The 144,179-nt window shown below is 42.3% G+C and overlaps 1 protein-coding gene across 2 annotated transcripts; it reads left to right on the top strand.

Moving 5' to 3' along the window:
* Positions 1–37,647: 37,647 nt before the first annotated feature.
* Positions 37,648–114,970, top strand: LOC147889346 (Pre-mRNA cleavage complex II protein family). Of its 2 annotated transcripts, XM_087391807.1 has the most exons (9): positions 37,648–38,292; positions 38,395–38,492; positions 38,629–38,662; positions 41,036–41,217; positions 41,690–41,873; positions 70,160–70,355; positions 101,565–101,685; positions 113,843–113,970; positions 114,235–114,966. In XM_087391807.1, the coding sequence occupies exons 1-9, from the start codon at positions 37,766–37,768 to the stop codon at positions 114,352–114,354; spliced, it is 1,590 nt and encodes a 529-aa protein (XP_087247933.1). In that variant the 5' UTR covers positions 37,648–37,765; the 3' UTR covers positions 114,355–114,966. The 2 variants fall into 2 exon arrangements, with proteins under 2 accessions (XP_087247933.1, XP_087247934.1); XM_087391808.1 differs by lacking the exon at positions 113,843–113,970 and having other exon boundaries at positions 114,235–114,970.
* The last annotated feature ends 29,209 nt before the right edge of the window (positions 114,971–144,179 follow it).

The following is a 144,179-nucleotide window of genomic DNA, read 5'->3' as shown; positions in this document are numbered from 1 at the left end:
ATGAGCTTTCCATTAAAGGAAACATGAGAACAGAGATATCAAAAGACAAGATCACTCAAACGAAAATGAGAGCACAATTACCAAAAGATCCTTGTCCTTCCAAAGGAAGATGCTTCTCTCTATGATATCTTCTGGAACTGTTTTTTTTCCCTCCCTTTTTCTGATATTGTCAAATTTAAGGTCTCCTTGAATCTTATGAATGTCTTGTCATCGATGTCATAGTCTCTCATACATTTTTGAGCTTCTTCAAAGCACATGCATAGGCATTCCTATGAGTTGAAGTTGTCTTCCATGCCATGGAAAGGGTCATCCTCTACAATGATTTTAGAATCCATATGGCAAGCTTGGGCAATCAATGCCAGTGTGTAATCCTCAAGTCAAATATTGCTTGAATGTCACGAAGAATAATGTGCTCCATATCTCCAATTTGGAAAGTGGGAAGCAATGGCACAACACGGCTACATCTTTCAATGTCAAGGCCTTCAATACTTATTGGCCCGTTAAGTGTATCTGACCTTAGTGCCACAAGGTTGAGTGCAACAGCTTCATCTCTCTCCTTAACTACATCTATCACCTCCTCTTTGGCATCCTTCTCTAATACTTCCCCCTCCTCTTGGAGTTCCTCTTTATCTTGATCTTGGAGTTCCTTTTGGATACTTCCACGTCCTCTTGGAGTTCTCTTTATCCTACTACTCCGGTTTTTGATCCTAGGGCCTCTCATATTCTCCTCATCCTCTTGCATCTCCAAGCCTTCCTTAGTGTCAACTTGATGATAGTTCATATACCGTACAAACCCAAACATTCCTCTAGAAATTTACACTTTTTATTGTGATGTTGAACTCTGCCTTAACATGCTTTAGCAAAGGTCATATTTCTTATGAATGGAAATCCTGAACTTATTATCTGTCAATAAATCCTTGATACTTATATCCAATACAAACCCTACCCTACCCTGTGAGCTCTTGAAACTCTTTTGAAAGATGTTGCGTTGTTTATTTAAAAATTCAATGTGTTGATCAACCAAATATGAATAATCCAGCTCCTTGTTGAACATTTCATAGAAAATGTGGAAATCATGCTTGGTATTGCACTTATGAAGGAAGTCAAAAAGCAATTCATCACATGATTTTGTTTCTTCTCTTGACTTGCAACCTTTTGGGGCATGTGATGATGTCCTTTCCTTGGGGGTACTTGATACTCTTTCTGAACCCCTTTTCCTTTTCCCTACATCATTTAAAACTCTTTATCAATATCTACTTGTAGACATCAACACAAGAAAATCAAGATACATAAAATACCAGGTTTAGGATGCTCCATGATGGTAACATCAGGAGTGAAGTCCACAGTCCTTTTATAGGAAACCCTACCCTTATCATGTGGATTTGATAAAGCAAACATATTTTAAAAGAGAAAAAACTTACACATTGTGCTTAAGACAAATAGAAATTCAATTTGATATGAGGCATCATGATCCCTTTAAGGATTGTGCTTAAGGGAGTGATTTTGGCTATTGGAGGCTTGACCAATAGGCCGAATTGCTTTCTTAACCACATTTAAATAAATGCTTAAAATGTGTTCAAGAAAGCGATTTGGCTTGTTGGAGGCTTGCTCAACAAGCCAAACCGCTTTGTTAATCACATTTCTTAGAAATTCTCTCAATTGATATTTTAACATGTTGAACACATTATGAAGCATCACTTCAATAAATGGGCTAAAAACAAGGACCTCCTATTGCAGAGAGTCATGATTCTACCTAGTATAGGATGGGTCCCTGACCCCAACATCAGAAGTTTTTACCTTGGTCTCCTCTTAGGAGCTCTTACCCTTATCTGCTAGATCAAATAAGGCAAAAGTAACTCAATGGCATGACAAACCAAAAAAGGAGGAGAACCAGAGAACTTAGATGTCCTTAAAAGAGTAATTTGGCACACTAAACAGTAGCTATAGAGCTTTTGAGGTCTTTTACATCTAGGATACCCTATTGGACTCTATACAAGAGCTACAAACCTTATGAAGCCTTTTGTAGTGTGGGGCCACTATTCAATGTATATGACTAACAAAATGTAAACATCTACTTAAGAAAGCACACATTCTAGATTTGTGCCCAATAAAGCGATTTGGCCTATTGGACAAAACTACAACAAGAAAATCACTTTCGTAAGCACATTTTAACATTGCTTTGCATCCACATTTAATAGAGGCCCCAAACTTCTTAGGGACACATGACTTTGAAAAGCACAGGTAGAGTGTGAGCATACCTAGTCTAGGATGGTCCTTGACCCCAACCCTAGTAGTAAGCTCCATTGTTTTTTCTTGGGGGTCTTTACCCTTTTTTTTTAATTTGGCAAGCAAACAGATTTCCATTCAGCATTAACAACCAAAAAGGGAGCAAAACCACAACAAACATTTTGTTAAAAGGAGTAATTTAAAACACTTCAAGAATTTTGCTCAAGAAAGTAATTTGGCTTATTGGATAGATTTCCAATGGGCAAAATCAATTTCTTAAGCAGACTTTTGCATTACGTAATATCTACATTTAGTCACAATAAGACCAGTAAAGGAATAGGGCTCCTGACACAAAGAGTGATGATTCTATCTAGTATAGGATTTTGCATGGACACAATCTGGGCAATGATGTCCAACATCCTCTTTTGGGATACTCTGCATGGATCCCTTTGATATGAAAGGACATAGAATAGTTTAGATTGTTGAACCTAATAAATAATAAAATCAAAGGGATACTCAAGAATGTGCTTAACAAAGCAATTTTGCTTGTTGGCGAGGTCTCCAGAGCCCAAAATCGTTTTCTCAAGCACATTTTTAGGATTGTGCTTAAGAAAGCATTTTGGCCTATTGGCCAATCCTCGATAGCCTAAAATTGCTTTCTTAAGCAGAATCCTAGGATTGTGCTAAAGAAAAAGATTTGGCCTATTGGCCAGACATCCCAAAAAAAAATTGCATTCTCCAAAACATTTGGTAAGTGTATACCTCTTGGGTGCTGCTCCATTCCCAATGTAGCCAAAGCTGTCGCTACTGTAGTCATGGAGAAGAGCATATGTCGTGGAGAAGAGCAGAGTATGGCAGTGCTGTCCAGCATCCTTTTTTGGGATACTCTGCATGGATCCCTTTGATCTGAAAGGAAATAGAATAGTTTAGATTGTTGAACCTAATAAATAATAGAATTAAAGAGATACTCAAGAATGTGCTTAATAAAGCGATTTTGCTTGTTGGCCAAGTCTCCAAAGCCCAAAATCGCTTTCTTAAGCACATTTTTAGGATTGTGCTTAAGAAAGCATTTTGGCTTGTTGGCCAGGCCTCCACAACCTAAAATTGCTTTCTTAAGCACAATCCTAGGATTGTGCTAAAGAAAAATATTTGTCCTATTGGCCAGGAATCCAAAAAAAATTTTGCATTCTCCAAAACATTTGGTAAGTGTATACCTCTTGGGTGTTGCTCCATTCCCAGTGCAGCCAAAGCTGTCACTACTGCAGTCATGGAGAAGAGTGTATGTCATGGAGAAGAACATAGTATGGTAGTGTTGGAGATCATAAGGGAGAACAAAAGTAGGGAAGTGAGAATCGGAGAGTAGGAGGCATGAAGTAAGCCGTTGCAGCCTTGTATACTTGTGGGCATGACTACTAAGGTACATACTATAGATTTACATGGGGCACCAGTCTCGAGGATGATGCCTTTATTATGAGATGATTTTAGTTATGGAATGTATGGTACTCATACCTCGGGCCTAAATGTGACTTTCTTCTATTTATGGCACAAATGTGTACATGTATTCCAAGGTAACTTGACCATTTTTGGAGGTAGCTGCATATACCTCTCTCGGTACCTTATTCGTCCATTTACTTGAGCTCTCTTCTTTCTCATTTTATTGCCCACATTCCACATCCATCTACCGTGCTCTAGGATCCATCGCCACGCTATAGAAACCAACCTGCAGGCAAAGGGTCTACCACACCTAGAAGTTGGTATGATTGATTCCATCCCCTTTCTCAATCTACTTTGTTTTTACATCCCTCATAGGGTCAAGTGTGCTTAAAAAAGCGATTTGAGCTGCTATGCTAGACTCCAACACTCCAAATCGCTTTCTTAATCAATTCTTAACTTTCTCTGGAAAGAGCACAAAATGCACTCATGTTTGAAATTTGGGTAGTTAGTAACTCTGGAAAGAGCACAAAATGCACACATGTTTGAAATCTAGTAAGGCAAATTGGAAATGTGCTTAAGAAAGCGATTTGGTCTATTGGTCCTATTACCAGCTCTACAAATCACTTTCTAAGGCACACTTTTATAGATGCTTTCCTTTTGGATTTTTGGTGGTGCTATTCTCTTCAAGCTTCTAAAGGTAGTTGGAAATCACAATAATATGTGAAATTCTAAAGTGATAGCTGTGGTGTGCTCAAGAAAGCAATTTGGCATCTTGGGCATCCCTCAACCCTCAAAATCGCTTTCTTAGGCACATGTATAAAGTTTTTTCTAAGGGTAGTTTGTTTTAAAGTAGGGGCAGCAGTCAATTTTTCTTTTGGAATTTTTGGTGGTGCTATTCTCTTCAGGCTTCTGAAGGTAGTTGGCAATTGAAATAGTAGGTGAAAATCTACATTAATATTTGTAATGTGCTCAAGAAAGCAATTTTGGATGTTGGGCATCCCCCTAAACCTCAAATTTTTTTTCTTAGGCACATGTATAAAGTGTGTTCTAAAGGTAGTTTGTTCTGAAGTAGGGGCATCAATTTCTTCTAGTTTATTATTTGGATAAATATTTATGCTGGAAGCATATATGATTGTGCTAAATTAGTGTTTTGGAGTGTGCTTGGATTCTATTCATTTTTGCATTGCTAGATGTGTCATTTTTCAGGTGTTTTGGACTTCTGATCAATTTTGTGGAATGTGGAAGATAAATAGATTCAATGGGATAGTTTTGCATAATGTGCTTATGAAAGTGATTTGGCCTATTGGACAACAACTCCTAACCCTCCAAATCACTTTTTTAAGCACACTTTTACATATGTTTCTTGTTGCATGTTTTGTCTTACTCTTCTTCCTCTATAGGGTCAATAGGGACTACTTCTCTAATTAAGCTCTTGCTTGCAGGCTGAAAGACTATGATGGTAAGGACAAAGGAGACAGCTAAGGTGGTTGATAAGGGGCCTCCCATTTCTCAAGCTACCACCACTGCCCCTACTGCTACTGCCAGTGTGAGAGGCTCTCGTAAGAGGAAAGGGAAGTCAGTGCATATCCTCAAACAAGCAAAGAACAAGAGGTTTTCCCAAAAAGTATCAGTGCTTAGGGAGATAAGGAAGGCATAAAAGGCCATGGGATATGCAATACCAAAGGCTCCCTTTCAAAGGCTTGTGAGAGAGATTTATGATGATAATCAGCTAGGTTATAGATGGCATAGGTCTGCAATGTTTGCCCTTCAAGAGTCAACTAAAGGTTGGATGATAGAATTCTTCCAAGATAGCATGATTGTTGCTGCTCATACTCATAAAGTCACCTTGATGGTGAAGAATTTGAGACACTAAAGAGAGTTCATTATAGATATGACAAACTCCTTTGTCCTTTTGATTAGAACCTAAAAATAAGGGATATTCTATTTGTGCCACCAGCAAGGAAACCAAAGGATGAAGGAATACATTTAGAGGGGTAACACATAGCAAGGACACAAGGGGCAAGGTTGCTTATGAGCAGGCAATGATAGAGCAGAGGGATGCTTCCAACGGGCAATTCATCCAAGAGACTGCCCTAAGGGACCTTAGAAATAATCAAAGCCTAACTGAGTTGGGATCAAGTTTTATCCTTAAGTTGCAAGGTGCCACTTCTATGGGAGATATAAAACTGACCCAAGATTGTTTGTGAGCTTTGAGGTCATGAGGAGAGTGGGTGACTGATAAAATTCTTTTGTTTGTTCTCAAGTAATTGATCTTCATGTTGCTTAGATGATGTATATGCAGTTGAGTCTCTTAATTAATTAATGATATGGATTGAGTTTCTTATACAATGTACTGATAACAATATTTTAACCAACATGTATCGAGTAGGGTTAAAAGAGTCGCATCAAATTAAAGTTCACATACTTGATGCCTGCATGTTTTCCTTACTAAGAAATCCAAAGGCTCCTATAAGTAATCTTGTCAAGTGGTTTAAACACTATGACTTCACCCTGATCATTGTCATCCTCTTACCTTATCACTCTAAGTAAGTGAATACTAGACATTATACTTCATATCTTCTACCATTTGTTATTGTAATGTTGATTGATGTATCTGTCTTTTTTTTGTAGCAACAATTGGAGCCTAGTGTGGATTGATCTTCAAAAAAAACAAGCCTTTTGTATGAACTCTCTCTATGGAGCACATAGGGAGATTGATATATATGTTTCCTTTCTTTATTATTTCTCAACAATAGCCCTATATAAACAAAGCTCTGAGTTATTACTTCACCATTGTTAACAATAGGATTCACCATTGTTAACAATAGGATTTTATCTTGCAGAGGTGTGAAAAGGTTATTGTGTAAGAAAAAAATACGTTTGTGCTCAATAGATAACAGGATCTCGTATGCAAGAGAGAGAAGTAGATAGTATGGAGAATCAAAAATTTGATTACTATAAAACTGATACAATAGATGGCACTACCTCCCAGCTATGCGCTCCTATGAGAGAAGCTTCGATGGCATGCTGGAAACAGTAGAGGACGGAGGCTGGATGCTAAGGAATCAGGGTTGTTGTAGCCATTGATGAAATGGGCTTCACGGGCTTGCTCTTATATAGCCACCAGTCGTAGTTGGTTAGGCTCAATTAGGTGACCGACCCAATCCGCCCAAAATGGCCGACTAAGGGTTGGTCTCAAAATGGCCGACTAAGGGTTGGTCTCAAAATAGGCCATCGACCACACGATAGAACCGGTGCGCAAAATAGAACCGGTCCTGAAATAGGCCATAGACCAACCGACAGAATCCGAGATCATCTGGGGCTCTAAATGGGCCTCGCAACTCGAGAGTGTGTTGCCTCGGGAGATGCTCCGTCTACCCTCAGTGCAGTCAATCATGGAATGTCTTCCTACACTTGCATGTAGCCTAGTTGGCGGTGTGCCAACTCTATCTAAAGCCATCCAGCCATCAGGCCACACATGGCCCCCATCTAGTGTCCAAACCAAGACCTACCGGATAACCGAGCTACTCAAATGCCTTCTCCTCATATGGGGGGCTTACAAGTAGAGTTAGCTAGTTCCCGCATAGTTACACGAGAGTGGATCATTGATATCTAACACCCCCCCTCAATGTCCACCCACGCACTTGCATGTAGCCTAGTTGGCGGTGTGCCAACTCTATCTAAAGCCATCCAGCCATCAGGCCACAGATGGCCCCCATCTAGTGTCCAAACCAAGACCTACCGGATAACTGAGCTACTCAAATTCCTTCTCCTCATATGGGGGGCTTACAAGTAGAGTTAGCTAGTTCCCACGTAGTTACACAAGAGTGGAGCATTGATATCTAACACCCCCCCTCAATGTCCACCCGCAAGTGAACTTACTTTTTCGGCCCAATGCCAAGTCAATGGAGATGCCTCTCGAGCAAGTCTCTTCCAAGAGCCTTTGTGAAGATGTCCACAGCATTCTCTGTAGTCAGACAGTACACCAAGTCGACCTCTCCATCCATGATGAGCTCGTGTACAAAGTAATATTGAATCTCAATGTGTTTTGAGCGAGCGTGGAACACAGGGTTCTTTGCAATTGCCATGCAACTCTGATTGTCACATGATAACTGCGTAGGCTTGTTCGGTAATGCACCCATGTCCCCTAAAATCCTCCTCAACCACACTCCCTCATAAGAAGCAAAACATGCTGATTTGTACTCAGCCTCGGTAGAAGAAAGAGCAACTATGGGTTGCTTCTTGCTGACCCATGACACACCTCCAGCAGATCCAAGTGAGAAATAGCAACATGTCACTCATCTCCTGCTGTCCACGTCTCCTGCCCAATCCGAGTCACAGAATGCGATCAAGATGTTGCCCTTGGTATAGGTGATGCCATAATCAAGTGTGCCTTTGATGTATTTCAGCACCTGCATCCGTGCTCTCTAATGGTTCTCCCGGGGCTTATTGGAAAACCTGCTTAGTATACCAATCGCAAAGCTGATGTCTGGCCACGTGTTGCACAAGTAAATCAAGCTACCCACAAGACTTCCGTACTTCGCTTCATCCACCAGTGGTGATGAATCCTCATTTGAGAGATTCATGTCAACCTCCGTAGGGGTGCCAACTGTCTTGCACTCAGCCATGCCAAATGCCTTCAGTATCTCTCCAACATACTTTAGCTGTGAGATGAAGATCTATTTTGGCTCTTGCCAAACTTCAATCCCCAAACAGAAATGCATGAGTCCGAGGTCTGTCATTTCAAACTCTCTTCCTAGCAAATGCTTTGTCTACGAGATCTTCTCTTCATGGTTCCCTATTATGACAAGGTCGTCCACATAAAGGACCACGATCATACACCTGCCTCCTTCTTTGAAGATATACAAATTTGCATCAAATGGGCTCCTCCTGAACCCGTTTTGCAAAAAGTAGGCATCAATTCACTGGTACCACACTCGTGGGGCCTATTTCAACCCATAAAGTGCCTTCTTCAGTTTACAGACTTTACCTTCTGAACCGGGGATCACAAAACTTGGTGGTTGTTCCACGTATACCTCCTCCTTGAGATCTCCATTCAGAAAGGCAGATTTTACATCCATCTAAAACACGGGCCAACTTCCCTTGGTTGCTAAAGCCAAAACACTACAAATTATGGTTAGTCGAGCTATGGGAGCAAAATTATCCTAATAATCAAAACCATGTACCTGTGCGAATCTTTTGCCACAAGTAGAGCCTTGTACTTATCCAACATGCTGTCGGACTTGTACTTGGTCTTGTATACCCACTTGGTGCCAATTACCTTGCATTTTGGTGGTCAATCCACAAGGTCCCAAGTGTTGTTCTTTATTATGGAGCCATACTCCAACTGCATAGCCTCCATCCACCTATCATCACCCTGTGCCTCTTCAAGGCCCTTCGATTCTTCAGCACAGATCACCTATGTCATCAAAGCATAGTTGACCAAGTGTTCCTACGCCCTTCTTTGCTCCTCTAATATCTTGGACTGGCGGTGTTCGGATGGTTCCTCCTCAATGGCTGGAGGTTCTCTATGGCCGTTGTCATTGTGGTTCTGCAGGCTCTTCTTCCTCTTCTTTATCTTGAATCCTCCCAAGCACCATTGGGGGAGTTCGGTCTGCTGTTGGTGGTTATACTGGATGGATATCTTAGTCCTGGTTGTCTGAGAAGGAAGCATCCTCCTCCAATTGATGCGGCTGTTCTGAGAATACCACATCGCGACTTACTATTACCTTCTTGGTAACACGGTTATAGAGACGGTAACCCTTCGCCTCTTCACTGTAGCCCAAGAAAATACCCTTCCGGCTCTTCGGTTCCCATTTGGTCCTATTAGCATCAGGGACATGCACAAAACAGTCACATCTAAAAACTCTGAAATGTGCAGCTGAAGGTTTCTTACCAGAAAAGGCTGCAGTGGAGTCATCCCGTTCACAGCCTTCATGTAGCTACAATTCAGAATGTAAACTGCTGTGTTACAGGCTTCAGCCTAGAAAGTCTTTAGCAAATCTTTCCCTTTCATCATACTTTTGCCCATTTCACAGATGACGTGCATCTTGCGCTCTGGTACTCCATTTTGCTGTGGTGTATGCCTCTTGATCCCGTGACTTTTGCAGTAACTTTCGAATTCACTTGATGTGAACTCACCACCTCTGTCTGATCTCAACTTCTTCACCTTCCTCCTGGTTTCTTTCTTGACCATTATATGCCATTCTTTGAACTTATTAAAAGCCTCATCTTTAGTCTTTAGGATGTATATCCATATCCTTTTATTGTAGTCATCGATCAGTGTCATGAAGTAGTAGGAGCCACCCAAAGCTTCTGTCTCCATCTTTCCACAGAGGTTTGTGTGAATGAGCTCTAGAGGAGCCTTTGCCCTACTGGCCTCTTTAGGAAAGGGCTGTCGATGCTACTTGCCCATCATGCAAGCTTCACATACATCGGGCAGATCTACAATTTCTGGTAGGTCTGCAATCATTCCACTTTTATGCATCGCCTTTAAAGAACTAAGGTTTAGATGACCAAACCTCTCATGCCACAGCTTAGTGTTCTTCACATCGGCTCAAGCACTGAAAGTTGAGAGTTTGTAGATGTTGTGCCGTGTACATTTACCAATGACTTTCCCTTGAAGATCCAAAATCTGTGCGCCATTCTTATCAAAGTGAACTTTGAGGTCCCAATCCGTGATCGCAGAAATGGACAACAAGTTTCTCTTGATATCTGGCACATAAAGAACATCGAACAACTGTTTTACAACTCCATCTAACATGAGAGCAATCGTACCTTTTCCTTTTGCTAGACATTTTGCATCATTGCCGACTACTACCAGGATGTCATTCCCTACCGGATGTAGAGAGGTATACCAATCCTTCCGACTGGTCATGTGGCGTGATGCACCACTATCAATAATCCAAGGTTCTTCCGCAGGTACATGAACTGCCTCCGTGCAAATCTCCTCAATTGCTACGAACAGCTCTACTAGTACTGCCTGCATGCTATTGCTGAACTCTTTCTTTACTCTGTTCTTCTCATCTGCAATCTTCTTCCGGCACTCATTCTACTTGTGCCCTGCCTTGTTACAATAGAAGCACTTAATCTTCTTCTTTCTCTTTTTATCATCAGAAGAAGATGGGTTACTAGAGTCCTTACCCTTACCTTTCTTTGATCCAGCATAGAAAGTCGAATCTTCTCCAATCCTCGTCTTTTGATGCATCTCCTCCTCCAGAAGCATTGCACTGAAATCCTCAAAGTTGAGGGGTGGATTTCTATTCTACGTATTCAGTGCCATAACAAGACCATCGTACTTTGGTGGGAGAATCCGTATGCACCTTCGTGCTAGATTTTCGCTAGTGATGGTGATGCCAATCGTAGTCATTTGATCGCACAGATTCTTCACCTTGGTGATGAACTTCTCTGCTGCTTGAGACTCAGACAATTTCTCATTTGCAAATTTAGTCTCCAAATTCTGAATCCGCGTCTGATTCGTGGTCTCGTATTGATTTTTCAAGACCGTCCATGCCTCCTCCACTGTGGTGACATGTTGAATTAACGCCATGACAGAATCACTTACATTGCAGACAATAGAACACAACACATCTGCATTTCTTCTTGTCCACATGAGAATCTCATCCGTAGTTGGTACTATCTGTTGTCCTACATTGGCTAGATCCAGTCTCGCAACCGGCTTCACGTCCACCCCAGTAGCAGTATCCCAAAACTTGTATGCACTTAGGATGGTCTTCATCTTGAACTTCCAAAGTGGATAGTTAGTGCCGTCCAACTTTTTGCTTTCGCCGAACAGTGCGATTCGCAGTCTTGTGGGCTGGGCCATCTCTCACAATCTACTCGCAAACAAAAACACACTACCAAATCTTCTTGCTAGAGCCCAAGCTCTGATACCATGTAAGAAAACAATACAACGTCTATTCTCAACAGATAACAAGATCTCATATGCAAGAGAGAGAAGCAGATAGTATGGAGAATCAAAATTTTGATTACTGTAAAACTGATACAATAGATGGCACTGCCTCCCAGCTGTGTGCTCCTATGAGAGAAGCTTTGATGGCATGCTAGAAACAGTAGAGGATGGAGGCTGGATGCTAAGGAATCAAGGTTGCTGTAGCCAGTGATGAAATGGGCTTCACGGGCTTGCTCTTATATAGCCACCAATCATAGTTGGTTAGGCTCAATTGGGTGACCAACCTAGTCCACCCAAAATGGCCAACTGGGGGTCGCGGTCCCGAAATAGGCCACCGACCACACGATACAACCAGTGTGCAAAATAGAGCAACTGACCTACGGGCTCTGTTCACAGCCCAGAGCCATCCGGGATCATTTGGGGCTCCAAACGCGGGCCCTACAACCCGAGAGGGCTACCTTGGGAAATGCTCCATCTACCCTCAGTGCAGTCAGTCATGGGATGTCATCCCGCACTTGCATGTAGCCTAGTTGGTGGTGTGCCAACTCTATTTGAAGCCGTCCAACCATCAGGCCACACATGGCCCCCATCTGGTGTCTAAACCAGGACCTACCGGATAACCAAGCTACTCAAATGCCTTCTCCTCATATGGGGGGCTTATAAGTAGAGTTAGCTGGTTCCCACGTAGTTACACGAGAGTGGAGCATTGATATCTAACATATTGGATGTCTTTGACCATTGTCCTCTAAATGTGGACGAGACCTTATCACTTGCAAAAACTGTAAGTTTCATTACGAATAATTCATGTACAAAAATCCCATATAGGATTTTAAAAATTCAATTTGCATTACTATTTGTTACAACTAAAGGAGGATTGTTACAATTCAAAGTATGTCTATAACTAGACTAGTAGCATAACTTCTTTAGTATGTTTCCCCAATAGTTGAGAGTATAGAGATAGACTAGTAGCAGAGGTTCTCTAGTATGCTTCTCCAATAGTTCAGAGTATAGAAGCAAAAAGCTCAAGAAGAGATGACAATGAGGTGTTTGAGCAGATGTTAAAGGAGCAAATGGTACATGAGGAGTTGGTGCATGAGGAGAAGATAGAGGATCGTGCAGATGCATCGCATGCTCCAAGTGCATTAGAGTCCTCCTGAGGAGCATCCAGGTATAGAGGAATCTGAAAGTCTCCAATGCAGCCAGCAATAGAAATCGCTTTTATAATAGGATCCAAAAAAGCAGTAGCTTGCAAATGAGGATCAGCCTCCTCTATGAGTTGGACCATAGTAGATATCTACACATGTACACAATTACTAAGATCAATGTGGCTGTTGGTCACTAAATCATTGAAAATTACTATACATATACAAAAATAATGAGAAATCATATACATTGCTATTGAGAAGTAATATATATAGTCTCTCCAGCGATGCTTTTGGATTGAATTGTGCTCTCCCTCCTACGCAATAGCTGTTGCAATGTTTTGTTAGTAATAAATGAAGACAATGAATGAATCATGTAAATATAACAAATAAAGATAATAAAGAATCGATTTAAACATTCTATGTGCCTTTTTGTTGTTGATAATGAATGAGAATTCTTTCGAAATACTATCCTCTGTCTCCATAAGAATGTCATGACGTGATTGGGCAAGCATACACCACTATCTTATTGAGATTACACTTACCACTTTTCCATCTTCTTAGACCTTGATCTCCAGTACTTCATTTTTAGGGCCAAATGAGTTAAGGTCTTGGTCCATTAGAACTAATTTATCCACAAAATGAACCTACTGCATTTGTAGTAAAAAGAAAATATAAAATTATGGTTTGCAATCATATACTTAATGGTAACTATACTTGGCACCACCTCATAGTAGACCTTGTTAGATATTGATTTATCCCAACCATCATCCAAGAAGTCAAAGTTCTCTTCATTTCTAGATGCTCTGTAGGTGACCATTGTTTTGCACACCTTGACTAGATACTCGTTAAACAGGTCAACAAAAATAGTGATTGGCATACATACATTGAATTTTACAATTCTTGTAGCAATGCCTAGACATGAAGATCATTGAACTTCTACAAATAGCTTAGCCCTATATGTCTCTCTATCATATTACTAGGAGGCACTGGCCAGTCTATCATATTCCATTGTAGAAGATCTTGTTTCCTCAACACATCTTGAGTGTTTACTTTGTCCAACAATTTATAAAAATGGTCATAGAAGAATATACTTGTTTGTGTCCACCAGTTGCCATTCGTCATATGATGATGGATACAAATATGAAAACCAAAACATGTTTTAGTTTACGTAGAAAATAGCAATGTTTGAAACTACCATTCCGAAACTCAAAGGGTTAAAAACTCACAATTGCACCTATGCCTTGGAAGATAATCTAGATAATCACATAGCACAAGTTCATTGTGCATATATACATGCTCCACTAGTATTTCCATAATACCTTCCTTACCATCTACTATTCTAAAATCTTTGACCCTGCCTTTCCAAGAGCCTAGAAATATATTATTCGAGTATGGTTTTTTCCTTCTCAAAATGACTCCTTGTCGGGTTTATACAATTGTACATCCATAAAGTTTTGTTTCTTTCTCTTATTATGTGAAATTATTTTTTATTTTCTCTATTTTCCCAATGTTACATTGGCCCTCTTGTGATTGGTGGAGAGGGATTTTTCATTTTGGCCGAAAGGCACCAAAGTGAGTTCCCTTTTTTCCTAATGAGAATGCTTTCTAGCATTTAAAATGTCATAACTAGCAAAGTGTGATGTTCAACTTGCATACACATGCCCACTGTGCTCTTGCATAGCCCCTATATGGAACTATAATTTGTTGATATATGCCCATACAAGCCTCAATTTTTGAGTGTCACATAAACCTTGAGCATTAAAAGTCAAGCATTTTATTTATTCAAGCATGTTATTATAAATATATATAGAATTTGTCACAAAAAAGAGCATTCAAGATTGCATGTCAACGTTGAGATCCATGCTAGGACCCTGATGTGATAATCCATTATGCAAACTGGGCTATAAAAGAGCAACATAATCCTCTTGGAATAATATGCGACACTCCGTGACTATTGCCCATGTAATACCCATACCAAAATTTTTTGTAGGAGTATTCTCATTAGATGAAACCTTAGTTGAAGTACAAGGTGGAAGAGTCCTTCTAACCATTGATAAATTTTTGGGGGCTTCCAACCATCATTTGAATCTCTTTTCTTTGCTTTCAATGGAGTAGAATCATTCCATTAACATAACTAATTTTGGACTTTCCTGTATCCAAAGTAGCAAGGGCTCGCTTGTTCGCTATACTTTTGGATCTAAAAGTTCTAGGGGCATCCTTATCATACACATTTGTAGGTTTTGCCTCAGGGGGCATTTTGTGCAAAATTAGAGGGAATTGGGAAGCCATATGACCAAGTTTATGGCATTCAAGCGAATAATTCCCATTTAATCTTGTAAAGTACACTCCCATAGCCACATCAATAGAGTAATAGATTATTGACAGTAATAGAGTACTTAGAATTTCAGGGTTCCTTCATTGAGCAAGGTGTTGATCGCTTTATAGTTTGTTTTGTGTTTGTTGATGTTTGTTGTGTTGTCCAACGCATGCAGTACCCTTGTTGACCACATGGGAGGTGTCATGAAATTAAAACGACAAGCTTGCCCCCTTCTCTGGCATGTTTTCTTATGCTTGTGCCTTTGAATGTCTTTGTTCTCGAGTGCAATATCACTGGCATCCATCTCAACCATAAATTGCTGATTCGGATCTACTACTTTCAAGATGGGGCAATAATCTACTACTTTCAAGATGGGGCAGTAGTAGCGATTGCTACTTTTAATTTCTCAAAACTCCTTTCCTTGGGTACTCCCCACGAGAAGGTCTTGCCCTTCCTCTTTAATTCATCCATCATAGGAACATCATGAGAAGGTCTTGCCCTTCCTCTTTAATTTGCAAAACTCCTTTGCTTGGGTACTCCCCATGAGAAGGTCTTGCCCTTCCTCTTTAATTCATCCATGCATAGTCCTTAATATACTGGCAATAAAATCCCAATAAGCCAACAAAATTTTGCAATTCAACTAGGTTTTATCAGTGTAGGCCATTTCAATATAGCCTCAACTTTAGTTGGATCCCATCAGCAGATTTAATATGACCAAATAGGAAATTTCTTTTACAAAGAATTCGCATTTGCTTTCTTTAGAAAACAACCTATTTAGCCTCAACAAGATTCGTTGGTGCATACCATTTTAATATAGCCTCTTGGATCCATATGTATCGCATCAACAAAGATAATATGACCCAAATAAGAAATTTCTTTTATAAATAATTTGCATTTGCTTTCTTTAGCAAACAACAAATTCTCCCCAAGCAATGTAAACACCTGTCTCACAAGTGCTGGAGATGCTCTCCTTTAGTCTTGCTATAAATGAGAATACCATCTAATAAAACGATGACAAACTTACCTAGATAGGATTGTAAGACACAATTAATAAGTGTCATAAACCTAGCAGGAGCATTAGTCAAACCAAATGGCGTGACTAAGAACTCATAGTGTCTCATCCTTGTACAAAAAGTGGTCTTGGGAAATCCGCTTCTCATATATATACGCACTGATATCCAAACCACAAGTCAATCTTTGAAAATTATTTTTTTCCCTTGATTTGATCAAATAACTCATCAATGAGAGGTAAAGGATACTTGTTCTTAACTGTGATATTGCTAAGACCATGGTAGTCTACACATAACTGCATAGACCCATCTTTTTTCTTCACCAACAAAATTGGTGAAGCCCAAGGGGAGACACTTGGCCATATAAATCAACTCTTTAGATAGCACTTTAACAAACATTCTACCTTCTTAGCCTCTTTTTGGCTCAACCTATAGGGTGCTCTACTGACTAGTTTGGACCCTAGTGTAACATTTATTGCATGTCTTACTTTTTGAGAAGATGGTAAACATGAGGGAAGTTCAGCCAAGAATACATCCCTAAACTCATGCAACCAATCTTGCAAAGAAGCAAATGTCATTTTTGAATGCACATGTTTTGGTTCCATAGAAGTCATATACGATGCAATTTCATATTTTCCCTCAAAAGGAGACAAATCATGAAGACATACCACATCACCACACAATAAATAGCATAAAAACATCTCTTTTATTTTAGAATCCTCTATGAGAGTCTATAGTTTCGTAGAACTAATCATAGGGGATGCTGGCATGTCCTTTTCACCATGGAGCAAAACAGTGTTACCATCTACTCAAATGGGAATGAGTTATGAAGATGACTCTATGACAAGGATGGACCCAGACCAAACAAACACTCTCAACCTAAAATAACACTAGCATGAGTTATATGCATAACCTGAAAGCCTATCTTCATTTCATGACCATGTATGATGATGATGGTTACACTTTGGACTCTAGTTTCCCAAACATCCTTATCATAACCATTAACTAGTGACACCACATATTGATGATCACTAGGGCTTTCCTTCATTTTTAACTTCTTAACTAGCTTGCAATTCAAGAAGTTGTATGTGGCACTGTCATCTATCATAACTCTCACCTTTTTCCCATACATGGTACCATTCATCTAATCCAAATCATGAGGCCCAAAGGTAGGAAGCCACATAGACATAGTGACACAACTCTTTTGGGGAGCATCGGCATGACAAACAGCAACGTCTCAAAACTTCCCGAACATCTCAAAAGGGGTAACGCCTATAAGTGTGTATAGCCTTCTCATGCCCCTTTTCTTTTCCTTTGTCATTTGATCCCATCTTTCCTTTTTCCAACTTAGGACACTTATACCTAGTGCACCCTTCTTCTAAGCAAAAGAGATTATGTTCTCTTGCTTAACCTTCTCGAAATTCAAAAACTTCAAGAAGCAAGGTGGTCCCTTTGGTTTTTTGACCTTACCAAACTTTTTATAAGGCCCTTTGCACTTTTGGGACCCTTGAAACATAGAACCATCAGTCACACTAGGTGACTTAATTGTATTAGATGCGTGGTTACCTTTGCCAATAGTGTCATCAAAGATTTGGTAAACTTAATTGTCTCATCGAGCATTTTAGGCTCATTTTGCTTGGCCTAATTTTTATAGTCCAGATTAATTGCATGGATAAATCCAAATTTTGAAAGTCATCAACCGCTAAAAGTTTCAGAGCAACTTCTCTATATTCAGTGATATTCCAAGTCAGTGGTTGATTTCTCATTTTGGACTATTCCTTGGCATCCCAATTTCTCTCCAATTCGCTCTCAAGGTGAAACTATTTTTTAAAGAGTGTTTTGAACCACACCTTTGAGGTAGGTATCAAATCACTCTCCATTATATTTAACCCCACCATTCATATGCCTTGCCTCTAAGGGACAAGCTAGTATCCAGGGAACACAAGCATCCCAGTGTCTAATGCAAACTATGTAGATCATGCCACACATCTTTATTTCTTTCATTTTCCTCATAGCTGAAATTGGGCTATTTAAAAGCTTTTAGAATATGGGTACAATCACAGGACCCACCAACTCCTAAGGAAACTTGGGAGAAAGTAGGTGAACAAAACTGGTCGCACTAAAGTTTCCCCCCACACCAGGCAATGTGACAAGTACACTTTCTGATGGCTTAGACTATAGGACTGATGATTGCAAAGCTAAATTATTCTAAAGATTAGACAAAACCTATAGAATGTTATCAACTTTATCTTCTACACCTACATGGTGCTTGTCCATTTCTTGAATTAAGACTCGAAGACTAAATTATCCTCATCCTCTTGCATGAATGCTTGACATCATCATGTAACCTTGAGGATGTTCCTACAACCAGACTCATTGACATAAACACTTTCAGAGGGACAACCAGAGAATCCATATAAGAAAAACTACACAAACAAAAGTCCTCCATGGTTTTCAAAACAATCACAACAAAAATAGTGAGCAAAATAAGAAGAACTCAAAGTAAGAAACTTCAACACCTGGATGTATTTCTCGTAATTGCAATCTGTATTTATGGACTACGAATAAATTTGCAAATGCAAAGCCTTAAGCATGACTTGAAGCTACAAGAAGTTGAACCAAACCATGAACCTTGAGCCAACAAGTGGAAACAAGTAGCCAAAGCTAGCCAAACGCCAAACTCCAAGAACAAAGTAAGTCATTTTTTGCATTTTCTAGTCAAAAGAATAACTTTTGATTCAAGTAATGAGCGGCTGGGGAAGTTGGAATAACCTAATTTCTGGCACTGAAAATGTAAAAGTGAACTACAAACAATCGGTTCCAGGGCGGATTGGACACCCTCAACGTATGAGTTGTGTGTCACAGATATATCACACTATAAGCTGAATTTTGATTTACTTTTTGAACAAAATCTATAGAGAACTTCAAGCTCTACACTTCTTGTTCTTAGTGCATCTCAATTAGAGCTCTATATCAAAAATTATTGCCATTGCAAGAAGGGACTAAAATTGACTTGTAAAAAGTGGGTAACTGTAGGAAGATGGTCAATTAGGCCTCTTTCTAACTTCCTTTCTCTCTCCTGAAGGTTGGAATTGATGTAACAAAGCTCTCTCATGATAGTAGCAAGTAGCAACAAGATGGAAGTGTAGCAATAAGATCTTTTGCTCTAATCCCACTGTAAGGACGCCCAATAAAAAAGAACAAATATCCCACGATTCACCACCCAGCCATGCTAGCATATAGCCATTTGTGGACCTCTTGCCATAATTGGTCGAACTTGCTTAACGTAGCTTACTTTGCCACACTAGCTCCCACTAAACCTTGACTGGACACATACCTTTACTTTACAACCGTGCTCATTTAGCTCGATCCTTTATGACCATAGTCCATTTTTGTGTCTAATTCCAGTCATGCTCTCAATTTAATTTCCAAAATGGCCATGGTTGTAACATTCATTCACGTCTACTGAGATACCCATTGATGGGACAAAATCTTTCCAATTCTTCTTGGTATCCTCAAACCCTTCATGTATAACATCAAATACTAGGCGAGCTTTCTTTGAGACATGAAACTGATTATCGGACGGTACCACCCACTTTTTCTTCTTGTTCTAGGACAATTTGTCCTTGCTATAGGCTATAGCTTTGTTAGCCATTTATAAAAGTACTAGAAGCATTGAAAAAGAAAAAGGTAGAGAGAGCTCTTAAAAATTGAAGTAGGTGTTGAAGTATATGGATCATTGGGTGGGTTTGACCCATGTGTATATGGTTGGATATATGTTCATATGATGTACAAATGGGTAGATGATTAGTACCATAGAGTTCTCTAGAGGGATCCTAACTGTGTGTGAGCAGTCCTTATAATCGAGGGCAAGCCACCTAGGGTTTTGTATATATTGTATCATCTTCCTCTTTTGGGTTACGTAAGAGTGTACATTTTCTAGAGCCAATTGTGTGTCTGACCTCTCTCATCCTCTCTTTGATGTGTGCTTAGAGTGTTGGATTGTGTGCTCTAGTTTAGACTTGTGTTCTCTTTCACATGGTTTCAAAGCAATTAGGTCCTACCTGGTAGGTGTGAGTTTTTTACTGTGTGTCAGAGTTTCTAATCGTGTGTCAAGGTGCATCAGATTTTTAAAATTTGTGAGCCACACCATGTAGAAGAAAGGATGTGTGTTAAGGAAGGTGAATCCCCTCCCCCATTGTCGCATTTTTTGAAATATGTCATAAGTCTTGCCTAGGAGTACATGGAAGTTTTGTTAAATTGGGTGACAAAGCGAACATGATCAACATAAAAAGGAAAATACTTGCGAGGGGTACCTTAACTAGTAAAGATCCTCAATGCAGATGGCATTGTACAAGCCAGTGGTGGGGGAGGGATATTATGTAGTTCAATTGGAAGAAATATTGGAGCCAAAAGAACTACTTTTGAGTAATGATGAGTGTAGTCGAATAGAGCATTATAAATTCATGCCACTTCCATGGCTTGCGAAACTCCTTGTGGGTGCCACCAGAAGTTTCACAAGGAGCTACACAAATAGTTGCCTTAATAGCAGCAACCCCACAATCAATTGAAGAAAAAACACTAATATAGTCTGAAACCAATCCTCAAACTCATCAATATCATAGCCAGAGTAAAACTTCCAACAAGACACTCTTCAATAGCTGACAATAGCTGACATTCATGTCGGGTGTTGTGGCTTTTGTGTGTACCTCGCCTTCTTCTCCTCCACCAATTTTGTTGCGATCGAAGCTAGAAACCTTTTAGCTACTCGGTAAGGTTGGATCGAGTGATCATTGTTGTTGAATAGTGTTTACTTGCTAGGAAGTCTGCTCCTTGACATAAGACTTGATAAGGATTTCAAAATACTTTTGTTAGTTGATGTAGATGTGGATCTTCAAAAACAGTGTTTGGCACTTCATAAGTGTTTGACTAGTATGCTAGAAATGTTTTTTCTAGAACATCTTTCCATACATTATCAGATTCTGATTCTTGATTGAAATCTAAAAATTATTATTGTTCTATACTTGGTGGTTGTATTGTTGTTTGTAGTGGAGTTTCATATGTACCTAGCTTTTGTAGTGGGCTATCATCTCTCCCTGATTTCAACTGGTCACCGCAATACCCTTTGCAAGAGGGTTACTTTGATTATTGGAGGTGCTAACTTCTTGAGTCTTGCGCTAACTAAAGGGTGTGCTCTAAGTAGCTTATCAAAAGTCTTCCTGTTGGAATGCTTATCCATGTTTATATAGGTGCCCATTGACCCTTTGCAAGAAAAAACATTTTTCACATTATAGAAGGCTCACTTCCACATATTGATTGATTAAGAAACCTCAAGAAGTTTCATATTTTTTGGATAAACGATCGTAGGAATTAGTAATATTCCTCTACACATTATAAATTCCATACACAAAGCATAGGAGATTCTTTTTTTATATCCACTCTAACATAAAACCTCTTCTCAATTGGTTAGATGATTGAAAGAGACAGGAGTTAAGACTTTAACAAGTTTGGATACATAGTCCTCCCAAAGTTGTATAACCAAACAAAGTCATAGCAAAAGGTGCCAAGATGGAAATAATATTTAACCTCTGCCATTCGAGAGTTTGCTTATCTTTTTTAGTTCTCTAAGGAAAGGATTATAAATTGAGAGTAGTGATCTAGGCAGTGATGAGTGTGGCGATTCATCCTGTGCTGCTAGCAGATTGTTGGGTGATTGAGATCAATGAATGTTCTTGTGGAAACATGATCAACCTACAGGCTAGAATTTTCTTAACGAGTAGCCAGAGTTGATCAAGCAGAAAGGGGAGGCCGAGAGCACAAATCCTCATGTGGGATTGTGGGTGATCGCTTAGCAGTTGACTATCTGTAGACATGTGATCATGTTTGCATACTCTTTGCATATTGTTTCAGTGTTTTGATCACATATATACCACTTCTATGTTCATAGTTGTCATATTAGAACCTTTGGTTTTATTCATGATTTTGAATGACCAATGATTGTATAACGAAATACTCTAAGAGGAAGTGGTTTATTTTATTCTTCATGGTCGTTGGTTAATTCTCAGTATGATGTTGAGTTAATTAATGGAGGTATTTAATGGAACTATAATTCTTTGTTGTATTTTATCCATTAATAGGTTCGTGGTGGGTGGTGAACAAAGGTGATCTCAGAATCTTTCATCACAAAGAGTGGTATAAGCTTATGGATATTTTGGAACGTACTTGCATGATCTAGATATTTGAATAATGAATGAGTCTCTACAACTGTTTATTTTTTGGTTGCTTGCTTTAAAGATGGATTATTTGTGGTTTCGTCATCTATAACTTGGATGGATTTGCCAATCTAATTGATGTTGGGTGTAAATTTGTTCTGACACAAGTCCTATTGACTGCGAATGATAACTCCTTCCTGTAAGTATGTGGAAATAACAAGTCTAACCATTGGGAGCATTTGTGTCTATTATATGTGGAATGTATATAGATAATTGTTGCCAGATTGATACACGATTAATGGTTTTCAACTCATCCAAATTACGACATGTTCATAAAAGGAATACTTGAACAACCGTAAGCTACGCCCCAAACCTCCATGGAGGTGGTCGTGAATTCTATTCCCCATAAGTGCAACAAGAAAGAGCATTTTTGCAAAGGGTATTTTTTAGCTCCAAAGGCAAATTTCTCCACATGAAGCCCTCCTTTCTAATCATCATTAATGATGATTATCTAAGGGTTTGAGGGTCTGGTAGTCCTCTACATATTAAAATCTCCCAAAAGGCCTCTCAAGTGAAAAATTATAGGCTCCAAAGAAAATTTCAAAGTCACAACCTCCATCTTTCTAATCATCATCAATGATGATTAGATCCATGCTTTTAGACATCCAAATATTACGTACTCCAAGGTTCTTCAAGGTCCTCCAAGGTCCATTTTGAAAAAAATTGTTCCAAGGCTAAAAAATTTCATCTTTTTTAGAAAAGGACAGCAATTTTTGGGGCTGCATAACTTTTTTCTCATAACTCCAAATTCAAAACTTTTTGAACCAAAAGAGAGAACTCATCTAACTCTTTACTGTGCATTACTCATCTGCCACTTTTAGAAAACTTGGTGGCAAGTAGCCTTAGAACTCCAAGTATCAGTGCTTAAGCCATCACGAAGATGACATCCATGGGTGACTTTCATGTGCTAGACACTCTAGTGTTTGATGGGAATAACTTCCACATCTAGAGATGCCACATAAAGAATATCTTTGTTAGTAAGAAGTTAAGGACATTTGTTGATTGGACAAAGTGACATCTCTAGGAGAGAATGCCATGCACACACACAAGGATGCCTATGAATGCCAAACAATGGATATTTTTACAATATACCTCAAGAATATGGTGTTTGCCCAAGTGATGAATTTGACAAAATAATTTGAGGTGTGGACTATGCTGACGTGCATTTATGAGGGCAAAACACTAGTTGCACACCTCAATCTAAAGTCACAATTAGCAAATCCTCATATGGAATAAGGTGATGCTTTTGTTGAAACATTTGAACAAGATGAAGATCCTTAAGAATCGGTAGAGTGGGAATGTCTTTGATATGCATGAATGCAAAGTTTGTGGAAAGAATACTCCAAATTTTACTCCCATCCTATGAGAGCCTTAGGTTGGCAGTGTAGGCATGGCTAGCAAGTCAAATGAACTGATAAGCACAAATAGAGGAAGGCGTATTTCTCAGCCAAACAAGGTAGGTTGACTCTACATTGGAGCAGTGTGGGATGTTGGCCCAAACACAAGTCTATTTTAGGATACATATTCATGCTAAATACTCTTTGTGTGTCTTGGTTTGGTAAGAAGCAAGCCACCATGGAATTTTCTACAATAGAAGCTACGTATATATCTCTTGCATGGTGTGCATGTGAAGCAACATGGCTTTGGATGCTCTTGCAAGATCTTGGTGCAATCGAAGATGGTGCTACCATGATCTTTTGTGATAACCAGAGTGCACAAAGAATCCAAAACCTCATGAGAGGTCAAATGACATTGACATCCGCTACCATTTCATCCCCATTTCATATGACATCAGATGGAAGAAGGAACTATTCATCTAATTCCTTGTTTCTCTGAGAACTAGGCAACAGATTTATTCACAAAAGCCTTACTTCATGAGAAGTTTGAGAAGTTCAAATCTTAGTCCAGGGGGGTGATGAACTATATGAGTCATTGGAGGGTCATTGGGCTAGTCTCACCCATGTGTGGTTGGATATATGTTCATATGATGTATAGATGGGTAGTTGGTTAGGACCATAAAGTTCTCTAGAGGGAACCTAAGCCCCTATGTGAATAGTCCTTATGGACTTAGGGCAACCCACGTAGGGTTTTGTATATATTTGTATCATCTTTTTGTTGTTTTTGCTTATGTGAGAGTGTACATTTTGTATAGCCAACTATGTGTCTGATCTCTCTCATGTGCTTAGAGCATTTGATTGTGTGTCCTAGTCTAGAGCTATGTGCGCTTTCACGATAGGAGCAGAAGGCAGGGAAGGATTATGCATAGCAACATAGAGTAAATAAAAACATAGGCCAAAGTATAATAAAAGCAGGATTTATAGCACATTTATGGTGAGTCCAAGTAGACTTGAAATACACAGATGCAAAAGGTATTAACAACCATACTGATAGAAGGGTCTATAGAATGATAAGGAGATAGAAGCAAAACATATGCAAACGAGATAGGATGCTACAAAAGTAGGAAGGGAATCTAGTAGGATAAAGCCCCTTAGAAGCAAGGTATTATGAATAGTAGGAAAACTAGGATTATGATCAACAAAGGTAGGAGTAAACTAAGGGAAACTAAAGCCTACAAACAAGCGACTAGGTAGTATGCACATGTGTAGACACACACACACATGCACGTGTGCACATGGGCATGTTCACACACACACACACACAAAGTTACTTAATTACATCTATCAAAATGTCTATAAAGTATATTAATATATATATATAGAGAGAGAGAGAGAGAGAGAAAAAAATTTGGGAAAACATATTGTGTATAAAACTTTGGTGAATTTTTATGGCTTTAATTATAATTTTATAATGTTGAAGGATAGACTTAACTTTTTACAAAATCTAGTTTCAAATCTTAGCAGATGTACCAATCTTTTATTTTTATAGTAGTATGCAAACTTTCACGAGCCTTATGAAAGTTTCACTTGTTAACAACATTAATGCAAAAAAAAACCCTTGATCATAATCATCATCAAGGACATTCCCCTCATAAGGGGCATGGAATCGTATAAAGGTATACGAAACTCTGGAAGAGAAGGTGATCAAAACAATACTCCAACAAAGATAAGCAATTGTCAATACTATGGTATATTAGGCCATTAGTGTAGGAAGAAACAATGGGATTAGCTAGTGCTCACTGAATGAGTTGACAATCAACATCAAAATCATGGAAATCTAAATAATATCCTACGCATTATGCTTATGAAGAATGTAAAGATAATTTTTCTAGAGCAAGCTCACACAAAGTTCTCATTTCTTAGTATGCCATTACAGAAAAACGAGTTCAATGGAATCATCAAAATGAAAATGCTTAGTGGTTTGACTAAAATGCAAGCAATAACATGACTTCTATAAAAGATTGGTTCTCATAACTAGGTCTAAACAAAAACACCAAAGGTTGCATATAGATATAGATATTGCAAATGTATTCATGAGCTTTCTATTTTAGCACTATGGTGCAAAATCATTTTTCCATTGATCAAATTGATAAGAATGATATGAAAATTGTCTCCAACAAGTATGGAGGCATATTGTTTGACTATACCAATTCTGGCATTGCTAAAGATGCCAATATTGGTACAATATTTAAGATTCCATCAATAGTTCCAATTCACAGAGCTATTGTTACTCATCATTAGAACCAAGATGCATATCTTACCACACTATGGGATAACAAGTTTGGATGGCTCAATTTTAAAATCCTAGTTTCATTGAAAAGATGAACCACGGTACAGGGTTTTTCTAGAGGTTTTGAATCAAAGCTACATGGAAGACATGCATAAGAAAGTAGCAAAGGCAACCACAAAATAGAGCTCATATGTTCTCTAGATTAATCAATCTGACATATGGGGTTATGCTTTGTTTAAAATCATACTACAGTACCCTTATCGATGATTATTCTATAAATATATGGATATATTTCTTGAAACAAAAATTAGATGCCCTCAAGGCATACAAAATTTTCAAAGCAATTGTGGAGTATGGATTGCAAATTCCTCAAAATTCTCCATTGTGATAATGGAGGTGAAATCAATTGAATTCAACATTTTGTGAGGACATTTTGGAATGAAAATTTAGTTACCATGTAGATATACTTAAGAGTTGAATGGAGTAGCAGAAAGGAAAAACAAAATCATTGTAGACTCAACACAATGTATGCATGATGAAAAGAAAATTCCAAGGTCATATTGGGAAGGCTTATGAAATAGCTATATAAATGATGAATAGAAGTCCTACTACTCTCTTACATAACATGATACCAAAAGAGAAATTAATAAGAATTAAGCCCTTAGTTGATCATTTGAGAGTATTTAGCTCTCCAGCCTAGGCACATGTTCCTAATGAACTCCCTAGAAAAATTTGACGTCAAATCGATCAAATGTGTTGTCACAAGGTATTCAAAAGAATCTAGAGCTTACATATTGTATGATCCAATCAAAAGAGGGTTGTTAATCTTGATAGATGTCATTCTAAAGTAGTTGTAATACCTCGTCTATCATGAACTCTAGTAATTCAAAGAATCACCTTGCAAGCACAATACAATGCTTAGCCCATGGTGGCCACAAAGAAAAGGCAAGCAAAAAATGCATGAAATTATTATCTTTGACATGCCAAAAGTTTTCGTTATAAACATTAGAGGATATTTTTGAGACAATAATGGGGAAAAAAAAGGTGGACTTACAAAATGAATTTTTCTTTCATCACAAAAATTATGAAAATAAACGGACATACGTCTTTCAAAGAAGTAACCCAAGTAGTTGGAGGGTAGCATGCTATCAATGAAGGTATAAATTTCTCATAAAGAATCAAACTTGGTCTTATGAGATCTCCCAATAGGCAAAAAGCCCATTAGATTCAATTGGACTTATAAAGTAAATTTGAATCAAGATGGCTCCATTGACAAGTACAAAGCCAAACTTGTTCCAAAGGTTATGGACAAGAATAGGGCACAGACTATGAAGAAAATTTTACTTACTACAAAAACGACAAATTGTCAAAACAATTATTACTTATCTTTATACTTTGATTGGCCAATACAATAAATAGATATGAAAATGGCAACTATTAGAACAATTTTAGTACAATAGATGGATGTGAAAATATTTTCTTAAATGGTTTTTTAGATGTATGCAACAACCAAAAGGTTATGTTGTTAGAGGTAAAGGACAAAAAGTTTGGAGATTGCTCAAATCCTTATATGGGATTGAAGCAAGCACCAAGAGCATGGAATGCCATGATCCATGATGACTTTATCACTATGGGCATTCAACCATTAGATTCATCTCCTTCCTTGTACATTAGGAAGCCATCATAGAACATTGACCTTCCTTGTACATTAGCAAGACATTGTAGAACATTGACCTTGCTATTATTTATGTGGATGGTCAGTCATCACAAGTTCCAATGGAAAGCTCATCTCAAAAGACAAATGTTGGCTCACATCAGAGTTTGATACAAAAGACATATGTGACCTCCATTGTTTTCTTGACATAGAAAGAGCAAAGGTAAAAGTAGCCACAATAATAGCTTTATCTATCAGAGCAAAGGAATAAGTAGCTAGTAATAGCTTTGTCATATACTAAATAGAATATAGAGGATCTACCAATGTTGTCTATGAAAAAATATGGTTTAGAAGGTTAGTGTCTGAAATTGAGATTTTAATAAGTGATCCTACAACACTCTACTCTGGCAACACCTAGGTGGTACTTGATTCGAAAATCTAGTCTAGTATTTCATGCTAAAACAAACTTGAACAAGTTGTTGATATGTTTGCCAAGTCACCACACTCAAACCCTCAACGCAATCCAATAACTTAAAATGCTTGATGGAATGGAGAGCAGTACCCAAGAGTAACAAACTATAGTCTTGCAAAATACCTTAATTTCTTAATAGCTTTAAGCTGGAGAGTCTTTAGTACTTGGATACCTTTAAAATGGAGAGCCTTACAAAATAATTCAATATTTTAACCAAGCGCAACAAAATGGGGAGTCAGGAAAAATACTTTAATACCTTAAAAAGCATGGTAAGTGAACTTACGTGTGCCCACATTTCTTATTACAATTTAAGATTTTAATTGCAAAAACTCAAGAAATGTTGTTTCTCTAATGTAATGCAAGATTGCACAAACTGGAAAAATCCTTCGCTGATAATACTGTGAAACTTGCTCATACTATCTCTATGCCTACAATCTTTAAACACCTTATTGATTGAGTAGTAAAAGAAAAGAGTGTATGACATGCAAGCAAACAATAGTTCTAATTGAAAAGATGCATGAGTGTAAGATTAAAGGAAAGAGCAAAAGAAAAAGAGTGTTGGACATGCAAGCAAACAATAGTTCTAATTGAAAAGATGCATGAGTATATGATTAAAGGAAAGCTAGCACTTGTATTCTATAGATCGAGTGATTTGTGGTGATTACAATGAATTGTCCTTGTTAGTACCATAAATTAATATATGCTTCTTATTATCAATAATTTTCTTATGGCTTTAAGGTGCTCGGCTACATTTGGTGAAGTTCCTTATAAAGAAAAGCTTGCTTGAATAATTTATGATAATGTGTAAGGTTGGATTGGAAAATTTGGTGGTAGCTATAACAGATGCCCAAGAGCTAGAAAGAATGTCTTCCATACTGTCATGGTTTGTCTAAACACAAGAAAGACATGGAAGAAGAGAGAATAGAAATTCTATGTAATTATTATGTCTACTTGCTTGACGATGTGTCAGAAACGTTGAGAAAAGATAGTAGAGCACAATTGCAATTTATGGTGGAGAAAAGATAGCAAAAAGGGTATCTCTTGTTAAAGTAAAGGTCCTTGCATAATATGTAGCAATGATGGCTTGAAATGGGTGAATTCGGAAAGTCTTTCCTTGTTGAATAGGTTAAAATTTGTTGCTAGAATCTCAAAACGCTGCTAGCAGGCATCAGGTCTGCAAGATAGAAAATGACAAGCTGTAGATGCCTATCAACCAAGATCTCATGCCAGATCTCACTGGGAGAGTGAACTCTCACCACCACGTGCTCCTGTGCTAAGTCCATAGCACCTGAACAGTCACTGTGCAAAGAAAATGTCTCTGTACCACCTGTGACCATAAGCACATGACCTACAATAGACCTCTGTTGGTCTACCCAACCTACATCACATGCAAGAACCGGAAGTGTAGCCCCAATGGCAAACATGTGAGAACCAAGTCTCAACACAGTCATGGATGCATGAAGTTCTATGGCTGCCATATCAACCATAACTTGCTGCTCAACTGATCTGTGATCGTCGAACCTGAAGTGTTTCAAGTATGAAGCCAATATAGGCAGTGGAGTACTCAGTAACTTCGCCCTCTCCATACTGAAACAACCAAGTATCCGACAAACATCATCAAGACCATGCAGCTCCCACTACAAGGCATCCCTATCCATAAGGAACCATATGGCAAGTAACCTCAAAAGGATAGCAACCTCCTGAATACTGAGACCATAACCTGTCTCATTGCGCATCACATCTTGAGCTCTCATAACGGTATCAAACCTATGAAGCCAAGCTCGAGGGGATTGCTTCTGGCCATGGAGGCACTTACGAAGCAAACATATCAATGATTCCTGCCCATGCGCAATATGACCCGAGTCAATAACTGCAAAAACCACATCTATCCTAGCATAACTAGCCAATGGATCATACCGGGCATCATTAGCCAAGGTATCCTCCTCACCATGCATAGCCTCATCCTCATCTGCAAGAGGCACTCCGCATCCTGGGAGTAAACTGTAACTGTCCATAGAAGATGCATCAACAATCTCCATAGGAGTATAAACCTGTGGAATACTAGAGACATCTGACCGCCGTCTCTGACCACAAAATCAGGAAGTAATCGTGGCTGTCCCAACTTTATAACCTGCTCACTGTGGGAAAAACCTCCCACTCCAAGGGATATGGGCTGCCCCTGCAAAGAATTCAGAGGTATCAGTGCACTTACACCCTCCTGGAATACCACTCTCCTGCTATCCACAGTCCTTGGCTGTCTAAACATAGCATTCTCTCTGAAATAGACATTATGGTTGCGTATCAACTCTCTAGTTGAAGAATCCCATAACCTGTAGTCCCTACTGGACTCACTATATCCAAGGAAGATACACCTCCTCGATCAGGAACCATGAGCATAAGCCTTGCAGCCAAACACACATAAATGCTCATAAAATGGTGCCCTGCCTATCAAGAAGTCAAATGGCACTCTACCATTCAGAGATCTCCTGGGTGACCTGTTAAGCAAGTATGTAGCTGTCTTACATGCCTTAGCCCAATAGCATTCAGTAAGACCTGCATATCATAGCATGCTACCAATCCTGTGCAATAGAATCCGATTTATGCCTTCTGCCAAGGCATCGTGAACAAAAATATGAGGAGTGGTCAACACCCTCCTGATACCAAGTGTATCACATAGATGCTGAAATCTAGAAGAGGTAAACTATGCATCACCATCAGTCATCAAGCTCAATAGCTTCTTTCTTGACTGATTTTCAGCATTACCCAAGAAGCGCTGAAATGTATCATATGCATCATGCTTCTGCCGAATCGGATATACCCATATGTACTTTGTAGCAGCATCAATAAATGTCACAAAGTAAGAGGTGCCACCTAGTGAAACGGTAGGCATAAGCCCACAAACTACACTATGAACCAACTACAATGGCTCAACATACCTCTCACTGACTGTCTTTCTCACAAAAGAGGATCCTGACTACTGACCATCATCACAATCATGACATAAAATTTGAGAGACATCCATAACAGGAATGTATCTCAATGTTGTAATATAGATGCCATATCTATGGCACAATAGCTCACAACCAAAGAGCAGTATAGTGCAATAGGCAACCCAAATGACCAAAAATATAGTGTTGTCTAGACCACCAGGTCTCCAAATAAACTGGTTGATCCAATGCTCAAAAGCACTCAGCCATAAAGAGGCATAAGCAAGAATATATGCAGCCCAGTAACTTGCCAATGCCTGGCAATCCAAGTAAGAAATGCACTGAACCAAATGAGCAATGCCTGCTCAACCAATGGCAATAGGAGCCCAGCTCAACTATCCATAAACATCAGTGCAGCATCCACCAATGCAAATCCATAATGCATCGAAATGGCATTTACTGCATCACCAATTCATCACCTCAAGTGTGCAATCATTTGGCAACAAAAATCAAGCATTCACCACTTGCCAAATGTGCCAAAGTGACTTGCCAAAATGCCAATAATGCCCTTGGACTGAAGTGAGATCCTAATCACTCTCTGTAATTTACTGTGAGTTCCCAATTCACTGTTGTGCAAGAGAAATTCCTACAACAATACCTCACAGCCACTTTGGGCAATATAACACGCTGTCCCTGTCTTTGAATAGCAATATCTTTTCACTGAAAGACCGGATGCCAAAGCTGTAAACAGCAAAGTTGTAGCTTGTAAAAATATCTACAACTTATCAGTTGACCTCAAGAGCTAAATCCTTGTGGATTTTCAGATATTCTCACGTGAAAAATAGCTTCATGCACATTGGTCACAAATAGACAGTAGACTGCAACTTTTTGTGGTTTTGCAGAGGCTGTAACTCCTGCAGCTTATACCGGATCAACTTGCTTCCAAAAGCAAAGTTGTAGTATGTTTTGTGAACTACAACTTTCCAGCTCGACACAAAGTGCAATTCTGCACTAGGAAAGAGATATTCAGTCCTGAAAATGACTGTTTTGTCATAAAAACAGCAACAACAGCTTCCTTGAATGTTTACTGCCCTTTACAACACTCATCTGCTCTGGCAAAAAACAGCCCCAAAAATGGTCAAAATACATCCAGCAGATCACCCCGTATGTCAACTGCAACACCAGCAAAATGGCAAGTACAATGCCCAACCAAATCAGCCCCGAGAATGCTCACAGATCAGCAATAAAATAGCCCAAAAGCACTGGCAAAATAGCCCCGAAATGTGCTCCGACGACGGAAAATCACTGACAATACATCCTCCTCAGCTGTTCAATGAACTTACATAAACACCACCATACATGTAGGTGTAAAACCGTCAAAATGTCCATTGAATCACCGTCAAAATGTCCATTGAATCACTGTCAAAATGACCTCAAAGCATGTGTCCTCAGTCGACAAAAGTATCTGTAATGGCCTCTGACAAGAGAACTCCTCACCTGAGTCTCTGTTAGCCTACTGTCACTCGGGGAGACCTGCACCTATCCCTGAGCCAAGCCAAGACCAATTGAAAGAAACTGACGCTGTCTAATGCCCAGCACGGACAAGATGCAGCCAAATTATGTCTAATAGGACCCAAATGCACGGGAAAACATGAGCTAACAAAGCTCAACTGCAATCGAAAGAAGCTGCATAATGCACAAGCACATATCCCACACAATGTCCACAAGGCGTACTTCTGCAAAATGTCCCGCAAAGAGACCAAAATCAACCAATGCTCAACTCCAAGACCTCAAATGCAACACCGGCTATCTCCCAAGCATACAATTGCATCAAACATGCAATCCACAAGCTCCACTGAACTCTCTCCTTAAGCTCTTCTCCTCGAGCTCTTGAGCTCAAATCAGCATAGCTATGGCTGCCCCGTCTTCTCCACGTCTGTTGTTGGAGGATGGAGATGATGCTGTTTGCGAGGGGAAGGCTAAGCTCTGTTGTTTTGATCTACCATCGCAGAGGTGGCTCAAGGTTCTTGCAAGAGCTCTCTATCAGATCGTCCGCTTCTTCGCCTTCACTGCAGTTCCAATTCGATCGATGAAGCTCCCACCGGGTTGCTCCTCTCTAACCTTGCTGGCCACACTCACCAAGCTCTCACCAAGCTCTCCTTGGCTCTGATACCAGTTGTGGGAGAGGAGAGCACACACAAAGGGTTAAGGAGACACCAAAAGTGGTGGAGCAAAAGCTACTCCAGCTTATTCCTCTATCATATATATATGAGTATACATGGGCATTGTACAAGTGGGTGGGCACACTACCCTTTACCCCAACAAGATGCTACCACATGGTCACATTCTCCCTCTCGAGAGGGGACAATAGAGATAAGGGGATGACCACGAGAGTAGGGGGATTTCCAAGGCGGAGGGTGAAGTGATTGATGCCATGTGGCAAGGCACGGAGATGTGATGCAGAGCCATTTGAAGAGTAGGTTGTGCGAGTGGCAAACCAAAGCAGACTATGCCACATGTCATAACGGTACAGGAGGACTAGAGCTCGCATGTGTAGATAGTGTGAGCAGGGAGACAATGTGGCGCATTGTAGGGAGAGGAAGATATAGTGGTGGTCGCGTGACATGGTGTGGCAGTGGGGCCACTCTAACATGTGTTAGTGGCTGAGAGGAGGAGCCAGTAGAGAGAGAGGGAGAGAGTCTCAGACTTTGCTAGTTTGTGAGCTCATAATTCACAGTTGACCGATGTCGTGCCATGTGTCATTCTAGCTCATAGTTTTGACCACCACCGTCGCTGATGCCCGATTTAGACCACGCGCATCACCGCAAGTCTACCCCCCATGGTCCCATCGAGGATTACCAGAATTCGAACGAATGCGTTCAAGCGAGGTGACAGTTGAGCGAGGAATTTCATAAAATTGACATTCTAGTGTGATGATTTATGTTCAAAAAGTAGCATACATTGCTTACTTTTATAGTTGTTGTCCTACCCATGATATTGTGAGGAATCAATTGTCTTACATACAAACAACAATTTCTGAAATTTTTTGGTAATGTTTTTGCAAGGGACAAGGAAGAAGGAGGGGTGGAAGAAAGGGGTCAAAGTAGTGTTTTTCTTGTGAAATTTCCATTTTCAAGGCAAAAAATAATGGGAGGAGGAGCCTCCTAGGAGGCCGTGATATCGTGGCCTCCTGGGAGGCTCCTCCTGCCAATTTTATTTGGGCCATAACTTGGTCAATCAAACTCCAAATATGGTCATGTTTGTAGTCAAAATAATCGAAATGATATGAACAAATCCATTTATCATGTTAGAGTGTCCAAATTCTAGAGCTTTAGAAAGTTTGTACTTATTTTTGTTTCTTCAGAGCTAAACCATATCAAACTCTATATTTTCTTAAATTTTTCTCATATAGAGTTCAGGTCCTTGGTCCCCTTCCTCCATCCCACAGGTATATACATGGTCATGGAGATATGAAGGTGATCCATATCTTGTTAGTATCATGGTCATAAGGTGATCAATAATTTATTAGCTCCATAGTTTAAACATTTTATTCATGTGATCATTTTGTGTACAAAATGGATCAAGTCATATGGGTAGCATAAAAATCGACGAGCTACAAATAGTTTTTTGTGAAGGATTTTTTAAGGAGGAACTTCTATATTATGGGCGGGACCATTGTTGTTTATATGTAAGTCCACAAAATAAAGAAACTCGTTCAACTCATGTGCTATCTTACATAATTTTGAGTGACTACCTCGAGGTGTAGACATTGCAGCATTTCCCCTTTTCTATCTATTGAATGATGTCTAACTTGTATGGATTTATTGTTTATCGAATAATAGGTTTTCTCTTTGTATGTTTCCAATAATTTTTCATTTGGTATACGTTGAATCATTGTTGACTTGCATGGACTTATGAGTTATCCCCAATAGTAAGTTTTATCTTTATATGCTACCAAGAATCATATGAAAAATAAGTAAGAACAATCTCTAATGGTGTCATGTAGATTCAACCATTTCTAGTAAAAAACTATTGCTACTATAGGTTTAGAAAAAGTTCATCACAAGCATCACTTAAATTCTGGGCTTGCTCGAACGCAGTCGCTTGATGTTTTGACTTACTCCATCTCACCAATTGCCAACACATGTAGTAAAGTCTACAAGACAGCTTGTAAAGTCTGCCAGCATAAGCAGAGGCATCAGTAAATGGGGAGTCGATGGCACCACGCAGTTCTCACACTATATATATATATATATATGATATACTACTATATTATAATATATAATATATAATATATTGCATATTATATATAATATTATAATTTATTATATATGATAATACACACACACGCACGCACACCCGCACACACACACACATATATATATAGATAGATAGATAGAGAGAGAGAAAGAGAGAGAGAGAGAGAGAGAGAGGTGGGCAACAAGGTGATAAGTTGGGAGGAAAGTTTTCATATATATATGAAATCTCATCGAGCTTTTCTTCCCTTAACCTCCAGCTGCTGCAAGGTACATGTATGTATATATATTCTCACCTTAGCAAAGCCACACACAATGCCTCCATTTTTCATGCACACAGGTTTGGTTGTGCCACAAAGATTTAGCTACTTATCCATGAGCTTACCTACACTACTTGTTGTGTAAATAACTTTTTGTCTCTTTTTAAGAGGTTTTTGAAGTTTGATTCCATTGGAGATAGCATTTTTTGTGCAAATCATTTTGTGTCTCCTTTGAAGACGTTCTAGCCAATTTTTGAAGCTTGGTTCTACTGGAAATTTACCTATGGCAGTGGACTATCAACCAAGCTGCCCATTAGGCTAGATTCGGTTAGTGACCACCTTACCTTTGAGTTGAGTTGCCCACAAATCTCTTGCTTTGTTTTGCTAAATACTACAATTATCAATGTACTTGCAAAGCTCCAAACTGTAATGTATTCTCTATCTTCTTGTTTTTGAGATGCCACATGTTGAACAGAGGATGAGAGAGAAACACAAGGCATGATAGTTTGAATAGTTATATATAGTGTAGAGCTCGGTTGAGTTAGGCGAGCTAAATATAGCTCTGAACCCCCACTCAAACTAGGATCTTTTCTACGGCTTAAAAAAACCTTGGGGAGTAGTTAGGTTGCTTTTGTGAAATGATTGATAGCTTTTCGGAATCGCTTGATGCTTCGAGACTTGAATAGATTGTGTCATGGATCATTTCAAATTGTTTTTGAAGGCTTGAGAGCTAGGTTGAGTAAGGGCTAGCTATATATATCTCCAACACCACACCCCTCCTTGCCTCGCGAAACACTCTAGTCGACTATCCATGTCTCCTACTATCAATTGCAATTACCCACTGCAACACAGAAAGTGATCTAAGTTTTGATGTCACCAATAGAGGTGAGTTTATTCTATTCCAACCTTTCCTTTATGAATGTATATAGATCCACTTTGAAATGTCAATACCCATGCTAATTTCAAGAACTAAGCAAGCTAAGCAATGGAGAGAAGAGGAGGATTGGGGTGGGAATAGGCCTACCGATGATGATGAGGTGGTGTGCGGAGAGGAATTAGGGAAGGGTTCAGGCATAGATGTGCAAGTGTGCACATGTACACACAAATAGACACACACGCATACACTGATATCACATGCACATGTTCAAGTGTATGTATACACGTGCATGTGCACATGTGTTTATGTGTGCGTGTGTGGAGGTGTTTTTACCTACGCATGCATACACATGTGAGGGTGTGTCTACATATGTAGATTCTCGAGGCATGTGTGAGTATGTGTTGCTATGTATGTGCATGTGGTGTTATTTTACATGTGTGTCTCTGTGCGTGGAATTTGTGTTTATGTGGGTGAGTAAACACATAAGATAAATGCACATGTACATATACATGCATACATATACAAAAGCATAGACCACACGCACTCAAACAAGCCCAGAGAATCAACACACATGTACATGTGTGTAGATGTACTATGACCTGTGTGAACACATATGCATGTGTAGATTTGCAATACACATGTACATGAGCATACACACACTTGAGCATGTGCACATGTGTGATATGCAAATGTATGTGTGTCTGTATACACATATATACATACACATATAATAGGTGGTTTCCACACACACACACACATGTATAGAGATAGATAGATAGTGTTTCTGTGAGGTTGATGGAAGCATTCCATTGGTTGCCGGATGCTTGTTGACCCTTACCTACCTGTGTAGTCTGATTGTTGTAAGGGTGAGGCAAGGTTTGGAGCCTTACGTTTGCCACCTCAGTTGGAAGCTGCCTGAATGGCTTGTAAAACCTCTCATGTGCCCGGGGCGAGAGAGAGAGATCCAATTTAAAACTTTTGGGGAAAGCATTCAAATACTGAGATTTGTAAATTAACCCTCTGATGCTACTCGTAAATATGAGAGATATTACAAACTTTTTTTTTTTGGTAATATCCAGTGCATATATTTATATGATCATAAATTTACACGATGGGAGGTCTCCGAAATGGAGAGTATCCCAAAGATCGAAACATAAAAAGAAAAGCTCTATGCAAGAAGCATCCATATCACCCTCATGGCAGGCATCATTTAAGGATTGTCGCAATGAGGCTCGGAAAGATTCATATGACTAAGTATGCCAAATTGTGAGAGATATTACGAACACATTCTTCTACATTATTCAACAGCTGTAGAACAAAGTGATTATGTTTGTGTTGTTTGCGTGTGTCGTTGAAGGCCGCACTATGGAGTTCTCATGAGGACCCATGGTTACTTCCTTCGAGTAGTAATGAAGGGCATACTTTCTGGCCGTTTGCTCAAGGGAGCAGTTCATACTACTGGTTTAAAACGATTCTCCAAGTCTCTCTATCATCATAGGAGATTGCATAAACGACTCAAGCCTGGACTTTTACATAGCAAAGCTTTACCTGGTTATCTGAACTTGGAAACACAGTCATTGGGAGAATTGAAGGGAGCCCTATCAGTTTCTAAAGACGACATATATGAGGATGCCGATATCAACGAAGAGTGCAAACAAGGAGAGACGAAGAGGTTGAATTCACAAGTTACGAAAGGGGCTGTAACGATTGAAAATTCCCAGCCGATAAAAGATGAAGACATATCCAAGGGGCCAGTCATTACTAGTGAATGGCGAACCGCAGCGCAATCTATTATTGCAACCTCTGAAGACAGCCGCTCAGCTCCCATTGTTTTCATCTGTGGAGGGAAAAACGCGGGAAAATCGACTTTCGCAAGATATTTAGTGAATACCCTTCTGCAAAGGTCTAGTCCATGCGGATGTTCCTTTTGCATCATGAAGATTTTACTGCCTACGATTGACATGGCTGAATATCAATCTTGCTGAGGCACTGTTGTCTTATGCAGATTTAACAGAGTTGGGTTTCTAGATACTGATGTTGGCCAACCAGAGCTCACTCCTCCAGGCTGTTTGTCCCTTCATATGCTTGACAAACCGATTTTGGGTATGGAATTGTTGTCGATTTTGTACTTGGAAAGCCCAAAGTAAATTCAGTGCTCTTATCAAGTATGCAGGGAATAATAGTTTTGCCACTAGATCTCAGCCTGGCAACCTCCTAATGAAGTTGCATTGCTTCTCAGGCGTGTCTGCGTTGGAAATGAAGAATCCCGAAAGGTAAATTTGATTTTACTCTTGAAAAATTTGCGTTTTGACCTCATAGAAATTAGATTGTAACTGTCAAATTTGATGAAGAGCTTACTCAATTAGACTGGATTCGTTGATGCTCACTCTTCTCTGGCTGCCTTGTATTGAAAGTGAAAACATCAATATCCTCAGGTTTCCTTTGGATTGCATTATGCCACCATGTAGGGGGGCTCGTGTGAGATTGAATGACAGTTGTAATCTGGAGAATGTGAGGAGAGATTAGGGATCAATATTAACTATCTTCATCAGAATAGTGCTTTGTTACCTACTTTGTGAAAAGCTTGTTAGGAACATGTGCCTGAGACCTCACCTCAAGGTTTTAGCCTACTTGGCTCTTTAGTCTCCGACCTTCAACCAAAGGGCAACAAGGAGTCCGGAGGGTAGCTCTGTTGGTCATGTGATGTTTCAAATTTTGTGAATGAAAGGCTGGCCATCTTTTGTAGGCTATGCCTTTAGCCTGTCTTGCTGAATTACTCTCAAATAAGGGAACCCATGTGAGAGATCTGGTGGTTGTTTTGGTGGAAACTTTTGATCCTCATCTTTCCTAGGCCTACTGGCTACTGTGCATGCTTTTATTATAACTACTACTACAGGCAGCATAAGCATGCATGCTTGCTTGCTTAATCATAAACATGAAAGAGACGACATGAGATTGTGTTGGAGATATTACCCCATAAGTACTGGTGCTCCCTTACAAGCTTCTCCCTCGTTATATATGCCTGTACCATCAACCTGCGACAGATCACGCCTCAAACCATCTTGATCACCTCAGACTCTCTTTGTTAATTCTCGATGGTGAGATTCCAATCTTGCCAATCAGTCTTGGCTTGGGGTCAATGTCATAGGACTGTAAGGCTTGACCTAGGTTTGTTCCTTGTTAGAGTTTTGTTGAAAGTGATGCATGTGCTACATGTGCACAATACATGCACGCCACATGGAAGACACCACCAGGGACCACATCCAAGGAGTGCCTGAGAGAAGTATTGAAGGAGGTCAGCCAGGTTGCAACAGCCAAAGGTAAGTGTGAATAAAGCACTTATGTTGCATGTTTAGGAGGGCATGAGCCCCATGTGTTGACATATAAAAGATGACAAACATGCGCAAGGGAATTTTGCAATGAAGCAAGAAATGGATGCTAGAAACTAAAAAAAACACACTTGGGATCTAGTTGAGCTTCCACCTGGCAAAAATGTCAAGGCAAGGTTGCCTATTCTCAGTAAAAGGGGTAGATTTCAATCAGACTTTTGCACTAGTTGCAAAGTTTGCCATAGTCAAAATAATGCTTTCCATAGCTCCATTTGCCACAAAGGTCATGAGAAGTGTTGGATTTCTGTAATGGGACAAGAGAACGAAGTATGCAAACGCAAAAAGCCATCCTTTGCTCTCAAGCAGGCACCCAGATCATATCATTTAAGTTTGTGTTTTTGTCCAGACATTTAACATGCAACGTCACGCACCAATCTTTATGTCGTGCAGGAGAATGATAGCATCTTCCTTGTCATTCTATATGTGAATGATCTTATCATGATGACACTCTGTGAGGAGCTGAAGGCTGCACTTTGTAGGCATTTTGAGAGGACTGGTTTGGGACAATTGCATTATTTTCTTGGGCATAAAATGCATTATAAGATTGCTTTTTTTGTGACAGAGGCAAAGTATGTTATGCTAATATCACCAAGCAATCTTTGAAGCTAGATGACTTTCACACATTGCTGTGGTAGCGATCATATGCTCAGCTTTTTTGGAAGAAAGAGTAATGTTGTTCTATTATTCTATGAAGGAAAATCCGGTGGACATCTTCACCAAGCCACTACCAAAGTAGAAGATTGTAGATTTTTGGTCTTTAGAACAACAAAAAATCTAAATTTGTATGATTGGACATATTCTAGTCTTACAAAGGTATATATATTGATCATTAAGTAGTCTTAGTTTTTTAGTCTGTATGCCATGATAATGCATAATGAGGGGGAAATGCTGGGATAATGCTCTCATTGAATGCAATCATTTCTCAAATACTCAGTTACTTTGGTCTGTAAGACAGACGTGTTACCAGTGTTTAGGACCCACCATAGCTCTACATCAAGGGTGAATTCAGCCCTAGAATCTGATGTAAGCTGAGGTATTTATGGCAGTGCTTATGGGTCAATAAAATTGTAGGAGTTTTTCCTATTTTGTTTCAATAATCTCTTTTAGTTTGTAGGCATTATTTTCATAATTGCAATCTTTTCTTCCAATACTTGAGAATGCCTTCTTTTCTTCCAATACTTGAGAATGCCTTCTTTTTAACAGTCTAGGCAACCTAAGGTTTTTTCATATATTGTCTTACTTCCAAAAAATATACAGGTGCTACTTTTATGGTGATGTTTCAGCCAAGGGTAATCCGGACTTTTACTTGCAGAGCATCTTTGCTCTATATGATTATTTCCGGGCTAAGTATCATATTGATGACTTGGGAGATACAACGAGGGCGCACGATGGAATGCATATGCCTCCTCTTGTCATCAATACCCATGGTTGGATTCAAGGTGTGTGATTTTGTGCCATAAGTCAAAGACATATGTTGGCATACTCCACCATGCCTTTGCCCATCCATTTGGTGTTCATAGTTAATGCTTCCAGTTTATCAATCCAATTGTTGTACTTCATGTTATACGTTGTGTGCAGGATGTATTTGGAATCTCTATTATATAACTATGAACACCTAGCCCCATTATTTTCTTACTAGAAATACTTGTAAACTCCACATTGGGCTACCAGTTTGCATTGAATTCATTTTCAAACACTAAGCTAGCTGCTCCTCCACCTTGTGTTGTTTTAGTTTACCCATATAGTTGGAGGTTTGAAGATAAGAGCAGAACCTGGGAACATGTCTATCCTGTGGTCTCGCAAGCAAGTCATGAAACAAATTATTCAGAAACATCTTTAATTGATTAAGGATCTTATAAGATTTTTTAATTGTTTGGATGCTTTTTTGATGCAATGAGTTTTGTTATGCAGGTGTTGGGTTTGATGTTCTTGTAGAGATCTTACGTTACGTTGTGCCAACACATGTTGTGCAAATTTTGTTGATGACATCAAGTAAGAATCTTCCACGTGACAGATTTTGGGGTTCCCAATATAATGATCTTTGCAACACTAAGCTTCTTTACATCAATAGTGCTGTTGGGGGGAGTAATCATTTGTAAGTCACCTTTAAACTTACTCTTTGTTGTAGAACCATAATGTAGAGCCATTGTGCCTCTATATGGGTTACCCTGTTAAAGAAGTGGGTTACTCTGTGAAACAGTGAAGTCCTCTTAAATTAATACAGATATATCTTTCTTTATTGGTGCTCTCATTTTGTTGGATAATCCATATTGGGCATTTAAAGACATCGGTTTTCAGGAATGCTCTTGAATTCACATTAGATACATGTATTGTAGATTCAGTTTTGGCTTGTGGCAATCTCTTTTTCATTTTAAGGAGAAAATAAGAACAGGCATTAACTGTTTTGACATGAGAGAGACATGAAAATGGGATAAATTTACTACTAAATTGAGTATGTATCAATGCTAGAATACAATAGATAGTTAGTACCTCCAATGCATCACATGCACCCTTGCACTAGGGAGCAATGTAACACACAGTCTGACCCATTTGTCGTATGCCAGGACCCTGTTGTGAGCCCTAGTCCAGGGACGAGTCAGGCATGAGCTATGGGGATCCATTCCCAATTCAAGCCATGGGGGAGCTACCCGGTCAGCAAATCACAGCATATTTGGCGAGTTTTGGGGCTCCCAAAGGGCAGCACCAGGTGTAGTAAAGTGGTCTGGGGGAGTGCCTTTTATAGGCAGCCTCTACCCCCTCCAGGTCGGCCCCTAGGGCTGATCAAATAGGCCGACCAGCCCAGCCAACCAGCCAAAAGAGGCCCTTTCAGCCCCTATATGAAGAGGGCTTTCCTCCTCATTTCAGCATCCAGTCCCAGCCTCCAGCAGCCCCTTTCAGTCATCCTATGGGCAAGGTTTGGGTGTCCTATTTCCACAGCATAGCTCCATCTCCCGCATGTCGCAGTTAGGGGAGTGGTCTCAGTGTAGTTTTGTATGCTGATTTGGCAGTCATGTATAAATAAAGCAGTGTAATATAGCTAGGTAGATCGCTGATGACTTTCATGCTTGAGTTCTTTTTTGTATGTTCATGTAATTTTTGCATGGCTAGTACCCGCATGCTACAGCAAGACTAATACATGCGACGTCTTCGTTTGCTTTATGCCAAATAGAGATCATAACCTCAGAGAAGAGATCCTATGGTATAGGATAGAGTGAGATACTGTTCTACCAATTGCTAGATTGGTATAGGATAGAGTGAGATACTGTTCTACCAATTGCTAGATGTAACTTGCCAGGTCAGAATTGACAAAGCTCTGTATGGCTAGTATTTGTGATGGTTTGTCCTCTGATTGTGCTTTAGTCTGGAATATTGTGGTGTATCTACAATGACTATCTCGAAAATTGTGAGAAGAGCAGACACCATTTTGTCCAGTCTAGATTGTACTCCTTGAAGGCATAGTTCATTAGCTACCAGTTTGTGGAACTGGCTTTTTGTGTGAGAGAACTCATTTTGTTGAAAGGACTCATTTTACCGAAGTGTATGAATGTGAATCTATGAAATTGAATAATCTTAAGAAACAATTGAGGGCTAAAGAACATGTTAGTTTGTGCTCACAGATGCTGCTATGATTGGATCCATGGATAACCTGAAGCACATCTAATGAACTCAGGTTTACCTACCAACTCTCAAACTGTGCCAGTATTCCTTCCAACTCATGTGCACCTTCAGATAGCTAAGGCAGGCATGGAATTTCATTTCTATACAAACTATGAACTCCTCCAGTCCTTTAAGTGAGTGGTTGGTTGTAAAATGCAACGGTAATCTTATCGTGTAATCACAGCAAGACCTTCTTTAAACCTTTAGTGAGGAATTAGCATTATGCGCCATAGAGAGAGAAAGGGGATAAGGTAGAGAGAGAATGGAGTCGTCAATCGATTGGGTCCCTGTACCCACTGCCCTCCCCCAAGCAGGGGAGGATTTGCTTTATACTTGGAGAACTGCTAAGTACAAATAACACTCTTCGAGAGAGCATGGAAATGCGCTTCTGAGGAGTACACTATGCACACGTATTGCAGACCCAAAGACCTGAGAGGCAACGTCGACCAATACCGAGACCTTGATGCTGTCCACACTGACAATGAAGGTACTTCTGCAAGGCAAGGAAGAGGCTTGTGCTGTCCGTTTGCTGATCCGAATCCCCGACTGATGTGCTGGGTAGACACCTTCTAGGAGGGCTGAAGAAGGCTGAGGCTGGACAGAGGCCAACTTTTGGAAGTGTCAGGCTGCTGGAGGGGACCTGTGGGAGTGCCAAAGGCAGGCAGAGCTGAGTGAGGAATGACGGCTAGGGGACCCCCTTTATATAGGACTGGAAATGAGCCAACCAGCCCCAAAACTGGCCGACTTTTGGGCTAATTGCCCCATAAAAGGCAGCCCTAGCCCCCATAAAAGGTGGCCTAGGGAGGGGTGCAAGGTAGCCTCCCTTCCCCTGCCATTTTCCTTCACTTGTTCCAGCCCTGAGGGGGTCCTAAAGGGCTCCGATCCTAGGCTGGACCTAAGCCTATCTCTAAACCCAAGCTGGAAACACTACCCTATTGTTCTCCAGTGGGTACCAATGAACAAGGTCTAATCTGTCTAACTTGACCTAAGGCTGAGAGACTGACTTATGTAGCTTGTGCCTGACTGTCCGTGGACAAGGACTCACAAAGGGGTCACAACATACGACAAAATCTCCTATTAGGGAACCATTACGCACTTGTCGATGTAGGTAGTGTGTCACATTGCACCCAAGTGCACGGATGCGTGTGACATTCCCTCCTTAACTTGGCGGTAGGTTGATTGCTTCCAAGTAGTCTGCCAAAATTTGTGGGAACTCTTGGAAAAAATATTTGTCCAACCACACTGCTTCGTGGGTGATGGAACAGCAAGGAAGGATCAGCAATGAAGTGAATAGTGAGGTTTATTCAAGAGTAGAGAGGCCCTTATAAGGGCAACTGATACAATGCATGTGCCCCAAAGGAGAGCACCTCCAGATCCACAAATCACTCCACTGATCTCTCAATCAAGCCCATGAATCTCTCAATCACACCTAATAGAACCTTCTACCACCTAACCTGGTCACACTAACCAATACACAACCCTTGTACCCCTTGGTACACCCCATTACATCAATTTGTCCTTCATACCCTGCTACAAATTGATGACCTCACCCCAGTAGGTACATGGGAAGGTTCATCGTTTGTGTGAGCAGAATGGAGAGCAAGAGAAGAGTGAGCTGAACTTAGTGTACTGAATAGTCGACTGAAATGAAGTAAGTATAAAAGAGAAGTGAGGGGTTTTGTCTAAGTGACAAAACCCTATCTTTACATTGATACGGACGGGTATTAATGTAAATGTCATTGATACACCCCATCAAGTGAAATTCTTTGATACACTAACCGTAGTTAGGGATTAGACTGTAGTTAGTGGGAAAAATCTCATAGAGGGAAAAGTGCCCCTAACCTACTTATTGGCCACTGCCTAGAATATGATAATAATTTTAACACCCTCCTGCAGTGCCAATGTGGTGTACAAGGTAGTGATCAATCACCAAAAGGAGATAAGTTTAGGGCACTGCGAAATGCCTCAAACTTCTCACGTGGAAGTGCTTTGGTGAAGATGTCTGCAACATTGTCATGTGTTGACACATAGACCATACTGAGCTCCCTTGCATGCAACTTCTCTCTGACATAATGATAACGAACCTCAATGTGCTTCGTACGAGCATGAAATAGAGGATTCTTTGCCACTGCTATAGCACTTTGACTATCAATGAGAATTGGAGAAGGACCCTCCAAGAAGGTTTTCACCTTCCATTCAATATGTGTGAAAGACATGGCAAACATCATGCCAAAAACAAATTGCTTTTATGCATAGAGAGGATATATACCATATCGTTCCCTCATCTTGTTGCTTGCTATGAAAAGAGCTAGGTTGTAACCATGGTTCTTTCCTCTGGCCACATTTTTATTTTCCATTATTGAGATCTCATGTTACTAATCACACGTGTGTGTATGTCTCTATGTGAGTTCTGGTTGCAGGATTCACATCCCGGCCGGGCATCTTGTGCTACCATGTGCACATGCTCTTCTGCAGCTTAGAGTACTCTCTTTTCATGACTGATCACCATGCATGCTATCTCCAGTATAGCACTTGTCACCTTCAGTGTGACCTTGTCAGTGTTAGAATTATTGCCATATTCTTAGTCAGTGACCAATGTAATGTAATAAGTGGGTTAGGGGCTCTTTTCCCTCTTTAGAGGTTTTTTTTCCTAACCACAGTTAGGACCCCTTACTATAGTTAGTGGTTTGGATAAGGTTTTGTCACTTAGACAAAAGCTTCTCTCCTTTGTAAGTTGTCCTCACTCACTCTATTCAACTTATGTGTTGCTCCAGCTCTCTTGCTTCCTACATTTCCTTCAATTGGTATCAGAGCAGGTTTGGCTTCAGCCCATTCAACCCGTACACCTTCATCGTTTTGCTATACAGCTCCATATCGCTTGTACGAAACATAGCCATACAGTTGTATGGCTGTTTCTGCGCAGCTTTCTTTTCCCGTGCATAAGCCCGTCCATACACTCAGTTGCTCGTCCGTGCGTACACACTGTACTGTACCTGCACTGCACCGTCAGTCGTATTGTAATTGCGTTGTCAGTCGTATTGTAATTGCGTCGTCAATCGTACCTACACTACACCGTATTGTACAACAACGGCCATACTGTACTTGCATTGTACCATAGTCGTACTGGTGTGCACCGCTGTACTACTTCTGCACAGCCCCTTGGTACCAACGTTGTCCGCACGACTGTACAGTGGTACAGCTTGCCTCTTCGTGCTCTGTACAATCTGTATATTTGTACGGATTCCATACAGTGCAGCCCGTGCCATTTGCAGGTGACAGTTGTAGATTGCATTTGGGGCTTTTGGTTTTGCTTGCAATTTTTGGAGAGAAATTTGGGGCTTTTGCAGACAATTGCAAAATTTGGGGCTTTCAGTCAATTTGTCCTCTTTCTGTTGCAATTTCTCGCAAGAATTTGGGGTTTTTGGCATTCGGATGCAATTTTTCTGTGTATAAGCTATTTGGCATCTTTGCAGGCAGTTTTGGACTTAGATTGAGTGACATTGCAAACAATTGCAATTTTTGCAGTGTTATTTTGGCACATTTTGGGCTTTTGTAGGACATTTTGGTTGCATTTTGAGCCTTTGATTGGCTGTGACAGCAAGCTGTCATTGTGGACATATTTTTTGCAGATTTGGGTTGTGCATTTTAAATTCCAGGAAGGGATATTTCTTGTCGGGATATTTTGGAGAGTATGTTTGCAGCCCGCAATGATGCCAGGGTCTCTTTCCTGAAGAGAGAGTTATCGCATACTCACATGGATGAGGGTGACTCACTGTCTGATCACCTCACCAAGCTTCAGGACTTGAGAGAGCAATTGTTGAATATATATGAGATGAATCCTGATTTAGAGATGATAACCACTACTCTGAATTCTCTTCTTGAGTCATATCTCGGATTTCACCTCGCTGAAATTGTCATTGAGGGGGGGTAGTAATCCTTTCACTTTTCACGAGCTGATAGGACTTATGTTTTAGGAAGAGCAAACCAGGAAGAACATGGCTTCATGGGCTGGTGAGCATGCCATGCCTTCGAAATTCAAGCCCAAAGGGAAGGTCCCGGAAGGGGCAGCATAAGCAGCATGCAAATCAGCCTACACATCAGCATAAAGCTGATTCTAGACAGCCTTCTCACAAGGCTAAGAGTGATGCAGAGAAGCCCAGGAAAAAGGGCATTTGCCATTATTGCAAGAAGCTGGGTCTTTACATAGGAGAATGCAAGAAAAGAATTGCCAAGGAAAAGAAAAAGCATTCAAGCATGGCTGTCTCAGATTCAGCTCCTCCTGCGCATGATGGTGGTGATGCTTCAGCCAACTTAGTGGAAGAAGATTATGCCTTTTTGACTTGCATTTCTGATTTTCAGGTGGCTGCTCCGGATACTACAGCCACATCTGAGGATGACTCTTAATGCTTTTTTGACTTGCAGTTATGACCTTCTAAGGATGCATGCACTTTCAATGTCAATAAGACATTGAATAATTGGTATTTTGATAGTGGTGCCACCAAACATATCACTCCCAGTAAGTGTTTATTTGATTCTCTGCATCCACCACCCGCTGGAAAAAGGGTGTCTTGTGTGCAAATGATTCTTCTTATTCAGTTCGTGGTATTGGTGAGATTGTGCCTACAGCTACAGATGGCATAAATTTCAGAATTCATGATGTGCTTTATGTGCCTGGAATCAAGAAAAGTTTGCTTTCAGTATCCTCTCTCAATAAAAGAGGATTTCAGGTTGTCTTTCAGGATGACAAGTGTGCAGTTTGAAACAAAGAAGATGATTATGCCTTGAGGCCTGGCACACTGTTTCGTGGTCTTTTTCAGCTTGATGTTTTTGAGAAAAGACTAGATCATGCACTTGCAGTTTCTACTCCCATTGTTGCTATGCAGAATGCAAAGTTATGGCATGTCAGATACGGGCATATGAGTTATGGCAGCTTGATGACACTTCAGAAACATGCTATGGTTGATGCTTTGCCTCCCTTGGAGTCACCTCCCGCTCATGCCTGTGAAGGGTGCATACTTGGGAAGATGCACAGGTTCCCCTTAAAAAAGGATGGTGCATTAAGATCTGTTTAGAAATTACAGCTCATTCATAGTGATGTTTGTGGTCCCATGAGGACTCCTGCATTCGGTGGTTATCTGTATTATGTCACATTTATTGATGACTACTCAAACTACACTTGGGTCTATGGTTTAAAGAAAAAATCAGATGTGTTAAGGCATTATGGACATTTGGGGCAAAGGTTGAGAATGAAACAGGACTCAAGGTGCAGACACTACGCATCGGTAGAGGGGGGGTATATATGTCTCATGAATTGAAGGCGAGAAAGACATCACACATCAGCTTACAGTGAGGCTGATCCTCAGCAAAATGGCAAAGCTGAGCGGAAGAATAGAACTATTATCACTAGCAAAAAGTTCTCCCAGGTTTGGTTTGAGGGTTTCATGTGTGCTAACTATGTTTTGAATCGGGCTCCCACTAAGGCTTTGAAGACAAAGACTCTCTATGAAGTTTGGGATGGGAGAAAGCCTTCAGTGGACATTTCTGTGTCTTTGGATGTGTTGCATATGCCCATGTGCCCGTTGAGTTTCGACATAAGCTGTCAGACAAGGCACTTAAATGCATATTTGTTAGGTATGGTGCAGAGAGCAAAGGTTGCCGTCTCTACAATCTTGCAACATGCAAGGTTTTTGTAAGCAGAGATGTAATCTTTTCAGAAAATTCAGCACATACACATGCTGAATTTAATATGCCAGCTTCTTTCACATCAGATGATGTTTTTGAGGGATTACTACCCATTACTTTGGGTTTCGCATTTGAAATTCGTGCTGAAAATGAGCATTTACAGCAAGCTCCTTGTGTTCCACATGCCCCGATTCACCCACCGGATGATTTAGTTTCTCCACAGGCAGTGGAAGATGTTGTCAGGCAAGAGATTACAGAAATAAACGCAGCCAAAATTGTTCCGAATTGGTTGCTTGAAACTCTTAGGCAGAGTTGGCTTGATGCTCCTTTGCCTGGCGGAACTCGTAGTGCAGCAAGGCACGAAGGGGGGGCTCTTTCTGTTGAATCAGCTTATGTAGGTACTCTTCTTGATGAGGAAGAGCCTGATACTTTTGAAGAAGCCAAAGACAATGTGTATTGGATGCATGCGATGCAAGATGAGGTGCAGTTTATTGAGAAAAATCAGACCTGGAATTTTGTCGATTTGCCACCAGGAAAGAATGCCATAGGTACGTGATGGGTTTTCAAAGTCAAAAGAAGGCTAGATGGGTCCATTGACAAGTACAAGGCATGGCTGGTTGCAAAACCTATGCTTAGAAAAAGGACATAGATTATGAGGAGACATTTGCTCCTACTTCTAGGATGACCACGATCAGATCTGCTATTGCTATGGGTGCACATTTTGTTTGGAATGCTCATCTGTTGGACATAAAAATAGCCTTTCTCAATGGAGATTTGTTGGAAGAGGTTTATGTCAAGCAGCCTCCTGGCTTTGAAATTTCAGGTAATGCATATCAAGTTTGCAAGCTGAATAAAGCTTTGTACAGGATGAAACAAGCCCCATGTGCATGGTATTTCAAAATTGATACCTTATTGACCAGCAAAGGGCTTCATAACAATCCAATTAAATGCTCCCTCTACGTCAAGAAGGATGGGGGGGGGATATTTTGGTCATCACTCTTTATGTAGATGACTTCTTGCTCACAGGGTTAAATGAAGAGAAAATTGCAGATTTCAAAACTGAATTGAAAGCCACATTTGACATGTCAGATTTGGGCATGTTCCATTTTTATTTGGGGATCCAGTTCTTACAAGAGAGTCGTGGCATCATTATATCTCAATCCAAGTATGTGCAAAAGCTCTTGGATAGGTTAAACATGCAAGATTGCAAGCCTATAACCACTCCCATGGAGCCAGGGATGAAGCTTACTATGTATGATGCAGGTGAATCAGTAGATGCTACACTCTACAGCCAGGCTGTTGGATGCCTTATTTATTTGTGCAATACATGGCTGATATTCAGTTTGTAGTATCTCAGGTCAGTAGATATATGCACAGCCCAAAACAACACATTGGCAGGCTGTAAAACTCATCTTCCGTTACTTGCAAGGCACAAAGTCTTATGGCTTGATGCTTCCCGAATCCCATGGGGGGTGACTTGCAAATGCATGCTTACAGTGACTCAGATTGGGCTGGAGATTATGACACTGGGCAGTCCACAAGTGGTAATTGTTTCTTTTTGGGACATGGTTGCATTTCTTGGCTAAGCAAGAAACCATCTATTGTGGCTACTTCCTCATGTGAAGCTGAGTACAAGGCAGCTTTCATAGCAACAGTTCAATGTGTGGCTACATTACTTATTTGTTGGTCTTCATCTTTCATTGGAGGGTCCTTCTCCAATTCTCACTGATAGTCAGAGTGCTATAGCAGCTGCAAAGAATCTTGTGTTTCATGCTCGTACGAAACACATTGAGGTTCATTATCACTATGTCGGAGAGAAGTTGCATGCTGGTCTTCATCTTTCATTGGAGGGTCCTTCTCCAATTCTCACTGATAGTCAGAGTGCTATAGCAACTGCAAAGAATCTTGTGTTTCATGCTCGTACGAAACACATTGAGGTTCATTATCACTATGTCGGAGAGAAGTTGCATGCAAGGGAGATCAGTATGATATATGTGTCAACACATGACAATGTTGCAGACATCTTCACCAAAGCACTTCCACGTAAGAAGTTTGAGGCATTTCGCAAGAAAACTAGCTCTAGCCCTCCTTTAAATAAGTGGCCGAGCCTGCCCTCTCTTCATCATTTAGAGACCCCTCTCCTACTAGTCCATCAGCCCTCTATCTTGCTGCGCATCAACCTCATCTTGCCGCCATAATTCTCTAGGCTGCTGCACATCTGCTTGCCTCTCCAGCTTGCTGCCAAACTTCCTATCCCTTGCTGTGCATCCAATCCTAGCTTGCTGCCAAGGCCTTTCCAAGCTGCCATGCACCTTCTCTGCTGCCTATTTCACTGTCATATTTTCTCTCTACTTTCTTTGATTGCCAGCTTTTCCCTTATCACCCTTCTACCCTCTTCTATTCTCCGTCTATCTATCCTATTTGCTGTTCCAGCTTCTCGTGTTGCTGCTCAACTCCTATCCTCCGCGTTTTGCTGCTCTCTTTCATCGGCTAGGCTGAGGTGATAAATCGTCCTGTTTTTCTTTCGCATCGCCTTGCTGTTTTTCCATTCGACCCGCTGTTCTATTTTCTGGCCGCCCAGCTATTTTAGATGGCAGCCAGTTGATTTAGCTTACCATCTTTAGGGTTTTGGTTGGTTTAATATAACCCTAATGGGTGAAACCTGTTTTGCTTGTGTTTCAGGAACAAAGGAGAAGGCTGAAGCTGTTCTCATGGCTATTTTCCTCTAGAACTCTTTAGGGACTGCAAGTGGTTGCTTTCTTGGATTAGTCTCAGTCATTTGTATATTGGAGCTCTATCTTTGACAAGAGTATTCTTTAGAGGTCCTATACTAGAGTCTTGGTCTAGGACTTTGGGATTACCAGAGTGGGTTTTGCCCAAAGATCTATACTACCAATGTAGTGAGGCTAAGCATCATTTAATATAAAAATACAACTAGGTTTACCTCGTTGGGGGGAGCGGCCTCATTCTCTCCCAACTGGGTGTCGGTGCACTTGTCTCTATCAATTTATTTTCTGTTGCGATGTGGATGTATGTGGTGTGAATGCATTTAAAGTTGCGGTATTTTTAATATGAAAGGTCTAAAATTCTAAGTTAATCGATATTCGATAGGAAATCACGCTTTCGTGTAAGCACGACTCTGACATAGGTACCTCTCGGAGTCACCACTGCATCCACAGGTAACCCTACATAAGATTCTTGAGTGTCCCTGCACTCCTCTGACTATGATTCTAGAAGTCCCTCCTCTGACTATACCATTGAGTGTCCCTGCACTCCTCTGACTATGATTCTAGAAGTCCCTCCTCTGACTATACCAAACGAAGATGTAATACATGTTCTAAAATGGATAGAACCAAATACAAAATATGCCCTCATGGTGCTTCACTTATGCCTTGGAGTAGGCAATCTGTTTTTGCTGCACTATCTCCTCCTGCTGCTTGATAAGCTTCCATGGCTTTTGGAGTCTTGATGCTGAATAAACCTCCTTGCTACTCTTCTTCTAGGTGAAGATCTGCAGGATATGTGAGGCAGTCCTTGAGCCAAGACCCCGAATGGGGGCTTATTTATATGCCTAGATCCCGTTGAGTTGCCTGACCCAGATTAGGGTTCAGCCGATCACACCGACTGATCTTCCCATCTAGCCCGACCTGGTATATACATTTGATTGTACTACTGACCTGTAGTATTGTACCTGATTGACCCTTTGTGATCCCTACCAATGCCTGTGCCTATCAATTGGACTTGTACCTGCCAATTGCTCAAAGTGCTGACAGAAACTCTGTATGAAGATCTTTGTATAAATGGATGCTCAAGTACGTGTGGGTGTGTGGATGTGTATGTGTGAGAGCATATGTATATACTATCACCATGGGCTCTGATGACATAGGTGGGGATGTTCAAGCATGAGGTTCTTTATATAAATGGATGCGCAAGTACGTGTGGGGGTGTGGATATGTATCTCACATGTTTATACTATGGTCTACACCCACCGTGGGCAGTGGTGACGTAGGTGGGGATGTTATAGTATCTAGTCTATGCTATGCGGGATGGAGTTTAGGGGTTTTAACCTTGTGATAGTCATGAGATTCAAAAGGATGCATATGTCTTTTTTACTGTTCTATTAGGTACTAGTTGGCTAGACCCCTAGTGAAGGTGTTACAGAGTGGGGATCATCTTGAAAAGGATGCGCAGATGGAGAGAGTCAACTAGACTTTAGAGGATATGTTGATAGCATATGTATCATTGAGGCAACATACATGGAGCAAGTGGTCTCCACTGTTGGAGTTTGCCTACAATGACAAAACATTCCTCTGCATGAATGAGTTCGTTTGAGTTGAACTATGGTTATAGACCAGCAAACCAACTACGGTTGGAATACCTCTGAAAGTACCTGTGAGAGAATGGAGAGTGAGAGAGAGCAAGAGAGTGAGAGCTGAAAGCTTGGAAGCTGAGAGCTTAGTTGCAATAGAAGAGTGTGAAGAGTACTACTCAAAAGAAAAGAGATAAGGTTTTGTCCTAGTGACAAAACCTTAGTAGTCACTAACCATAGTTAGTGAACTAACTGCAGTTAGGGGGAAAAACCTCTTAAAGAGGGAAAAGTGCCCCTAACTAGCTTATTACATTACATTGGTCACTGCTGAATTATATCTATAATTCTAACACCCCCCTGCAGTGCCAATGTCATGTACAAGGCTGATCAATCACCAAACGGATATAAGTTCAGAGCACTGCGAAATGCCTCAAACTTTTCACGTGGTAGTGCTTTGGTGAAAATATCTGCAACGTTGTCATGTGTGGACACAAAGATCATATTGATCTCTCCTGCATGCAACTTCTCTCTGACGTAGTGATAGTGAACCTCAATGTGCTTCGTGCGAGCATGAAACACTGGATTCTTTGCCACTGCAATGGCACTCTGACTATCAGTGAGAATTGGAGAAGGACCCTCCAAAGACAGATGACGATCAGCAAATAGACGTCGCAGCCAGGCACATTCAACTGTTGCTGTGAAAGCTGCCCTGTACTCAGCTTCACATGATGAGGTAGCCACTATAGATTGTTTCTTGCTCAGCCAGAAAATGCAAGATTTGCCAAAAAAGAAACAATTGCCACTAGTGGACTGCCTAGTATCATAATCACCAGTGTCACGATCTGTGACGTATTCCTTTCTCTATTTCTAGACTTATGGATGGTTTGATGAATGGACACTTGTGGAAGGGTATGCCCTTTCGACGGGACACTTCCTAAGAGGCCCAACCCTTGCCCTTTCGACGGGACACTTCCTATGAGGCACAACCTTTCACAAGAGACTCTAATGAAGAGACATTTCTATTGTAATGTACCCTCTCATCAAGGGTCACACCCTTCACAAGGGGTACACACCTCTTCATGCACATACCCTTTGGAGTACACACCTTTTCATGTGTGACTCTTCACTCTCTATATAAGAGAGGCCCAATTGTATGGATGACAATTACATCCACTCTACAGACATTCAAGCAATACACTTATTCCTTGTTCTCTGCTATCTCAGTCTCCTTTCTGTTCCTTAGCACATTTCTAAAAATAGTAAATCTAGGATTTCTTACAGTGGTATCAGAGCAAAATTCGTTCCTGCCTGTAGGAAATGCCCCCCACCTTCTAGCGCCGATCTAATACATCTTTTCCGCTAGAAGGATATCCGTGCACATTGTGCATGGAAGAGATGGAGAGGATGAGCGGGAAAATTTTTAGCGCCAACTCTGCCTAAAGTCATTTATGGCCTCTCCATCTCCCACACATCACGAGTTGATGTGAATGGACACGACAAAAATCGTGTCTTTTCAGGTGCTTGGGCTGTCCCAAAACCAAGGGACACACCTTTTCCACCATTGGACACACCTTTTGATGAAGAGTCTCGACTTCTCACCCAAGGGACATACCCCATCGTGGACAAAAGGACACACCTATTCATGTAGGGACACCCCTTTTAAAAACAGGGACACACCCCTTCATGAAAAGATGCACCTATTCCAAGGGTCACACCCCTTCGAATAGGCACACCTTTTTAGGCACCAAGCACCTATAAAAGGGTACCTAGAAGGGTAAAAAGGGGGGGAAAAAAAAACCCAGCCCCTACCCTTAGGTTTACCCTAGCTACCCTAGGGTTAACTAAACCCCCAAATTAATTTTTGGGGCAACTAACCACCTAAGGCAGCCCCAACGAAAAGTCGCAGCCCCTTCTTTGATATTCCGTACGGCCTGCACCGTACGGAACTACCCGCAGCCCTGCGCAGCCCTAGCCCTAGCCGATCTGCACGCCAGTCCTGCGCAGATCTGCACGCCAGCCCCTGCGCAGCTTTCGCAGATCTGCACGCCTTCCTGCGCAGCCCTAGAACTCGCCTGCACGCCAGCCCCCTGCGCAGTCAGCATCTCCTCGCCAGCACTCAGCCCCACCCCTGCGCAGTCTTTTGCTTTGCCAGCCAAGCCAGCCTAACTGCGCAGCCCAGCCCTGCCTTCCTGTGCAGTCCAGCCCTGGGAACTGCAATGTGTTTCGCCATTGACAGTAATCAAGGTCAGCGACAGTCTCAAGATCCCCATAAGCCTCAGAAATCATTTGCTGGATTCCAACAGAAGCACTTCTCCAAGGATCGTGCCTCTTCTTCTTCACAAAGTCATTACCGACATCCCCAACATAAAGGTGCGGCCACTGACAAGAAGAACAACTCCAGCACAAAAGGACTTTGTACCATCTGTACAGGCGACCATAGATGGTTCGATTGTCCCAAGCGACCAAAGCAAAATTCCAATATGGAACCTAGCACTTCCCAAACAAAAGATGCTACCCGAGCACAAGACAAGAAAGGCAAAGCTGTTCGAATGGTGAATACCATCCACCTGAGCCTTGCCAGCAACCCCGAACCTTCCCTGGCCACTCAAGTACTTTGTGTTCAAGGATCGATTCGTGGAACAACGGTCACTATCCTCATCGATAGTGGCTGCTCTCATAATCTCCTAGCTAGTTCTATGGTCGACAAACTTCGGTTGACCACCAGTCCTAGTCTCATGGACTATCAGATTGAACTCGCAAATGGAACTACTTTCTTGTGCAACACCAGGATCAAAAACTTGTCTTTTCGCAACCAACATTATACGGACAAGTTGACCTTCGACATCATGCCTCTTTCTCGGTACGATGTCATACTCGGACAACAGTGGCTCTACGACTATGATCCATCAATTAGTTTTTGTAGCCATACTATCCAGTTTATCCACCAGGGAAAACTCATTGAGCTAACTGGTTCTAGGGACTCTCCTTCAATCCAGTTGCCTCTGCCCTTACGGCAGTAGAGAAGACACCAACAAAGGATCCTTCTGAATACCTTAACCAACCTTTTTTCCAGCCTTACCTGGATATTTTTCCACAGGAATTGCCAAAGCAGTTACCACCTCGACGACCAGTGGATCACCCAATCGAACTTATTCCCGGTAGTAATCCACTGTCGAAACCTCCTTATCAGGTTTCTTACACTCAAAATGAAGAAATCCAAAGACAGGTCACCGAACTACTCGACAAAGGTCACATTCGGCCCAGTCGCAGCCCTTTCGGATCTCCTGTACTACTTGTGGAAAAAAAGAATAAGTCAATGCGCCTTTGCATCGACTACCGAGCCCTCAACAAGCTCACTATCAAAAACAAGTATCCATTGCCTCGCATCGATGACCTCTTCGATCAACTTCTACATGCAACACAATTCTCAAAGATTGATCTTCGTTCAGGTTATCATCAAATTCGCATGCGAGAAGGCGATGAGTACAAGACAGCTTTTCGAACAAAGTATGGACACTATGAATGTTTGGTCATGCCTTTTGGGTTAAACAATGCCCCGGCCACATTCATGACATTAATGAACGACATCTTTAGGCCTTTCCTCGATATGTTCGTCATCGTTTACCTCGATGACATCCTCGTTTTCAGCAGATCCCTACATGAGCACAAACAACATCTTCACCAAGTTTTTGAAGTTCTCCGCACAAATTCTCTCTACATCAACATTGAGAAGAGTGAGTTCTTCAAAACCCAACTCGAATATTTGGGACATGTTATTTCAGCTCAAGGCATCTCTGTGGATCCCAAGAAGGTCGCGGTAATCAGAAACTGGCCTACTCCTAAGAATGTTCATGATGTCCGCTCTTTTCTCGGATTGGCAAACTTCTACCATACAAAGGTCTATCAGTTTTCCGAAATCGCAGCTCCTATGTCCGAATTATTGAAAAGCACAGCAATTTTTCAGTGGCTTCCCGAAACAGAGTATAGTTTCCAACAACTCAAGCAAGCACTCACTACCACACTAATTATGGCTATTGCTGACCCAAACCTTCCGTTTGAGGTCATGACCGACGCTTCCAACATCGCTACAGGAGCAGTCTTGATGCAAGAAGGCAGAGTTATTGCTTTTGACAGTCATAAACATTCTGATATCCAAACCCGATACCCGGTTTATGATAAGGAGTTTCTTGCCGTTGTACATGCTTATCGCTCTTGGAAACATTATCTCATGGGAGCCGACTCTGTGGTCAAGACAGACCATCACTCTTTAAAGTATATCTTTACTCAGCTAGTCATGAACGCTCGAGATCTGGATGACTCCGACGCTACTTGGCAATCTGATGAAGACTTACAGCAGTACCCTGACATTTTACAGCAGTATTTTCAGAATTTACCGTGATATTTTCTGCATCAGTTCATTATCTCCACCAGGGTCTTATTTTGAGTGGGGGGGGATGTCACGATCTGTGACGTATTCCTTTCTCTATTTCTAGACTTATGGATGGTTTGATGAATGGACACTTGTGGAAGGGTATGCCCTTTCGACAGGACACTTCCTAAGAGGCACAACCCTTGCCCTTTCGACTGGACACTTCCTATGAGGCACAACCTTTCACAAGAGACTCTAATGAAGAGACGTTTCTATTGTAATGTACCCTCTCATCAAGGGTCACACCCTTCACAAGGGGTACACACCTCTTCATGCACATACCCTTTGGAGTACACACCTTTTCATGTGTGACTCTTCACTCTCTATATAAGACAGGCCCAATTGTATGGATGACAATTACATCCACCCTACAGACATTCAAGCAATACACTTATTCCTTGTTCTCTGCTATCTCAGTCTCCTTTCTGTTCCTTAGCACATTTCTAAAAATAGTAAATCTAGGATTTCTTACAACCAGCCCAATCTGAATCACTGTAGGCATGCATCTGCAAGTCACCCCCCCCTGGGAAATAGCAAGCCAAAAGACTTTGTGCCCTGCAAATAACGGAAGATGCGCTTAACTGCCTGCCAATGCATAGTTTTTGGGCTGTGCATGTACCTGCTCACCTGAGATACTGCAAACTGAATATCAGGTCTAGTGTTGCAGATATATGAGGCATCCAACAGCCTGACTGTAAAGTGTGGCATCAACTAATTCTCCTGCATCATGCATTGTGAGTTTCAGCCCCGGCTCCATGGGAGTGGCTATGGGCTTACAATCATGCATGTTAAATCTGTCCAAGAGTTTCTGAACATACTTGGACTGAGACATAATAGTGCCACGTCTCTCATGAGAGAACTGGATCCCCAAATAAAAGTGAAGCAGCCCTAAATCTGACATGTCAAAGTTGGTTTGCAAATCAGCTTTGAAATCTGCAATTTTGTCTTCATTGGACCCTGTGAGCAGTAAGTCATCGACATAAAGAAGGATGACTAAAATTTCCCCCCCATCCATCTTGATGTAGAGGGTGCTCTCAGTAGGACTATTGTGCAGCCCCTTGCTGGTCAAAAAGGCATGGATCTTGGCATACCATGCACGAGGGGCCTGTTTCAGCCCATATAAAGCTTTGTTGAGCTTGCATACTTGAAGTGCATTTGTTGTAATTTCAAAGCCCGGAGGTTGTTTGACATACACCTCTTCTAGCAAGTCCCCATTTAAGAAGGCTGTTTTTATGTCCAACTGATGAACATTCCACTCAAAATGTGCAGCCATTGCAATAACTGATCGGATGGTGGTCATCCGGGATGTAGGAGCGAATGTCTCCTCATAATCTATGCCCTTTTTCTGAGCATAGCCTTTAGCAACCAGCCTTGCCTTATATCTGTCAATGGAGCCATCTGGCTTCCGTTTGACCTTGAAAACCCATCGTGTGCCAATGGCATGTTTACCCGGTGGCAAGTCTACAACATCCCAAGTCTGATTTTTTGCAATGGACTGCAACTCATCGTGCATGGCATTCATCCAATGCACATTATCCTTTGCCTCTTCGAATGTGGCAGGCTCCTCCTCATCAAGAAGAGTACCTGCATATGCTGATTCCACTGAATTAGCACCTTCCATGTGCCTTGCTGCACTGCAAGTCCTACCAGGTAACGGAGCATCAATTTTACTCTCCCTGAGAGTCTGTAACAGCCAGTTTGGGACTGTTTTTGCTGCATGTATGTCTGCAATTTCTTGCTGCACCACCTGTTCCACTGCCTGTGGAGGGGGCAAGACATCCTGTGGCGGAACTAAAGCATCTGGAGGTTGCTGTAAATTCTGATTTGCATCAGAAAAATCAGCAGGGGAACCCAAGGCAATGGGTAGCAACCCCTCAAAGACATCCTCTGAAGAAGAAGGCATTTGAAATTCAGCCTGAGTGTGAGCTGAATTTTCAGAAAATATCACATCTCTACTGACTATGATCTTGCGTGTAGCAGGATTGTAGAGACGGTACCCCTTGCTTTCTGCACTGTACCCAACAAATATGCACTTAATGGCTTTATCTGACAATTTGTGCCTAAATTCAACTGGCACATGAGCATAAGCAAGGCATCCAAAGACTCGGAAGTGATCCACTGAAGGCTTTCTATCATTCCAAACCTCATAAGGAGTTTTTGTTTTTAAAGCCTTAGTGGGAGCCCGATTCAGAATGTAATTGGCACACATTAAACCCTCAAGCCAGAATTTGTGAGGCATGTGTTTGCTTTTCAGCATACATCTGTCCATCTCCATGAGAGTTCTATTTTTCCTCTCAGCTTTGCCATTTTGCTGAGGGGTCAGCCTGACTGTGAGCTGATGCACAATACCCTTGCCTTTCAGAAAAGCATCAAATTCTGCAGACAAGTATCCCCCACCTCTATCTGTGCGCAATGTCTGTATCTTGAGTCCGGTTTCATTTTCAACCAAGGCTGAAAAGTGTTTAAACACCGTGAACACTTCTGATTTGTGTTTCAGCCCAAAAACCCAAGTGAAATTGGAGTAATCATCAATAAATGTAACGAAGTAGAGATGACCACCCAACGATGGAGTCCTCATGGGACCACAGACATCACTGTGGATAAGCTGTAATTTGCGGACAGCTTTAACTGAACCATCCTTCTTGAAGGGAAATCGATGCATCTTGCCCAAAATGCACCCTTCACAGGCATGTGGAGGAGGTATCTCAAGAGGTGGCAATGCATCAACCATGGAATACTTTTGAAGTGTCATCAAGCTGTTGTAATTCATGTGGCCATATCGGGCATGCCATAATTCTGCATTCTGCATGGCAGCTGTAGGGGTAGAAACTGCAAGAGCAGGGGCTGCTCTTTTCTCAAAAAGATCAAGCTGAAAAAGCCCATGCAGCAGAGTACCAGATAACCTTAAGGCATAGTCATCTTCCTTGTCTCGGACAGCACTTTTGTCATCCTCAAAGATGACCTGAAATCCAGCTCTGTTAAGAGTGGACATTGAAAGAAGATTTTTGGTTATACCAGGTACATATAAGACATCTGAAAGTCTGAAAATTGAGCCATCAATGGCAGTGAGCTCAACATCTCCTGTGCCACGTACTGAATATGATGAGTTGTTGGCACAGGTGACTTTCTTACCAACGGGAGGTGGATGCAAGGAAGTAAAAAGACACTTCCTAGAAGTGATGTGTTTGGATGCACCGCTGTCAAAATACCAAGTGTTCAGTGTTTCATTGACACTGAAAGCAGATGCATCCGTTGAAGAGTCATAACTGCAAGTCAAAAATGCTTAAGTATCATCATTACAAGTGGCTGTACTATCCCGAGCATTTGGAACAGCCAGCCTAGAATCTGAAATGCAAGATAAAAAGGCATAATCCTGTCCAACAAAGTTGGCTGCAGCATCTCCATTGTCAGATGCATGAGGAGCTGAATCTGAAACAGCCATACCGGAGCTGTTTCTCTTCTCTTTTGCAAGCCTTTTCTTGCATTCTGCAATGTGATGACCTGGCTTTTTGCAGTAGTGACAAAAACCCTTCTTCTTGGGCTTACTTGCATCATTTTTAGCCTTTTGTGAAGGCTGTCCTGACCCACTGGAAGGCTGATTTACTGATGTCTTTACCTGTCCCTTTGTTTTTTATTTAAACTTTGAGAGCATGGCTTGTTCACCTGCACGTGAAGCCAAGTTTTTCCTAGTCTGCTCTTCCTGAAGCAGAAGTCCTATCAACTCATGAAAAGTGAGAGGATTTGCACCCCCCCTCAATGATAAGTTCAGCGAGGTATGAAAGCTGAGATAAGACACAGGAAGAGAATTCAGAGTGGTTGTAATCATCTCTGAATCAAGAATAATTTCATCTATATTTAACAATTGCTCTCTGAGATCCTGTAGCTTTGTGAGGTGGACTGACATGGAGTCACCCTCTTCCAACTTAACTCTCTTTTCAAGAAAGATACCCTTGCATCATTCCGAGCTGCATACATGCTTTCTAAAATATCCCACGTTGCCTTCGAGGTCTTACACGACCGGATATGCGGAATGATAAGTCTTTTCACTGAAAGAGAGATGCATGACAAAGCTAAGGCATCCCGTGAATCCCATCTCTTCTAATCTAGAGTAGTGGCTATGGCTGCACCAACAACTTGTTCTGCAGCTGCCCCTTGTGCATGACCTCTTCCACCTCCTTGCTGAGGAGGGGTATTAAGTGCCATACCTGCTGGTCGGATCTCACCCCCATTCACATAATCCCATAAATTGTGAGAAATCAGAATATTGCGTACCATAAAACTCCAGAGGGAGTAGTTGGTACCATCCTTGTCTTCCTGTGAAAGACCACCGAACTGGAAGTCATTCTGACTTTGCTGGGCCATATCTGAGAAAGAGATTTAAGCAGATAAAAAACTGAATTCCCTTGCTGGGAATGAAATGCACAACTCCCAAAAAAAACACAGCCAAGCACCGGCTGTAAATGCAACTCAGATTTCTGTACTTGCACTGTCAGAAATCTGTCCAAGCATCAAAAACTCTCTAGAATTTGCCAAAAGTGTTGCAAAACACTCCAAGAAAGGCAGTATGAACTGAAAACTCCAGAAATTGCTCTCCCAACACAAAAGCCCCAAAATAGGCCTGAAATTGCAACCGGAAAGGGGCAAATTGATCAAAAGCCCCAAATGTTGCAAGAATTGCGCTCTGTCTGCAAAAGCCCCAAATTTTACTGCAAAATTGCAGTGTAATCACAAAATCCCCAAATTTCTTCAAGAAATTGTACTGCAAAATTGAAAGCCCCAAATTTCGAGCTTGAAATTGCAATCAGAAAGGAGCAAATTCACTATAAGCCCCAAATTTGCAATTTCTGAATAAAAGCCCCAAATTTTAGACCAAATTTGCAGATCTATCTGCAATGTTTGCTTTGCAAGTAACTGTGAACCTAAAAATACCCCAAATTTGTGAAGTAGATCCTGCAATTTGATTGCAATGTCTGCAACAAATAAAATGCCCCAAATGTACTCCCAAAGACTGAGCCAAACAATGGCTGTCTGCAAAATGTGCCTGCCAAAGATCACCTGCAGATGAAGGAAACCCTGTACGGATCTGCAGGTACAGATCTACCATACGTGCGGCGGATGTACGACAGAGTACTGATGACGCAGAACCGTACGGCGATGACAAGGGGTTGCAGGATGTACGGTGATAGCAAGCTGTACTGAAATAGAACCTGTACGAAAACAGGTACGACTACCTGTTGTACAGTGTGTACGCCTAGGTACAGCAATAGTAGGTACTGCAGGTACAACGTTCGTACGGAAGGTGACGTAAGTACGGTTGCAATAGGTAGATCAAGATTGTACGCGCAGGTACAACGACGATTACCTGCAACGGCGCGGGTAAGGCTGTAGGTGCGTGCGTGTAGTACTTGCTGTACGGTCAGGTGCAAGTACATTGTACGGCGTCAGCGCAGGTACGCAAAATGTGCAAGGTACGACAGGTACGGACTCAGCGCAGCTACGCAGGTACTAGAGTAGCGGATCCGTACGGAACGTACGGTGCTGTACGGACAGCTCGAGTTGTACGGACGGGTTGTTGATGCAGGACCAGGAGCGATAGGAGAAGCAGGGCTGGGTGCTAGAGCTCAACGGGGAAGTCGTAGGGAGTTGGATCTAATGCTCTGATACAAAATGTGAGATTGGAGAGTGAGAGAGAGCAAGAGAGTGAGAGCTGAAAGCTTGGAAGCTGAAAGCTTAGTTGCAATAGAAGAGTGTGAAGAGTACTACTCAAAAGAAAAGAGATAAGGTTTTGTCCTAGTGACAAAACCTTAGTAGTCACTAACCATAGTTAGTGAACTAACTGCGGTTAGGGGGAAAAACCTCTTAAAGAGGGAAAAGTGCCCCTAACTAGCTTATTAAATTACATTGGTCACTGCTGAATTATATCTATAATTCTAACAGTGCCAAGCTGCGCAAACTATATTGTCTAGATGCGGAAGTTGCTAGAGCACACATCCACCAAGCTACGGATAGAGCTAAGATGTATGCGGATGAAAAATCTTTCAAACAGTTAAAGGAAGGAGAACACTTTTTTCTCAAAGGTCCTTCACACTCCAAGTCTTTGACTATAGGAAAGTGTGCTAAAGGATTACTTCAATATTTGGGCCGTGGTTAATTCTAAAAAGAGTAGGCGAGGCAGCTTATAGATTGGAATTACCACAGGGGCGCCGGGTGCTGTCATGTGCATGGACTGTATCTCATGTGTGCTTTGGAGAGGCTTGGAGCTAGGGAGCCAATTCTTGGGTTGTGTTGCAAGGGCATAGATGGATTAGGGTTTTTGCTATTTTTGGTGTATGGGGCTCGAGCCTATGGTTGCTCATGCTACACATAGCATCTTTCACCTGCCAATGCATAGCTGAATGAGCCTCTTTATGCACAAACCTGATCAGCCCTGTCAACTGCAGAACCAGCTCCTCTTCTACTTGGAATCAATGTCATGGCTTAGTTAGATCACCCTTCTAGTCAGTTTGGATGTGCTCTATCTCACAATGTATTTGCAGTGTGAAGAAGCCTCTATCAATAGACACCCTATAGGCATCCAATTCAAGGCAGTTCTAAAGCTTTGCTACTAGTCTGAGTATGCAGCCTCTTCAACAAGAAATCACGCCTTTTCTTCATTGCAAGTTGTAATTGTTGCCATTTATTGTCTATCTTATTTTTATTTCTTGCAAGGAAATTGTAGAAAAGGGGGTAGGGGAAGATTTGGAGAAAGGGGGATAGACTAGCAGAAGGGGAGAGAGATAGGGGAAGAAGGGAAGAGGAGGAGTAGGAGAGAGAGAATGAGGTAGGAAAGAGAGGAAGAGATTGAGAGGGAGTAGGGAAGAGAGAGAGAGAGAGAGAGAGAGAGAGAGTGAGCGTAGGCAGGAAGGAGGAAGGGAGAGTAGATAGGATTAGATGTCATATCAAAAAGTCCCCTTGTACATGAGAGGATGGTACTTATATAGTACCTCCTTAGCCCTTTAGACCCCTCTATCTTGCAAACACCCCAAATACTAATTATCCTAACCCCCACTAACTTGACCCACTTTTGGCCTTCATTACAACCATCCCTCCTTTAAAAAAATAATTTGGTCCTCTCAAAATTGCAGGTGATGGGCCCCTTGCTGTAAAGAGGACATACGTTGTCATGCATACCACCAGGGTCAAACGGAAATGTAATATATTCCTGTGCCTTGGGTGTTTTGGCACCTCCAGGGTCATGTGGGTGGTAAGCCCTCCTGCCAGGATCATCGTCATGAAACTTCATAATTACATAAGTTCCGGCTGTCCCGATGTTTTTTGTTCTGCACACCACATTGTGCTTTGCTGTCCACTTTTCTCCACATGTAAAGCATTGATTGCTTTGCCATATACCCTCAATGGTAGCTTCCATGAGCGCTTCAATGAGCTGTCTTTGCATTGTAGCTCTGGATATGCTGTCCTTGCCAAATGTCAAGAACTGAAAATCATCTTCATTATAGCTGCTGTATTTGGACTCAAACAGCTCCATAAGCTTCTTCAATGTTGCACATGGCTGATAGCTTTTGGGGGATGGGCATGTTTATTGTCTTCGAACTGCAACAATACCATGGACAGCTGACCCTTTTCAGCATGAAGCAAGCGGAGGTCACACAGGATGTGGTATTTGCTTGTTTTATCCAATGCCCCCTCCTTGTTCTACCACATTAGGTTCAATCAATATGTTTGAATATTTAGTTGTCATGGGGTTGGACTTTGGTGTATCCAGTGACAAGGAAAGATTGTGGGACCATGCCTACATGACTCCTGTGAAGGGAGAAGGAATGGGGAAGAAGTACAAGAGGGAGAGAGTGAGAGAGAGAAGACTCCAAATGTGCGGGTGTGAAGTGATGAGCCACACCACAAACTCATAGGTTTTATTAGGATTAGGTTTTCCCCCCTATGACTGTCTTAAGACAGTCATAGGTGTCATATCTTTAATAAAGGGGTGGCAATGTGCCTTTACCCGAACAACCTCCCACCTAAAGGCCAATGTGCCTAAAGGGGAGAAATTAAGCAGAGGCAGCTTTGCAAAAGAACTAACTGAGCTTGAAGGAGCCACTCGGAACAGAATGATTGCATGAGAATGTATGGCTAGGCCTTGTCAGTCCAAACTTAGTGTTCATGTTACATGCAACCTGTTGGTGGTGTTTGGGAAAAGGGCCAGAAGCATGCAACCAGGGAATGATAATTCTGTTACAGATTTGGTTGCAGCACATCTACATATGCAATTTCATGCCTCACCTTCAAGAAAGAAGGGCTACTCATTAGAGTGCTTGACTGGAGCTTGGTTAATAAATTATGGCAGAGATGAGTTGCTCAATAGTGCTCAGATGCAGTCAATATGGCATGCAAACTCATGTGCACCTTGGGCATGTGGCGTCCTTCCACATAAATCTGTCCAGACGGCATTTGCTGTCCAAGCTTTGTTTGACGTTGTCCAGACTCTATGTAAAGCCTCCTATCTGATTGAGATTGAGGCCAACTTCTCTCACAAGCATTGTGCTGACCCAACTATAGACTTACCTTAGTCTCCTGCAATAGCACTTCCATGTGAACCTTTTCCATCAAGTTGCATATCTGCATTACCTTGCTGTTGTGTACTAATGTATTGCTGGGAGCAGAAAGTATTTTGACCAATGTGGTTGTGCAAGGGCTGCTTGCCATCAGTATTATTATGCCCACTTTCAAAACTGCCATAACAGCCATCTTCCTTTTGCTGTCCATTGTCCTCATACTTTTGGCTATCCTTTTCAGTTTGTACTGTGTACTTGCAGCTCTTGTCATTCCTATTGGTCATGAACATATGCCATCTAGGATTGTCACCCTTCTTGGCCTGGTTTCCATTCCCGCCACAAAGTTCAGTCCTAGATGAATGCATCTCTGTGGTGTGCTTCATAGACATATCATGTAAGTTGAAGAGTTCAAATTTTGATTGCCCTTTGAAAAATTGTCCCAAATTTTGCAAGCGTCAATACATGGCAACAATAAATATGGCGTGCTGTACACTGCATGATGACATCCTTACCTTGCTGGTCAACATCTGCATCTTGTTTTCTATCACAAATGTTCTCAACATTGCTTTGCTCATCATCTATCTTTTCAACCATTAGGCCTACTTCATTGTCAATGTTATGTAGGCTTCTGCCATCATGTGGGCTGCTGTTTTTATTTGAGCAGCTATTACCACAAAACCCTTTTGCATGTGCAGCTGTAACCGCCTGAAAACAACCAGAATCTCGTCCTGCAAGCAGAGGCAACTTCCATGGCTTTGAAGCATGATTTGGCTGTGTACTGGGGAGAGGCATAGCATGGCTGGGCTGCATAGCTCTTCTAGGCATCATAGCTCCAAGAGACTCTTTGGGTGGATCAATATCCTTCCCATTCCCATCTTTTTGGTGCATAGGAGGAAGCATGGGCTGCTTTCCCATCATACCCTTGGGTGCTCCTGAAATGACAGTATTTGGTTCTTGCTGCTCAAGCCATTTATGCTGCTATTTTCATTAGAACACTTCTCCCCACAATCTCCTTTAGCAGCTGGAATCAATTGACAAATACCATAGTTTTGTCCTGCATCCAAAGGCATCATCCATGGCTCTAAAGCATTGTTAGGCTGCATGTCAAGGAGTGGCATAACATGGCTAGACTGCATTACAAGCATTGGCCTGACTGCATTCTCCCCAGATGTTGGGTGTCTACTTTTATAGGCTTGCATAGCCTTTGGCATCATAGCTCCAACAACTGGCTGCTCTATGACATTTGTGTCACGACAGTTAGCATGGGATATCGCTGTCAAATCGAACAGCTGAATATGTAAGGTACAACCACCATCATATATATCCCGACCTTGCAAGCTGTTTCGTGCTTGCAATGCACTAGCTTGTGAGGCATAGTGTAGTTCAACTTGCAGACCACCTAAAATCCGATGCATGACAATCTTCTGAATAAGCCCAAAAGGAGAAAATACTCGATGCAACACATCCAATGTAATGGGGTACAACAGATTGTGGATGGTAATCAAGAGGATTCCATTAGGCTGTGAATCTCCCACGCGTTGAAGCTGCCCCAAGTTTTGTGCATGCTGGCCAAAGCCGTGCATCATAAGCTTCCCAAAAGTAGAGGCATGTTGCCCCTTGTTCCATCCATAGGCATGTGGCTGTCCCATACTATGTAACAAAGCTTTGTTGCTGTCCCACTGTGCCAAATGCTTGGTCTGTGTGGAAGCTATCAACCTGTGTGCTCGGCTTGCTGCAATGGATGTCAATCCCACCTAGCTCAAGCCCATTGAATCGACCAGCTAGATTTCAGGAGAAGACTTAAGCACCCCGATCTTGGAAGAAAGATCGATGAAGAGGCTTCGAAACGAGCCTCTCTTTTTTTTTTTTTTGGGTGTGTGGGGGAAGGGGGGTCCCTAAGTCACCTAGGACAATTAGGACTCCTAACCTAAAGACTGGTAAGATAGTTAGGAGTGACTTAGCCTACCCTAACCTACGACTAACTAAACCCTAGTTATGTTAATCTAACTGACCAACTAACCCAACCTAACCTAACCCACTAATTAAAGCTAATCAAACCTACCAACCCAACCCAACCCAACCCAACCTAGCTAGCTAACCCTGACCGACTAATCTGACTAACCCGAGTCACACTAACCTAACAATTGCAGGAAGCGACGGAATGCGGCGACGTGCCCTAGCGACGACGGACAAAATAAACGGTGACGCGGGGAACAATGGACGGTGTGTAGTGGCGCCACAGCACAGGGCATAAATGTCACACGGCGGCGTTACAAGTCGAGCGTGGTTGCAGTGAAAGAGGCCGGGGTGGCACGCGGGCGTGGATGGGCATCGCGACGGGCGTCTATTTGGCCAAGGCCTTGAAACAAGAGGTTGGTCAAGGCCTTGGAAGAGAGAGGCGTTGGTTGATGAGCAGCCAAAGACGATGGTGATGCTGCTGGCAAAGGGGGTCTATGGTCGTCTAGTTCGTCTGCTTGAAGCAGATAATCCAAGCCACATCGGTTCACTCAACGGTGTTGATGTGGGCGTCCATTTGTTTGAGAGCATAGGTTTGTTTGGGGCTAGGAGTAGCTTAGCATTGTGAGTAGCGTTGCAGCCAGCAATGCAAAAGGGGCCGAGTCAAGCTAGTGCAAAGGGCCATGTCTGGTCGTTAGGAGTCGCTGGCTGGAGTCTGAGTGGTTTGCTTGACTTGTAGTTGATGCTGCAACTCGCTGCCTATACCAGCATATCTTCTACCAGAAGGTGTCTGTACCAAGCAATGGAAGCAAAGGTTCCAGAATCGGTGCTTTGATACCAATGTAGAAAAGGGGGTAGGGGCAGATTTGGAGAAAGGGGGATAGACTGGCAGAAGGGGAGAGAGATAGGGGAAGAAGGGAGGAGAAGGGGTAGGAGAGAGAGAATGAGGTAGGAAAGAGAGGGAGTAGGGAAGTGAGAGAGAGAGTGAGTGAGCGTAGGTAGGAAGGAGGAAGGGAGAGTAGATAGGATTAGATGTCACATCAAAAAGTCACCTTGTACATGAGAGGATGGTACTTATATAGTACCTCCTTAGCCCTTTAGACCCCTCTGTCTTGCACCCAAATACTAATTGTCCCAACCCCCGCTAACTTGACCCACTTTGTGCTTCCTTTGGTTGATTAATTTTCATCCTTGCTCATTGAGTCATCTGGTCAATGTGACCAGTCATGGTCGTGATCCCCCTCCAAATCTTGGTCTGTTGAGAGACTTGTCAGAGAATAGGCAGCACCGCACCACTCGCAGTGGAAAGTTGGTTGCTCCTACAGATCCTTACCACTTGCAGATCTCTGCACACAATTTTAGATAAAAGACACACTCAGATCTGAGATAATACAAAACAAAGTAGGCAAGGCAAAATATGATACTTAGTAGGTAGGAGGCCTTTGATTTTTTTGGACGAGTGGAGCAATCTATTTTGGTCTGAAATTGTAAACTGTGCCATACGAAGTGGATGTTCCATAAACGTCCTAGCTACATGGTTATGTTAGAAGCAGTTCTTTTTATGTACACTCTATCTATCAAGGTTGACCTGCAGACTGTTGGGGACAGAGCTTGTTTTGTTGGTTTACTGTTAAGCCTCATATCGATGTTTCTTGCACTGCAAGCTGTAATTGTTCTTTTTCCCTATAGTGATGCATGTTAAGTATTTGTTTTTGTCATTATCTGTACAATGCGGTTGCTCTCCAACCTTTTAAGAGTAAGTCTGACAAACATTCCCCCTTTTTAAATTGGGTGTGCAGGTCTGAAATCAAGTTCAATGCACGGGAGTTGAGAGAATTAAGAGTGATGTCTTACTTTCAGAATGGTCTCAAGCATACATCAATGCAGACCAATAAGCTGCCATATCTTTACACAGAAGCAGCAATAGCATTGGCATCTTGTAAACCTTATCAAGTGCCAAGTTCGGCAATAAAAGTGATGAATCTGCATTACCAGGTAGATCATTCTATATCAGCTCAGTTGTTTGCATGCTGTTGCTTTTCTGTCTTTGCCTTTTTGGTAGGAAGTCCATCTCTGAAGAATCTTACATCAAAGTCATCTCAATGAATGGCATGCAGCTTGCCTGGTAAGACCCAATCAGGAGGGCTTTCAGATGTGACTTTTTTTCTCCTTGAGTGGACTTGGGAGAGTTTTAGTACAAAAATTATCGATTCAAGAATTTTCCAGAACAGCATATGCATTTCCGCTTCTGCTTTCTCTATTAGATACAGTAGCTAAATGGCAAGCTAGTGCCATTTTGGTGCAGCTTTCATAGGTGTACCCTGTTGTACGACCAGATTTTTGTGGACTTACCAATGGCAAATGTAGGAATGTTAAAAAATGAGTTTGGAAGTCTACTTGTATGAGGCCTGCATTTGAGTGTATGCAGGCCTGTTCAGCAGGGTTTAGCATCTCCATGCTAATGGTTTCCAAGAGTTTGTATGGATTCATCACTGCCATCGATTCAATTGACCTTCAAATCTACCTTTATAACCATTGGTGATTGAATGAACTTCCATTCTTTTGGAAATATAAGCAAAATATATGAGTCCTTGCTTCTCTCTGAATTTGGCTGCTAAATTTCCATCTGTGGTGCATTTGCCCATTTTTTGCTGAAGCAGTGGTCGGCAAGCTTATTAAAGTGAGCAAAAATGTGCCTCTCCATGCTGGCTATGGTCAAAAGTTTGTTCAATGATTTTGCTTTTCTTTCATCATTAATACCCATCCAAGCCACTTCACATGCCCATGGGTGAGCCCACGAAGAGGAGTAGGGCTTGACAGCAGCAAGTTCTGGATATGTTCCAGAGCACTCAAACTCCTAGTGGGAACATGGAGCTCAACTGCTCATTAATGACAGATGACAAGACTAACTTCCTTATTCCTACGCTCTTGAATGAGGATGATGAATTGCCAGGTCCTATTTTCAGTTTCAGTTTCAAAAACAGACTCTTAGGGGTGTCTAGACAACTACCAAACGTTTTTTTCCACATGATATAATTTTGACTTTGTCTCATAGGCCTTCTTGGCCTTCCATAGATGTTGAAGCGGGAATTAGGCGGACATCACTGCCACATATAGGGATGGCACTACCTCAGTCCCTATGAGATACTTCTTAGTAGATCAACTGAATTAGTGATAGCGGCCACATCATTGAAGGGCAAGCCATCAAAGAAATCAATGTGGGTTTGCGGAAACCAATGTTGATCAAATCCACAAAGAACTGAACCTTTTCTAGAGTACAAGGATGTATTCACATGGGAATACATGGACTTGAATGGGGCACTACCAAATTTGATCCAACGCCGAATTCCCCTCATTCTAGAAGTGAAGCCAATCGGTAGAAAAGGTACCAAATGGACCCCAACTATGCCAAGTTGTTAAAGGCTAAAGATAGATCAGTTGCTAAAGCAAGCAACATAGACAACCCTTCCCAACATCTTGGTCTCAAAGCACAGATGTCGAAACATTTACATGGCCCTCTAGCCCTGGCCCCTCCGATGACCTCCCGGATTTACCCCAATCCCCACCTTTGGCCCCTCTACCTCTCACATAGTCTATTGTCTCCCTCCTATTAATCTCCGGAAAGAGACATCTGACCTTTGATGGTGGGAAGATATGACTTCAGTGAGTAGTACAACCTTGGAGGAGTGCCTTGCTAGGATGCAACTTTGCTATTAGTGAGATGAATGTAGTGAAACAAGAACTTGCAAAGGCAGCTGTTTCAGTCACTTTACTTGAACAGAAGAAAAGAGCTAGTAAGGCTCTCAACATCACAGTCGGTGGGATTTGGTGGCGCATAGAACTCGACCCTACTGATACGATTCAGAGATACCTGGGCTCAGCTAGCGGCATTGCACAAGTGCACAGCTCTTCGAGATCACCCACAAGTCCATATGGATTATGATTCGCTCTCACGTAGGTAGAGGAAATATGGACTCTCTTACAGCAGTGCGATGCCACCCATAAGGGGGGAAATTTAGCAGTGGTACGAAAGGGACTACTCTTTTATTTGGGATGATCTCACGTGATCCACATGGTAGATTCATATGGATATATTGATAAATCCTCACGATGGTGTGGAACTACTTGTAAATCCATGGTTGAAATAAATGCATATGGAGCTGCCTATAAATCCACAAATGATTGGAGCTACCTGTAAATCTATGAATGCAGATCTGGTAGATTCACAAAACTTGTGTCTTGGAAAAGCGATACACTTTAACATACATCCATCCACCTTCAACTACTCTTGTGTGAGAGATCTCTTGACAAATGTCCCTACCCCATCATGCTCTCCTTTACCATGGAAAATAAATATTCCATGTGATCTTTACAACTGTCATGTAATAAAATCTGGCCTCAAAGTAAAATGGTCGCTTAGCCTTAAATTGTGAGGCAGCTCTATTAGAACAGACCCAATAATGACTATGTTTATGGCCCCCAACTTCCAACCATGCGTTGTGCAAAAGGAATCAATGCTGGACAAATAACATGTAATGGATCTTATCATTCGATATATAGTAGTGAGTACTCTTCTTGGCTTTGGTTGAAGAAGATTGATAGTAGCTAGTATGCACAAAAATAGGGACCTGGCTATCCAGCACCAGTGCATTGATTGAATCTCATTTTTCTCCTTGAAAGTATAGTTCTTAGCAAATCAATGAGACTGAAACAATGGCATTGTTGGGAAAGAGGAAGACAACAATTTAAACTATTCAGCCTACCACTTGTAAATGATATTGTGTCTGACAAAGAAGGCAAGATGTTGTTTGAATATATTGAGTAAATCCCTGTAGGCATCTTTTGCTCAAGGTCTTTTCTTCTTTCCTTCCTTATCGATAGTTATTTCTATGTCTCGAGAATGACAACCACTAACAAGTTGTTATCAGCCTCCTCTATTGAACAATGTACTGATTTTTGCACACTGCATTCTCAACATGTTCCATATAGGCATACGAACTTTGATCTTGACACATACATCCTACTATCCACCTTTGCACAAAGTATATACTCCCATATGTTTATCACACTCTTGTATACATGCTGGGATGCAAGCGGCTGCCACCTTCTTGTTGACACATACAGAACACATGCATGAACATGAAGGAAGGGCTATGAAAGCCTATGCTACACATGGTTCATTGAATTCTTCAAGAAAATCATTTGCACGTGTGTGCAATCAAACAACCTTGTAAAGTGTCAATTTACATACATTTTTAGTGCAAAAAGTTCACAAATGTTAATCTCCACAAATTTTTAGTTCTCCTATTTTGCACGCTATTTGATGCTTTCAACAACATTGATACATTTCGTTTGGAAAATTGTAGATGACTCACTCCATTTGCATGATAGTTGCAATTGTACCATAGATTTGAAGAGAGTGACTTCTCAGTCAGCTTGCGATTCGCAAGGGTAGACCATCACTCGTCACCCACCCTTACTCTGAACTGGGTGGTCAATGAGATAAAGCTTGCTCCTCAAGTCCTGTAGATGTGGTGAAAAGATTCTCGAGCTTGTCCAAGGTCTCCTTGGCTGAACTATTGAGGTCAAAATGATGAAGTAGATTGTTAGCCAGCCTCAAACCAATAAGCGCTAGTGCCTTGTTGTTCTTCTCATCCCAAGCGTGAGTTGTGCTGACTGGTCTTCACCATGAGGACAAGGCTCCATGTGTGCAAACTGAGATAAGAAACTCGCAGCACCAGATGATGAACCATCGAGTATGGTGGCTGGTCTAGGACTCCAAAACGCAATAGCAGCCTCCACGTGTGCAAGATGACTGAAGAGGTGCTCCTGTAGATAGTTGCAGCAGCTGGTCGAAGGCTTGAAGTACTCCAAAATGCATACGTAGGTACGAAATGTGCAAGGTGGTTGATGTAGATGGCTAGGCGATAGCTGTAGGTGCTCCAGATGCAAAGGCAGGTCTCAAAACGTATAAGGCGGCTGTCCAAAGCACACCAAATGCTACGGCAGATCACCACAAAACGGCTAGTGCTGGAAGCCTCAAAACAGCTTGGAAATGGCTCTGTTATAGGCGGCTATGCAGCAGCAACAGCAGCACATAAGACGTCGATTTTGGCGATGGAAACCTCCAAAACATCCACACGTGCAGAGAACGCCTTGGGAAGTGAGCCGACCAGCAAGCAGGGAGGCTGCCAAGGGCGCCTAGAGCTTTAAGAACTCCCGAATGGAGGCGGCAAGCTGTGGAGAGGCTCTAGTCGGGTGCAAACAGCAGAAAAGAAGAGGCAAAATGAGGCGAGAGGAACCGGCTGAGACAGCATAGGCAGAATTAGGGTTAGGGCTGGAGAGGATGATGAAAGCATAGGCGGAATTAGGGTTAGGGCAGGACAGATTAGGGCAGGGTCAACCTGGCTCTGATACCATGAAGGAAACATGGTAAGTGAGAGAGAGAGAGAGAGAGAGAGACTAGGGTGAGGAAATGATACTCAAATGCAGACATTATGAAAGGCTTTCATTCATTCATTCAAATATGATGTGACAAGTGAAGTACAAGCCTTTATAGACTAGGCACACACACTCTAGTACCAAGTGCATATGGGATAACTCCCATGATGACACTATATATATATATATATATATATATATATATATATATATAGATAGATAGATCTCAGCTTCACCAATCATCTTCTTGTTGGAGAAATCATAGCCAAAGAGTGTGTGTGATGTGTTGTACTAGGAGATCTAGTATGTGTGAGTGCCACGTGTCATCATGGGAGTTATCCCATATGCACTTGGTAGATAGAGAGAGAGAGAGAGAGAGAGAGAGAGAGAGAGAGAGAGAGAGAGTTTTTATTAAAGTCTTCGGAAACCGATGGGTCTCTGAGACCGTCAAAAACCTGATACAATGAGTTGTGGTAGTGGAGCTACTAAACGAGCATCCACACCAATGTAGAATGCAAAAAATGCAAAATGGTTTTACTAATTCCTAAGTACAACATAGTCATGCCAATAGTCGACTATATATATCAATCTCAGCATCATCATCGACATCATCATAATCATCATCATTATCATCATTAGCTGCAGGACATCAGGACGGATGAGACAGTGGAAGTGGAGGCATGAGGTCAACAATAGAGTGCTGTCGCCCCCCCAAGGGTGCAGTCCTGGTACGTCTCCTGGTCATAGCTTTGCGTCTAATCGGGGCCACTGTGACCGTCGTTGGTCAGGCTCCGACCCTAAAGAAGGAGGGGATGTCCCCAAGTGTGATTTATGAGTCAACCCTCTGTCTGAGTTGTTGGGTCACAGGCTTCGGGTCACGGTCATGTCGAGGTCTCATCCCCTAGGGATCTATGTGATTTGGCTGAAAGAACTCGGTGATAGAGCTCTGAGAGGTATCAGTCGAGGAAGAAGTCTGTTGCTCAGAGTATCCTCTCGCGGTGTCTGAGTACCTCATGAATGAAACCAGCCAAACATCGCTGGTTTGGGTAGGAGAGGAAACATGCCAAAATCCCGTAACTATCTCTGAAGAGGTAGTAGAAACGCCCTCGGATCTCATAGTAAACAGGACACCTGAAGATGAAATGCTCTTCTGTCTCAACCTCCTGCATGTCACACAGTGCGCAAATGCGCCTCTCCCTGGGTAACCGCTCTGCTCTGCTGCTCTCGATACGAAGTCTGTGTGACCAGACCCGGAACTGCCCAAGAGAGATCCTCAGCGAGGGGTGTAGGTGAATCTGTGTGTATCTTGGTGGATCAATGAAACCCTCCGTTGTGATATGTAAGAAGTGATCTCTATAGAAGCCGAGCTTCACTGGAAGATCACTTGGGCCCAACCAAGTCCGGAATGTATGTAGTTGTAGTAGATCCTCACGGATAGCCTGGTTGACCTCGTGTGATAGGAGGGGAGAGAAAGGAGCATCCATGCTGTACTGGAATGGAGATAGTCTGTCCATGTGGAGCCCTAGTCCCGCAAACCATCTCTCTGTGCGTGCATACCAGCACCTTTGGTCTCCCCTTGCTGCAAGTGCCATAGAAGAGGACAGTGCGAGCCATGGTATCTTGCTATGTCCGGATGTGTAATCCCCATACTCCCTGACTCGATATAGATACGTAATGACCTGAAATGCAGCATCTAGTAATGGGGGTGGCCCAAACTGCGCCCGAATAATCTAGTGAGGAACGGATGGCTTACCACGGATCATCCGTGATAACATGAGAACTTGTAGCCGCTCCACCTTGGCCCACTTGTCTTTGATAACCTTGTGGGAGTCTAGGAGACTCCTTGCCCCCAGCATGGACTGCCATACATCCCTGCTGAGCGTACCAAGGAGTCAAAAAGCAACCCTTTGGTCCGTGGATCCTGAAAGTGAGAGCGGAAGCACTGCCTCTCTAGTCTAGCGAATGAAGCATATCGTCTGCTCAGGCGTGCATGCATCGCGGGTCTCATCGTGAAGATGGGTTCGGAAAAGACGACCCTAAGATAAGTGTATGATGAAACTACCTCAACAAGGGACCCATTAAATGCGAACTGCTCCTCGCGCATGACGACTCGAGATGTATTGAAGATCATAACCTTGGTTTTACCCAAGTTGACCTTCAAATCATGAGACTCACAAAAGGATTGTAGTGCGTCAAGGTGTCTCTGGAGCCTCTCTGCTGAGGAAGACAAGAGAGCCACGTCATCTGCGTAAAGCAATATCCGGATCAACATGCCCGCAAGAGAGGACACCCTTGTTGGACCTCGATAGTGCTCATGATCTCATCTGTCCATCCAGATCCTGTCCGAACTGTCACCACAATGTAAATATCCTAAGTCAAAGTACAGTTGACCATTTATTTGATCATAACTAAAGAGTTTTATATGTATTAATTATGGTCAAAGAGTTATTTTAATGGTCAAAGGATTGACTATGGTCAAAGACACTTGACTCCAGTCAAGTAAACCTGACTGCGATCAGAGAGTGTTGACTTCGGTCAACAAGACTTGGCATGCGCCAAGAGGGTTAACCTCGGTTAACCAAGATGTGCCAACTTCGGTTGGAGAGACCTGGCTATAATTAAGGCGCCTTGACCTTTGGTCAAAGCTCTCTAATTATAATCAAGAGTGTTGACTCCGGTCAACCAGAGAAAAAATATATATTTATTTGTATATATATATTTGTTTAAATGTACACATGTGTTCCGTGGGGACGCCCACCGTGACTAGGATTAGTCCACAGTGTGTTATTTGCATGCAAAGCGCTAACAATTAATGGGTACCATGGTGGTGCGCTTTAATTAATTGTTGCAGGTACTAGGAAGGACTATTTTTCCTAAGCGAAATGGGAGCCTGACAAGCAGCTAGGAAGCGGTTCGTGTGACCGAGAGCTTTGAAGACTCTAGAATGGCCCTTAGAGGCTTGTAATAGGATTTAGTCTAGATTTTAGACAAGTGGCATGTTGCCAATTTGAATAGAGCTTGAAGCTCTTGTAAAAGGAGGATTTTTTCACGTTTTAAGAGAGAGACTTACGAGACAGCTTGAAGCTGAACTTCTGTATTGAATTTCTGAAATGAATAAAGACCTTCGGGGGGGTCCAGCCCGACAATTTGTCCTGGGCCCTAGTGTATCTTCAGAGAGAGGGAGTGAGGGAGAGCTTTGGAGAGTAGAATTCTGTCTGGTTTTTATGAAGCCATAGCTGTTTCCAACAGTTCGGTTGTATTGGTATCAGAGCTAAGGCAAGGATTGCCTCCTATGGCGACCCCGATCAAAGAATTCGTGAGCAAATAGGCTAGCTCTAATGCCCAACGTAGGTGCGGGAGACGTGAAGTTTTTTTTGACGTCCCTCAAATTGCTACAAGGGACTCTCTGGCTGTAAATGAGTGATGAACGCGTGTGATAAAATCAAGCCAGCCTGACAAGGGTGCACGGGTGAAACTATGGAGAGGTCTTCATGCTTGAAGTAGCGCAAGGGCTCTGAGAGTTGAATGCTCACGGAGCGCTTCCACGACGGACAGTTTGACGCGCAGGCAACCCAAGGCTTGGCCGTGGAGATTTTTGCAGGCGATGTAGGCGTTGTAGCGTGGGTTGCGAAAAGAGGCGTGAAGGTTAATTGTGAAGCACCGCTCCTGTGCAAGCTTAGAGTGACGGTCACCAAGGCGCGACGCGCGACGACCCCTGCATAGCCAAGGTTTGAAACCTTTGGCTGTTGCTGACGTGGCCAGGGTGCCACCTAGGCAGACATGTGGCATGCACAGAGTTGACGTGACAGACACGTGTGGATGCTGACGTGGCAGCATATGCATGGTGATGACATGGCAGTACACGTGGCAGCCAGCTCAGAGCTGACGTGGCACACTGACACGTGGCAGCCCGGCTGGCAGACCTGTGGTTAGTGTGACCTTGTTCAAATTAACTGCAGTTAGCTGACCCTGGTTAGGGCTCTGGTCAGAGGACAGCCTAACCAGACTGGACTGGTGCAGTTAACCAGTTTGGTTCAGTTAGTGGCCAAGTTACAGACATCTAACCAGACCAGAACAGGACTGATCTGGTTAATGTAAACAGTAGTTACCCATTTGGTCATTTTTCCCCAAAAAAAAAAAAAAAAAAAAAAGAGAGTTACAGAGACAGTTTTTGCTATCAATACCCACCTATCTGGTAATCATTTTACTGTCAGAAAATCAGCAGAAAACAGAGAAAATCAGAGTTTTGCAGAAATAAAAGAGATGCATGCCTTTGTGCACAGAGAAGGGGAAACAGATGCCTTTTGAAGCCACCTGCAGCAGCCAGAAAAGGGGAATATATATTGTTGATGCTTTGGCAATTGTGTGGGTATATGCCTTGAACTGACAGCCAGTACTGGCATAGATTGTAAATGCAAAACACCTCTTGTTGAGGTACCTTTTCTGTTGGAAAAGCAAAGGTAGTGTGCATCAGTTATCCGCACTGTGTGAGAAATCTGCAGATCTCAGAATATGGATCAATCACCTATCCAGTGGGATTCACAAGATAGGGATGTACATCCAGGACAGAGAAATGTGCCGCAAACTCAACAAGAATTTGAACAGATGGTACGCACTCGTATACAAGAGCTGGAAAATCTAAAAAGGGATCCCAGGGCTCAGCATTTGTTTCCAGCAGAAGCTATGCTTAATCCAGTATATGACGTGCCAATGCCGGAGGCACATTCTCATGTACAGTCTGAGAGAGAGAGATCTCATAGATCTCATAAGAGACGGTCCCATAGAAAAAAGAGATCGAGGCATCATCACCGATCTCCTAGTCCATCACCGTGTCTACCTCGAGTTCGACTTCTGTGTCTTCTTCTTCCTTATCAGATAAACCATCCAGGAAAAGAAGGAAACACGAGAAGTCTGGGAAGAGAAAGTCTTCCAAAGCGACCAGGGAATTTAAAGAGGGAGGAAAATCTGTCAAGTTTATGACCTACAATGGACAGTATGGTCATACAGACAAAGCATTGCAGTTTATTAGACAGTTTGATGCTGCATTCGGTACAGAGAAATTTTCAGAATCCTCCAAGTTAAGAATGGTCAGCCTACACTTAACAGCAACGGCTAGTGCATGGTGGAGTGCACTGACCACAGATGGGTCAGCCCCAAGAAAGTGGAAGGGCTTCAAGAAAGCCTTTTACCAGCAGTTCATGCCTAAACAGTTTAGAGACCATGTTCTTCAAGATTGGGACAACTTGCACATGGATGCAGGAGATACAGTGGATGGGTACAACCAAAAGTTCTGGGATGCTTATTTGCAGGTTGCACCATTCAAAAAGATATCGAAAGGTACCCAGATGAGGAAGTACAGAGCAGGTCTCATTCCAAGAATTCAGGCAGTAGTGAATGCTTTGGGGGCAAAGAATATTCAAGATCTTATGCATTCAGCCTCAGTAGCGAGTCTTGTGCCGCTACAAGATCCATCTACAGTGCCATCCTTGCATGCAGGACGTGCTGATAAAAAGAAAACTGTTTTCTAAAATCAGAAAAGAAAGAGTCCCCCAAGGCTGAAAAGAAAGGGTTTCAACCAAAGAAGCCGAGGGGTACTCAGTTCTCAAAGACCTATAAGGGCAAATCTCTATTCACCCCTGAATAGATAGCGGAATTCCGTAGAGATGGGAAATGCTTCAGGTGCGGTAAAGAGGGGCATGTGGCTGCCCAGTGCCCAGAAAAGCCTTCAACATCGAAGGGAAAAGAGGCAGAGAAGCCACGAGGACCGCAAAAGCCAATGGCGGGGGGAATTCCTGATATACTGGGTCATGCTTTGAACCCAGAAGAACGAGAATTACTGCTATCATGGGGCAAAGTTAGAGACCAGCAAGCGCTAATTCTATTTGATCCAGGGGCTACTGATAATTTCATATCAGAGGATCTAGCCCTGAGGCTGGGAATAAAGACGGAAGAGTTAGGCAGGGCTTTGGATGCCGATCAAATGTTTTGTGGGAATCCTGTACCAGTTACTCCCTTGATAGGGAAGCTCCGTCTTCATGTTCAAAGTTATGTGGATCAGGAAGACTTCTTCATTTCTCCACTGAAACATTATGATGTAGTTTTGGGGATGCCTTGGTTTCACCGCAAGGCAGTGAAGTTGACTCTTCCTGAAAGAGTGCTGGAGTTTGTGCATAGGGGGAAAAATCAGCGTTTAATTGCCAGGAATAAAGGGGACACTATCCCCATTGTATCTGATGTTTCATGCAGTAAAGCAATAAAGTCTGCAATTTCTGCGTACATGGTTTTTGTAAAAGAAAAAGAGAATGATATGCATGCTGAAATGAAAGATGATTGCCTATGCATCACCCAGGAGATGAGGAAAAAGATTTTGGGGGAATGCCATGCACCTCCCTATGCTGGACATAGAGGAATTACAGCAACAACTCTAGCCCTGGAGAGATATTTCTTTTGGCCAGGAATGCGGAAAGATATACATCAGTTTGTTACGGAATGCCTTACGTGTCAGAAAGTGAAGTATGATAGACGGAAGGCACCTGGCCTACTTATGCCTCTTCCCGTGCCTCAGGCACCATGGGAAAGTATTACAATGGACTTTATTTTTGATTTGCCGAGATCAAAGTCAGGGAATGATGGGATCTGGACTATCATAGACAGATTCAGCAAACAAGCTCATTTCCTTCCGGTTCGTAAAACCATAAAGGCAGATCATATGGCTAAGCTGTTCATGGCACAAATCTTTAAACATCATGGTATGCCTAAGTCCATTGTTAGTGATCGAGATCCCAGAATGACCAGTCTATTCTGGAGAGCTTTATTCGATAACATGGGGACGAATCTGAATTTTCTTCTTCTTTCCATCCCCAGACAGATGGTCAAAGTGAAGTAGCAAATTCTACAATTTTGGATATGCTGAAATGCTACGTGGGTGACCAAAGTTCAGACTGGGAAAAGTACCTACCATTAGTAGAGTTTGCTTACAATAATACAGTACATAGCTCTACAGGGAAAGCCCCTTTTGAAGTCATATATGGGAAGGTGATTTTGCCACCTATATTAAGGACTAAAGATGAAATATTTGCAGCTGATCAGTTTGTAAGAGACCTCCAGACAGCTTACAGCCAAGTCCGGACAGCAATTGAAAGGTCTCAAGAGAAACATAAAAGAGCTGCAGATAAACATAGGAGACAACTAGATCTCAAGGAAGGGGACTGGGTACTTTTAAGGTTTGAAAAAGCTAGGCTCCGCAAGTTTAAAGGCAAATAGAAAGTGTATGCAAAGTTATCTCCCAGATATTATGGCCCTTTTAGGGTTACAGAAAGAATAAATGAGGTTGCATACAGATTAGCATTGCCAGAGCATTGGAGGATTCACAATGCATTCCATGTGAGTCTTCTAAAGAAATTTCAGGGACCAGAGCCTACAGAACCAGTATCAGAAGATCCACCAGAAGTGGATGAGCTGGAGGAAGTCCTTCAGCCAGAGCAAATTGTGTACCATATTGTACGTAAAGGCCCTCAGGGTAAGGAATTTTACAGGTATCTTGTAAAATTCAAGAATTATACGGCATTAGATGCCAAGTGGATGGACGAAGACATGTTATCCGATCATCCACAACTTTTGGGTGTTTACAAGGAAGCTTTTCAGTTGAGGTCAACTGAATAGAAGCCGAGGGGATGTCACCACAATGTAAATATCCTAAGTCAAAGTACAGTTGACCATTTATTTGATCATAACTAAAGAGTTTTATATGTATTAATTATGGTCAAAGGATTGACTATGGTGAAAGACACTTGACTTCAGTCAAGTATACCTGACTGCGATCAGAGAGTGTTGACTTCGGTCAACAAGACTTGGCATGCGCCAAGAGGGTTAACCTCGGTTAACCAAGATGTGCCAACTTCGGTTGGAGAGACCTGGCTATAATTAAGGCGCCTTGACCTTTGGTCAAAGCTCTCTAATTATAATCAAGAGTGTTGACTCCGGTCAACCAGAGAAAAAATATATATTTATTTGTATATATATATTTGTTTAAATGTGCACATGTGTTCCGTGGGGACGCCCACCGTGACTAGGATTAGTCCACAGTGTGTTATTTGCATGCAAAGCGCTAACAATTAATGGGTACCATGGTGGTGCGCTTTAATTAATTGTTGCAGGTACTAGGAAGGACTATTTTTCCTAAGCGAAATGGGAGCCTGACAAGCAGCTAGGAAGCGGTTCGTGTGACCGAGAGCTTTGAAGACTCTAGAATGGCCCTTAGAGGCTTGTAATAGGATTTAGTCTAGATTTTAGACAAGTGGCATGTTGCCAATTTGAATAGAGCTTGAAGCTCTTGTAAAAGGAGGATTTTTTCACGTTTTAAGAGAGAGACTTACGAGACAGCTTGAAGCTGAACTTCTGTATTGAATTTCTGAAATGAATAAAGACCTTCGGGGGGGTCCAGCCCGACAATTTGTCCTGGGCCCTAGTGTATCTTCAGAGAGAGGGAGTGAGGGAGAGCTTTGGAGAGTAGAATTCTGTCTGGTTTTTATGAAGCCATAGCTGTTTTCAACAGTTCGGTTGTACGAACTCTGTCTGAAACTCGCTCATAAAGTGCCATGACAGCCCAAATGATCTCTTGGTCGTAACCCAAATCCTGTAGGCGTCGTATGAGGCGGGCTCTCGGAACGGTGTCAAATGCCTTGCGGAAATCCACAAAGCAACAGTAAACCCTCCGCTTCCGTGCCCTCGCCTCCTCGATGATACATCTGAGCATGAGAATATGGTCCATGGTTCCATGATCTTGCTTGAAACTGGCTTGTCCCGCTGCTCTAAGTCCTTGACACTCCGCAAATCTGCTGACCTCAAAATCAAGTACTGATGCATAAATCTTGGACATGACATGTCCAATCATAATGGTCTTGTAGTTCTCCGAGCTCATGGGATCCCCTGCCTTGTGGATGGGTGAGATAGTGTTAATGGTCTAGGTGCGTGGAAACCCCAAGCAAACAGCTTCATTAGATAGCTTGGCTAAGATTGGGGCTAGGAGGTTAATCCCATATGCAATGAACTCAGTACATAGTCCCTCATGATCCTTCGCTCGGCCATTATGAAGTTTCATTACGGCATCCTTTACCCCCCCCTAGTGAAGAGGGTGCAGGATGTGGGGCTTGGCATATGTGATAGATTAGGGACTGGTTGATTTGGGATATCATAGAGCGTATGTGCATAATCAAACCACACATGAGTGTCAGTGAGTGGTGAGGGGACCGTCCCTCTAGAAATCTCTGCCAGAAGTCCTTAGAGTTGTTACTGAACAGAATGTTCAGTAGCTCCTCCTCGTTCCGGCGCACAAAGTCAAGTTTCTTCTTGCGTACTAGTCGATGGTACTCCCGTAGCATCTCTGGTTCGCTCGGAAGGCTGTTTTTTGTTTTGAAATCTGAGCTGACAGCATAAAGCCTTACACTCATCATCGTACCAGCTATTGCAAGGTACGGTCCTAGGTAGTGGTGGGCGGGTGGTGTGGGGGGAAGGCGTGAAGAGCAGCCTCGTGTAGTGAGCGAGTGACTAGGGCAACACGATCTTCTAATAGGGGTATAAAGTCAATGTATGCGAGAAGTATGTACAGATGGCCGGAGTAAGTAGGCGAGTGATCCCGATCAAAGCGTATATCATGGTAGGTGGAGTAAGAACTCAACGGGGTAGAAAGTGATGTGCGGCGGGGGGTAGAAATGCTAAAGAAAAGATAGGTATGATCAACCCCTGGAGGGCGAGGTGCTACGGTAAAGTCAGTGATGCGGGATGTGAAGGCAGGGGATCCCGTCCACAACACTGAAGCCTCCCCCATGTGGAAAGCACGTGAAGCCACCTGATGTGGGCCATTTGTCAAGACCATTATAGATAATGAGATCATGCATCCTGCCGAGGTCTAATAGGGCCTGCCCATAAGATGTGAACGGTCCTTGTTTGTCAGCTGAAACTCGTAGCATACCTGCCTCCTCAAGGTCAATATCTGGCAATAGAGTGGAATCATCCCTGCAGTCGAGGAGTGGTGCCTGACGAGCGCCTATCCTAGCATTGAAGTCCCCAACTAAGAGGACTTCTCCGCGGCTAAAGAAGTCAACAATGGACTGATAAAGAGCAGCAAATGGGGATGTCTCATCCTCCCCTTGATTATCTCTGGCAAAGCGGGAGGTCTCAGGGGGAAGTAGCAAACTGCAATAAACAGATCCCCGCTATCCATGTGTCGAATCCCGATCCATAGAAACCTGGAGTATGGGTCTCTCTGCTCCACTGAGATGGCTCCCAAAAGTGTAGATCTGTAAAGGACTACGACTCCTCCTGACCCTCGAACCCCTCATGTATCCCTCGTCTCATCTCTATAGGCTGACTACTGGTAGTGGGCGCTCTTGACTCTGAGAGAGAGAGAGAGAAAGAAAGAAGAAATAAATTTTATTAAAGGTCCACGGAAGGCCATACATGGCCTATGGGACACAAAATCATCCGAAAGGGAAATACATCATCAACGATGCGCCAACTAGGTAGCCTCATCGTAATACAGCTAAGATGCCAAAAATGGCTACAAAAATCCTAGATACAAAATGAAATGAAATAGAGTACCAAAAATGCCTAGATACAAAATGTAAAATATGAAATATGAGGAACATCGTCTTCCCTAAGGGGTCTGTGATCCAAAGAATGATGGAAGTCATGGCCAGCGACCATGCCTCCTGCCATGAGTGTGAAGATCTGGGCAAGTGTCAAGTGGGCTGCTGGCGGTGCCAAGTCTCCATGGAGCAATCTCCTCCGAAAATCTGCCATCATCCTCCGTCGTCTAAAAATAAAGCGACGAGTACGGCCTCTGTGTAAGATCATCCTGCGGTGCTGCCCTGCCGGATCATGTCATATGTACATCCTCGGGGTGGAACCATCGGTGCTCTCTGGCAAGATGGGCTATCTCTGTGCTCATGGTCCTGCGCCTCGTCCTGCTCCTCATGAATAACCAGGTCTCTGGCAGGGATGCGACGGTGCTCTCTGAGGAATCTCTCTCTGTATCTGGTGATCTCCCTGATGAACAACGCTAAGCAATACTGATCCTCATACTCCATAATCCGAGAGAGAGGTCCAAATCCGAGCCCAAATAAACAGTGAAATCTGCCACGTATCTCATAATATAAAGGGCATCTGCAAACAAAGTGCTCCTCAGTCTCCACCTCCCCCATAGTGCAACAAGGGCATATCCTAGTCTCTCGCCTGGGTCTATGTCCGGTAGCTGTACGACGCATCCTGCCGGCCTCAACGTCTAATCTGTGGGAAGATACCCTGAGCTGGCCCGAGGCAATCCTGAGTGAGTGCAACATATGAACGCCGATATATCCTGGGGATATGATGAAGCCACAGAGAGAGAGAGAGAGAGAGAGAGAGAGAGAGAGAGAGAGAGAGAGAGAGAGAGAGAGGTCCGCAAAAGGCCTCGCGGGCCTATGGGACAAAGTATAGCGCGCTAGGGCCCTTGCTGAGTGCTATGCTAAACTAAGCTATAGCCATAGACCTCAAGCCTCAAAAGCTCAAACAAACAAAAATGGAGCTGACTAGAAATCAATATCTCTCCGGTGGGCTGTGAAGATCTATCGGATTTGCAACTGTCGAGCTGTCTCGCGCTGTGGTGGAGGGCGTGGTCTCCTCGACTATCTGATGGGCTATGTCAAGAGTGACTCCTCGTCTCGGGTGATTGCCTTTGAGGAGGGCGGAGATAGGTCAAACCTTGATCCTCGTTCTGACTGTAGTACCGCAGTTAAAGCTCTTGGCATACGCCAAGTCTTCCTAACCATGGTTAAGTATCTCTAACCGAAGTCAATACTTTGACCAATAAAAAATACCTTTTTGAAATAATTAAATAAATGAAAGACTCTTTAATTATGATCAAATAAATGGTCAACTGGGACTTTGACTTTGGAGTATTGACAACGTGGTGACGCATCATAGGCTTTGGAGAACAGCGACATGTCATAGACTTCTATGCTTTTGATTCGGCTTCAGGACACAGCAGTGAGGTGGAGGAGTTAGCTGACTTGCAAGCACTATGGATCAGTGGAGATAGACGACATGATACGACCAAGCGAGGAACGCAGAGTCCACACATGCCATGGAGAGTGACCAAGGCATGCAGGTGACTTTGGTCAATAAGACGTGGCTTCGGCCAAAGGAGGCCGACTCCGGTCAACCTAGATTATTACCGGCTCCGGTCGTAGAGTTTTGGCATTAATTAAGGCGCCTTGACCCTTGGTCAAAGTCCTTAATTAGGGCTAGAAGGGTTGGCTTCGGTCAACCACGAAGGAGATGGACTGCTTGTTTTGTCTCGCTTGCTTTGGATATGAATGGAGGTGTTTGACGAATGCTGTGATGAGAAAGATTCGCTTTAACAATTGGCAAGGGTAGCGTGACTAAATACTTCATTTCGGGACCTGCAAGTTTGGCTGAGCGAGTGGAGCACAATATCGCTTAAGCCGGCATATTCTTGTAATTATTCCATGCCCAAGTCTGTTGGTGGTTTGGGTTCTGAAGCGCTGAATACTCGGGGAGCATATCGAGCGTTTTTTTCCTTATAGACCCACCAGACGGGATCCCGAGACCTTGAGGTTTGACACCAGGGGAGCGGCTCTCCTTGAGGCAACGCAAGACTTTCAAGTGGCATGACAGCGAGCTAATGCGCAATAGACATATCTCCTTCTACGCAGTCTGACAGCGTTGCAATGACCCCACAAAGGAAACCCGTGCTGGGTTTACTACACCCGGGGTACACAGTGATGATGTGGCACTTACACGTGGCATCTAAGTGACGTGGCAGATGACATGTGGCAGTCCATGCAGTCAGAGCTGACGTGGCAGACATGTGTCACAAGCTAACGTAGCAGCCAGTACGCTGATGAAGTGGCACACAGGTGGACAGAACGTGGCAGACATGTGGCATACCTGTGGTTAGTGACCTGGTTAAAGGTCAAGTTAGTCTGGCTCAACCAAACTAGTCTGATTAGTGTCCCCACCCAGAAAAAAAAGGGGGTATTTTTCCTATCAGGTTGTCACCTGTCATATACAGTTTCTGCGTGTTGGAAAACAGCAGAAAACATCAGTAAATCAGAGATTTGCAGAATGAAAGGAAATGCATGCCTTTGTTCAGAAAAAGGGGAACTAGATGCGTTCCTAGTGCTTTTTGCAGCAGCCAGAAAAGAGGCAACACAATAGTTGAGGCTCTAACAACCTTGTGATATATGCCTCGAGGTGACAGCTAGTTACTGGCATAAGTTTGTGGATGCAATACACCTCTTGTTGAGGTATTTTCACCTCAAAAAAGCAGGCTGAGTGCATTGGCTACATACACCTTGTGTGAGAGTTCGCAAATTTTCAAGCTAAGTTGAGAAGATGGCTTCACAGCGGGATGCCATTTTTTCCCATGAGGAGAGTGCCAGGGATCCCCATGTCATGTAGTCAAAGACTTAGGCAACTTATAGACATTTATTGGCACGGCTTCGGAAAGCTAGCAGGGATCCATTGTTTCTCATGCAGAGGAAAAGCAGCAGAGAGTTTCTTTGGAGCAACCCAGAAGGTGACATCCAAAAAGAGATCCCTGAACACAGTCCTTGTTCATCCTGTAGATGATATTTCTAGGAAAAGCAAGAAACCTCGAAATGAGGACATCAAAAAGAGGAAAGCAGGTAGTCTGGAAGGGAGTACACCTTCCAAGAAGAAAGAGGCCAAGCATTACCATAGCTCTTCAAGTTCTTCTTCTTCTTCCAGCTCTACCTCTTCATCCTCATCTTTCTCTTCTTCTTCTGGATCATTGAAGCGAAAGCATAAGAAGAAGAAGAAGTCATCCAATAAAGCAAAAACTAAGGAGTTCAACGAATGTGCGAAGTCCGTCAGGTTCGCTATATTTAATGCCCAGTAGAAAAAGCCATGCAGTTCATTAGGCAGTTTGATGCAGCTTTTGGCATGGAGAAATTTTCCTCCAAGCTACACATGTGTTTAGTTTGCACATGACAGTGACAACTAGTATGTGGTGGAGTGTCATCCTGCTTCAACATGTATCCACTTGCTTGGTACTATTTCTTTTTGTTTTTCAATAGTATGCTTATTAAGAAATGAAATGTTTTCCTACTGTTCAGTTACGGACAATGGGGACTAGGTCTAGCATTTGAGGGTGGACCCCCTTGCTTGGGGTTATGGGCATTAGTGACCCACAAGAGTGATGGCCTCTCTTTGAAAGGGACATCTGCAAACCACACCCCACGTGAGTACCCAAACGTGGGACCAATCAAATGCACAGATTGCATACTGACCTACGAATCATTCAAGAGAATGTTCCCTGAGCTTTGGGTGTGGGCCTGGCAGCATGCCAATAGTAATGGAGATACAAGATAAGACGACAAACAAATGAGCTCAGTATGGCTCAATTATGACCTTAGAGTACGTCAATAGATAGTCCAAGCTGTTAGGAACCCGTGGGTGCGATTAGAATTGAATTCTGACAACTTTGACATTTTAGGGTTTTTGGGAGTGACACGTGGCAGGCTGACACGTGGAATCTCAGCTGGCAGGTCAGTCCACCTGTCCCACACATGTGGCAGCATGCATGGCAAGTGGCAGGGCATGCAGGCCAAGTGTCTGGCCCCAAATATGGAAGATTTGGGGCAGGTTGTGGGCTGTCCTCTTTGGGACTGCAGCCCACTAAAAATCTGGGACAAGTGTCCACCTTCCACTCTAGGCCGTCAAGTCACGAAGGGAGCCTGTATTGTCAAGTTTATCTCATTTACAGCACTATTTCATGTTGTTTCTACTATCTTTCTAGAAACTAGTGCTTGCCTCTAATGTTGGATGTAAGTGGTGATTGTTGTAGGCTTCTTCCTTGTGGATTGGGCAAGCCAAGAGTTGAAACCTGAGCTTGGAGTCCTTTTGTTGTCTACCTTGTACATATGCTCGTGAGTCTTGTATCTAGGTCCTAGGTTTTCACTGAGTTCATCAGTTTGGAAGGTGCATTGCACCTTGGTCTTGTATCTTCATTTTCAAGAATAAAGCCTGGATAAGGGGGGGGGGGCGTCTTGGCCCCTCAATCATATTGCAATTTCCAATGATGTCACTTTGTGTTTGAGCTGTACAAGTCTTAATTCCATTTTAATTGCAAACTCTTAAGTTCAAGTATATGTGTTGGCAACTCACAATCATTTCATTCAAACGCCTCTGCAAAATCTGTTGTCTGAATTGATAGAAAGCACCGAGTAGTTTACATTGGTATCAAAGCTTAGGCAGTGGTCCTGTACTCTGTGCTTTCTCTTGTTGAGTCTCTCCTTCATTGAGTCATCTTGCCATCATGGCAGCCAATGGACCTGACCCTCCTCCTAACCTGCATGAGTTGAGTGCTCTCTTGTCAAACATTGCTCAACAGGTTCAAGTGCTGAAAAGCAACCAAGCAGAAACTCATGACATAGGGCCCCAATCCCAAGGAAGAGGTCGTGCGGACAACACCAACTCCAACAAGGAGGGAAGATCATCCTCTTCTTCCCCTCCTTGAGGTAGACGGCGTCATCGGAGTCCATCTCCTTCGAGACGTCCACGGAGACGAAGGTATGCAAAGCATAAGGTACCTCTTGGAGATAAGCTCTTCAAGTTTACCAAGTACAAGGGAGAGGACAAGCCCGAGGTCTTGCTGGCTTGGATCCAAGACCTCGAGTATTTCTTTGAGGGGGACGAGTACGAAGACAAGGCGAAGATCCGGTTTGCCGTCCTGCACATGCAAGACCGTGCTTCACTCTGGTGGGCAGCTATGGTCAACACTGGACAGCAAGCCCTGGAAGCACTTCAAGAAGAACTTGATGAGGCACTTCCTGCCTAAGGAGTTTAAGAGAGATACAATGGTGCAGTGGGACATCCTCCGCCAACGCCAAGCAGAGAAAGTCAGTGAGTATGTTGATCGTTTTTGGGATACTTTGTTAAAAGTTCAAGCATTCAGTAGGAAGGATAAAAAAGAGCAGCAAAGGAAGTTCTTTGCTGGCCTACGGTATATCGTTCAGCATGAGGTGGACATTGCCACTCCTACTTCTCTCGAAGACACCATCAACATCGCCTTGAAGGTGGAGAATAAACAATCTTTCTCCAACAAGCAGAATGGCAACAACAACAAGCGGAAGTCCCAGGGAACCTCTTCCAAGGAACAAAAGGGTAAGGAGACAGCAAAGGATGCACCAAAAGAGCAAAAGTCAGCCAGCCAGCCAGCCTCCTTCGAAGAAAGCAGCCCACACTTTCAGCTCATTGTCTCCACAACAGAAGCAAAAGTATTACTCCGAAGGGCGGTATTTCAAGTGTGGCGATCGAGGCCACAACGTCTACGAATGCCCTCAAGCTGCCAAAAACAGCAGCAACAAAGAAGCAGCCCCTAAAAAGCCAAGGTGGAAGCACGTCCAGAAAAGGAAGTTGTAAACGACACCCATAGTTTGTTGAAAACATGGGGTCAGGTAAAGGATCAATCCGCTTTGTTTTTGTTCGATAGAGGAGCTACTCACAACTTTATTTCTCATGAGATGGCACAGAACTTGGGGATAGCCCCAGAGGATAAAGGAGAAGCCTTGGAGGCAACTGCAGCCTTCAAGAACCAAGAAGAGAAGGTGTACCCCATCATCGGCAAGCTTCGGGTACACATCCAGGGGTACTTGGATCATCTACCCTTCATGGTGGCACCACTTCAAGGATCAGATGTAATTCTTGGCATGCCCTGGCATAAGCAAGTAAGATTAGATTTCCTTCAGGAATTCTCTAGTTGCTTCTCTCAGGAACTTCCTAGTCACCTCCCTCTTGCGAGACCAGAGGATCACAAAATTGACTTAGTTCCAGGGTCTTCACCTCCAAGTAGACCCCCATATAGAGTTAGTCAATCTCAACAAGATGAAATCTTCAAGCAAGTCCAAGAACTCTTGGACAAGGGATTGATCCAACCCTGTAGTTCTTTTTGCTCTCCTGTCTTACTAGTCCAAAAGAAGGATAAAACCTTCAGGATGTGCATAGACTATAGAGCCTTAAACAAACAGACGGTTAAGAATCGTTTCCCAATTCCTCGTATAGATGATATCTTTGATCGTTTAGGAGGATTTGAAATTTTCAGCCGCATAGATCTTAAGAGTGGCTACCATCAGGTACAAGTTGTACCTGAGGACATTCATAAAACAGCCTTCCAAACCACATTTGGACTGTATGAATATATGGTAATGCCATTTGGTCTTACCAATGCCCCAGCCACATTCAATCGGCTGATGGAACGGTTGTTCAGGAACTATAGACAGTTCACTGCCGTCTTCTTTGATGACATCCTCATTTTCAGCAAGAATGAGGAAGAGCATAAGGAGCATCTAAAGATTGTATTTCAAATCTTAGCTGAAAATGCTCTTCACATCAATGAGAAGAAAAGTGAGTTCTTTCTTCCTGAGATTCACTATCTTGGTCACATTATCTCACGAGAAGGTGTCCGTTTGGACCCAGCCAAGATACAAACAATTGTAGAGTGGCCTGACTTGAAGAATGCCCATGAGGTAAGCTCTTTTCTAGGCCTATGCTCATATTACCGAAGGTTTATTTGACATTTTGTTGAACTTGCAGTCCCTCTACATGATCTCACTAAGAAAAATCTGAAGTTCAGATGGACCCAAAAAGAAAAGGACTCTTTTAATGCTCTAAAGCATGCCCTGACTACAGCTCCTGTACTTATCATTCTTGACTAAAGGAAACCATTCCTAGTAGCAGCTGATGCCAGTGGCGATTGCCTTGGGGCTTCTCTTACCCAGGATGGTCATGCTGTGGCCTTTGAAAGACGACGGCTAAGAGATGCTGAACTTCAATATGATATCTATGAAAAAGAACTCTTAGCTGTAATTCATGCTCTCAAACTTTGGAAACATTATCTTTTAGGGATAGATTTTCTTGTAAAAACTGATCGTGAAAGTCTTAAATATTTTCTAACTCAACCTCTGATCAGAGAGAGACATATGAAATGGTCTACCTTTCTGCAATCATTTCATTTTCAGATACAATATACTCCTGGAAAAGAGAATGTAGTGGCTGATGCCCTTTCTCGTAGACCACGGCTTCACCATATTTCAGTTCCCTATCATGATGAGCTAACAGCCCTCAAAGAATTCTATGAGAGAGATGCTGATTTTGCTCAACCATGGGCACATTTGAAAGATGGAGGCACCCATCATGCCTACCACATCAGGGATGGCTATTTATTCATGGAGAACAAACTATGTATCACAAAGCATCTTAGATCTAAAGTGATGGAGGAAAGCCATAACCCACCCTATGCTGGTCATAGGGGTATTGTGGCCACTTTTTCAGCCATGGATAAATTTTTCTATTGGTCTAACATGAAAAAGGACACTGCTGCCTACATTTCAGCTTGTCTCGCATGTCAAAAAGCTAAGTATGAGAGAGGAAAACCCAAGGGTTTACTTCAGCCCCTACCCATTCCTAAGAGACCATGGGAACACATCACCATGGACTTCATTACAGGAATTCCCAGGACCAATCAAAATCATGACATGATTTGGGTGACAGTAGATCGATTCAGCAAGCAAGCCCACTTCATTCCTTGCAGAAAGAATCTCAAGGCACCTGAAGCTGCCCATTTATTTATTAGACACATCTTTAGACACCACGGCATGCCCAAGTCTATAGTATCAGATAGAGACTCAAAGTTCACTAGTAACTTATGGCAGGCTTTGTTTGAGAACCTTGGAACTCTTCTAAGTTTCTCCTCAGCTTTTCATCCTCAAACGGATGGCCAAACTGAAGTTACGAATAGTACACTCTTGGATTTGCTGAAATTTTATGTGCATGACCAGCAAACCTTTTGGGAGAAATTCCTTCCTCTTGTGGAGTTTGCTTATAACAACACAATTCATTCCTCCACTGGAAAAGCTCCTTTCGAAATTGTATATGGTAGATTTTTACCAACTCCACTCATGCAAACAAAAGAGAAAATCTTTGCCGCTGATCAATTCGTGGAGGATTATGACTCTGCTTATGTCACGGTTTGAGCAGCCATTCAAAAGGCACAGGAGAAACAAAGAGCAGCTGCAAATAAAAGACGGAGGGCGTTTGCAGTGAAAGAAGACCAATGGGTCTTATTGAAATTTGAGAAAGCCCGATTAAAAACCAAAGTAGGCAAAAAGCACATCTACTTCAAGCTATTCTTTTGATATTATGGTCCTTTTCAGGTGTTGCAGGTAATAAATGATGAGGTCCGATTGAGACTTCGAGAGCATTGGAAGATCCACGATGTCTTCCACGTAAGCTTGGTGAAACCCTTCATTGGGGAACCACCTCAAGAGCCCACACTGGACGATGAACTTGAAGTAGAGGACACTGAGATCTTGTTGATCCTAGAGCAAATTATTCTGCATAACTTCACTACGGGACGTCGAGGCACGACTCGCAAGATGTACCTTTTGAAGTTCAGAGGGCTCCCATCCACCGATGCCCAATGGGTGGACAGAGCTACATTTCAGGAGTGTCCTGAAATCTTGGATGCTTATGAGGAAGCATTTCAGTTGAGGACAACCGAATGAAAGACGGAGGGAATGTCATCCTGCTTCAACATGTATCCACTTGCTTAGTACTATTTCTTTTTGTTTTTCAATAGTATGCTTATTAAGAAATGAAATGTTTTCCTACTGTTCAGTTACGGACAATGGGGACTAGGTCTAGCATTTGAGGGTGGACCCCCTTGCTTGGGATTATGGGCATTAGCGACCCACAAGACTGATGGCCTCTCTTTGAGAGAGACATCTGGAAACCACACCCCACCTGAGTACCCAAACATGGGACCAATCAAATGCACAGATTGCATACTGACCTAGGAACCATTCAGGAGAATGTTCCCTGAGCTTTGGGTGTGGGCCTAGCAACATGTCAAGAGTAATGGAGATACAAGATAAGACGACAAACAAATGAGCTCAGTATGGCTCAATTATGACCTTAGAGTACGTCAATAGATAGTCCAAGCTGTTAGGAACCCGTGGGTGCGATCAGAATTGAATTCTGACAACTTTGAAATTTTAGGATTTTTGGGAGTGACACGTGGTAGATTGCCACATGGAATCTGAGCTGGCAGGTCAGTCCACCTGTCCCACACATGTGGCAGCATGCATGGCAAGTGGCAGGGCATGTAGGCCAAGTGTCTGGCCCCAAATATGGAAGATTTGGGGCAGGTTGTGGGCTGTCCTCTTTGGGACTGCAGCCCACCAAAAATCTGGGACAAGTGTCCACCTTCCACTCTAGGCCCGGGGGGGGGCTGAGCCTATAAAAGGCGGCCCCTCCCCTTCATTCCACACAGGAAAATTCGTCACTTTTCTTCTCCCTCCTTTTGGATGATACAGCAGAACCTCTCCGCTCCTTGGGTGCAGCCAGCTTCTCCCCAGGCCACTCTGTCACCTCAACAACACTTTCTCTCTCTACAACAGCACATTCTCTCTCTACAGTTCCAGCCCCTCCTCTCCAGAAATCTGCCCCCTCTCAGCTCTTTTGGAACAGCAGCAGCATCCTCTCTCCTTCTCCTAGCCTGGAGCAGCCACAGCCCCTTTCTCTCTCCTGCCACAGTATTTCTCTCTCTACTGCAGAATTTCTCTCTCTACTGTTCCAGCCCATTCCCCTTGCAGAAATCTGCCTTTCTGTGCACCTCTGGAACAGCATCAGCTCCTCTCTTACATCCCCTCCCTTGGGATCAGCATCGGCACTCTCTCTCTATAGCTATCACTCCATGAAGGCTTTCTCTCTCTAGCCTACAGGCTGTTTTTCTAATCTGTTCTCATTCCAGCCCCATTTCCACTCTCTTCTCACCCAAGGTAGCTTCAGAGGCATCAAGGACTTCATCTACAAAAGGGTCAAGTCACGAAGGGAGCCTGTATTGTCAAGTTTATCTCATTTACAGCACTATTTCATGTTGTTTCTACTATCTTTCTAGAAACTAGTTCTTGCCTCTAATGTTGGATGTAAAAGGTGATTGTTGTAGGCTTCTTCCTTGTGGATTGGGCAAGCCAAGAGTTGAAACCTGAGCTTGGAGTCCTTTTGTTGTCTATCTTGTACATATGCTCTTGAGTCTTGTATCTAGGTCCTAGGTTTTCACTGAGTTCATCAGTTTGGATGGTGCAATGCACCTTGGTGTTGTATCTCCATTTTCAAGAATAAAGTGAGCCTGGATAAGGGGGGGGGGGCGTCTTGGCCCCTCAATCATATTGCAATTTCCAATGATGTCACTTTGTGTTTAAGCTATATAAGTCTTAATTCTAGCTTAATTGCAAACTCTTAAGTTCAAGTATATGTGTTGGCAACTCGCAATCATTTCATTCAAACGCCTCTGCAAAATCCGTTGTCTGAATTGATAGAAAGCATCGAGTAGTTTACATGGAGCGCACAGACTACAGCTGGTATTGCTCCAAAGAAGTGGAAGGGCTTCAAGAAATCCTTCTACAAACAGTTCATGCCCAAGCAGTGTAGAGACCATGTCCTTGTTACCTGGGACAGTTTGCATATGGATACAGGAAATAGAGGCCTATAACCAGAAATTTTGGGATGCATACTTGCAGATTACTCCCTTCAAGAAGGTCTCAAAGAAGACCCAGGTAAGAAAGTACAGGTCTAGTCTCACTCCAAAGATATAGGCTGTGGTTAATAACTAGCAGCATAACGGCAGACAAGACATATGCATGCAGCCACGGTGGCAAGCCTAATGCACATGCAGGATCCCACCACAGTGCCTTCTCTTTTTGTTGGGACAGCAAATAACAAAAAGCCAGCCACACTCAGTTTGTGAAAAAGGAGTTTCCCAAGGCTCAAAAGAGGGAATTTCAGCCTCAGAAGCCGAGGTGGAACCAAGCATTGAGAACCTTCAATGGTAAACCTCAGTTTTCCCTTGAGCAGATAGCCATTCTCCACAAGGAGGGGAAATGTTTCAAGTGTGGAAAAGAAGGGCATGTGGCTGCCCGGTGCCGTGAAAAACCTTCGGGTTCTAAGGAGCAGAGAAAGCCACTAGGACAGCAAAAACACATGGCGGAAGGAATTCCGGATGTTTTGGGCAGAGTGACAAATCCACAGGAAAGAGAGTTGCTGCTTTCTTGGGGCAAGATAAGAGATCAGTAGGTGCTCATTCATCTCAAATGATTTAGCCCTGAGGCTGGGGATAAAGACGGAATAGTTGGGTAGGGCTCTTGATGCTGACCAGATTTTCTATTGGGACCTCGTGCTAGTTACTCCCTTGATCGGGAGCTCCGTCTTCATGTACTGAATTATGTAGATTAGGACACCCTACTTGAAAGAGTGCTTGAGTTTGTACATAGGGGTAAAACGCAGTGTGTGGTTGCTAGGAATAGAGGGGAGACCATCCCCATTATATCTAATGTTTCGGTTGGAAAAGCAATAAAGTCTGCAATTTCAGCGTATATGGTTTTTATAAATGCATGCTGAAATGAATGAGGTAGATAAAGATAAATTTCAGTTTCTTGTAAACTTTAAAGATTGTCTTTTTGATGCTTTACGAGAGGAGTTACCCCATGAGAGACTTGAAGATCATGGCATAGAACTTATTCCTGGCAGTGAGCCACCTAATAGGCCCCCATACAGAGTTAGTGCAACTCAGCGAGAAGAAATCATGGCCCAAGTGCAGGACTTGTTGTCCAAAGGGCTGAAATCAGCCCAGTTCCTCTCCATTTTGTTCCCCTGTACTTCTTGTACAGAAAAAAGATGGTTCATTTTGTATATGCGTTGACTTTCACGCATTGAACAAGATGACCATCAAGAACACAATTACCATATGGAAAGACCGTTGTATATAATAAGATTGTGGACTGCTCCCATATCCAATAGATGTCGGTCATATGCAGTGACATTTGGTGAATCATGTGAGCATCTCGCAATTCCAAGCTCGGTCGGGTCTACTTTTGGCACTTTGAGGTGATCAGCCTTGAAGTCAAGTAGGCCCACCCGTCTATCCCCGTACGTGCATTGAAGTCACCTAAAAGTATGATTTCCCCTTGTCTTGAGAACTCCAGGATATTATCAAATATCATCTTGTACTGGCTATGACCCTCTGTGGCAACCTCATTTGCGTTCGATGATGTATTTGGAGGGAAGTAGCATACTGCAAGGAAAATCGGGCATGCCCCCAGGTGGCTGAATTTGTACCCACATGTGCCGTGCATGTTCCTCTTTCCTCATGACAGATATATATGGCCTCAAATGTGACCTGAAGAGGACTGCCACCCCTCCTGATCCTCGTATGCCGTTGTATCTCCTCGTCTCTTTCCTATGGGCTGATTCCCACATGTACCCTGTCATAGTGGGCAGTCCCCTCTCCGGGCTCTCATGGGTCTCTGTGTTAAAGATCACATCTCTGTTAGTGTATGTTTTAGAAAAACCCCCGGGATCAGACCAAAGGGTTCCATGGCAATTCCATATAGCCATTTGGATTCTGTTTTGCACTCTTGTCTTAAGGCCTCAACACCGTCATGTGCTGTCTATTTCACCTTCCTCCTCTTGTCTTTCGACTCTATTTGCTCTGTCATGGATGATGACTTTACCGTCTCTGTATGCAGCCTATTTCCCTTCCTATGGTGCTGCCATTACTTTCACCATTCCCTCCCTTCGATGTTCCTGCTGCAAGAGGGTGCGAGCCTAATCCAGGAAGGTTCTGGTGCCCTTCAACGCTGCCCTCATACTCATGAAAGTAGATCTCTCCTCTTTAGTTGGGAATATCACCACTAATGGTCTTGCTGGTGCGTCCACTTTACCTACCCTCCATGCTGCCTCACAAGTGAGGTTAACTCCCTTCTTTTCTAACAGAATTTTGGCGTCTGCCATGGGAGTATCTCCTACCGGTAAGCCTTTGACAAGCACATTTAATGACTTGCTGTCCCCCCGTTTTTACTCTTCAAAAGCATCCGATATGATTTCTTTTTAGGGCTGTTGAGAGAGAGAGAGAAAGAAAGAAAGAAAGAAAGTGTATTATTGTCCACTAAAGGCCAAAATGGGCCCATGGGACATCAAGAACTCTGCATACAAGATAGCACAAAATCAACGTGCCACAAAGAAGAGGCATCGTCGAATATCATCTAAGTGCTACGCAATACAATGCAAGTGAAAGTACATAATGTCAAATCTGAGCCTAAATACAAAGTAAACTAGATGCAAGGAAACCGCCCCTGGGTGCAAAATGGGGGGATGAGTACAATATGCCAATGCAAAGATACAAGTCCAGGTGTCACGGAGTCTGAGAACCAAAATAATACTGGAGACGGAGAGAGAGAGAGAGAGAGAGAGGTGTGTACGAAGAGAGAAGTTAGCAATCGCGCTCTGCCAACAACCAAACAAAAATTATCTTTCACAAGAAGCTCTTGTCGTGGGACATGGAATTCAAGTACAAAGATAAATCAAAGCAGTTTGAATGAATTGAATGGAGAGGAGGGAAAAGCAGGGGTGGTAGGGTTGTGACTGGCCACCACCCTTAATTTCATGCATATGCGACCAACCAGTTTTCAATAGCAAACTTAATGAAAGCTGAATCGAATTTTACATTATTGATGGTATTTAAAAATATCATTCTTCATGCTGTCAAGCATCAGCTAAAGCAATGCCAAGGACACACTTTTTCTCCACATGTTCGTGCTTCCACCCTTTATGACTATTCTCTTAGCTGCACCAAGGGCTCTTTCTACTCGTATGCCTTGGTTATTTTAATTGCCAAATTCTTTTACTCTTTCCAATGAATCCTTGGCTCTTTTGGCTCCTCTTGATTTATTGGGTCCTTCTGGCTGCTCTCTGATCCTGTGACCTTGTGACCACATTCTTTTTCCCTCCTCCTGCCCCTCTTCTAGACCCGGCCCAGACCCCAAATCCTCATGCAAGGGCTGACCCCCCCTGGCTCAGTCGTAGCCCTTCCGCTCTTCCTTGCAGGACTCTGCCCCCTCGAAGAAGTTGACCAAGATGCCTGATCTGTCTTACGCTACATCTATTTCAATCCCGTTTCAGGGCCGACTGACTCATGATCAGTCTGGCCGGCCTGCCGTTTTGGCTGATCAGATCCAGAGCTATAGACCCTCTGCTAGGCCTTCATTTGGCTTTGTTAGGTACCAAGCATCCTGGATCTGTTTCAACGCGTTAAGCATTTAGCATAATCCACAACCTTCCAGAAACTCTGGAACTACTCTCAACTTCTCCGACACCAAGCTTTTATTGAGTTTGGCTCCAAGGTAACCTACAATACCTCTTGTCCTTGTGTCTCCCTGATGTGAGACCATTTTCAAAAGGTTACCAACACACCTTTCCAGCATCAGGCCCATGAAAGTCCTCTATGTCAGTTGCCTCCGTCAGCATTACCTTTCTCCATAGAGTCTATGATACCACATCATCAACCTACAAGCAGAAGGCTCTGAATGCCTTTGCCCTAAGAACTCCCTGTCTATCTGTTGGTAAACATTGTGATCAAAGCATGCTACTGAATTCAACATCAATGCATAAAAAGAACAAATATCCCTATTCTTCATTCTTCCATTGCTTGGGTTGCCGCAAGGCAGGTACTGAGGTGCCTCCTTGAAGTACCCAGCATCACCATGAGACTCTGAGCTCATATGTCAAAAGGTGTTGTTAACTGCTACACATTTGCTCTTAGAGTGCCCTTCCACATCCTCATTCTCCCTAGGTAGTCTTCTGTGTGGAAATACACTCTCTATTACTGCTGCAAAATGTCTATGGTTGGGAATAAGAGCATGAAGTTGAGAAGCTTGCTAGGCTTCTAAACTCTTTAAATTTCCTCAGCTGCAAAAGGCCACATCTTCCCACTCCATCACAAGAAGAGACATTTGTTAGCTACACATAATTTCGTGAACATTCAGGGCATTATTAGCATCTGCTTGCCTTTCAATACAACATTTTTAGGCAACCATGCACATGCCTTGTTGTGAGAAGGCATGGCAATTTCAAGCTCGAAGGAACTAGGAGGCCTGACCACTACTAGCTCTAAGAAAGTTATATTAAACATCTAGTAGTCTACAGAAGGCTCAAAGGACCTATGTGACCAAAAGTGATACAACCAGTTAGGGACTGTGGGGTCCGTCTAAGTCTCAACATGACAACAAAAGGAAACAGACACGCAAAGGGAAAAATGAAAAAGGTGATACAAAAAGGATCTGTCAATATGTGAATCATCAAGTTCAAGAATGCAAAAGCAAAAGACAAAATGTCTTGATTAAAAACGAAAGGCTGAAGGGGACCTCTATCTCCATCACTTTATCTCAAGGGCAAGTGTTCCATTGCTTTATGGACCAGGAACATAGATGCCTGATAGATAGATTATGTAAAGTGTATAGATTAGCATTATGCACTTCAGCGATGCCCATTCTTTAAATTGGGTAGGACCCTAATTGTATATTGTCCATTAATTTTTGTCTGGCAATGTTATGTGCAATAGGAATAGTTATTTGTGATAAAATCATACATCTCTCTTCCCTTTCAGGAAAATGTTTTCTTGTGGCAGCTTTTTCATTTTAGTTTGTTTTACCAGCCCTATAATCAACTTTGCTGCCTTGTAGCACTTGGTGCTTCAAACTTGGCAGGGGTTTACGCATTATAGGGCTTTTTCTGTGCTCCATTGCATCATTTATTTGGATTTTCTCAGTTTTCTTCCTTGAGTATTTTAAAAAGTGTTTGTTGTTTTCATAACTGTATATGACTTGTCTTTTAATTATGGATATTCAGGTGCCTTCATCTGAATCATTGTACAGTTTAAATGCAAGATTAATAGGACTTGGCATTAGTTCTGCCTCAGGAAATTGTGGCAAGCCAGCAGAAAAGATGCAGCCATCTTGTATTGGTTTAGGTAAGAGATTGTGTCATGCAAATTTTTTGTTTGTTTTATTATCATAATCCCTGGGCTGTCTCTAAGATATTCCCATCTGCGGTTTACACTTCACACCTACCAAGTCCTGTAGGATCCGAAAAGACATTCATTACCTATTTCTTGGCACAATAACTTTGACTTTCCATTATCCTGTCATTACTCATTTGGGTTCTACGTAAGCAAGATGCACGAGCTATGCCTCACACTTCTGAACTTGCTTTGCCTTTTCTCCATTTTCAATATTTCCATTGGCATGATTAGGTATGGGCTTCACATATTCTAATGGGTATGACTGGTGGTTTTGGGTTTTTCTTCACGATTGACAAATATTTCCAACCTGCCACGTTGCACATGCCTCTTTACTTGATTTGACCGATTAAATGCCCTTTTCTCAATTTGACACCAAATCACTAATTAAAGCAAATGAGTCGAGAGGAATAAGGGCTTGACACCCTTTCCTCAATTGATACCAAATTACGAATTAAAACATAATTTGAGAGGTACGGGGGCTTAGACACCCTGTTTGTAATGAAGGTAGGAAATGACCTAAGCTAGTGGGGGTTAGCGATAGGGGATATGATGGCTAAAAAAGGAGGTTGTGGGGGAGGACTATATAAGCCTCACCCCACTTATCTGTAAATATAATTGGATCTTATCTCCCAATCTAATCCATCTCCTTGCTCTCAGTTTCAGGCTCAACGTCTCTCTCTCTCTCTCTCTCTGTCTCTTTGATGCTAATTTACACCAATGTCAGCTGAGACTCTGCATCCTGTGTGAAATGTAGGAGGTGGAGACAAAGGAACATAGTGAGACGCCCCTGCTTTGAGGTGGATACTGTCTCTTCGAGCAGGAGTTTTACATGAACCAAGTAATTGACAACTCAGGTCAGCACGCTGCTGTTCTCTGTGCGCTGGAGGTCATGCGGCACACTCATGTGATAATTAAGGACCTTGACTGCTGCTTGTGTTCACCATTTACCTGGGATATTGTTCCGGCTGGCACACCGTTAGCGTCTCCATCGTTGCTTATGTGCTCTAATATTTCTCCAATCAGCACCCCGTCTGTTTCAATGCACCATTTGGTCCAAGGGAGCTCAGCACACCATTTTTTCCTGATTCCAGTTGGAGAGCGAATCAACTATACTGCCAAGGCTGTCCTCATGAAGGACCAGGTTATCTGTCACCCTTGCAATCCCCTGCATCTGGGAGATGAGTGTGATTGCTGGTGTCCCTCCTTTTAGGCATGCTTATTTGCAACTAGCAGCTTGTTTCTGCAAGCTATATAAAGCAGGGTATGACCATGCTTTTTAATATAAAAGTCTCAGCTGAAATGCAATCTTGACCTATCTTATGAGCATTCACCTCATCCTTCCAAAGGGGATATGTCAAAACATCTCACTGCCTTTGATTTGTGTTCAACTGTTGCAATTGTCCACTATTATGACTGTCCCGTTGGTCCTAAATTCTGCATATCTGCAATGACATGTGAAAAAGGCTCATCTTTGCCAGGGAGTATCCACTATAGTATATAGAGTAAAAGTTGGGGGTACTGATGCGGCTGAGTGACCATAATTCTTAGTACTCCCTTTTGGACCCACGAATGCTTCTGCGACTTTACTTTTTTTTCGGTAGAATGCGGGTTTATATTAAAAAGTCAAAAAGATATCTTTTTACATCAAAATGTTTCTTCCCCTGCACGGGGGGACAATGTACTGAAATCTAAGGCTTCTGTCAGATGATCTCGGTAGTCTGGCGGGTATTCCCGTTAGATTCATCCTTTGGAACCACATGGGACACAGCTTTGATAACCACTGTGCCTGGGATGTGAAGGTATGGGCATGGGTGCGTGCGCTTTTGAGGTTTCCCTGGTGTTTCTCTTGCTGGTCGCTGAAGGGCGTGGATGAATTGTTCCCTTGACATGTTTTCTTTGTGTACTTTAGATACACTCTCAGGGTCTGTGCAAGAAACTGGTCTCTTGAATGTGGGAAGGCTTGGCGATGCTTTTTGCAATTTGGGGGTAGCGTTTTTCTGTGCTTGGACATGCACGACACTTTGTGTCGCTGCTCTCTCTTCTAGCGCACGGGCAAGTAAGGTTGTAGGGTCGGGAGAGATGGGAGGGGGAGTAGCATCCTGCAGAGGGGCGGGCGATTGAGTTCCTTGAGGAGCCGGGCTTCCGTTCTCTTGGTGTAGTGAGTGTTCTCTTTCATTTGATTCTTTCTCCGCAAGTTGTCGTAACTGCTCCAGCAAGCGGTTCTCCTCTTGGGCCAGGTCGTCTTCTTATTGAGCGAAAGTTTGTATCTATGTCTGAGTTGAGAGGATTTTCTGCAATATGTCACTGCGCTCGTGGTTGCACACATAAATTTAAAAAGACATTAGTAGCATCAATAACATTGTCGTTGAAAACTTTCGCACACCATGAAAACCAAATTGACCAGAGTGCCGACGTTCGGATAGCATTCCAGTTGGGGGGAGCTTTGCTAGGCGTGTCTCCCAGAAGAAGATAGGCATAATTGAGCAGTAGTCTGGCGTGTCAGATTTGAGGTGAAGACCATAAGGTTTTGGAGAATCTACAGTTGAGAAATAGGTGGGGTATATCCTCCTGGGCGCTTCTACATCTCTTGCAGTTTTCGTCCGTGTGACCGATACTTCGTGCTCTTCTAGCTGTCCAAACTCCTTTGTGTAAGATTAGCCAGATCAGGCAGGATTGCTTCTCAGAGATATTTTTGTCCCACACCTTTCGAACCTCTTCCTCCAAGTTTCACTCAAGTCCCTCTTTGCCATTTTAGTTTGACTGTCTTTATTATCTCTTCCTGCCCTTCCACCCAAATTGGGATAGAAGTCAACTGGTTTTGTCCAGCCCATCTGAATTCTCTCAGAGACGGTCTGAGGTGGTCTCCCATCCAAGATAGGCTTTCTCTTGACCAGAGCAGCTGTCTCTCATGTATTAGTCTCAAGTCGAATATGTTAAGTCAAAATTTGGCCATCAAATTTTCATCTTCCAACCAGTTATCCTGCTCTCGGTTCCATAAGTCCCCCCCAGATTCATACCTCCTTATTGTTGAGTCTGAGGGCTCCTTTCAAGTCCTCATCGCTTACTTGTGCATTCGGCCAAGTTATCGGGAACCATAATGAATGTTGACTGCAGAAGGTGCCCGTGTTTCTTGAAAAGCCCTTCCACTTGATATACTGTCGATTTGACTCCCAAGCTTGCCACATTCCCTTCCACAGTTCTGACCCCTTGGCTATACACATTTCATTTCCCAGCAATGCCACCTCAACTGGAATCAGTTTCTAGTGTCTGCATCTCTTGAGCCTGACTTTTTTGAGATTGTGTATGATTAGAGTTGCCCAGATTGGGTCAGGGTCTAGAAATGCCTTAGTAATCCACTGGTTCATGAACCTTGCTGCTGATCTCTCAATGTTCACCATCCCCAGTCCTCTTGCGTCTTTGGACATCGTGCACACTTGCCATTTAACCTTGGACATCTTGCGATGGTCAACACCCCCCCCCACAGGAAGAAGCGAAAAAGACTTGATTTTTCCCAAGCTCTTCTAAGTTGGATTCTAGCAGGAGATAAAGTAGAGGATCGAGGGATAGATGTAATGGTTAAGAACTAACTTCCTTCTTGCTAGAGTTGGCTGTAGGCCTTGCCACTTGTTAAGTTTATCCTTAACTTTATCTATTACCTAGTCCGACCAATCATTTAGCGAGCATCTAAAGCCCATCGGGATTCCTAGAAGTCTGAAAATCTCTCCTTCCCTTAGGACTTTGCATCATTTTTTTAAGAGGAGTTGGGGAGGAGGGTTCCTGGTGCTGTGTATGCTTGTTTTTTTGTGGTTAATTCTAGAACCTGAGGCTAGACCGAAAACGTTAAGGCATTCCAAGGCTTACATTCATTGAAAGTTCATCGTTGTGCAAAGTCAGGTTCGTATCATCCACGAATTGTTGACAGATGATCTGTCTCCCTTCTTCCACTTGTATTCCTTTCAGTGTACCACTGTCAACGTTGTCCTGGATGAGTTGTCCAAGTGAGTCAATTGCTATAGCGAACAGTAGGGGGGCTAGTGGGCATCGTTGTCTGATAGACCTCTTTAGTGCAAAGGGTGGAGAACTCTTGCCATTAATCTCAATCTTCCCTCTGGCTTGGGAGAGTAGGATCTTGACGTATGTTATGTAACCGGGGCCTATTCCCATGTCCTGGAGTGAGAAGAGGATAAAGCCCCATTCCATTCTATCATAGGCTTTATCAAAGTCTACTTTGAGGAAGCAAATGTCTTGCTGGGTTTCCTCGGCAAGCTCTAATCCTTCCCATATCGTTAGAATAGCCTCTAGGATGTGGCATCCTTCAATGAAGCCCTTCTTTTCTTCCCTTATCCACCTCTGCATCTTGATTTTTAACCTGTTAGCTAAAGCCTTGGCAAAAATCTTGTAGCTGATGTTCAGCATGGTCAGTGGCCTCCAGTTTTTGATCTCATCTTTGGGGCCTCGTTTTGGGATTAGTTTGATCATCCTTGTGTTAAACTCTCGGATCCAAGGAGCCTTTTTCTTTTGAGTCTTGCCAGAGCTCTAGAAGGTGCGGTCCCAGTATGTCCATAAGACTTGGTAAAACTCCACTAGGAGTCCATCCTTAGCCATGATGTCAGTTGCTACTTTTAGTTCCTCAAGAGTAAGGTCTCTATCTAAGTATTGGCGAACAAAAAGGGAGACCTGCTTAATTCTTGCTAGTCTACAACGATCTCTAGCTCTAAGTTTTTCGGTTGAGAGGATCTCAGTCTCTCCCAGAATAGCTTGAAAGTGGGAGGTGACAAGTTCCATAATCTCATTAGGATCTTGCACAAGCCTTCCGTCTTTCTGTGCCACGTCCAAGGATTCCTTAGCGCGTTTCTTTTGGAGGCTTTTGTACATTTCTTCATTGGCCATGTCACTTTTTCCTGCCCACGACTCTCTTGTATAAATTTTGACTTGCCTTGCTTCGATTTCTGCCTCAATTTTCAGATTGTTTCTTACACTTGTTAGTTGAGCCTATCCCTGGGGTGAAGAATCCTCCTCAAGTCTCTTGATTAGGTCTTTTAGAGCTTGTCGCCTCATTAGCCTATCTTTGTCCGATCTTTAGAAACCCAGTATAGCTACTTATGCTTGGGCACTGATGACGACATGAGTGTTGCTTTGCTTGCTAAGTATGTCTTCCTTTTGTTTTTCATAAAAGTTTTTGTTTACCTCTTTTTCTTCTCTTTCATTTTCTCTTTTATTTTCTTTGTAGATTTTTGATCTTTAGAACAACAAAAATTCTAAATTTGTATGAAGGTATATCTTTGTCCGATCTTCGTTTAATCGCTTTCAAGAAGCATCTTGTGCGTTTTGTGGCTCTCACCCATTTCTTTATTGTGCTAGCTGTCCCTCCAAATGCCTTTTGCCAAATTCTTGCAATTTTGGTTTGAACGTCGATAGCTGAAAGAAAAAAGGGTTGGCCTTGAACCAGGAGCGGAACCTCCTCCCTTCTCCCTTTTCCAGTGAGAAAAATACTGGTTTATGGTCAGAGAAGGGGAGGGATAGAAGAGCACTAGTCTTGTGACAAAGGGCGTCATCTAGGAGTCTTCTAGAAAAGTAGGCTCTGTCCAATCGAGCTTTTCTATGATTTTGTCCTATCTGATTATTAGGCCCGGTGAAAGCGGTGTCTTCTGAGGCATCGATCAAGAAAGCTTGATCTTTTAAGTTATTCCAGGCTGTCAACTCACTCCCCCTTGGAATGTTGCCAAGCCCATATTGAAATCCCCCAGGAGGATAGCGTTATCCTTCAAGGATTTGCCTTCCCACATGAGTACTCTATCCCTAACGGTGTTGGGGGCGTAGACCGAGAACACCTGGCACTCTAGGTTGGGGTGCATGAAGTCAACCCCTATTCCGTTTTGACCGAAGGTGGTTAAGACTCCTACCGCTTGGGAAAGGTGCTTGGCAATTTCCACTCTCTTTTGTCGTCAATTTGGCTAAGTTGACACCTTAGCTTTGAGCCCCCGACCTTCACTTCCTGAAGTGCTATAAAGTTGGGGTTGAAACCTCTGCCACGGATCCATCTTCTGAGAATTGCTGGTCTAAGATCGTTTGATAAACCTTGGACATTGATACTAAGGAAAGTGAAGCAATCTTGTTTTTGCATCATTGGGTATTGCTTTTGTTTATTTTCTTCTTGAAATTAACCTGCGGCACTAAGTTGAAGCCTCTTGATAGCCTTCTTTTCTCTTGCTCTGTGGAGCTTGGCTCCTTAGACTTATCATTTGGAGGGATTGATAAAAGACTTCACCTTTCAGCGTGCAGAGTTTTTCGGCCTTTCACTAGAGTAAATGGGGGGTCATCTCTGTCTAGGGCTTTGTGTTCTACTCGTTCAAGTTGGGCTTTGAAGTCCTAGATGTTTTCTACGAGGAGTTCTTCCTCTGAGCTATCAGAAGGTTTTTCATCAGTGGTCGCTCTCGAATCTACTTGATCTACTTGTTTAATCCTGACTTCCTCCACTGAGCTTTATCCTTCCCATGGTTCTTGGTTTTGGGGTCAGTTGGGGGGGCTTCTTCTTCTTCTTGAGCCTCTTGAGGGTGAGGCGTAGGTGTCTCTTTGTTTTCTTTCCTAGCCGGGCAGTCCTTAATGAAGTGTCCTCCCAAGCCACATAGGAAACAAGAGTTGGGGATGTTCTTGTAAAAGACTTTTTGTATCAGCTCCGCTCCATCCCCATCTAGAACTTGAATGGCATTCGGTGGGGCTGTTGCCCATTAGGAAATAGGCTTGGGGGTTTCCTCTCAGGCTGATAAACCTTTCTGTTTCAAGGGCTAGCTAGGAACTGACCTGGGGGGGCGCACAGAGCCTCAACTTGTGGGAAGAGGGAGAGTAGGTCGGGGAATTTTACCCAAATTGGCACTTCGGAGGGTGGGATGCCATTTCAGGTTTTTCAAAAAGGAAAACAATGTATCCGTTCCTTAGGAAGCGAACGCTAGTGACATTCAACCCTTTTCAAGATAAAATTCCTCACCCATCCTTCCAGGAACAGTGCAGGTGGTCAAGGACCGTGGATATATCCTACCACTGCGCAAGAATAGAGCCATTTCGTGGTTTTATTTAGCATTCCATTGTGAACTTTCACCGTAGGAAGCTTACCTTTGACAAAGCCAGGATTTGGTCGAGTTTTTGCAGGATCTCCTTCTGAGGGGGTGGCGGAGGGTGGATCGTTGAAGATTCTCCTTGCTCTCGGTGAGAGCTGCTCCCACGCCGATTGCTTCGGGGTCGCTAGCGCTTTAAACAGCCTTCGGCCACCTCTTTGGAGAGCTCCCACATAGGTTCCTTTCGACACCTCTGGCAAGGCTCGCCCTTTCTCGATGTGCTGCATTGTATGCTAGGGAGGGGCTCCATGAGAAGGACGTTTTAGAGCTTGAGCAGCAAAAGAAACAGATTTCATGTTTTGTATTCTGTTCGTGTCGTTCTGGAAAAGTGAGAAGTTGTCTGGTGCGGACGTGAAGTCCGCCAGTAGCCTCTTGAGTCCCTTGTCGGCTGTCCCTTTCTGCAGTTCGTGCATGTCTTTATTCTCCAAGTGTAGTGTGAAGCCCGGTAGGTTGGTTAGATCCGCCGCCTTTTCTCTTGTCATTTCCTGCATGTCTACATTTTGCTTTGGTAGTGTCTGTCTCATGATCGGGTCTTGTCCCTAGATCTCTGCTAGTGGAGTCACCATCTTTCGCAGCTTCAGGCTGAGATGCTTTGGAGGTGGCGGCAACCCTATCTTCTGTACCATCGCTAGAGGAGGGCATCACTCCTTCAGCACTATGTTGAGGCCTAAACATTTTTCTGCGACTTTCTAGCAGATGATGAATGAGCTTACGTGAATATCTAGGAAAATTTATAGCCGAATTCTTAGATGATATCATCGTATATACCCATTCTCTTGACACGCATGTTGAGCATCTCCACATTGTGTTATCAACACTAAGGTGTGAGAAGTTGTATGCGAATGAAAAATGCCAGCATTGTCAAGTGAGTAAGGTGGAACGCCTTAAGATTGGAGGGTTGTTTCATCCTCTAGACATCCCTGGAAGTAAATGGGACAGTATCTCCATGGACTTCATTGTGGCATCCATGGATGGTTTGGTCTGGATTTTGAGTCTAGACTCCTGCCTTCTACATGGCGGATTAGGAGCTGTGCTGATGGTTCCTTGGGAACGGTTCTGGTGGTATGGGACGCCAAAGCTATAGCCCACGTGCTCGAGGTTGGCTGGGAGGTGATTCTTCTAATGATTATCCTAAAGGGCCTGAAGGGGGAAGAAGAGCAAGAGGGAGAGAGTGTGAGAGAGAGAGAGAAGACACAAGTGTGCGGGTGTGAAGTGATGAGCCACACCACAAACTCATAGGTTTTATTAGGATTAGGTTTTACCCTGTGACTGTCTTAAGACAGTCATAGATGTCTTATCTTTAATAAAGGGGTGGCAATGTGCCTTTACCCCAACAACCTCCCACCTAAAGGCCAATGTGCCTAAAGGGGAGAAAAGAATAAAAATTACAGCAATATACAGTTACTGTATACAAGACCATAAAATAAGAATGGTCTCATCCTAATCCCATGATGTGGCGGCAATGTGCAAACCGCTCAGTAGGCAAGCTCTTAGTGAGCAAATCTGCAGGATTATCATCAGTATGCACCTTCACAAGCTCAAGTCGCTTGTCTTCCAGTACCTCCCTGATGAAATGATATTTCACATCTATGTGCTTGGTCTTCTGATGAAAGACCGGATTCTTTGCTAACATGATAGCACTCTGACTATCACAATGCAAAACTGGCATATCTCCTGTAATGCCCAAGTCTCCCACCAGCCGAGTAAGCCATATTGCTTCCTTGCAAGCCTCAGTGGCTGCAACATATTCAGCTTCAGTAGTTGACAGTGCAATGCATTTCTGCAACCGAGACACCCATGATATAGCACCTCCTGCAACTGTGAAAATATAACCGGTAGTAGACTTCCGGTTATCTGCATTCCCTGCATAGTCTGAATCTGTAAAACCATGCACCAATGCATCCTACCTACCATAGCATATGCACAAGTCTTTGGTACCCTTGAGATACCTCAAGACACCTTTCACTGCTTCCCAGTGCCGCTTGCCTGGATTTGCCATATACCTGCTGATGACTCCCACCGCAAAAGCAATATCCGGACGAGTGGCAACCATGGCATACATCAAAGATCCAACTGCAGATGCATACGGAACCTTGGCCATTTCAGCCTTATCATCATCTGATCTGGGGCTGTCCTTACTGCTGAGTTTTAAATGTGGAGGCAACGGGGTACTAATAGACTTCCCCCCCTCCATTTTAAAGCGCTGCAGTACTTTGTCAATGTACTCTTTCTGTGACAGAAACAAAAGTCCCTTGGACCTGTCACGAGTAATCCGCATGCCAAGAATATGATTTGCATCACCCAAGTCTTTCATGTCAAAAGACTTATGCAGTTGTTTCTTCAAAGCACTAATCTCATGCTGAGATTTACTGGCAATAAGCATGTCATCCACATATAGAATGAGTAGCATCAAACTGCCATCCTTTGCCCGTTTGGTGTACAAGCAATGATCGGTCTCACACCTATGATACCTTTGGGACTGCATGAAGGCATCAAACTTCTTGTACCATTCTCTTGGCGCCTGCTTGAGTCCATACAAGCTCCTCTTGAGCTTACACACAAGCTGCTCTTTCCCTTTAACAGCATATCCCTCTGGCTGACTCATATAGATCTCATCATGGAGATCTCCGTGAAGAAAGGCTGTCTTCACATCCATCTGACATAAATCCATGTCGTCATGAGCAACAAGAGCTAACACTGCTCTCAAAGTAGTCATCTTGACTACAGGGGAAAAGATCTCATCAAAGTCAATGCCCTTCTCCTGCTTAAATCCCTTGGCAACCAATCTGGCCTTATACCTCGGTAAAGCATTTGAATCCACTTTGACTTTGTAAACCCACTTGCATGGCAAAACCTTTCTGCCTACAGGTAGCTGCACCAAGTCCCATGTATCATTTTGAAGTAGGGAGTCCATTTCTGACTGCATGGCTTTCTCCCACTTCTTTTTCTCTGTTCTTCCCATAGCTTCCTTGAAGCTGGAAGGCTCACCACAATCTGTCAGCATGATAAAATCAGCCACATTATTGGCTCCTGGAACAAACCTGGCAGGAGGCCGTTGTACACGGGTGCTCCTCCTAACAAAATGTTCCGCATTAGGCTGCTGTCCAGCCTGTTCGTCATGCATGACGGGTGGCTGTACCACCATATCTGGCTGTTCTACAGCCCCATCTGCTGGCATATCCAGTGGTGCATCATTAGCAAAATTATCTGGCTGATTTTCAGCCTGTATACCCTCTTGAACAGGGTTATCTGCAGCAGCCTGCTGCTGCATATAAATGGGCATTCTTTGCTGTCCAACATCATCATAAATAACCCTCCTGTATTCCACAGGTTGCACGGGTTCCTTGTGTACACTATCCTCTTTAAAGATGACATCATTGCTGCGTATAATCTTCCGTTTAACGGGATCCCATAACCTGTACCCCATTTCACCTTCGTCACCATAACCCATAAAGATGCATCTGATAGACTTTGGCTCCAGTTTGGTGCGCAGTTCTTTGTGTACATGAGCAAAGCACTCGCAGCCAAATACATGTAGGTGCTTATATGAAGGTGGCTTGCCAGACCACACCTCCTCTGGCACTTTCAACTCCAAAGCCTTGTTTGGCGACCTATTAATAATGTGAACTGCTGTTTGCACGGCTTCTGCCCAAAAGCCATGGGGTAATGTAGCATAAGACAACATACATCGAACCTTCTCCTGAATAGTTCGATTCATACGCTCACTTACACCATTTTGAGATGCATTATGAGGGGCTGTGAGTTCCTGTTTGATGCCCTTAGCTTGGCAAAACTGCACAAAAGCATGTGACACATACTCACCCCCATTATCGGATCTGAGGCATTTCAGCCTGCGACTTGTCCGATTCTCAATCTGAGCGACAAACTTCTTGAAAGCATCTAAGGCATCGCCCTTATGCTTCAAGAAATAGACCCACACTTTGCGTGTGGCATCATCAATGAAAGTAATAAAATATTTTGCACCCTCTAGTGATAACTGTGGCATCTCACCCAAATCAGTGTGCACTAGATCAAGCGGTGCTCTATTCTGGGGAGTTCTCCTCTTATGAGGAGTCACAGAATGCTTGCCAAATATACAATGATCACAAGTAGGCAAATCTGAAAAAGAAAGAGACGGCAGATAACCCAAACGTGACAGTTCTTGCATTTCTTTAACAGACATGTGTCCCAACCGGCTATGCCACAATGAAACCTTTGGCAGCTCGGTTATGGCAACAACATGATTACCCACACTGGAAACATAAAGAGGGTACAAGGTATCACTCTTAAAACCCTCAGCCACTACAGCCTGGCCATCAGTAATCACCCATTTGGAATCCCCAAATGTGGTGTGGTAACCACTGTCATCCAATAAGCCAGTGCTAATCAGATTTTTCTTGATTTGCGGCACATGGCGGACACCATCAAGCATGAATATGCGTCCATCAGGAAATACTATCTGTATACTGCCAATCCCTGCAATCTGACATGCATCTTATCTTTAATAAAGGGGTGGCAATGTGCCTTTACCCCAACATATCCTTTTGTTTGCTGATTTCTGTCTTGGACTGTGTTTACGGTTAGATCCTAGAGGCTAGGGGGGATTCAACGTGGTGGAGAGGTGGCTTCTACCGTTGCTGTCTTCTGTGGAGGGGTTGCAAGGTCCATCACCATTCTTGTTTGCCTTCAAATTTTTATCTTTTTGTACAAGCTGCTCCTGCATCACTATCTTCCAGATGGCAATCAGGCAAGTGCATATGCACATGCGCACACACCCATGCAGTGGCATGTAAAATTCGCCACATGCACCTCCAGAACACCCACATAGTCACGCGCACACGCACGCACGCATGCACAAGTATACACACATGTACTCACATGGGCTCAAACATGTGAACACACACGATGCATGCCTGCCTGTCCACCCGCACAGATGCTCATTCACTTATTCGCACACACTGAGTCAGCCAAATTGTTCTGAATTTTGTACACAGGAATCGTCAGGGGAGTTGATAGTAAGAAGGGCCTCTTTTATGTAATCAGCCCTCTACCCTTGGAGAAGCTTCAGCAAGTGGATACGTTTCTTCATGGAAAAGTGGAAGTCCCCATACCCTTGTTAAAGGTTTCTGCCCTTGATCTACATGCCTTTTTCTTTTTAAAAATACAAGATTATGTGTTAGTGGTTTTGAACTTACCATTCTATATAAGCTGTATCCATGTCACGTTTTGGGCCTATTTCGTTACTCTCTTGCTGCGGAGTTGGGTGTTGTTGGTCATTTATTTCTGGCTTTAAGGTCAGGTTGTCTTGCTCTTTTGCAAAACCTTGAATAATTGTTTTGGCGATCTTTGATGCTTTGTGTTGACTCTTAATAAGTGGCTTGTGCAGGCTCCTGGGTATATTTCGCCTTACTTGTGTCGTAATACGATTTCCATTGAAGGCACCGGTTCAGCTGTAATGGGAAGTGGCAAAAAGAAGTTTTTGCGGTCTTCTAAACCTGCACTATGAAGTGCTAACCTATTGAAGGTTGAACATGCATGTGTTGGTTTTCAGAGCAAAATCATGTGGTGAGGAACAGTTTTTGCAGGGCTCAGAAAATATGGCATTTTAAGATTGTCCTTCTATAGATGATTGTCACCTGTCCAAGCACGAGGCATCAAACTATCAGGAGGATAATAGCACGGGTTTGTCTTTGCTCTTGAATCACAGATTAGTGTCATTGAAGGGAGGAGTCAAAAGACAATGCAAGGCTCTTTTTCTGTTCTACGATCAGTTTACTTCTATACGGGTTTGTAAACCAGGAGCACTGATACTCTTTCAGAAGCTTAAATAAGCACTCCCATTTTTGTAACTTCACCTCTAAGGCTTCATACATGGGTGTACAAGACATCCATGTGTTTTTATCACTTTGCAATTATAAAAACTGCTGCATTTGGGGTTTTTTGTGTGGGTGCGTTGGTTTGGTTTTGTCCTTTACTCTGGTAGCTTATATACAAAACGATCTTACAGTTGAGTCCTTTCAACGCTTGAATTTTGTCTGAAGTAACAGATACAAGAGTTGATCTCAAGAAAAACTCTTCTTGCTGAATGAATTCAAGCTTACCCCTGTATCCAGTAACAACTGCAAGCCTCCATTCATGTCTTTCTATAGTGTCATGCCTTCTAAGCATAATTGAATGGGCGAGAGCGAAGTGGTTGAGCTCATTCTAGTCCATAGTTGGTAGCCGTTTTAGAAGACTGCTTAGAGATGTTTTTTCTGTATAAGAAGCTTGTGCCCTCGTTGAGACAAATTGTGATTTGTAGATAAATATTCACCAAATGATGATAGGAACTATCCCAATTAATGTTCTAACCTTACAGATCATGCCTATGCTTTTGAGATTAAAAATGTTAAACCTTGAATAATAAGGAAAACAATCATTTATCATGATCTTGATCATGCATTTTCTTGGCTTCAATTATATAATAAAAAGTTTGATTCTTATATTTGAAGTAAAAGCCTAATTAAATCCATGATATGTAATTTCATTCAACATTTGCCCCAACTATTGCTCAAGTCGTGTCTTCGTGGCTTGGATCTGCCTTTGCTATTCCATGTAGCGATGATAAGTATTGCTTTGCCCATTTTGGTATCGGTGGCTCATTGCATTGGCACAAGAGGTTGAAGATTTGCATGGCCTCCAACTTCAATACTCGATGCAATTTGTAATACTAATTCTTCATGATCTTCATGGCAAGGTTGTGTTCATTGATGCCACGTGCCTCCTAAGGTCACATAAGGTTGTTCCCAATAGTGTCAGGTGAGTTGCTTCCACCTTCCAAATCTTTGTCACTTGCCAATGCACAAATTGATGGCCCTTGCTTAGTGTTCAGGGGGATGGAGAGGGAGATAGACAAGATGAGTCCCCTTAGCTAGACTTCACTCTCCCCTAATTGGTGTACTGTGAGTAGAGTTTACTTGTGAGTCCACTGTAGGATGGCCATCAGTGGTGGTAGCTCAAACCCTAGCTCAAATTCAACAGGCTCCTCCTTTGGGGACACTTGGGCTTACACATGCTCTCTAAGTTCTTCAATTCATTGTTGCTCCATTCGCAACTCTCTTTGACCTTCCACCTTGACTCAATTTTGTAATTGTTGTTTTCTTAGTGCGGGGTGCCTTAGAAGAAATTTCTAGCATCGTTGATGTAGACACCTCCGTCATGCTTGTGCCTCCATCGCCCTTGAGATCTTCATTCCATCGGGGCTTTGGTTTCTTGGGCTTAAGCAATCTGGTGAGAACTGTAACAACTCTTCGACTTAGGCCTGTAGCTTATCTTGCTGGTGAAGAATACACTTAAGTATGTTGGAGTCTTCCTTTGACAATCTATATTGGAACTCTATGAGTTTTGATTTTGATACTAGGACTTTGTAGCTCATCTTGTTGGCGAAGAATACCCTCAAATATGCTCGAGTCTTCCTTCGTCAATCTGGACTTGAACTTTGTGAGTTTTGATTTTGATACTTTGACACCGCTTGGCTCATGCCTCCAACATATCGATGCTAGTTCTCAATCCGATGATCTTTTGTTGAACCTAATCACTATTGGTCAGTGTTGTTTTAGCTCGGTGCTTGTGGCTCTTCTTCTCGTGCTCCATCTTTTTTATCTCCTCCATTTGCTTTGCCTCTCTTTGTGCTTCATCTTGCTCGTGAACTGTTGTTGCGGCGTTCTCCTCGATTGCCCTTGCGGCTTTGATCTGCCATTGTTTTTTTCTTGCTTGAAGAAAGTGCAAGATGCTTGCAGTTGCTCATTCTTCCATTTGCCTCGCTTTGTATTCAACTACCCCTTGTGAAGTTCTTTGACCTGACACATCGTGGTGAGGGATTGCCAAATAGCGAGTGCAAATGTGTATATTCTTTGAGGTCCCCTTGTGTTGCAGTCATTATATCAAATTAGGGCAATGGGGGCATTGACACATTGTAGGGTAGCCACTCCTCGATGGGCAAAAGAGTCGAGGATACCTCTCTAGTGGATTCGACTGGTCCTCTCGGTTCCGAAGGGCTTGCTCTTGATTTGCCCCTTGGCTATTCTTGGTCGATAGATCTTTCCCCTTGTCTTCTAGCTTTAGTGGCTAGGATTTCCTTGAGTGAGTTGAGCTTCATCAACTAGTGGTGGTTGCTCCTTCAGCTCGGTTCATGGCATGCCTGCTTGCTTTGGCTATGTGTGTGATTCATTGAATAAGCGCTTGAAAATATTGGTCATCAGGGTTGGTCGCTTGCTTTTGATCTCCTCTCCTCTTTGTGCCAAGAGGCAGAGTTGTGCTTGGACTCATCTAGACTTTTATTTACTAGACTTAGGACGTGCTACTTAGTTGTTAATCCACAAAGTCATTAGCTTCGCCCGATTTCCCTCGTCTCCTCTTGTTGCCTTAAGTTCTTTTTGGACAAGCATTTGGAGCATGCAAGTGTCCAATGTCTTGAGTTGTATTCATTTAGAGAGGGGTTGGTGAGGGGTTAGCAAAAGCATCGTCCATGTTCGAGAGCTTGAGTACTGTTGCTACTTCAGCTTTGCTGATCATTACCTCTTTGCCATTTTCCTGAAAGTCTTTTTTTGTTTATCATAGAGTTAATTGCTTTGATGGCCACCTCATATAATGATCGGATATGTCAGGCAGGCCTATGAGATGTGGACAGTTGATCTCTCTATGATTGGCCCTTGCCATGGGTGGTCTTCCCCCTTCAGTTTTTGGGCCTTTTTTATGTTGGGAACCCCTTGCCCTTTTCGATAGCTCTTCATTCTGGTTGGCTAGACAGACCACGCTTTCTAGTCGTGGAAGGTTGTGGTTGTTGGCATGATTATAGAGGCTATAGAGGCGAGAGAGTTGATTGCTCAAATCTTAAATGAGAAAATGGAGCTTCAATTTTCGAAATGCTTTTGTATGGAGGCATTTAGGGTTTTCTGCCATGTCAGTGTATCAACTGCCAGATCACCGCTCAATTCACACTGCTTCTTCTTGGCTATTTATATGCTAGACGACCACACTTAGTTGCTTTTTGGGGGCTTCTTCTTGGCTATTTATATGTGGGACGACCACACTTAGGCTTGGCACAAGAAATTCCACTGGTACAACTACCTCAAGACCAAAGGAGGATAGTTGCAATGGAGTGATCTTGAATTCCATTTGGTAGGCCCATAGTACTGTTTGGATCTTGTGATTATAATCGTTTTGGTGTACATTCATCGCCTTGTGAAGAATCATTTTGAGCACTTTGTTCATTTCTTCAACTTGAGCATTTGCACGTGGACAACACATTGCTGATTTCTATGTTAATTCCAGAATTTTTTTGTCATGAGATCAGTGAATGAATTGATGAAGTGAATCCTTGGTTAGACCTGATTTCAATGGGACACCTGAATCCTCGAATGATATTCTCATAAGAGAATCTTGTAGTGCTTTGGGCTATGTTATCCATTAGGGATTTTTCTTTAGCCCACTTGGTGACATAGTCTATCGCCACCACCTTGTATTTATTTTTGCTAGGTTACATGGCCACTTTGAATGGATTGATGCAATTAAATCCCCATTTCTAGAATGGTACCCATGTGTAGATTAGCCCCTAATGGCATCTAATCTTTGAAGGTTTTCCTTTCGAATCATTGCCATGCATCATAATTATTATAGCATTTTACAATATTTGGGTATAGAGTGCTCCATCAAGCAGTCAAAAAGGCAAGCGAAGAAAACTGAGTGAGATCAAGAATGTGAGACAAAGAAATCAAGAAAGGATGGTCATGATAGAACTTTTAAAAATATTCTCATTTATGAAATTATTATATTCCAATGATAATGCTATAAAAAAGAATTGTTATATTAATATAAAGGATCCAAGCACCCACATCTACTTTAGCAAGGGAGAAAGGATACTAACATGCTTTTGTTATATCAAGATGTCTAGCTTTCTCATAGTATATAAGTTCCATGAGTCTTAAAGTAGATTAACAACCAGTACATACTTATAGTTGGTAATATCTTTAGACATTGCATTGGCATCCTAAATTTATGACTGACTTATGATTTTATACATGCATATGCTTCATTTAATTGAGAGGTTAGATTCTAACTACATACATTTTTAGTATAATTTTTAATAATGTACCTCATAACTTTTAACATCAACAACCTGCTAGTACTGCATTTATATAAGTTGTTAGTAAATACCTTAGTAATTTTATTATGAAATAAATACCATGGTAATAGTAATATGAATACATGTTTTTATGAATTTGAATATTTCATTAAAATTAAATAGCTCCATTGGGTAGAGCATAAAAAATGACACACTTTTAGCTCCTCAATCTGAGTTCTAGATCACAAGTTATGGCCATTGGGAGGGTTTTTTTTCCAACAAGCCCTACCATCTAGGCGTTAGAAACAATACAAGGGAAAATGTTTTAAAATGTTGTGTGTTTAATGAGAAACATGCATGCCTCAGGATCTATGGAGCGCTCTAAGGTGGATGAAAACTATGTGGAAACATAATGAAGAGAGTGCTCATGACATGTATCTCAAGTCAATTTGGTTCCAAGATAGATTAGCTTGGACTCATAAATAGAATCTTGAGTGTATGTGCATTTCTCTCTTCAAGAATACATGATAGGCCTCTTATATAGAGAGTGCCCTTAGAACACTTGTGGGATCCTCTGATCCACATCTCTCCTTCTGGATATCCTTGATCCACATCTCCACATCATGTGTCCACATCCTAGGGTGGCTACTTTAGTTCTTTCCTATACCATACGTTCGCCTCTAATATGTGCTCATGGCACCATATCTCAACACCTCCCCTTGGTGCCATGATCCATTGGCTACCGCAAGGTGGTCAGATGTGAGTTACAAATCCATCACCTCCCCTTAGTGCATACATTGCTACTTAAGGTGGTCAAGGGTGGCTTTTACATGTCAATACCTTCATGGGTGCTTTCATAGCTACTCTCAAGTGGTTAGGTTTGATTTACAAACATGTGGGCTAAAGGTGGCAAGGCTTTTGCTTCTGCTTCTCAATAAATGTTGTCGATGGCATTCTCTTCTTTGCTTGATGTAGCTTGATGCATGATGGTTTGTTCTTCCATGTGCCTTAATGCTTTATGTGTGGATGCCATGTTCTGTGCTTTGGTCATCTCATGCACTTGTGCTTTTGGCATGCGTTGTGCATTCATGCATTGATTGTCATTTGTTACAAAGGTCTTACCAATTGATTTCTTTCAATATTGGCAGTGTCTAATTGCATACAATGATTCTGACTTGATAGGCAATCGTTGGAGAACCTGGAGCATCACCAGGAGATCGTTGATGGAGTTGCTGGTGGTTGCTATAGACGTAGGTCATAGGCTGCTGCTTGGGTTTGGCATTTGCAGGCGAGACGTTTGAGGAGTCTCCTGCTAGAGTGTTAGGGTAGAGTAGCGAGGTCTATTGGAGTAGCACAGACAACAAAGTTGGCCACCTCGTTGAGGGTCGACGTATGGAGCGCAAGATTGGAGTAGCACAGACAACAGAGTTGGCCGCCTCGTTGAGGGTCGACGTATGGATCACAAGATTGCTTAGGAGCATTTGCTATGATGGAGCGTGGTGGCAAGCCAATTGATGGAGCGCTGGTCGGTCAAAGAGGTGTTGTGGTGAGCCGGTTAAAAGGTTTGGATACTGTGTGAGAGTGCTCTCAACGGAAGCAAGAACGGAAGAAGGAGAGAGAGAGATAGAGAGCCACACAAGTTTGGTGGGTGCAGAACCACCCTAATCTTCTTTTTCATTCATTTATATATGTGTTTGAGTATTATACATAACTGGGGTTAAGGCACAGTGACCTTTAACCCCACAACCTCTTAAAGGACAATGTGCCTTTAAGGGAGAACAACTAGTGAGCATACTATCCAATGCCCATCAATACACGACAATACTCAAACCGCTGACTAGGTAGACTCTTCGGTAGCATATCTACAGGGTTATCATCTGTATGAACCTTGACAAGCTCTATGCGCTTGTCCTCAAGTACCTCCCTGATGAAATGGTACCTGACCTCAATGTGTTTGGTCTTTGCATGAAAGACCGGATTCCGTGCTAGCTGAATAGCACTCATGGAATCACTATGCAATGTCGGTACACCTGTATGAATCCCCAAATCTCCCACTAGCCAATCAAGCCATATACCCTCCTTGCAACCCTCTGTGGCTGCAACATACTCAGCCTCTGTGGTAGACAAAGCAACGCACTTTTGTGCGCGAGACATCCACGACACTGCACCACCTGCAAAGGTGAACACATAACCAGAAGTGGATCTCCTACTATCCACATGCCCTGCATAGTCTGAATCTGTGTACCCAAGTACACGCATGTCTCCTTTACCAAAGCAAATGCACATCTCCTTGGTACCCTTCATGTACCTCATGATGCACTTAACTGCCTCCCAATGCCTCTTTCCTGGATTAGCCATATACCGGCTAACAACTCCCACTGCAAATGCAATGTCTGGTCTAGTAGCTATCATAGCATACATAAGACTCCCAACTGCTGATGCATAAGGAACCTTGGCCATCATGGCCCTCTCCTCATCTGATTTGGGACTATCTGTATGACTCAGTTTCACATATGGAGGCAATGGAGTACTCACTGCCTTCGCCCCCTCCATATTGAAACGTTGCAATACTTTTGTAACATACTCTTTTTGTGAAAGCCAAAGGAGTTTCCTACTTCGATCACGCGTGATGCGCATACCAAGAATATGACCTGCAAGTCCCAAATCCTTCATATCAAAGGCCTCATGCAACTTGGCCTTTAATGCATCTAGCTCATAAGTATTCTTGCTAGCCAATAGCATATCATCCACATATAGTGCCAAGATTATCAGGCTATTATCCTTAGCCCTTTTAGTGTAGAGGCAGTGATCAATTTCACTCCTTCTAAAACCCTGGGACCAAATGAAAGCATCAAACTTCTGATACCATTCTCTAGGTGCTTGCTTAAGACCATAGAGACTCTTCTTTAGCTTGCAAACTAAATGCTCTTTGCCCTTTTCTTCAAAGCCTTCCGGTTGCACCATGTAAATTTCCTCATGCAAATCCCCATGCAAGAAAGCTGTCTTGACATTTATTTGCATAAGCTCCATATCCTCTACTGCCACTAGTCCAAGCATGCATCTAAGTGTGGTCATCTTCACAACCGGAGAGAATATCTCATCAAAGTCCACACCCTTCTCTTGCTTGAACCCTTTAGCAACCAAACGGGCCTTGTACCTAGGCACATCATCACCTGTGACCTTCATTTTGTAGACCCATTTACATGGCAATGCTTTCTTTCCATGTGGCAAAGAAACCAAGTCCCAAGTCTTATTCTTCATAAGTGAACTCATCTCTGATTGCATAGCATACTCCCACTTGCGTTTATCCTCACGCATCATAGCCTCTCTGTAGCAAGAAGGCTCCCCGCAATCAGTAAGCATCACATAAGCTACCCCTGGAACAAACCTATCAGGCGGTCTAGACACTCTAGATGATCTTCTCAAGGGCATTTCAGCTTGCTATCCCACCTGCATATCAGCCACATTTGGCTCATCATTTCCACCAATAGATGATCCATCATCTACCCTTGATTGTATACCTGTGGGAGTACTTGGTGGTACCATTTCTTGCACATTTGGTGCATGGACAGCTTGCTGTCTATCAACATATGCAGGTGGATTCACATCCTGGAAAGTGATTCTCCTCATTTCCACATCCCTCATGGGTGCCTTATGCATCTTCTTCTCATTGAAGACCACATCATGGCTGCGTATGATCTTCTTTGCTTTTGGATCCCAAAGACGATAGCCCATCTCTCCACTTTCACCATAACCCAAAAAGATGCATTTCCTAGACTTAGGATCTAGCTTCTTTCGAAGCTCTTTTGGCACATGTGCATATGCCTCACACCCAAATATACGCAAATGAGAGTAAGAGGGCTTCTTGCCACTCCATGCCTCTTCAGGAATACCACCATCCAAACTCTTACTAGGTGATCTATTGATCACATGCACTGCAGTCTTCATTGCCTCAGCCCAAAAACCACCAGAAAGACTTGCATTGGAAAGCATGCATTGCAACCTTTCTTGAATGGTACGGTTCATCTTTTCTGCAAGTGGATTTTGCTCTGGAGTACGAGGGGATGTGAGCTCCCTCTTAATCCCACGTGTATCACAGAAATGCTGAAAGTCATGAGAGAGATACTCTCCACCATTGTCAGTCCGTAGGCATTTAAGCATTCTACCTGACTGATTCCCAACCAAGGCCAGCCATTTCTGAAATACGTGGAACACATCACTCTTCCGAGCTATAGCATAAGCCCACACTTTCCTAGTTGCATCATCAATGAATGTCACATAGTATTCAGCCCCGCCTAATGACCGTGTAGGCATGGGACCACATATGTCTGAATGCACCAAATCAAGCATTTCAAACTCTTTCTTTCCCCTTCTTTTATGGGCTGATTTAGTTTGCTTCCCATAGAGACAATGCTCACAAAATTCAAAATCAGAGAAACTCAAATGCGGTACATAACCCAAACGGCATAAGAGTTTCATTCCATTCTGGCTCATGTGCCCCAACCTGGAATGTCACAAAGAAGTGCTTGGCTGCTCGGTTATTACAACAACATGATCAAATACCCCTGATACATGTAAGGGATACAAAGTCCCACACTTGGCACCCCTAGCCAAAAGCATAGAGCCCTTTTGAATTTTCCAACTCTGAAAGCCAAAAGTGGTGTGAAAACCAACATCATCTAGCTGACTCACTGAAATAAGACTCTTGGTCAGCTTAGGCACATGTCTCACATGTTTCAAAACAAATGTAGACCCATTTGCAAAAGAAAACTTTATGTCACCTGCTCCCACTATGTCACATGCATAGTCATTTCCAAGATGCACACAACCTGTCTTTCCACTATCATAAGTGGAGAACCATTCCCTATGGGGAGTAACATGGAATGAAGCACCAGAATCCAAAATCCAATCCTGGGAATATGCATCATTTGAAGTGGTAAGCAACTCTGCAGATAAACTAGACATGAAGAGAACGTCATTGTCACTATCATGTGTGACTGCATTGATCTCCTCGATCTTCACTTTTCCTTTGTCCTCCCTTGGACTCTCTTCCTTTTGATTTGCACCCCAATTTGCATTCTTTTTCTTATCCCTTTGCTCTCTTTTTAGCTTGTAGCAATCCTTTTTCATATGGCCCTTCTTGCCACAGTGGTAACACTCAATGTTCCGTGCCCTGGATTTGCTACGTGACTTCCCTCTTTCTTGGGACTTCCCCTTGAACTGTGATCTACCCCTTTGTACATTTAAGGCTGCATCCTGCTTGTTGCCATCCATAGACTTTCGTCTAATCTCCTCGGCCAACAAGCTACCCACAACATCATCAAATTTCAGTACTCCACCAGGTGCAGAGTTACTAACAGCTGTACGGAAGGTATCCCATGAGGATGGCAATGAACATAAGAGAAATATTGCCTTAGTCTCCGCATCAAAATTCATCTTCTGAGCCTGAAGCTGGCTGAAAATAATATTGAATTCATTCAAGTGAGAAGCAATGGAGACCCCTTCCTTCATCTGCAGCTCAAACAACCTCTTCATGAGGTAAACTTTATTAGAGGCAGTTTCCTTCTCATAAGTGGCACACAGTTTCTTTCACAAATCTTCCGTAGTCTGCTCATTTACTACTGTGAAATAAACTGACTCTGCAAGATGAAGTCTAATAGTAGACTTTGCTAATGCATCCAACTCATTCCAATCATCCTCAGACATATTTGCAGGCTTAGCTTCAATCCCTGCCAAGGGTTTAATCTGCTTCTTTTGAATAAGCACATCCCTTATTTGTTCTTTCCACAAAGAAAAGTTTGTCCCATCAAACTTTTTAATGCTGAAAAACTCCTTTTCAAACGTGGAAGAGGATGCCATGATGCAAATGAAACAAAATCCCAAATGCTAGTGCCTGCAAGAGAGAATCACACCAAATACTAGGTGCACCCAAATGTGTATGCCACAATAGACTGAAATATCATAAAAAACTCAAAGCTCAAAGCATCAAAAGATGCATCTGACTCATGTGCATATACTATGCATCCATATGAGCAAATCTGGCCCAAAAGAAAATGCCAATAAGTGCCAAATGACTCAAGCATAAACACCGTCCACTGGCATATGCATCAATTATATCTCATCCAAGAGAGCATAGCACTATCAGTGCATCACCAACAATGTGTCAAAGCTGTCCCTCAGCATAAAATAGCATCCATGTGCAAAGCGTCCATAAAAAATAGCATCCCACAAGGCAATTTGGGCCTATCAGTGCATCCAACAAGGACCGCAATGCATCCAAATGGCCTATAAATCATCCATTGCAACCCAATGCATACCACGAATGAGCGCACACTGCTCAAACTGCTCAAACTGCAACCAGAGTGATCTGCATAAGGTATGCTCAAGAAATCATAGTCCCACGGTAATGAGCGCTACTGAAAATAGAACCTGAGATGCTTCAAAACATGGGCGCCATTGCATAATTGGACTCAGCAAGAAAATCTGCAAATATCTCTCTTCTGCTAGAACTCCAAAATCCCAACCGATGAGTGAGAAATAGGAGTCAACACTTATCCACTGCCATGTGGCATAAATCTAAGGTTTCAAAACCTTAGAATGAAAAATGCATAACAGAGAGACGAAATCGAATACACAGAGATTTATAACTCTGAAAATCCTCCACCGAATCACGCAAGAACTGATAGGTAGGGGTTTTTGGGCGTCCGGAACGCATGGGACAGACGGTTTTGGAAACCGTGGTCTCAATCACTGGGTCCAACACACGGACTGAAAAACGTTTTTGGAAACAGAGCTATCTGTAAACTCCACCGGAGTGCGAATGATGAGCAACATAGAAGTTTTAGGACCTCCTGAGTCCACCGGAACTGACAGATCTGCAAATGGTTGCTCCAAACTTGAGTTCCAACACCCAGGCAAAAAACGCAGGAACTGACACATTGAGTCAGAAATCCAATGAAATGATCCCAGATTCAAGAATGAAGGTGTTTCCAAGCTCCTGAAGTGAAGTGGACACCAAAAGCAAGCAATAGTTGCCTCTACAAGTCAATATGGAGTCTCTGTCATCGAACTAAACAGGGAAAAGCTCAAAAAACGACCTTTTCTTTGAAAGCTCTTAATAGGCTCTCAAAACCACTTCGCAAAGCCAAAGTGACTTTTCCAAAGGTTTCTCCAAGGTCTCTGCACACTCGGATGTAAGTAAAGTCACCCACAAAACTTCCCACAGAGCTTCTCCTTCCTCCCACAGAGCTGCTGAGCTTCCAAGCATTCACGCACGCTCAGCTAGATCACCCGAGCTCTGATACCAGTTGAGAGTGCTCTCAACGGAAGCAAGAACGGAAGAAGGAGAGAGAGAGATAGAGAGCCACACAAGTTTGGTGGGTGCAAAACCACCCTAATCTTCTTTTTCATTCATTTATATATGTGTTTGAGTATTGTACATAACTGGGGTTAAGGCACAGTGACCTTTAACCCCACACTGTGAGGTCGTTACTTGTAGAAGAAAGTAGGTGGTTGATGAGGATGCAGGGCGTCTTGACTTGGAGAGGATAGAGCAGTCTGTGGGTCCAGTCCATGGGTCATAACGACCTCTGTAGAGGCATGGATACACAAAGTTATTTCTAAGGTTTGCTCCAAAGCTATTTCTCTCACACAAAACCTCACAGAGATCTCTTCCTCTCTCTCAGAGATCTCTCCCTCTCTCTCAGAGAAGAAATCACTCATGAACCTCTCACAAAGTAGATCTCTCTCACACTTAATGAAATCTCTCAATGATCTCTCTCTCTCTCTCTCTCTCAGAGAATGAATACTCAATCGCTCAAAGAACTCTTAAGAAAATGAATGGATGGAAATTCCTCTCAAATGGATGGAATTTTTCTCTATCACACTCAATCGAAACCTTTCATCACCGGAATGAAAGAACAATTAGTTGCTCTCATTCTCTTGATCTCTCAATCTCAATCTAAAACTAATCTTGGAGAAAACATGATCTCCTAAGGCATGTCTACAACTAATCTAGGAGACTATACGTAAGCTCTGATACCATGAGAAAACATGCATGCCTCAGGATCTATGGAGCACTCTAAGGTGGATGGAATCTATGTGGAAACATAATGAAGAGAGTGCTCATGACATGTACCTCAAGTCAATTAGGCTCCAAGATAGATTAGCTTAGACTCATAAACAGAATCTTGAGTGTTTCTCTCTTCAACAATACATGATAGGACTCTTACATAGAGAGTGCCCTTAGAATAGTCAACACTTGTGGGATCCTCTGATCCACATCTCTCCTTCTGGATATCCTTGATCCACATCTCCACATCATTTAGCACATCCTAGGGTGGCTACTTTAATTCTTTCCTATACCATACCTTAGCCTCTAATATGTGCTCATGGCACCATATCTCAACATTTAAGACATTTTATTTATTCAAATTCAATAAATCCATTTGGTAGATCATTAAAAATGACACACTTTTGCTTTTTACATCTCCTTGGTTCGAGCTATAGATCATAAGTTATGGCACCTTAGTTGAATCCCTGATACGTTGTTTCATGGTTTAACATTCTCATTTGTGAAAAAATTGAGAGATACATTTTCTTAAATGTTGAGAGGTTTCTAAGATTCCTTATGGGTTGCCGTGAGTTTTGTAAGGGTTTGTAAGGTTAGAGTTTTTTAGAAGGAAGAGTTTGAGAGAGGAGATTCTAAGAAGTTTCTTTGAGATTTTTGCAAGCATCTAATGTGTTGACAAGGTTTGAGTTTTTGAGAAGGAAGACTTTGAGAGAGGAGATTCCAAGGAGTTTCTACAAGCTTTTGCAAAGCATCTATTTTGTTGATAAGACCTCAATATTCTATGTGAGTCTAAGTGAATTCTCATATTTAGTCACAGCCTCTAGCCTTTATTGAAGCTACCTCCTACTTCATTTCTCCTTCTCTACTATCGTTCAACAAGCACAACAATCAAGAGAGTGCAGCTACATATTGTAGCATACAACTAGCCTCGTCATTCTTCTGCTAATAACCAATAGATACTCCTCAATATCTCTTTCTACCCATAGCCATCAACAACATTCTTAGCAATGTTCCAGTTGCTACCATCAAATCTATCTACATCTTAGTGGGGCCCCCTATTTCTTTGTGTATTGGTTTTGGGGCATGGGGCCCCTTCAGAACTACCAAAGCTCTTTTTGAGCCACCAATATAGCCACGATTCCATGTGGACTAAATCGGTTCAACAATTGAGTCCTTGAGAGCCCTTCCTAGTCTATGAGACCCATGCAAATATTAAATCCTCTACTTACTACACAATAGCAAAAGAGGAGCATTCCTCCTTGGGTTCTCCCTAGTGATAGCCATGCAACTTTGATAGTCTACTCTAGCAAACAATCATTGTGCACACTAAGCTTACACATTATAGGAAGGCCACATCTTTCTAGTGCAACATTTATCAGTAGTGTCCTTGCCATAACCAGCTCCATCAAATCTCAAGGCACAATTCATGTGGGAACAAATAAACCACATGACAGATCAAGATATGTGGTAGATTGTCTTATCTACAACACTATGCATGTAGTAGAGCATGCCACATCATTGATACGGGACATGATAGTTCCATGTATATGGAGTCCACCTTGGCCACACCACGTCTATAGAGACATGGCACACAGTGCCACCTCATCATCCCTATGATAGCTTAGCACAATGTGCTACACAAGGGCACTTGTATTGAAACACATGCATAGCATTTGCCATCATTAGTTTTAGTACCCTCTTTCGATCAAAGTTTGGCAAACCTTGCAAATACCATAGATTTTTATCCAAAAGTAATTTTCATGCATGGTAAAAAGAAAAAGTCCATGACATCTTATGGTTAAGTACTCATCACCTCACGTGAGAGTTTTGACCTCATTGCCTTGCTATTTATTTATTGGATTCATCTTAGATCCACTTCTTGATTGAATGAAGCCTCTTCACCAACCATAGTTGGGCATTGTCTTGTATTCAAAGTGGAAAACTAAAAAGGACAACAGAGAATCTTTTTTTCTATATTTTTGCCATGATGTGCAATTTAGATTTTAGAATAGCACATTTTCATATGAGATCAAACTCCACAAAGTCAAGTAAGCCACACCCATCGGATCTTACATGGTTTCACACCCATACATCTGACACTTACCTTCAATAATGGAATTGTGGTATACTAGGTCATTCAAAACTTGAATGCATGAAAAATACAAGAAATTACATTTGGATAGCTCAACAAAAATAGAAAATTAGGAGCCAATTTTGCCCATGAAGAACACAAAAACTAGTACCAAGACATATCAGCATCAAATTGTTATTTCACTCAAATGAAGTAAGTCCAAAGGCATTGGCAATGAGAAGGCTATTTAGTGGTTTGATTCTAGAGCACGAAACCATATATCACATAAGGAAAAATGGTTTTCAAAATTGTGCCCAAATAGAAATGCAAGGGAGAATGTTATTGTGGGCTATAATATTCCGCACGATAGAAAAAAGGCTATACACAAAGCATAAGGGATGCCTATTTTCTTCCAATTGACACAAAACCTCTTGTCAATTAGTCATATGAATATACAGATAGGGGCTTAGGCCATACAATCCAAACAAAAGATTCCAAGGTCAAAAGAATGTTTGACACGATTTGCAGTGGCATGAGAGAGATTAATTTGATTCATGAAGGCTTGGGATTGCTCTTTATTCCATCATTTGACACCACTTGGAATTTCATGGCACTATAGACCATGCCCTTGGCTTTTAGTCATATTGTAGAGGATATGAATAGAGTTATTACACTCCCACCTCTTGTATGATCTATTTTTAATGGAATAACTTATCATGGAAAAAATGTATAAGATTCTCCCTCATTGCTTATTTAGAGAGCTCGATAGCTTCTTACAACTCCCAAGATACTTACATAAGCACAATATGGAACAAGAGGTTTGTACACCTCAACTTCAAATGCTTGGTTCCACTCAAGTAGACAAACATAGTCCAAGGCCTTGTGCCAATTTTCTTCCAAAAGGAAATTTGTGAATCATGCTGTATGAGAAAGTAACATTGAATCTATTTCCTTCTTCATGGTTTAGGAGCTAGGCATACTTTAGTCATGCCCTTCAGGTACTTGGGGCTATGATTTAGTTCAATTGAGGTCCAATCATTGAACAAAGCCTTGTATTTCATCGCCTTTATTGATGATTACTTGGATCTATTTATTTAACTAGAAATCTAAAGCTATTAATGCATTTAAAGAGTTCAAATCCTTGGTTAAAAAGTAAACTTGCAGACACATAAGACCCACTAATGAGATGATGGAGGTGAATATAAGTCATGTAAGTTTAATCAATTGTGTAGGCAAATGGTACAAAGAGAAAGTTTATATGTAGGTATAATCCTTAGTAGAATGAGTTGCAGAAAGAAAGAACAAAGTCAAGTAGATGTATGCTAGACAAGGAGAATGTTCCTCATCCTTATTAGGCTAAAACATGTGCAATTGTAATCTATCTCATCAATAGAAGTCCAACATCCATCTTCTAGAAGGTAGCTCCAAAAGATTCTTTCATAGGTGTAAATAGTTTTGTCAATCATTTGTGAGTCTTGGCTCTCTTGCATATGCACAAGTTAGATGAACTCTAGATGATGCTAGATATAAAATCCATCAAATGTCTCTTTAGTGTCTATAGTGAAGAATCAAAGGTATCCCAGCTCTTTGGTCTAGTGAGGATGAAACTTATTACATCTAAATATGTTGTTATTGATCATACATAATCATATTTTGATCATCCTACAATAGTTTTGGTACCACCATCTACGAGTCTGATATTCAAACTAGCTCACATAATGTTTAGTCCACTATGATGACACAAAGAAAAGGAAAAGAAATGGTCCTAATTGATAGAACAACCATGATAATAATCAATGAGATAAGAAAGAGTTCCACTATGCCAAAAGATCCATTTGTGATTAGAAGGACCCTTGAGGATGGACTTACAAAAGTAATTTTGCATTCATGGCCACAACAATGGAATTTGATGAATAAAATTCGTTAGATCAAGAGGAATCTAGAAGATGGACCTACAAAATTGATTTTTCATTTATTGCTAAAGTAATCGAATTAGATGATCTGATTCATTCCAAGAATTAGTGCAAGTTCCAAAATGGAAACAAGCAATGAATAAAGAGTTCTCAAGAACTAGACATGAACTTTGATAAATCTCTTTATAAAGGAAAACTCCATAGATTGCAAATAGGTTTACAAAGCCAACATAAACTTAGATGGATAAGTTGAAAAATACAAGGTTGTGCCAAGGGTATGGAATAGATTATAAAGAGACCTTTGTGCAACAACTACAAAGACGTTTATAGTGAAAATGGTCATATCTCTTGCTTCACACTGATCCACCAAACAGATGTCAAGAATTCCTTCCTCAATGGATATCAATCTGATGTAATCTACATGACACAACCTATAGGGTATGTTGTCAATGGAATGGGAAAGAAAGTCTACACATGCAAAAATCTCTTTATGGTTTGAAATTGGCGCCTCATGCAAGAATTCAAAATCACTTTCTAAAAATTCGCAATCACTTTTGCATATAAATTTTTTAGCCATGAGATTCATATTTATCATTCTACATCTAAAAGACTACTAGAGATATCATTCTTTTAGTACTTCATGTTGATGACTTTATCATCTCAAATTCACATCTCAAGTTCAGTTGACATCTCATTTCCAAAGAAAAATGTTCTCTCACCTTGGAGTTTGACATGAAGGATATAGAAGGTGACAAAATATGAAGAGGGGAGAGGAGAAGAGTGGAGATGAGGAGAGAGGGCACAACTAGAGAGCACACCACAAATGACTAACTATACACTAGATTTAGTTGAAAATGTAGAATACATACAAACTCATTTAGGGTTAGTGTTAGGGCATCTAACCCTTTCCTTTATAGCACTCTATTGGGTTAGTGCTATGCACATATGATCACATGATGGTGCTATGCACACATGATTACATGATGTTGAGCATGAACTCTCAACTCCTTCCCTCAAGATCAACATCATGAAGTAGGCCTTCCCTCAAGATGATGATTTTGGGGAATCAAAGAAGGACTTAGCATTACATTCCAACACACCCCGTTAATGGGAATGTCCTTCCTCTATGTCAAACCAAGAGCTAGTCAGTGTTTCTCAAAAAACTCTTTACTGAGTGGTTTGGTAAAGATTTCTATAACATTCTCTTTGCTATCACAATGCTGTAGTGTAATGTCACCAAGTAACACTGTTTCTCTGATGAAGTGCTCTTTGACATCAATGTGCTTTGTCCTAAAGTGATATATTGGATTCTTGGCCAATGCTTGAGCCGATTGATTATCACAGTATATTGTTGTTGGCTTTGACTCATCAAAGTAATATGTTTCTGACAATAGTCTTTTGAGCCATATAACTTCACATGCACCTGTAGTGAGTGCTCTATATTTTGCTTCAGTCAAAGATAAAGAATTAGTTGGTTGTTTGTTTGACAACCATGATATAGCACCTTGACCAAGGAAAAATGCATATCCCTGTGTCGATCTCTTGGTCTCATGATCTTCGGCATAGTCACTGTCATAGTATCCATGCAATCGTGGATGAATTCCTTTGTATTCTATCCCAAACAGTCTTGTACCTCTGATGTATCTCAAGACTCTTTTGACTGCATTCCAGTGAGAGTATTTTGGATTTGCCATACACTTTGCAAGCGAGCTTACTGCATAACAAATATCTGGCCGTGTGATAGTCAGATATATAAAAGATTCGATGAGCTTCCTATAGTACCTGTCATTGATTGTAGGCTTTTCTGAATCTTTAGTAAGTTTCAAACTCGATTCCATGGGAGTGGATGCAATCTTGCAATTTGCCATATGAAACTTCTTCAGCAGATTGTCAACTGACTCATGAATGTGCTATCTGAATGTGTCCAAAACTCAACTCCAAGACAATAGTGCATAAGTCCAAGATCTTTCATGTCGAACTCTGCAGATGAATCTTCTTTTAGCTTTTTGATGAAACTATCCTTGCTTCCAATCACAATAAGATCATCTACGTATAAAAGTGCAATAGTAATGTCTTCCCCTTGAACTTTGTAGTAGAGAGTATGATCTGCATTGGACTTCATGTATCCCAGATCAGCAAAATGCTTGTCGATTTTGTTATACCAACTTCTGGGTGCTTGCTTTAAGCCGTAGAGGCTTTTCTTGAGATGGCAAACCTTATTCTTCTTTCCTGGTTCAACATAACTTGCTGGTTGTTGCATGTAGACTTCCTTGTCTAGGTGACCATTGAGAAATGCATCCTTGACATCGAGCTGATACACATTCCATCTGCTGACTATTGCTAGTGACATCAAGAACCGTATGGAATCCATCTTTGCTACTGGAGCATAAGTCTCATCATAATCTTGACCATATTGCTGTGCAAATCCTTTTGCAACTAGTCTGGCTTTGTATCTTTGAATATTGCCATCTAGATTGTACTTCACTTTGTATACCCATTATTTACGATGGCCTTCTTTCCTGGTGGACGGTCGCATAATTCCCAAGTATTATTCTTGTACAAGGCATCCATTTCTTCATTCATAGGCAGTTTGACATTCTAGCTTATCTACTGCATCTTCGAAGTACATTGGCTCTTCTATAGCCATGATGGTAGTCATAAGAGCATAGTTGGTGGTTTCAGCCTGAATTGCTTTGCTTTCTGAGCATATGTCAATCTGGCATCGTGGTCTGCTTTCTCTAGTAGATCATTTGAGCTGCTGTGGCTCTGCTTAAGGTGTTTCTGGCAATTCTAGCTCTTCTTCATCTACCTTTTCTATAGATGACTTTGAAATCAGTGAGTCTATCTCTTGTGTGTTTGAGCTTTTCCATTATAATTCCTCATCAAAGATTACATCTCTAGAGATAATGACCTTGTGGTTGATGGGATCATACAACTTGTATGCTTTTCTTTCTTCGCTATAGCCAACCATGATGCATTTACATGACTTCGCATCCACAATTTCCTGCGATGATCATCATGTATGTGGGCATATGCTATGCAACCAAATATGCAGAGATGCCCAATGTGTGGCTTATGTCCAGTGAATGCTTCATAAGGTGTTATACCCTATATCAACTTGGTAGGAAGTCAATTAAGCAAGTAGTTTGTAGTGGCTATTGCTTCTGCCCAATAATGATTCAGAAGATGCTTCTCACTAAGCATTTCTCTAGGACTATCTGCTAAAGTACCATTCTTCCTTTCAGCTCTTGCATTCTGCTGAGGAGTATCTACACATGTGAATTGTCTTCGAATGCTGTGACGTCTGCAAAAGTTCATGAATGCTAAAGACATGTATTCACCTCCTCTATTTGATCTCATGACTTTGATCTTTTTGCTTGTCTGGTTTTCTACCATGGCTTTGAATTCTTGAAATCTAGAAAACACTTCAGATTTCTCTTTCAGAAAGTAGACCCAACAATATCTGCTGTAGTCATCGATGAAAGTCAAGTAGTAAAGGGAACCATTGATGCTGCAGGTCTGGGCATAACCCCATACATTTGTGTGTATCAAATCGAGAATATCTCTTGCTCTAGAGGTGCTTCTGCCAAAGTTGGTTCGCTTTTGTTTCTCGAAGTAGCATGCTTCGCAAAATTTTCCAAGAAACTGTAGCTTTGGAATCCCAATTGCCATATACTGGTTCTTGAGATCTAGCAAGCTCTTGAAATTGACATGACCATATCTCTTATGCCATTTTGCAGATAGTGGCATCTATTGTGGTTGAGTTGAGATGGCATGCAAATCTAGTACTATTGCTAGCATTCTGTACAAGCGTCCTTCCTTGACACCTTTACCTACTAGCTAAAATCTTTTGGATTTGTCTCTGATAGTGCATTCATCTCCATCAAAGATGACCGGTTGTTGTGTTCCATCATTTGACCTACTGACAAGAGGTTCTTGTGAGCTTTGGAATGTAGAGTACATCTTTTACCAATCCTTTTGTACCAGTGAAATTGTTCATAGGGATAATGCATGTCCCTTGAACTAGATTTGGTGTATAATCTGCTGTGTAGATGACATTCTTTTGCAACTAGTTTGGTTTTGTATTGTGACAACAAAAAATGATATTTTGTTTTGAATCCTGTGGGAGGATTTGTGGAGCCCGCAAGGTGAAAAAACTAGCCATGGAGACAAAGAACCAAGAAGTGTGGCAGAGAAGTTAGTGGCGGCAGATGGCTCTTTGTGGCTGCTCTCGCTGCAGCTTGTCAATCTTTTGATGTCGACTACTTTATTTCATGTAATGTGGGTTTGACACTAATTAGAATAATTAGTGAAAATGGTTGCAAATGTGATCATCAGTGGAGTGCATCATTGTAAATACCACGGGTATGAATTATAAATACCTTGATATAGGGATAGAATGGTTTGGGAGATATAGTATTTGCTTTGTAATTGGGAAATAGAAATGAGTCATATATTTAGAGTGGGCCAAAAGCCTACATGGACTCAATAATGTACTAAAATAATAGGGAGTGCACATGGAGAGCATGTGGAGGGCATGTGGAAAAGTGTGGAGTAGTGTGGAGTCAAAAGGAATCCTTCTAGAATTCTTATGTGGAATGTGGAGGATGTTGACATGTGGAAAAGAGGAGTGTCCTCTTGGGCTCCATGTGAGAGGACTATTGACTTTTCTACTCAAGGATAAAGAAGCATCTTGTGATGGGACACTTGTCAAAATCCTCCTAAAAGGACAATTAATGGTGACTCATGCCCTTATGTCACAAAGCGATGAAAGAATCTACTGCCAACAAATGTAACAGGGTGAAGGAAGGTGAGAATTGCACTATAAAAGAAGCCCCTCCCCTCTCTCTCAAGCATCTCATTTTCTCCTTGTAGCCTTGCCGTTGCCTTGTATCTAGCTCCTTCCATGCCTCTCCTTTCCCTTGAGCCTTAGCCCCTCTCTTCTTTGTAGTTCTCTCCCATTGGGAAGCTTTCTTGGCTTCTAGAACCTTCTTTTTCCATTTTCTCATATTTTTTCCTCTTCACTCGAAAGCTCCGTTTGTGCTCATGTATGGCTTGTTTTGGGATCTGTTCTGAGGGGATTCTCTACCCTTTAGGGCGACCTCATTTTAATATGTAATGTGGAAGCAACCCCTTCAGTAAGAGAAATCATTGGCTTTTCCTATTGCTCAAGTCGCTCATGGATTGTTTTGGTAGCCGGTCGTAAAATGGCCATAACTTCTTGCTCCCTACTCCGTTTTGGTCAAAACTTATATCAAAATCTTCTCTCTTTGAGCTCTATCCATTTATGTCTTTACTTCCATGTTCTAATTTGCTGAGATAATGTTACAGTGTGCAGAACAGAGTAGACTTGGATTTGGGACAGTTTTGGAGTCTGTTACTAAAATGGTCCTAACTTTTCATCTCTTGTTCCATTTTTCGTGAACTATATGTCAACATTCTTGTCTTTTCAAACCCTACAAGCATGTGTTCTTTGTTTTGGGTTTTGAGGGTTAAAGGAAGTGCTATTTCCATGCTATCATAGCTGTATTTTTATTTCCAATAGTTGTGGGTTCTCATGTTGAGCTTTATCAAGATGATGCGACCCAACAACCCCATACGTCAGAATGTGCCCTACCAATTCAGCCCCTTCACTTCCATCCATGTAGTTCTTAGTATGAAAAATTTCTTCCAACAGAGGCTTGCTCTAACATTTTGCACCGAATGCTTGGTAGAAATCAATGCTTCCCCTCAACCTTTCCTCTTTCCCATGTTGAACTATGATCTCACCTTTGATGTTTATATCTTTATCTTGCTTTGATTCGTCTATTTTCCTTTCCCTCTTGTTCTTTTGACTCTAAGAAGTGACTAGAATTAAGCCCCCAAATTCTTTGTCACATCTTTGGTGGAGACACTGGGTAGGTTTTGCCTAGGATTTTCCTATCATAACCTCACGATCTCAGCTTGTTTACAAGCAAGGACTTTCATCTTTGTGCTCATTTTTTGTGCAAGATGTACAACATTCCAGTGTTCCATGGATCAGAAGGAGAAGACCCGAGGAGTTACATTCAATAATTCAATCGAGCATGTCGCTTGACTGGTTGGTCTATGAAGGAACGTGCTAAGATACTTCCAGATTTCTTGGAGGGTGTGGCCTTAACTTAGTACGAGGCCTTGCCAAAAGATACCAAGGATGATTGGGAAAGCTTGGTCGAGGAAATGAAGGAGAGATTTGGGACATTGGAGTCACCAAATTCCTTGTTATTGCAGTTAGAGAAGATTTCCCAAAAGGAAGGAGAGTCCGTTTGGACCTTCGCTATGAGGTATGAGGATTTATTCATCAAGTACCAACAAGCTGCTTTGCATGTGGTTGAGTCTTCTTCATCTTCTATGGGAGATTCTAAAGATTCATTGGCAATTGAACATCTCAAGATGAGCAAATGTGTTTATGGTTTGGATTCTACTTTGCATGGAAAGGTTCTAAGAAAAAATCCCAGTAAGTTCAAAAACGCTCTTCGCATTGCTTTGAAGAAGGAGGTGGCCCATCAAATTGAGTCCGCATTTCAACCATCTACAAGTGTCATGACTCCAACACATCGAGTAGAGGTAGCCTCAACATCCTAGGTATCTGCTCCCTCACTGGATCATAATATTGCACAATTGATGGTAGAATTTGCTGATCTGAAGTTGCACTTAGTGAATGCCAAGCCACCTAGGGCTCCACGAACTGAGGATGCCTAGGGATAAAAGCAATGTTACCTGTTATGAATGTCAAGAGAAGGGACACTATCATCCCGAATGTCCAAAATTGAAAAAAAGAGAAGACAAGAGTGTAGTACTCTTAGAAAGAACATGTTCAGAGGAGGAAGATGAGGAAGAAACTTTGATGCCATTGATGACAAGAAGTCATAAAACTAGGAGTGACGAGGAAGAGGAGGAGGAGAAAGAACGAAAACATAAGAAGAAAAAGTCATCCCAAAGAAAGATTGGACAATCTGATTTTCCTCTTGGACAAGGGACTCTTAGTTATGATCTATTGACAAACCTTAGAGAAAAGACTGCACAAAATCACATTTGGGTAGCTTTTGGCACTCTCTCCAAAACTTAGGAAGGAAGGGGGTAAATTGGAAACCACTAGGGAGTCTAAGAAAAGGAAGAAAAAGGATAATGGGACACCTATGGCACAAAAGGTAGACATAGATGTGGGAGATGATGTACCTATTGTTGATGTCATCATAGATGGCGAGACTATTTCTAATGCATACATTGATGGGGGTGCATTGATAAATGTCATGAGTGAAAAGACAATGAAATATGCTGATTTGAAGTTATCTTCTCCTAACTCTCGTTATCACATTAAGTTGGTTGATAATACTAGAGTGAAAACTCTAGGAGTTGTGAAGAATTTGGCAGTGGATGTGTGTAGAATTTCTGTACCTACAACATTTCAGGTTATTCTTGCAAAACCAAATGCTAGGGCTTACCCATTGATCTTGGGAAGGCCTTGGCTCTGTCAAGTGAAGGCACTACAGAAGTGGGAGACAGGTGATCTTATTCTCCAAGGAGGGAATAGGAAGGTCCTCTACAACATCAAGAGTCGCCACAAAAAGGTGGTAAAGGACGAAACTTCAACTTCTGAGAGCTAAGAGTCCGAGTCATCGGATCACGAGACAAGTGGCACCTCCAAGGAGTCCATCTCAGAAGGAGAGGTGGAAGGAGTGGTGTTTGGTCTTTGCCTTGGTGTTGATTGGGGGGACAATCAAGGAAATGGAGCTTCAGAAAGAGAATCATCTTCAACCATGTATGAGGAAGGGGTGGATCACACTAGTCTTTGCCAACAAAATGAGATTCTTCTTGATGAGACTATAACAGGTATTGAAAGAGATGAATACCTAGAAATGCTTGATGGGTTTCCTAATTTGTTTGCAAATAGTTACTCACAGGTGCGCCAAGTTACCTTAGTGGAGCACAAAATTGACTTGAAGCCTCAAAGCAAGCTAGTGGTGCAATAGCTTAGATGGTTGGGTGTGGTATAAGCAGAAGTGCTCAAGAAGAAGGTAACTAACTTGCTCCAAGTTGGGTTTATTTTTCTAGTTGAGAATTCATAGTGGGTTTCTCCAGTGGTGGTTACTCCCAAGAAAGGAAAGAAATGGCGAGTTTGTGTGGACTTTCGCCCTCTGAATGCATGTACAAAGAGGGATTATTTTCCTCTACCATTTCAAGATGAGATATTGGATCAAGTTGCAGGCCATGAAATATATTCAGTATGTGATGGGTACTCTGGATACTTCCAAATTCGAATTTGAGGAAGATCAAAGGAAGACTTCATTTGTTACACTATGGGGGGTGTATGCATATAGGGTGATGCCATTTGGTTTAACTAATGCACCAGCAACTTTCCAATGTTTCATGAGCCAGGTATTTGCACCCTACTTGGGAAACTTCATAAGAGAGTTTTTGGATGGTTTTTGCATTTATTCAAGCCATGTGGATCACTTGGAAAAGTTGAGGATTGCATTGAAAAGTATTGATGACACAAAAGGTTGCCTTAATCCTGCAAAATGCCGTTTGGCCAAGAAGAAGGTGGCTCTGTTAGGACATGTTATCTTAGAGGAAGGTATAGAAATGCAACCTGAGAAGGTACAAGCAATCATGGCCCTTCCACCACCTAGTAATGTCAAAGAGGTATGTATCCTATAAATTTATTGACAAAGAAAAATGTATCTTTCCAATGGGGACTAGAGCAAGATAAGGCATTTTGTTTGCTTAAGGAATGCATGAGCTAAAGGCCAATTATGCAGCCTCCTAGGTGGGAGGATGATTTCTATGTGAATCCAAGTGTGTCAACTCATTCAGTGCGAGCTATGGAGCCTTTAGCCCTTCTAGGAAATGTGGGGCTGCGGGGATAATTCTATTTGATCTAGAAGGAAAAGAGGTATGGGTAGGCAATTTCTTGAAGCAATATCAAATAATGTGGCTGAGTATAATGCATTGATCTATGGATTAGAAGATTGCCTAAAGGAAGGAGTGAAAGAGGTAGAGGTTAAGGGAGACTCTCAACTAGTCATTAGGCAAATGAAAGGTGTTTATAAGGCACGGAGTCCTAATCTACAAGATCTTTATAAAAGAGCGATGGAGTGAAAGTAAGCTTTTGAGTTTTGCAAGTTTGTGCATATTCAAAGAAAAGATAATCATCAAGCTGATGAGATGGCTACTAAAGCTATGGCTTCTTTTACTAAAGTTACTTTTGCATTGATAGATATAGGCTATCCAGAGCTCCAAAATGTTCAATATTACTTGGATAAAGGACATTTTCCTCATGGATTAACCCCTCAACAAAAGCAGAGGCTCGCAAGGAAGGCTCGTCCTTATACAATCCTTGGGGATGTTCTATACAAGCAGGGTAAAGATAAGGTTCTTACGAGGGTAGTGAGCTTGGAAGAATCTAAAAGGATTATGGGGCTATGTCATGAATGTTCAGGTCACTTTGCTTCAGCTAACACTACTCGAAAGATCCTTAACACAGGGTATTATTAGCCTTGACTCAACAAAGATGTCCATGAGTGGTGCCAAAGTTGTGAGGTATGCTAAGCATATGGACGTAAGCAATTGGTTCCTGGGCCCTTGAATCCCATTCCAGCATATGGTCCATTTAAGAGGTGGGGTTTGGATTTTGTTGGCCCCCTTCCTCGTTCTTCACAAGGGAAGTATTATATATTAGTTGCAACTGATTATGCAACTAGATGGGCAGAAGCAAAAGCTACTGTCAACAACAAAGCAACAACAGTGGCATCATTTCTCAAGGAGTTATATGTGCTCGTTTTGGTTGCCCTTTGGAAATCCTTATAGATGGAGGAAGGTCTTTTAGGAATGACTTGATTGAATCTTTGGTGCACAAATTGAAAATAAATCATGTCATATCAACTCCATATTATCCCCAATGCAATGGTCTTATGGAAAAAACTCATGGTTTGCTTTGTGGGTCCTTGTCTAAGCTAGTAGACACCATGAAAAGGAAGTGGGATGTGCATATACCAGAGGTTTTGTGGGCTTATAGAACCACTCATAAGCTCTCCCTTGGTTTCACACCTTTTCAGCTAGTTTATAGAGTGGAGGCCATCTTGCCAATAGAATTGGAAATCTCAAGCCTTCACACGTCTTTTTCTCGATTGTGCAATGAAGAAGAGACACATGCCCAACGTCTAGTATAGCTAGAGAACTTGGATGAGATGGCTTCAAGCACTTCAACATTTGGAGGCAGCACAACAACGTCGCAAAACAAGGTATGATGCTCTTACCAAGAAGAAAAGCCAGAACTCAAAGACGGAAGCTTGGTCATGAAGTTTGATGGTCATGTGGAGAAGTGGCTAGAAAGAAACACCTTTGGCGCTGGGAAGGTCCCTTCAAGGTGAAGAAAAAATTCAAAAATAACACTTATCTTTTGGAAGATGCAAATGGTCAAGAGGTCCTGGACGTGCCAATGAGTACCAGTTAAAAGTGTTTTATCCGCGGATGCCATGGCCAGTAGACCCCCATGCCAAGCACGGGGATCTGCTGGGGGGGAAAGATGTGAGAACAAAAAATGATATTTTGTTTTGAAACCTGTGGGAGGATTTGTGGGGCCCGCAAGGTGACAAAAGCTAGCCATGGAGACAAAGAACCAAGAAGCGTGACGGAGAAGTTGGTGGCGGCATTTAATGTGGGTTTGACACTAATTAGAATAATTAGTAAAAATGATTGCAAATGTGATCATCAGTGGAGGGCATCATTGTAAGTACCATGGGTATGAATTATAAATACCTTGGTATAGGGATAGAATGGTTTGGGAGATATATTATTTGCTTTGTAATTGGGAAATGGAAATGAGTCATATATTTAGAGTGGGCCAAAAGCCTACATGGACTCAATAATGGACTAAAATAATAGGGAGTTCACATGGAGAGCATGTGGAGGGCATGTGGAAAAGTGTGGAGGAGTGTGGAGTCAAAAGAAATCCTTCTAGAATTCTTATGTGGAACGTGGAGGATGTTGACATGTGGAAAAGAGGAGGGTGCTCTTGGGCTCCATGTGAGAGGACTATTGACTTTTCTACTCAAGGATAAAGAAGCATCTTGTGATGGGACACTTGTCAAAATCCTCCTAAAAGGACAATTGATGGTGACTCATGCCCTTATGTCACAAAGCGATGAAAGAATCTACTACCAACAAATGTAACAGGGTGAAGGAAGGTGAGAATTGCACTATAAAAGAAGCCCCTCCCCTCTCTCTCAAGCATCTCATTTTCTCCTTGTAGCCTTGCCGTTGCCTTGTATCTAGCTCCTTCCATGCCTCTCCTTTCCCTTGAGCCTTAGCCCCTCTCTTCTTTGTAGTTCTCTCCCATTGGGAAGCTTTCTTGGCTTCCAGAACCTTCTTTTCCCATTTTCTCATATTTTTTCCTCTTCACTCGAGAGCTCCGTTTGTGCTCATGTATGGCTTGTTTTGGGATCTATTCTGAGGGGATTCTCTACCCTTTAGGGCGACCTCATTTTAATATGTACTGTGGAAGCAACCCCTTCAGTAAGAGAAATCATTGGCTTTTCCTATTGCTCAAGTCGCTGTTTTGGTAGCCGGTCGTAAAATGGCCATAACTTCTTGCTCCCTACTCCGTTTTGGTCAAAACCTATATCAAAATCTTCTCTCTTTGAGCTCTATCCATTTATGTCTTTACTTCCATGTTCTGATTTGCTGAGAAAATGTTACAGTGCGTAGAACAGAGTAGACTTGGATTTGGGACAGTTTTGGAGTCTATTACTAAAATGGTCCTAACTTTTCATCTCTTGTTTCATTTTTCATGAACTATATGTCAACATTCTTGTCTTTTCAAAGCCTACAAGCATGTGTTCTTTGTTTTGAGTTTTGAGGGTCAAAGGAAGAGTATTTCCATGCTATCATAGCTGTATTTTTATTTCCAATAATTGTGGGTTCTCTTGTGTTGAGCTTTATCAAGATGATGCGACCCAACAACCCCATACGTCAGAATGTGCCCTACCAATTCAGCCTCTTCACTTCCATCCATGTAGTTTTTAGTATGAAAATTTTCTTCCAATAGAGGCTTGCTCTTATGTTTGGCGCCGAACGCTTGGTAGAAATCAATGCTTCCCCTCAACCTTTCCTCTTTCCTATGTTGAACTATGATCTCACCTTTGATGTTTATATTTTTATCTTGCTTTGATTCGTCCATTTTCCTTTCACTGAGGATTCTGACGTAGAGATCCTTGACCTTGGGAAAAGAAATCGTACCACCTTGGACCCCTCTCCAAACCGACCACCCCAGGAAGAAGGTGTCCTTCTCAAAGCCCTCAGATGCTGAGATATAAAGGAAGGAAGAGTAGGAGGGGTCGCTTATGTTGTGCTGACTCGGGATATGTAGACAAGTCAGCACACTCACATCCCTACAGGTCTCCACTTTGTCTCGAGTCCCAGTACCAGTCAGGTCCCTTGCCCTCTCCTACTCCCATTGCTACTCCTCGCTCCGAAAGTGCTCGCACAAACACCACTCGCTCTGACTCTGCCACTACCATGATTCCCCCTTATCGAGTCGAGGACCTGTCCTATCAAATCACGGCTGCTGGAGAGATAATAGAAGATAAAAAGGGCAAAGCAGTGATGGCCACCATGAGGCGGTTGATGAGCCACCACTTCAACTCTAAGAATTGACTAGAATTAAGCCCCCAAATTGTGTGTCACAGTATCTTTGAATACTTCCATCTGGATTGTACTTCACTTTGTATACCCATTTGTTTGCTATGGCCTTCTTTCCTAGTGGAAGGTCGCATAATTCCCAAGTATTATTCTTATACAAAGCATCCATTTCTTCATTCATAGTAGTTTGCCATTCTAGCTTGTCTACTGCATCTTCAAAGTACACTAGCTCTTCTGTAGCCATGATGGTAGTCATAAGATCATAGTTGGTGGTTTCAACCTAAATTGCTTTGCCTTTTTGAGCATATGTCAATCTGGATGGTGGTCTGCTTTCCCTAGTAGAGCTGTTGTGGCTCTGCTTGGGTTGTTTTTGGAAATTCTTGCTCTTCTTTATCAACCTTTTCTGTAGATGACTGTGAAGTCGATGCTTCTATCTCCTATGTATTTAAGGTTTTTCATTCGGATTCCTCATCAAAGATTACATCTCTGGAGATAATGAATTTGTGGTTGATGG

The sequence above is a fragment of the Dipteris shenzhenensis genome, chromosome 20 (assembly GCF_047967505.1).
Source record: "Dipteris shenzhenensis isolate YYH24624 ecotype China chromosome 20, Dip_SZ_1.0, whole genome shotgun sequence".
Classification (NCBI taxonomy): Eukaryota; Viridiplantae; Streptophyta; class Polypodiopsida; order Gleicheniales; family Dipteridaceae; genus Dipteris; species Dipteris shenzhenensis.
This window is presented reverse-complemented; position numbering and strand designations above follow the sequence as displayed.

What these genes read in the sequence shown, in the direction of transcription:
- LOC147889346 (XM_087391807.1), top strand. Translation starts at nt 37,766, where the DNA reads ATGAGGACCCATGGTTACTTCCTTCGAGTAGTAATGAAGGGCATACTT. An exon ending in GCTTGACAAACCGATTTTGG is followed by an intron (nt 38,493 to 38,628) that starts GTATGGAATTGT and finishes ATTGCTTCTCAG; the next exon opens with GCGTGTCTGCGTTGGAAATG. An exon ending in GCCATCTTGTATTGGTTTAG is followed by an intron (nt 101,686 to 113,842) that starts GTAAGAGATTGT and finishes TTTTGTACACAG; the next exon opens with GAATCGTCAGGGGAGTTGAT.